The 144,179-nt window shown below is 44.7% G+C and overlaps 1 protein-coding gene across 1 annotated transcript; it reads right to left on the bottom strand.

The window, feature by feature from the left end:
* Positions 1–56,927: 56,927 nt before the first annotated feature.
* Positions 56,928–139,356, bottom strand: HEPH (hephaestin). Its single transcript, XM_063142119.1, has 20 exons — positions 139,187–139,356; positions 134,752–134,996; positions 127,199–127,411; positions 126,292–126,471; positions 125,236–125,490; positions 122,909–123,077; positions 118,890–119,029; positions 110,204–110,335; positions 101,478–101,689; positions 91,624–91,777; positions 89,879–90,091; positions 86,154–86,370; positions 83,824–83,963; positions 83,173–83,304; positions 82,652–82,758; positions 80,084–80,309; positions 76,303–76,442; positions 75,686–75,848; positions 67,696–67,736; positions 56,928–57,227 (listed from the first exon to the last, which is right to left on the bottom strand). The coding sequence occupies exons 1-20, from the start codon at positions 139,354–139,356 to the stop codon at positions 56,988–56,990; spliced, it is 3,489 nt and encodes a 1,162-aa protein (XP_062998189.1). The 3' UTR covers positions 56,928–56,987.
* Between the last annotated feature and the right edge of the window lie 4,823 nt (positions 139,357–144,179).

The raw sequence follows: 144,179 nt of genomic DNA, 5'->3' as shown, positions 1-144,179 counted from the left end.
CTCATCTCACACTATTGCCCCGCTCGTGCTCTCCGCTCCTCTGATGCCATGCTTCTCGCCTGCCCAAGAACCTCTACTTGCCTTACTCGGCTTCGTCCTTTTTCTTCTGCTGCCCCTTACGCCTGGAATGCTCTTCCAAAACACTTGAGAACTACAAACTCAATCACAGCTTTTAAAACTCAGCTAAAAACTTTTCTGTTCCCTATAGCTTTTAAATATTGAGTTTGTTCTGACTCTATACTGTTTAGCTTCACCAGTGCCTGTTTACACTTCCCTGTGCCTGTTTGCATTCTCTTTCCCTCCTTATTGTTTACTACAACTTTATTAGATTGTAAGCCTATGCGGCAGGGTCTTGCTATTTACTGTGTAATCTGTACAGCACCATGTATATTGATGGTGCTATATAAAATAATAATAATAATAATAATAATAATAATAATAATAATAATAATAATAATATAAGTGCACCCTCCACCTCGGGATCTATTCCTGCTTCCAAAATCTCATACTTTCTTCCGCTGGCAGTTTCCCACTTCCCTTAGTAAACACAAATATTAGGAACTGTTTCCAGATACCTTCAAACTCATTTATTTTAGTTATGCCTTTCCTCCACTTAATATTACAAGTCAATTTATCATTAATAGCTATATCCCAAACTTCTCTATACCACTCTTCAATAGAATATTCCCCCTGAATCTTCCAGTTCCTAGCTATCATCAATCGTGCTGCAGTCAGCAAACTCGATATCAATTCTTTAATTTCTTTTCCACATTTTAAATCTTCAAATAGTGACAGTAATGCAATCTTTGGTGTTTGTTCTATTTTCATTCCCACTATTTCTTCAATTTCCAAAAACACCATCTTCCATAATCTTTGTACATATTTGCATTCCCATCACATATGTAAATACGTTCCTTTTTCCCCACAACCTCTCCAACAATTTGCTGAATGCTGCTCATTTATCTTATTCAATCTAATCGGGGTTAGGTGCCACCTCCACAAAATTTTGAAGTAATTCTCTTTTATTCTCACTGACATACTTCTCAACACTCTGTGTTTCCACAGTCCCTCCCAGCTCTGTCGCCCTATTTGTATCTTCAAATCTGTCTCCCATACCATTTTCCCTGAGCTATCCCTTAACTCCTTTTCTAACAGTATTTTATATATTTCGCTCATTAACCCTTTTAAGACTATACTTCCTCCTTTTCCTTTTTCCTTATTTACTATTAACTCTTCAAACCGTCATTTCTCTACAAACTCTATTATCTTTAATCCACTTTTTATTCCATTGTTCTAATTGCCCATACTCTAACCAAGATAATTTTTTCTCCTTTAACAAATCTTCCATATCTTCTCTTGTATTTATATCTCTTAACCAATCCTTTAATTTCAATTTATTTTTCTCATTTAATATTTTGCTTAATCTACCCTTCAGTTCCTCTAGGAAATTTTTAAACATTATTACCGGTGATAAGGGAGAGTTGCTCGGGAGCAACTTCCCTTTAAATTTACTCCAAATTTTCCATTGAGACCTCAGGAGTGGATTATCTCTACTTTCAACCCACTTTCTCCCTCCTTCCTTAAAAAAGACATTTTCCAAACTCATCTCTACATTACTTGTAGTTTTATCCTCCATCCAATCTAAATCTCCTACTCCTATAATTGCTTCTACAATATGTCTTAATCTATTTGCTACATAGTATAATTTTATATTTGGGAGACCCAATCCTCCTTTTTTTTGGCTTAAATACCATTTATTCTTATTTACCCTTGCTTTCTTTTCTCCGTTACAATATTTATTAATAATATTTTGCCAACTTTTTATCTCAATTTCTGAAATTTTTATAGGTAACATCCTAAACACAAAATTAATTTTAGCTAAGATCTTCATTTTTATTAATGCTATTCTTCCAAACCAAGATAGATTTAATCTTTTATATTTTTCCAATTTTTCTAATACCACTTTCTTTAACCTCATTAAGTTCTCCTTTTCTAAATTATCTAGGTTTTTCGTAATTTTAATTCCCAAATATTTAATCTCCTCCTTAACTCTCATTTCTATTCCCTTATACTCCCATTCCTTTTCTTCCTTCTTAGTATAATTAAACAAAATCATCTCTGATTTGGACCAATTTATTCTTAACCCTGTAGCTTCTTCAAATTCTCTCAATTGAGATTTAATTCTATCCATTTTTCTTATTGGGTTCTTAATACTCAATAGGGTATCATCCGCAAACATATTCAATTTTATTCCCCTTACCTCTCCAATTCCTTCTATCTCTCCATCATCTCTTAATGCATTCGCCAATACTTCCATAACCATTACAAACAGGACCTGCGAGAGTGGGCATCCTTGTCTTGTACCTCTGGCTAGTCGTATCTTTTCAGTGAGTCCATCGTTTACCACCACTACAGCTGTATTTTGGGAATATAACTGTTCTATTATAGTTTTAAATTTATTTCCAAATCCCATTTTATCTACAATATTCTTTAATGCCTGCCAGCTCACACAATCAAAAGCCTTAAAAATATCCAATGCCAAAATTCCTGCCTTGATATTTGATTTTTTTCATTGCATGTATTGCGTTTAAAACTCTTCCCACTAAACTATGCATCTGCCTTCCTGCCACAAATCCACATTGATCTTCTCCTATATATTCTGATATAAATGTATTTAACCGTTTAGCCAAAATAGATGAAAAAATTTTAGCATCCTGATTTATTAATGAAATAGGTCTATATGAATCAGGGATAGTCAAATCTTTATCTGGTTTGGGAATTAATATTATCAATGAATGTTCCCATGATTCTGGTATCTTCTCTCCTATTAATATAGCGTTCTAAAGTTTCACTAATTTCGGAACTAAAAACTCCTTAAAAACTTTATAATATTCTGATCCTAGACCATCTGCTCCCAGTGATTTACCCACTTTCAAATTATCAATTACATCTTCAACTTCTCTTTGAGTTATTACCTTCTCCATTTGCTCTTTATGTATTATTTTTATTCCCTTCTTTATATACCTTCCAATATATTCCTCCAACTTTTCTTTTTGAGTTTCTTTACCCTCATATAATTCCTGATAAAATTTCTGAAAATTTTTTATTTTATCCTTCATTGTATAACAATAATTCCCTTGATTATCCTTCAATGCTTCTATCCCGTTTCTCCCTTTTTCCTTTTGTGTGAGTCTGGCAAGCAATCTAGAATTCCTATTGCTATTTTCAAAATACTCCCTTTTCATATATATTAAATTTTTTTGGACCTCCTCTAAATTTAAATTTTCGAATTGTTTCTTCTTAGCTTGTATTTCTACTAATTTATATTTATTTTTGGCCGTGCCAATGTTCTTCCTCCAAACTTCTAATTTCTGTCTCAAACTTCTCCTGCTCTGCATGTTGTCTTTTTAAACTGCACATTTCCCCAAACAAATTCCTCTTACTACAGCCTTCATGGTGTCCCAAACGACTGACCCAGCTGTTCCTCCCTTTTCATTAATTTCCCATGACTCTGACAATTCCTTCTGAATTTTTTCTACCACTTTATTATATTTCAATATTTTTGTGTTCAATTTCCATCTATATGCCTCTTTATAATTCTTCTCAATTGCAAATTCTAAACTTAACAATGCGTGATCAGTTACCTTTATTACCCCCATTTCCATTTTACAAATCTTAGTTGCAAAATCTTTTGAGACAAATATATGATCTATCCTGGAGTATGTATGATGAACTGGGGAATAATATGAAAACCCAGGCTTAACCCCATTAAGTAAACGCCAAGAATCCACATAATCATTCTCTTTTACTAATTTATTCAATATAGTGATATCATTTCTCTTTTCAACATTAGTGGGGTTTGACCTGTCCCATCTATTATCCATAACCATATTAAAATCCCCAGCTAAGATAACATACCCCTCCTTAAATTCTTCTATTTCTTTAAATAATTTTATAAAAAACTCTCTATGTCTCTCATTTGGGGCATAAACATTAATCAATGTTATACCTTTCCTTCAATTTTACCTTTTATCATAAGATATCTACCACTATCATCCTTTTTTGTAGCTTCTAATATAAAACCACTTTTTTTAAAATCAAAGTGGCCACTCCATTTTTTTTGAAGTCCCCAATGACTTTTCATAATAAACTAGCCACTTTAATTTAATCATATTTGCGTTCTCGAACCCTTGATGCGTTTCTTGCATCATTATTATGTCAGATCCTTCTTTATTAAACATTTGTTCTATTCTCCTCCTTTTCACGACTGCCCCCAAACCTTTAACATTGAGTGTTGATACTTTTATTTTTTTATCCATATTCACCCTTTTGGAGTCTCTTCCGATCCCTTGTGCTCTGAAACTCAAATTCACATACATAAAAACACAAACACCATAACATAACCCTCAATCCCCTTACTCTAACCCCTACCATCCCCCCTTCCCCCTCCCCTCCCCCCACCTCTTCCCCCCCAAATCCCCGTAAGTCTAATATTCCAGCCATCTACTTTAGGGGGGAGGGGGGGAGGCAGTGCTGCGCCTGGCCGGCAAGGTCTCTATGCTTAACCTTTCTATCTACAATTATCTCATAGTACAGTTAACAATTCTATTACGCCCCAGCCTCATCTCCCCCCCACCTGTTCCAATCACGCTTGCTTCCTCATACAGACCCAAGCTCTTCAATAACTCCTTACCCTGATCCAGAGAGGTTACTCTGTGCTCCCCCTTTCCATATGTAAATCTTAGAAAAACAGGATAACCCCACGAATATGTGATTTTTTTCTTCACTAATATTTCAGTTATTGGCTCAACACTGCGCCTCCAATTCAATGTATGTTGACAAAGATCATTATAAATTTGCACTGATTTGCCTTTATACTGTAACTGGGCCATAGATCTCAGTTTCTTCATGATTTGCTCTTTTTTATAATAATTACCAAATTTCACCAAGATATCTCTAGTAGCCCCTTTGTAGTTTTGCCCCCCCCCCCTCTATGGACTCGATTAATTTCAGATTCTTCAATTTGCAGATCAGGCATCAACTCTTTAAACCAATTCAAAATTATTTCTCTCAAGTTTTCTCCTTGTGTTTGAATTAAATGTTTTATGTGAAGTGATGAACGACGATTTTGATCTTCTAAGGCTATCAGCCGTAATTCGTGGGCTTGGAACTGCACATTAGTCGATTTTTCAAAAGCCTCTTGTTTCTTCTGGGTCAAGTCTGCTCCCGCCTCCAAATCCTTTATAGCTTTATCGTTCTGCGAAATTTTATCAGCTAACACATGCATCTGTTGTTTAAAGTTTTCCGTTTGCTGATCCATTTTTTTTTAAAATGATTGTGTTGTTTTCTGCAATAACAGTTTTGATTTCAGCTAAGGTGGCTGGCTGACTGCCAGCTGCTTTTCCACCTTCAGCCATTTTTCCTCAGTTGCTGATTCTGTGCTTCCCTGTTCTTCTTTGGAAACTAACTCTTCCAGATGGGGGAGGTTATGGTTACTGGGTCGTTTTTTTGACCACTTAACTTTTGCAATTTCTTTTTTAATCCTTCTTTTTATATTCGACAGAGGTCATAAATCTCCTCCTTAACTCCCGGCTTCCCTTCTTAGCAGTTTATTATATCTTCTGTGTGTTTTCCACTACTTAATCACTCTTTCTTCTCTGGGGGGGAGGCATTACACCACATGTCAAAACAGCATTCACTGGGGGAGACCGAAACAAGCCATAAACACAGTCCCGAAAGTCCCGGCAACACCAAACTTCGTCTCCCCACCGAACGCTGCAATCGCTCCCCTCCCCCCCTTAATCACAATTTAGCACACCATCCATCGATCAAACTGCGCCTGAGTTGCTTTTCTCTTTATAGAGCCAGTTTTTACAGCTCTTCTCCGCTTTCAATAAAATGTGAGATGTGCCATAAATCAAGTCCTCGTCTCTAACAAAAACAAACCATTAACTGCTGTAACTAGCAGTCGATTTCGATTTCCACAGAGACGCTCCACAGAAACGTTCCAACAATCTCACTTAAAATCCTTTCAACTTTACTCCATTATCAGCAACTTAAACACTTAATATTTATAGTCCTTTTCCATCATGTTGCTTTGAGATTTATGCCCTTTTAAAAAGAGATAATTGATTTTCCCGGCAAGGCCGGTTGGAGAATTAAAAAATCCTTACCAGCTTCATGGCTGCCAAGCTCCACCCCCAGTACATTCACTTTTATCATGGCAATTCTTCCCAAAAGCGACAGTCGAACCTTATCCCATTTTGCCAGGTCATTTTTAACATCATTCCAAACTTTAACATAATTATTGTGGAATAACATAGTTCATATTTGTCAAAACAACTCCCAAATATTTTACCTTCTACATTTTGAAACCTGTCTTCTCTGTCAATTTTCTTTGTTCTTGTATTTCCATGTCAAAGCCCTAATGCTTAAAACTTCTAGAAATCAAACACTGTGACACCACAGTGCACGTGCGTAAAGAGGGGTCAGTGTTCACGCCAGACCCATCTCAACAATCACTCCCTTTTTACTTTGCCCTCTCTTTTTTTTTTTTAAGGTGGATACATTGTAACTATTCCAGCAGTGGGAGGAACACGGCATTTATGACTTGACAGATTTGTTCATCCGAAAACACTTGAAACCTCAATTACCAAATTAAAAAATACAAAATTTAATTGCTAATGTACCAATTGCAAAACCAAACGTAAGTACATCCTAATATGCAATTTTAAAACTTTATACAACACAATAGAATTGACACAGAAGGTTTTACTTCAGCCGTATATAGATTATTAATGTACATAAATTTTGTACAATGGAGAGAATTCTTCAGATATGGCAAAAAGGCGCAGAAACCACAATTGACTAAGGGAAAGGGGCGAAATTGCACCTAGGAGCCCCCAATGAAATGCAGCTCTGTAGAGAGTAAGGAAAATGCAATTAAGGTGCTTCATAGGTGGTATCTTGCTCCAAGGAAACTGTTCTGATTTTCTAAAATTTCTGCAGGAAGTGTAACCAATAGGCCCTTTTTTCCACACGTGATGTTTGTGTGTGACAATCGAATTTGGCATAAGGTGTTCAAGAAGGCTGCTTTAATCACGGATCACATGATCCCTCTCTCCCCGATGGGGGGCTTACAACTGTGACAATGGAATCTTAAACACACAACGGGCACACAAAGATGTACAGAAAGGAGGCAATTGCAGAACCGCTCAGTGGGCTTATCGCATATCACGGTGAATCAACCACCACAGTCACATCGTCTTTTATGGAAAGGTTTATTGGGTTAACAGAGTCTAAACTGATAAAGAAATCTGACAACCAACACAAACGTATGTAAGGAGGATCAAGGTGCACAGATGTTCTTACTCTTTTCACACATTGCTAAGTTAGTGAAAGTATCCTTAAACTTGAAAAGCTAAAAAAAATATTTATTTCAAAACTAAAACCAGAGAAAGCAACAAAAAGAATAAGCAAACTCTTGAAATTGACCAAATGCAGCCTTCCCTAATCTTCAGTGCAATTCTTATGAAATTGGAAATAAGTGAACAAAGCTACTTGCTTGGACACACGCACACACCCCAACAAAGGAAGGCTTCAGCAAGATTCCCAGCAATTCAGATAAACACTGTCCATAACAACAAATACTAAGCTAAAGAGCAAAACCTTTCTGGAGTTCTGTGATAAGGAGACCTGTTGGAATGCGGAGAACCAGTGCAATAGGGTCATCTCTAGAAATAAACCCTATAGGAAGGTCAGGGGAGGGGTGTACCGGGGGGTGGGCGTTGTTGTTCTGTACATCACAATGTCAGACGCACCATGCTGGATCAGACCAAGGGTCCAGCTGATCCAGTTAATCATGGGGTAATTTGTAGTCACCCATTATTGTAACACTCCCTCATTTGGAGGCCTCTCTAATTTTGTTTTCCATCTCAAGGTCACTCTGAGCCTTCTGGTCTGGGAGATGACAGCATCTTCCAACCACTAGCTTGGATTGGAGACTGATATTGTCACCCACCACACTTCTGGGGAAGAATCTGCCAGTTTTAAGTGTTGTAATCTGCTTGACGCTACGCCCTCTTTGATGCCGAGGAGAGCAAAATGCCAACCCGATATGAGACTGCTGTAAAATAGCAAAATCCATTTTAAGCATTATTAGGGGAGGAATCGAAAATAAGAATGCCAGTGTCATACTGTGCTTATACAAATCTATGGTGCAATCACACTTAGAATACTGTGTACAGTTGTCGTCACCACACCTAAAGAGTAAATATTGTAGAGCTGAAAAAAAATACAGAAACGACAACTAAAATGATCAAATTGCTGAAGCATCTCTCCTATGAGGGAAGGATGCAACAGCTGGGATTCTTCAACTTAGGAAAAAAGAAGAAAGGTGAGGGGAGACAAGCTACCTACCTGGCTTTCTTCAGCACAGGCATTGGGAGAGCTTTCCAAAAATTCATAGTGTCCAATTACATACAGTAGATATTGGAAACAGTTGCCATGACACAGGCTCTGAACACCAGACCCGGCCGAGGCTACTCCCTGCTCAAGCCAAGCACCACCACTTGGTACGTCTGAAGCAAGGGATAAAGCCCACCTTCCTCCAAACTATGTGGAGAAAGGGGTTTAAAATGGAGAATGGATTTTAATATATATAATAATGTGCTGTGAGTTATATCTGCTTAGGTGAATGACTGTCAGAGTGGGTATTAAATGTGTAAACTTAAGATGATAAACGCCAAACAGACACGCGGGATTTTTGTGGTAGTTTTAAAACAAACAATCAAAATTTATTTTTAAAATTCATAAGCTTTGTTTCAAATAACAACATTTAAAAAACTTTTTGAAACCTTCCATACAATCCTGTCACTCTCACATTCGCGCTTTCCTTTTTCTCACACAATCACTCTTGAACTTTCTTTATTATCAATATTGATTAATATACTTCCACTACGTGCACACCACACTCTAAAGACACCACTCACTACACTGACCCTCAAATTTCCCAGAATTTAAGTACCATAAACACAAAGAGCACTACAGACCCTAAGAGTACCTAATAAGTCTCCCTGAAAAGGTTTCCTGAAAAGAACAAGAACAAGAACTCTCCATCCCCTCAGTCCTTCCCTTATATATTGCTCCTCTCCCCTCCCAAGACATTCTAACTCCGCCCACTCAGGCCAACATTCTACAAACCACAGACTTACAAACTGCAGACATACATTTGGAATTGACTTGTGGGGTGTAACGCCACAACAGTGCTCTTTCGAATACCTTCACCCAAGCCACTCAAGCTTTACAAGATTCAAATCAGCACTTTGAATTGACCCCATCCATCCACCAGCAGCCAGCTTCAGTGTGATCGCATTGGCCGGGGCTACTTACTGACCTAGCTGCCCTGTTGAGACCAGATAAACTTCTCTCTCCTGTGGAAATGCAGCCCTGGGTTTAGTCACCCAAAGGGTCTCCCTGTGCCAGGTGAAGGATGGGTTCGTGTGACCCTGTGGACTCTCTTGGACCTCTGATGCTATCCTTCTGGGAAGGCTGTCTTGAAGCTGCATATTGCAACGGTTCCACTCCTGCCTAGAATGCCTCTTAGACAAAGTCACAGCATGGGTCACAGCACGGAGACTGCCCTTGCCGCAGTCTTTGACGATCTTCTTTTAGCAATGGACAAAGGTCATCTGTCCATCCTGCTGTTATTGGACCTTTCAGCGGCTTTCGACACAGTGGATCATGAATTGTTGATTAGACGGTTGAACATCCAGGTGGGACTGGAGGGCCTGCCTCTTGCCTGGTTCCAGTCCTACTTGGATGGAAGGGCTCAGGTGGTTACCGTGGGCACCTGTACATCTACCCCCACAGCCCTCCCCTGTGGAGTTCCACAGGGTTCCATCCTCTCACCTTTCATGTATAATGTATATGTGAGGCCGCTGGCGCCCATGGGCTGAGGTACCATATGGATGCTGATGATACACCCAGCTTTACATCTCGGTGGGGTCTGACCTCGGCGAGGCAGCTGCTACTCTGTCTTGGTGCCTGGCTGACATCTGTAACTGGATGTCTAGGAGTAAACTAAAGCTTAACCCAGAGAAGACTGAGTTGATGGTGATTGGCCGAGGTCAGCGGCTGGCAGATTTGAGGCAGGAGCTCGTAGATCTGCCTATTTCAGGAATCCGACCAAGGATTGTGACTGAGGCGTGGGACCTGCGTGTTATTCTTGACCAATTCCGAACTATGTCTTCCCAGATGGGGGCCGTGGTTTGGACTTGATTTTATCATCTACATGTGCTCCGCCAAGTTTGCCCCTTTCTGTCAGGGGCTGATCTTACCACCGCAGTCCAGGCCCTGGTTCTTTCCAGACTGGACTATTGCAACCCGTTGTATACAGCAAATCCAACACCTACAAAATGCAGCAGCCAAGTTGGTCAAGGGGCTCCCAAAGTGGTCTTCTATCACTTTGGTGCTTCAAGAGCTCCATTGGCTGCCGGTGGCTGCTAGGGTGCGGTACAAGGTCTTGTTGACCATGTATAAAGCCCTTCATTGCTTGGGTCCTGGATGCCTGAGCCTCGTCTTTCTCCTGTGTCTCACCATTGGCAGACACGCTCTCAGGAGCAGGGTGTCCTGACGGTCCCCCGCTACAAATTGGAATGTGCGGGGCCAGGGCTTTTTCAGTGGCTGGCCCCCAGTTATGGAATAATGTGCCACTGGAGATTAGACAGGCTCCCACTCTCAATTGCTTCAAATGCCTTTGTAAGGCGTTTTTATTTTCACAAGAGCTTGGGGAGGGGGTGGTTTAAATTGATGTTGAGGGCTTTTAATGGTTTGAGGGTGAGGGTTTTAATGGAATTGTTGTATATGTTATTGTAAAGTGCCTCGATGCCAGAAATGGTGAGGCGGCACTATAAAAATGCTTTGAAATAAATACGAAGTGGGTGTAGGGGAGAATGGATCTCTCCTAGGGCACTATTTGACCCCCGCTTTTCAACAGCTACATGAAACCTCCGGGGGACATACTCCAGGGGAGCAGGCTGAGGCAGCAAGCAGGACACCTCGCTTCGCCTCTCCTTCTCAGCTCAAAGAGCTGAGGCCGTGGAAGCTCTGAGCCAGCGCCTGGGCAGGAGAGTGGGCTGGATGAGGGCCCAGAAACCAAGAGTCAAGCCAGACGAGACACAAGTGCTATTTGTGGGTGGTTCATTGATCCAGTTAAGTGACAGTCACCCTGTTCTAGAAGTGGGGTGACAGGCTTCCTTAAGGGTGAAGTCTGCCATGTGGAGATGACGGCGGATCCGTTCTCGTCTGCAGAGGCACAGGCTCCCTTGGGGGCTGAGAGCACCACCTGATCAAGGAATCCTTTTTACTTGGTAGTTATTTTAATTATTATTAGACACTTAGTGATTTTCTCTCCTGCAGCTTTTAGTTTAGTATGTTTAGTTCAAATGCTTGAATCTTGGCTGGTTTTATTCTGCCTTACTTTTATTCTGTTTTAATGTCTATTTAAAATGTTTTGTACAGCACCTGAAGAACTTTGGGATGGGGGATTAAAAGTGCCATAAAAAGAAAGGGAAAAAACTAAAAATGAAATGCAAAGGGAAATCAAAGAAACTGTGACCCCCGTTGAAACCCACATGATGAAAAGCTACTCTGAGCCACTGAGGGAGCCTCTGCCTCTATAGACGACTGTGGAACCGTGACCATCCCCACCACAGACGTCACCCTGTAGGAAGTCTGTAACTCCCCCCTTTCCAGAACAGGGTGAATGTCACTAAGCCCGAATGATGACCCACCTGCAAACAGTACGTCTGTTCTGTCTGGATTGAATCTGAGTTCCTTGGCCCTCATCCAGTCCATTCTCCTGCCCGTGTGCCGGTTCAGAACTTCCACTGCCTCAACCCTATGAGCTGAGAAGGAGAGGCACTGGTGAGGCCTCAGCCCATGGCCCCGGTTAACGTCTCCTAGCGGTTTGATGTAGATGTTAGGAAGAATTGGGTTCAAATACAGCCCTAAGGCACCCTGTAGAAAGACCGCCATAGGTCAGAGACATCATCCCCTAACAACAACACCTTCAGTATTCTAGGCAAGAGCAGAAGCCTCGCAACACACGACTTCCCACCCCAACTCAAGAGAGCCTTCCTAGACTGATAGCATAAGAGGACCAAGAGAGTCCACGGGGTTGCAGGTCCCCTATCCTTGAGACGGGGACACCAGCAGGGTTGCACGCCCCCCATCCCTCTCTTGGCACAGATCAACCCAAGAATGACCCCCCCTTCTCTAAAACAGGAACAGATGTCTCATGCCTATAACCCCCATGGAGCTGGCTCCCATAAAGCTGGAAAGATTAAGGCATTTCTAATTCTCAATCGTTTTCTACAATTACACATGTTCGTACAGGCAATAATCCCATATGACGAGCTGTCTGCTTCCTGCAGTTTCCGCCGGAAAGAGAGACCGTCGTCTTACTGGTGGTGAAACGGTGCCATCCATGAGAAAGGCGAGTTGTTGCAGCTTCTCGTAGATCTGGGGTGGAGGACATCAGGCCTGCAGGATCTGCTTTTCTTCCTAGAAGAACACTGAGAACCACCAACCAGGACAAGTTGTTCAAACTCCTAATGCTTAAAACTTCTCAAAGTCAAAGTCCTAACCCTGAGGCCCCTGCACCTTGCTCAGACCAAGCATTAAAGATTATAAAGCCGTTCCAAATTCTCAGGCTTTTTCTACAATCACACGCACACACTAATCCATTCAGAAATTCAGTAAAAGGTTGAACTAACCTATCGACCAATAGTAGACTCACACGGAGGGGTGGCGTTGAGACAACATTCCTCTTCACAATCCGGAACGTTAACGCCACGACAGTCCTCAGCGACGCAAAGTGTCCTGGGCCAGCCATGATCCTTCTGGACTTTGCCTTCCAACAAAATGAGGGAAGGTATTGAACGGCACTTCATAGAATCATAGAATCATAGAATTGTAGAGTTGGAAGGGGCCTATGAGGCCATCGAGTCCAACCCCCTGCTCAATGCAGGAATCCACCCTAAAACATCCCTGACAGATGGTTGTCTATCTTGAAGGTATCTAGGTTGGAAGAGCCCACCACCTCCCTAGGTCATGGGTTCCACTGTCGTACTGCTCTAACAGTCAGGAAGTTTTTCCTGATGTCCAGCCGGAATCTGGCTTCCTTTAACTTGAGCCCGTTATTCCGTGTCCTGCACTCTGGGAGGATCGAGAAGAGATCCTGGCCCTCCTCTGTGTGACAGCCTTTCAAGGACATGAAGAGTGCTTCATCATCATCATCATCTGTGACAATTACATTAAAGCGTCAATGAGTGTAGTGTCCCTTCATGAGAGAAGCGCTTGGTGATAGCACAACTGTGTGAGCATTTCTAGGTTAATTAACATCTGCAGTGGGATTTTTATAATGCCTACACACACACACACACCATTATCCCTATTTAAGCCAAAGTTGATATAAACAAACTTCCTGATCGGTTGTAACTCAGTTTCACTCCGAAGTCTCCATTTGAAGTTCTTTTGTCCAAGAACGGCCATTTGCAGGTGAACAACGGAGTGTCCTCAGATCATGAAAACGTTCTCTCACTGATTTGTGAATATTTGTTTTCCATTATTCTGCAACTGCATACTGCCTTTGCCTTTGCTTTTCTCTGGAACTCCCTGTGCCTGGGTTTTGGCTTGCCTGTGCCTAACCTCGAGTTTGTTTTTCTCTGGGTCTGGACTTTGGATTAGACCCTTTCCTTTGGAACTGACCCTGGCTAAAATCTCTAGAGCTCTCTCAAGACACACAAGGATAGTATTTAGTCATTTCCATTCTGAAACGAATGCATGCCAGACACTATCTGACTTCTGAAACCATCCACTCCACTGGACTCTCTAAGATGGAACCTTCTGACCACCACGGCATGCCCTCAAAGTTAGCGGAGCTTGTGGAAGAGTAGAAGCAATCCCAGTCACCGATGGCGAAGGGCAAGAGAGCACAGGAGGTGAAAGAACAGAGGCCAAAGAGTGTGGAAGTGCAGGAGAAGCTAGAGCAACTTTAAGGGCTTGTCATTGACATGGCAGGCTACCGAAAGGGGGACATGTGCGAACTCCTGGGGGGTGGTCGATGCTTGAATTCATGGGAGCTGGATTATCAACACTTGTTACTTTTTCTGCATGGCTCTTGGTAACCTGAAATCGCTCCACACACACACACTGCCGGATGTTCTAGAACACCTCCCCCAAAAGTCATGACTTAGCTTTTGCAGGCGCTCTGAGAAGCCCTCGTCTTCCTGCAATCCTGGCCGAAAAGGGAGACAATGTCATCCATGAGAAAGACAAGGTGCTGCAGCATCTCGTAGATCTGGGGTGGAGGATATCAGGCTTGCAGGATCTGCTTTCCTTTCTAGAACAAACCTGTGAAACACCACCCAGGACGAGTTGCAAAACAGAAGTGCAGGAAATTCACACTAACCCTAAAAACTTCTAGAAGTCAAAGTGCTAGTTGTTTAAACTCCTAAAGCTTAAAAAGTCTTGAAGTCGAAGTCCAAATGCTTAACTTCCAGAAGTCCAAGAGCTAACGTTAAAAACTTCCAGAAGTAAAAGTGCTAAATGTCCAAAGAGCTAACGCTAAAACTTCGAGAACTCAAAGAGCTAACGCTTAAAACTTCTAAAAGTCAAACTGCTAAATGTTCAAAGCCATAACGCTAAAACTTCTAGTAGTCAAAGTCCTAACCCTGTGGCCCCTGCACCTTGCACAGACCAAGCATCAAATATTATGAAGGCATTTCAATTTCTTGGGCTTTTAATACAATCACATGCATACACTAATCCATTCACAAATTCAGTTTAACAAACCTATTGGCCAAATTTAGACTCAGTATCTGACTTCTGAAACCATCCAGTCCACTGGCCTCTCTACGACGGAACCCTCTGTCCCCCACGGCATGCCCTCAAAGTTAGCGGAGCTTGTGGAAGCGTGGCACCAATCTCAGTCACCGATAGCAAAGAGGAAGAAACCCCCATGGGTGCAAGAACAGAACGCAAGGAGTGTGGAAGTGCAGGAGAAGCGAAAGCAACTTTACGGGCATGTCATTGACACGGCAGGCTATGGAAAGGGGGACATGAGTGAGTTCACTCATTACATTTCATGCATGTCCTTCAGTAGACCAAAAGCCCTACACACACACACACACATACACACACACACAGCCAGATGTTCTAGAGCACCTCCCTAAAATGTCATCACTTAGCTTTTATAGTTCTTCTTAGGAGCTGCCCACCTCCTGTAGCCTCGGCCAGGAAAAGAGGCCTTAGATTTATCGCTGGTTGAAAAGCACCGCCCAGAAGAAAGAGGAGTTGTTGAAACATCTCGTAGATCTCGGGTCGGTGGACTTCATGACAGCAGAAACAGCTTCTTTTCCTGGAAGAAACCTGGGACCCCCCACTCAGAGGCAGGAGCAAAGTACACGTACACTAAGGAAAGGGGAGCAGGGCTTCCCGGAGCACATCCTCTGCCCAGGAACCAGTTGAGATCGACATCACAACTGAGCCCATACATCCACCAGCAGCCAGCTTCATTGGCCAATGGCTGGCAGAGTGTGATGGCATCGGCCAGGGCTACTTACTGACCTAGCTGCCCTGTTGAGGGCAGCTTCTCTATCATGTGGAAACGCAGCCGTGGGTTTACTCACCCGATGGGTCGCCCTGTGCCAGAAGAAGGATGGGTTTGTGTGACCCTGTGGACTCTTTTGGCAGTTTTCAAGCTATCCTTCTGGGAAGACTGTCTAAAGTTGGGATGTGAAGTTGCATTTTGCAACGCTTCCACTCCTGCCTAGAATGCCCCTTAGACCAAGAGGGGGTAGGGGAGAAGGGATCTGCCTTACAGCGGTATTTGACCCCCCTTGCTATTCAACATCTACATGAAACCACCAGGAGAGGATCTGCAGAGGCACGGGATGAGGCATCACCCATGACACCTAGCTTCACCTCTCCTCCTCAGCTCATAGAGGTGAGCCAGTAGAAGAGTGGGCTGGATGAGGGCCAATAACCCAGGAATCAAGCCAGACGAGATGCAAGTGTTGTTTGTGGGTGGTTCATGGATCCGGTTAAGTGACACTTGCCCTGTTCTGGAAGGGGGGATGACAGGCTTCCTAAAGGATGAGGTCTGCCGTTTGGGGATGAGGATGGATCCATCCTCATCTGCAGAGGCACAGGCTCCCTCGGGGGCTGAGAGCACCACCTGTTCAAGGAATCCTTTTTACTTCTTAGAAGTAGTAAGTTTAACTCTTATTAAACACTTTGCGATTTTCTCTCTTGCTGCTTTTAGTTTAGTATATTTAGTTCAAGTGTTTGAATCTTGGCCAGCTTTATTCTGCCTTACTTTTATTCTGTTTTAATGTCTATTTAAAATGTTTGGTACACCATCTGGGGGGATCAGAAGTGCCGTAAAACAAAAGAAAAAGAAAAAACAGAACCAAAAAAAAAATACAACTAAAATACAAAGGGAAATAAAAAAACCTGTGACCCCCGTTGAAACCCACATGATGAAAAGCCACTCTGAGCCACTGAGGGAGCCTGTGCCTCTACGGACGACGGTGGAACTGTGACCATCCCCACCACAGACGTCACCCTTTAGGAAGTGTGTAAACCCACCCCCACCAGAACAGGGTGAACGTCACTAAGCCGGAATGATGACCCACCAGCAAACACTGCCTCTATTCTGTCTGATTTGAATCTGAGTTTATTGGCCCTCATCCAGTCCATTCTCCTCCCCCTGTGCTGGTTCAGAGCTCCGACTGCCTCACCTCTATGAGCTGTGAAGGAGAGGCATTTGTGAGGGCTCAGCCCGCGCCCCCAGTTAACGTCTCCTGGCGGTTTGATGTAGATGTTGAGAAGAATGGGAGTCAAATACAATGCTGCAGCACCCTGCAGCAAGACTTCCGTAGGACAGAGCCATCATCCCCTAACACCTCAGTATTCTAGGCGAGAGCAGAAGCCTCGCAACACACGACTTCCCACCCCCACTCAAGACAGCCTTCCCAGATGGAGAGCATAAGAGGACCAAGGAAGTCCACGGGGTTGCAGGTCCCCTATCCTTCTGCCGGCAAAGAGAGGGGACGCCACCCCCCAACCTTCTCTTCATGCCGGTTGACCCAGGAGTGACCCCCTCATGCTTATGACCCCCGTGGAGCTGGATCAGGTAACGCTTCAAAGATTATTAGGGCATTTCTAATTCTCAGTTTGTTCACTACAATTACAGGGGTCCATACAGGCAATAATCCATTCACACATACAGTTTAAGGTGAACCAATCTTCTGGCCCAAAGTAGACTCATACGGACAGATGACATTGAAATGACGTTTGCCGTCATGATCTAGAACACGAACACCAGGACCGTCCCCAGCAACATGTAGGGGCGTGGCCAGTCGTGTTCCTTCTCGAACGTCCCCCTGGGGGCGGAAAAGGCAGGAACTTATTTAACGATCCATCACAGCGAGACACGCAAGAATAACTTTTTGTCTGTTACATATCCAAACAAAACACCTGACAAACAGTACCTGCCTGACTAAAGACATCCCCCCCCTTCCCCCGTGCCTGCCTGAACCAGCTTCTCAGAAATAAAATCCTCCTCACCCCATGGCATGCCTTTAAAGTTAGCGGAGGTAGCGGCAGCAATCCCAGTCACCGGTGGCAAAAGGGAAGAGAGCCGAAGGGGTGCAAGAACAGAACCCAAGGAGTGTGGAAGTGCAGGAGAAGCTAGAGCAACTTTACGGGCATGTCATTGACACGGCTGCCTACCAAAAGAGAGGCTGTGTGAATTCACAGGCGTACCATGTGCAAATTCATGAATGTGTGTAACCTACCCTCCTTAACTGTTTTGCCTAGCCCTCTGCTGCCTAAAAATCCCTGCACCCAAGCTTATCTTGACCTTGCATGGCACCACAAACCAGAAAAAGTAACTTAGCTTTTTACTCGATCTGACGACCTGTCCGCCTCCTGCTGTGTCAGCTAGAAAGACAGACCGTAGCCTTACTGCTGGTTAAACACTGCCGTCCATGAGAAAGGTGAGTTGTTGCAGCTTCTCATAGATCTGGGTTGGAGAACATCAGGCCTGCAGGATCCGCTTTCCTTCCGAGAAGAATCCTGAAAACCACCACCCAGGACAAGTTGCAAAACAGAAGTGCAGGAAATTCACACTAACCCTAAAAAGTTCTAGACACCAAAGCCCTAACACTTAAAACTTCTAGAAGTCAAGATGCTAAAGGTTCAAAGTCCTAATGCTAAAAACTTCTAGAAGTCAAGGTGCTAAAGGTTAAAAGCGCCAACACTTAAAAGTTCCAGAAGTGAAAGTGCTTAATGTCCAAAGTCCTAAAGCTTAAAACTTCTGGAAGAGAATGGGATAAATGTTCAACATCATAATGCTTAAAACTTCTCAAAGTCAAAGTCCTAACCCTGAGGCCCCTGCACCTTGCTCAGACCAAGCATTGAAGATCATGAAGCCGTTCCTAATTCTCGGGATTTTTCTACAATCACATGCACACACTAATCCATTCACAAATTCAGTAAAACGTTTAACTAACCTATCGACCAATAGTAGACTCACACGGATGGGTAGCGTTGAGACAACATTCCTCTTCACAATCCGGAACGTTAACGCCAGGACAGTCCTCAGCGACGCAAAGTGCCCTGGGCCAGCCATGATCCTTCTGGACTTTGCCTTCCAACAAAATGAGGGAACGTATTAAATGGCACTGCAAGACACACAAGGATACTATTTTGTCATTTCCATTCTGAAACAAATGCATGCCAGACAGTATCTGACTTCTGAAACCATCCACTCCACTGGACTCTGTAAGATGGAACCTTCTGACCACCACGGCATGCCCTCAAATTTAGCGGAGCTTGTGGAAGTGTGGCACCAATCCCAGTCACAGATAGCAAAGGGGAGGAAACCCCCACGGGTGCAAGAACAGAACCCAAGAAGTGTGGAAGGGCAGGAGAAGCTAAAGCAACTTTAAGGGCATGTCATTGACACGGCAGGCTATGGAAAGGGGGACATGAGTGAATTCACTCATTACCTTTCATGCATGTCCCTCAGTAGTCCAAAAGCCCTACACACTCAGCACCTGATGTTCTACAGCACCTCGCCAAAATGTCATGACTTAGCTCTTGTAGTCGTTCTGAGAAGCTGCCCGCCTCCTGCACCTTGTCCGGGAAGGGAGGCCTTAGATTTATCCCTGGTTGAAAAGCACCGCCCAGAAGAAAGAGGAGTTGTTGAAACATCTCGTAGATCTCGGGTCGGTGGACTTCATGACAGCAGAAACAGCTTCTTTTCCTGGAAGAAACCTGGGACACTCAGAGCAAGGGGCAAACTAGACATACACTAAGGAAAGGGGAGCAGGGCTTCCCCGAGCACATCCTCAGCCCAGGAACCAGTTGAGATCGACATCACAACTGAGCCCATACATCCACCAGCAGCCAGCTTCATTGGCCAATGGCTGGCAGAGTGTAATGGCATCGGCCAGGGCTACTTACTGACCTAGCTGCCCTGTTGAGGGCAGCTTCTCTATCATGTGGAAACGCAGCCGTGGGTTTACTCACCCGATGGGTCGCCCTGTGCCAGAAGAAGGATGGGTTTGTGTGACCCTGTGGACTCTCTTGGCCCTCTTGGCAGTTTTCAAGCTATCCTTCTTGGAAGGCTGTCTGAAGTTGGGATGTGAAGTGCCAGTTTGCAACGCTTCCACTCCTGCCTAGAATGCCCCTTAGACCAAGAGGGGGTAGGGGAGAAGGGATCTGCCTTACAGCGGTATTTGACCCCCCTTGCTATTCAACATCTACATGAAACCACCAGGAGAGGATCTGCAGAGGCACGGGATGAGGCATCACCCATGACACCTAGCTTCACCTCTCCTCCTCAGCTCATAGAGGTGAGCCAGTAGAAGAGTGGGCTGGATGAGGGCCAATAACCCAGGAATCAAGCCAGACGAGATGCAAGTGTTGTTTGTGGGTGGTTCATGGATCCGGTTAAGTGACACTTGCCCTGTTCTGGAAGGGGGGATGACAGGCTTCCTAAAGGATGAGGTCTGCCGTTTGGGGATGAGGATGGATCCATCCTCATCTGCAGAGGCACAGGCTCCCTCGGGGGCTGAGAGCACCACCTGTTCAAGGAATCCTTTTTACTTCTTAGAAGTAGTAAGTTTAACTCTTATTAAACACTTTGCGATTTTCTCTCCTGCTGCTTTTAGTTTAGTATATTTAGTTCAAGTGTTTGAATCTTGGCCAGCTTTATTCTGCCTTACTTTTATTCTGTTTTAATGTCTATTTAAAATGTTTGGTACACCATCTGGGGGGATCAGAAGTGCCGTAAAACAAAAGAAAAAACAGAACCAAAAAAAAATACAACTAAAATACAAAGGGAAATAAAAAAACCTGTGACCCCCGTTGAAACCCACATGATGAAAAGCCACTCTGAGCCACTGAGGGAGCCTGTGCCTCTACGGACAACGGTGGAACCGTGACCATCCCCACCACAGACGTCACCCTTTAGGAAGTGTGTAAACCCACCCCCACCAGAACAGGGTGAACGTCAGTAAGCCGGAATGATGACCCACCAGGAAACACTGCCTCTATTCTGTCTGATTTGAATCTGAGTTTATTGGCCCTCATCCAGTCCATTCTCCTCCCCCTGTGCTGGTTCAGAGCTCCGACTGCCTCACCTCTATGAGCTGAAAAGGAGAGGCATTTGTGAGGGCTCAGCCCGCGCCCCCAGTTAACGTCTCCTGGCGGTTTCATGTAGATGTTAAGAAGAATGGGAGTCAAATACAATGCTGCAGCACCCTGTAGCAAGACTTCCCTAGGACAGAGCCATCATCCCCTAACACCTCAGTATTCTAGGCGAGAGCAGAAGCCTCGCAACACACGACTTCCCACCCCCACTCAAGACAGCCTTCCCAGATGGAGAGCATAAGAGGACCAAGGGAGTCCACGGGGTTGCAGGTCCCCTATCCTTCTGCCAGCAAAGAGAGGGGACGCCACCCCCCAACCTTCTCTTCATGCCGGTTGACCCAGGAGTGACCCCCTCCTCTAAAACAGAAACAGATGTCTCATGCTTATGACCCCCGTGGAGCTGGATCAGATAACGCTTCAAAGATTATTAGGGCATTTCTAATTCTCAGTTGTTCACTACAATTACAGGGGCCCGTACAGGCAATAATCCATTCACACATACAGTTTAAGGTGAACCAATCTTCTGGCCCAAAGTAGACTCATACGGACAGATGACATTGAAATGACGTTTGCCGTCATGATCTAGAACACGAACACCAGGACCGTCCCCAGCAACATGTAGGGGCGTGGCCAGTCGTGTTCCTTCTAGAACGTCCCCCTGGGGGCGGAAAAGGCAGGAACTTATTTAACGATCCATCACAGCGAGACACGCAAGAATAACTTTTTGTCTGTTACATATCCAAACAAAACACCTGACAAACAGTACTTGCCTGACTAAAGACATCCCCCCCATCCCCCGTGCCTGCCTGAACCAGCTTCTCAGAAATAAAATCCTCCTCACCCCATGGCATGCCTTTAAAGTTAGCGGAGGTAGCGGCAGCAATCCCAGGCACCGGTGGCGAAGGGGAAGAGAACAGAAGGGGTGCAAGAACAGAACCCAAGGAGTGTGGAAGTGCAGGAGAAGCTAGAGCAACTTTACAGGCATGTCATTGACATGGCAGCCTACCAAAAGAGAGGCTGTGTGAATTCACAGGCGTATCGTGTGCAAATTCATGAGTGTATGTAATCTACCCTCCTTAACTTTTTTGCCTAACCCTTGGTGGTTTCAAAATCCCTCCGCCCACACTGAGCTCGACCTTGTATGGCACCGCACTCCGGAAAAAACGACTTAGCTGATTTAATAGATTGATGACCTGTCCGCCTCCTGCAGTCCCAGCAGGAAAGGGAGACCGTCGTCTTACTGCTGGTGAAACGCTGCCGTCCATGAGAAAGACAAGGTGTTGCAGCTACTCGTAGATCTGGGGTGGAGGACATCAGGCCTGCAGGATCCGCTTTCCTTCCGAGAAGAACCCTGTGAACCACCACCCAGGACAAGTTGCAAAATAGACGTGCAGGAAAGTCACACTACGAATGTGACGTCCCTGCAGCTGGCTCAGACCAAGCATCAGAGGTTATGAAGGCGTTTCTATTTCTCAGGCTTTTTCTACAATCACATGCATGCAATAATCCATTCACGAATTCAGTAAAACAAACCTTTTCACCAAAAATGGACTCGCATGGATGGGTGGTGTGGAGACGGCATTCCTCATCATGATCTGGAACATAAACGCCAGGACAATTCTCAGCAACGCAGACCTGGGCCAGCCGTGATCTTTCTGGACTTTGCCTTCCAACAAAACAAGAGGAAGGTATTGAATGGCACTGCAAACCACACAAGGATACTATTTTGTTATTTCCATGCTCAAACGAATGCATGCCAAACAGTATTTCACTTCTGAAACCATCCACCCATCTCGCAGTCCACTGGCCTAAGGTGGAACCCTCTGCCTCCCATGGCACGCCCTTAAAGTTAGTGGAGCTGGTGGAATCATGGCAGCAATCCCAGTCACCGGTGGCTAATGGGAAGAGAGCCCAAGGGGTGCAAGAACAGAACACAAGGAGTGTGGAAGTGCAGAAGATAGAGGCACTTTAAGGGCATGTCGTTGACACAGCAGGCTACCGAAAGGGGGACCTGAGTGAATTCACAGGGATATGATACTTGCATTCATGAGTTTGATATCTACACTCATTACCCATGGTAACCTGAAATCCCTCTACACACACACACGCACACACTGCCAGACGTTCTAGAGCACCTCCCCCAAAAGTCATGACTTAGCTTTTGTAGGCGCTCTGAGAAGCCCTCTGCTTCCTGCAATCCTGACCGAAAAGGGAGACAATGTCGTCCATGCGAAAGACAAGGTGTGCAGCATCTCGTAGATCTCAGCCCCTGGAGTTCAGCTTCTCCAGGATTGGCTTTGAATCCTACAAAAACCCTGTGACCCACCACTCAGAGCCCAGGGCTAAATACGAATCATAGAATAGCAGAGTTGGAAGGGGCCTACAAGGCCATCGAGTCCAACCCCCTGCTCAATGCAGGAATCCACCCTAAAGCATCCACTAGCCCCCTGAAGCCAGCTCAGATCAAGCATCGAAGCTCATGAATGCAAGTTAATTACTCAGCCTTTGGCTACAACTAGAGGTGTCACCCAATACAGTAACTGACAAATCCAATATGTGTTTTAAAAAAACCTTTTGGCTGGAACCAAACTCACAGGGATGAGTGGTGTTGAAAAGTCATTGCCTTCCGTGATCACGAACGCAAACACCTCTACGGTCCTCAGCAAGACATTGGGGCGTGGGCCAGTCGGGATCCTTCTGGAACTTCCCCTCCAAAAGAAGTGGGAAGAAGTTGCTGAACGACACATCACAGCAAGCATTCAAAGCTTGTGATGTACCTGAACCCAGGCCGGAGAGTATTGCCCTTCGTAAAGCCAACCAACCACCCCTTACTGAACCAGCCTCATTCTCCCCGCCCCACGGCAGGCCTTTGAAATTAGCGGAGCTTGTGGAAGAGATTCCAGTCACCAGCGGAGAAGGGTAAAAGAGCCCAAGGGGTGCAAGAAAACAATCCATGGAGTGCGGGAGAAGCGAGAGCCACTTTCAGGGCCTGCCATTGACACAGCAGGCTACTGAAAAAGGTGCCGTGTGAATTTGATCTTCCAGTTCATGAGCTAACAAGATCAATGCCCAGTACATTTTCATGCATAGCCTACGGTTGCCTAACATCCCTGCTCACCCATCAACTGATGTGGTCTAGCACCCACACACACAAAAACACAGAACTTAGCTGTTGCTGTCACTCTGAGAGGCTGCCCACCTCCTGCAGCCTCGGCTGGAAAGGGAGGCCTTAGATTTATCGCTGATCGAACAGGGCCATCCAGGAGAAAGGGGAGTTGTTGAAACATCATGTAGATCTTGGGTCAGTGGACTTCAGGATGGCAGAATTGGCTTCCTTTCCTGGAAGAAACCTGGGACACTCAGAGCAAGGGGCAAACTAGACATACACTAAGGAAAGGGGAGCAGGGCTTCCCCGAGCACATCCTCAGCCCAGGAACCAGTTGAGATCCACATCACAACCAAGCCCATCCATCCACCAGCAGCCAGCTTCATTGGCCAACAGCTGGCAGAGTGTGATGGCATTGGCCAGGGCTACTTGCTGACCTGTTGAAACCAGATAGACTTCTCTATCACATGGAAATGCAGCCGTGGGTTTACTCACCCGATGTGCCAGAAGAAGGATGGGTTTGTGTGACCCTGTGGACTCTCTTGGCCCTCTTGGCAGTTTTCAAGCTATCCTTCTGGGAAGACTGTCTAAAGTTGGGATGTGAAGTGGCATTTTGCAACGCTTCCATGCCTGCCTAGAATGCCCCTTAGACCAAGAGGGGGTAGGGGAGAAGGGATCTGCCTTACAGTGGTATTTGACCCCCCTTGCTATTCAACATCTACATGAAACCACCAGGAGAGATTCTCCAGAGGTACGGGATGAGGCATCACCCATGACACCTAGCTTCACCTCTCCTCCTCAGCTCATAGAGGTGAGCCAGTAGAAGAGTGGGCTGGATGAGGGCCAATAACCCAGGAATCAAGCCAGACGAGATGCAAGTGTTGTTTGTGGGTGGTTCATGGATCCGGTTAAGTGACACTTGCCCTGTTCTGGAAGGGGGGATGACAGGCTTCCTAAAGGATGAGGTCTGCCGTTTGGGGATGAGGATGGATCCATCCTCATCTGCAGAGGCACAGGCTCCCTCAGGGGCTGAGAGCACCACCTGTTCAAGGAATCCTTTTTACTTCTTAGAAGTAGTAAGTTTAACTCTTATTAAACACTTTGCGATTTTCTCTCCTGCTGCTTTTAGTTTAGTATATTTAGTTCAAGTGTTTGAATCTTGGCCAGCTTTATTCTGCCTTACTTTTATTTTGTTTTAATGTCTATTTAAAATGTTTGGTACACCATCTGGGGGGATCAGAAGTGCCGTAAAACAAAAGAAAGAAAAAACAGAACTAAAACAAATACAACTAAAATACAAAGGGAAATAAAAAAAACTGTGACCCCCGTTGAAACCCACATGATGAAAAGCCACTCTGAGCCACTGAGGGAGCCTGTGCCTCTACGGACAACGGTGGAACCGTGACCATCCCCACCACAGACGTCACCCTTTAGGAAGTGTGTAAACCCACCCCCACCAGAACAGGGTGAACGTCACTAAGCCGGAATGATGACCCACCAGCAAACACTGCCTCTATTCTGTCTGATTTGAATCAGAGTTTATTGGCCCTCATCCAGTCCATTCTCCTCCCCCTGTGCTGGTTCAGAGCTCCGACTGCCTCACCTCTATGAGCAGAAAAGGAGAGGCATTTGTGAGGGCTCAGCCCACGCCCCCAGTTAACGTCTCCTGGCGGTTTGATGTAGATGTTGAGAAGAATGGGAGTCAAATACAATGCTGCAGCACCCTGCAGCAAGACTTCCGTAGGACAGAGCCATCATCCCCTAACACCTCAGTATTCTAGGCGAGAGCAGAAGCCTCGCAACACACGACTTCCCACCCCCACTCAAGACAGCCTTCCCAGATGGAGAGCATAAGAGGACCAAGGGAGTCCACGGGGTTGTAGGTCCCCTATTCTTCTACCGGCAAAGAGACGGGGACAGCAGCAGGGTTGCACGCCACCCCCCAACCTTCTCTTCGCACCGGTCGACCCAAGAATGACCCCCCCTCCTCTAAAACAGAAACAGATGTCTCATGCTTATGACCCCCGTGGAGCTGGATCAGATAACGCTTCAAAGATTATTAGGGCATTTCTAATTCTCAGTTGTTCACTACAATTACAGGGGCCCATACAGGCAATAATCCATTCACACATACAGTTTAAGGTGAACCAATCTTCTGGCCAAAAGTAGACTCATACGGACAGATGACATTGAAATGACGTTTGCCGTCATGATCTAGAACACGAACACCAGGACCGTCCCCAGCAACATGTAGGGGCGTGGCCAGTCGTTCTCCTTCTAGAACGTCCCCCTGGGGGCGGAAAAGGCAGGAACTTATTTAACGATCCATCACAGCGAGACACGCAAGAATAACTTTTTGTCTGTTACATATCAAACAAGACACCTGACAAACAGTACTTGCCTGACTAAAGACATCCCCCCCTTCCCCCGTGCCTGCCTGAACCAGCTTCTCAGAAATAAAATCCTCCTCACCCCATGGCATGCCTTTAAAGTTAGCGGAGGTAGCGGCAGCAATCCCAGGCACCGGTGGCAAAAGGGAAGAGAGCCGAAGGGGTGCAAGAACAGAACCCAAGGAGTGTGGAAGTGCAGGAGAAGCTAGAGCAACTTTACGGGCATGTCATTGACACGGCAGCCTACCAAAAGAGAGGCTGTGTGAATTCACAGGCGTACCATGTGCAAATTCATGAATGTGTGTAACCTACCCTCCTTAACTGTTTTGCCTAGCCCTCTGCTGCCTAAAAATCCCTGCACCCAAGCTTATCTTGACCTTGCATGGCACCACAAACCAGAAAAAGTAACTTAGCTTTTTACTCGATCTGACGACCTGTCCGCCTCCTGCTGTGTCAGCTAGAAAGACAGACCGTAGCCTTACTGCTGGTTAAACACTGCCGTCCATGAGAAAGGTGAGTTGTTGCAGCTTCTCATAGATCTGGGTTGGAGAACATCAGGCCTGCAGGATCCGCTTTCCTTCCGAGAAGAATCCTGAAAACCACCACCCAGGACAAGTTGCAAAGCAGAAGTGCAGGAAATTCACACTAACCCTAAAAAGTTCTAGACACCAAAGCCCTAACACTTAAAACTTCTAGAAGTCAAGATGCTAAAGGTTCAAAGTCCTAATGCTAAAAACTTCTAGAAGTCAAGGTGCTAAAGGTTAAAAGCGCCAACACTTAAAAGTTCTAGAAGTGAAAGTGCTTAATGTCCAAAGTCCTAAAGCTTAAAACTTCTGGAAGAGAATAGGATAAATGTTCAACATCATAATGCTTAAAACTTCTCAAAGTCAAAGTCCTAACCCTGAGGCCCCTGCACCTTGCTCAGACCAAGCATTGAAGATCATAAAGCCGTTCCTAATTCTCGGGATTTTTCTACAATCACATGCACACACTAATCCATTCACAAATTCAGTAAAACGTTTAACTAACCTATCGACCAATAGTAGACTCACACGGAGGGGTGGCGTTGAGACAACATTCCTCTTCACAATCCGGAACGTTAACGCCAGGACAGTCCTCAGCGACGCAAAGTGCCCTGGGCCAGCCATGATCGTTCTGGACTTCCAACAAAATGAGGGAAGGTATTGAATGGCACTGCAAGACACACAAGGATACTATTTTGTCATTTCCATTCTGAAACAAATGCATGCCAGACAGTATCTGACTTCTGAAACCATCCACTCCACTGGACTCTCTAAGATGGAACCTTCCGACCACCACGGCATGCCCTCAAAGTTAGCGGAGCTTGTGGAAGAGCGGAAGCAATCCCAGTCACCGTTGCGAAGGGCAAGAGAGCACAGGAGGTGAAAGAACAGAACCCAAAGAGTGTGGAAGTGCAGGAGCAACTTTAAGGGCATGTCATTGACATGGCAGGCTACCGAAAGGGGGACATGTGCGAGTTCTTGGGGGGTTTGACACTTGAATTCAAGAGAGCTGGATTATCAACACTCATTACTTTTTCTGCATGGCTCTTGGTAACCTGAAATCGCTCCACACACACACTGCCGGATGTTCTAGAGCACCTCCCCCCAAAGTCATGACTTAGCTTTTGCAGGCGCTCTGAGAAGCCCTTGGCTTCCTGCCATCCTGGCCGAAAAGGGAGACCGTAGTCTTACTGCTGGTTAAACAATGCCATTCATGCGAAAGACGAGGTGTTGCGGCTTCTCGTAGATCTCGGGTGGAGGATATCAGGCTTGTAGGATCTGCTTTCCTTTCTAGAACAAACCTGGAAACACCACCCAGGACGAGTTGCAAAACAGAAGTGCAGGAAATTCACACTAACCCTAAAAACTTCTAGAAGTCAAAGCCCTACGTTTAAAACTTCTAGATGTCAAAGTGCTAAATGTTTGACGACCTAATGCTTAAAACTTCTAGAAGTCAAAGGGCTCAATATTCAAAGCCCTAACACTTAAAACTTCTAGAAGTCAAGGTGCTTAAGGTTCGAAGTCCTGACGTTTAAAACTTCTTGAAGTCAAAGTGCTAAATGTTGAAAGCCCCAACACTTAAAAGTTCTAGAAGTGAAAGTGCTAAATGTTAAAAGCCCCAACACTTAAAACTTCTGGAAGTCAAAGCCATAACACTTAAACCTCTGGAAGAGAATGGGATAAATGTTCAAACTCCTAATGCTTAAAACTTCTCGAAGTCAAAGTCCTAACCCTGAGGCCCCTGCACCTTGCTCAGACCAAGCATTAAAGATTATAAAGCCGTTCCTAATTCTCGGGATTTTTCTACAATCACATGCACACACTACTCCATTCACAAATTCAGTAAAACATTTAACTAACCTATCGACCAATAGTAGACTCACACAGATGGGTAGCGTTGAGACAACATTCCTCTTCACAATCCTGAACGTTAACGCCACAACAGTCCTCAGCGACTCAAAGTGTCCTGGGCCAGCCATGATCCTTCTGGACTTTGCCTTCCAACAAAATGAGGGAACGTATTGAATGGCACTTCAGGACACACAAGGATAGTATTTTGTTATTTCCATTCTGAAACGAATGCATGCCAGACAGTATCTGACTTCTGAAACCATCCACTCCACTGGACTCTCTAAGATGGAACCCTCTGTCCCCCACGGCATGCCCTCAAAGTTAGCGGAGCTTGTGGAAGTGTGGCACCAATCCCAGTCACAGATAGCAAAGGGGAGGAAACCCCCACGGGTGCAAGAACAGAACCCAAGGAGTGTGGAAGGGCTGGAGAAGCTAAAGCAACTTTATGGGCATGTCATTGACACGGCAGGCTATGGAAAGGGGGACATGAGTGAATTCACTCATTACCTTTCATGCATGTCCCTCAGTAGTCCAAAAGCCCTACACACACAGCACCTGATGTTCTACAGCACCTCCCCAAAATGTCATGACTTAGCTCTTGTAGTCGTTCTGAGAAGCTGCCCGCCTCCTGCACCTTGTCCGGGAAGGGAGGCCTTAGATTTATCCCTGGTTGAAAAGCACCACCCAGAAGAAAGAGGAGTTGTTGAAACATCTCGTAGATCTCGGGTCGGTGGACTTCATGACAGCAGAAACAGCTTCTTTTCCTGGAAGAAACCTGGGACCCCCCACTCAGAGGCAGGAGCAAAGTACACGTACACTAAGGAAAGGGGAGCAGGGCTTCCCCGAGCACATCCTCTGCCCAGGAACCAGTTGAGATCGACATCACAACTGAGCCCATCCATCCACCAGCAGCCAGCTTCATTGGCCAATGGCTGGCAGAGTGTGATGGCATCAGCCAGGGCTACTTACTGACCTAGCTGCCCTGTTGAGGGCAGCTTCTCTATCATGTGGAAACGCAGCCGTGGGTTTACTCACCCGATGGGTCACCCTGTGCCAGAAGAAGGATGGGTTTGTGTGACCCTGTGGACTCTTTTGGCAGTTTTCAAGCTATCCTTCTGGGAAGACTGTCTAAAGTTGGGATGTGAAGTTGCATTTTGCAACGCTTCCACTCCTGCCTAGAATGCCCCTTAGACCAAGAGGGGGTAGGGGAGAAGGGATCTGCCTTACAGCGGTATTTGACCCCCCTTGCTATTCAACATCTACATGAAACCACCAGGAGAGGATCTGCAGAGGCACGGGATGAGGCATCACCCATGACACCTAGCTTCACCTCTCCTCCTCAGCTCATAGAGGTGAGCCAGTAGAAGAGTGGGCTGGATGAGGGCCAATAACCCAGGAATCAAGCCAGACGAGATGCAAGTGTTGTTTGTGGGTGGTTCATGGATCCGGTTAAGTGACACTTGCCCTGTTCTGGAAGGGGGGATGACAGGCTTCCTAAAGGATGAGGTCTGCCGTTTGGGGATGAGGATGGATCCATCCTCATCTGCAGAGGCACAGGCTCCCTCAGGGGCTGAGAGCACCACCTGTTCAAGGAATCCTTTTACTTCTTAGAAGTAGTAAGTTTAACTCTTATTAAACACTTTGCGATTTTCTCTCCTGCTGCTTTTAGTTTAGTATATTTAGTTCAAGTGTTTGAATCTTGGCCAGCTTTATTCTGCCTTACTTTTATTCTGTTTTAATGTCTATTTAAAATGTTTGGTACACCATCTGGGGGGATCAGAAGTGCCGTAAAACAAAAGAAAAAGAAAAAACAGAACCAAAAAAAAATACAACTAAAATACAAAGGGAAATAAAAAAACCTGTGAGCCCCGTTGAAACCCACATGATGAAAAGCCACTCTGAGCCACTGAGGGAGCCTGTGCCTCTACGGACGACGGTGGAACCGTGACCATCCCCACCACAGACGTCACCCTTTAGGAAGTGTGTAAACCCACCCCCACCAGAACAGGGTGAACGTCACTAAGCCGGAATGATGACCCACCAGCAAACACTGCCTCTATTCTGTCTGATTTGAACCTGAGTTTATTGGCCCTCGGTTAACGTCTCCTGGCGGTTTGATGTAGATGTTAAGAAGAATGGGAGTCAAATACAATGCTGCAGCACCCTGTAGCAAGACTTCCCTAGGACAGAGCCATCATCCCCTAACACCTCAGTATTCTAGGCGAGAGCAGAAGCCTCGCAACACACGACTTCCCACCCCCACTCAAGACAGCCTTCCCAGATGGAGAGCATAAGAGGACCAAGGGAGTCCACGGGGTTGCAGGTCCCCTATCCTTCTGCCGGCAAAGAGAGGGGACGCCACCCCCCAACCTTCTCTTCATGCCGGTTGACCCAGGAGTGACCCCCTCCTCTAAAACAGAAACAGATGTCTCATGCTTATGACCCCCGTGGAGCTGGATCAGATAACGCTTCAAAGATTATTAGGGCATTTCTAATTCTCAGTTGTTCACTACAATTACAGGGGCCCATACAGGCAATAATCCATTCACACATACAGTTTAAGGTGAACCAATCTTCTGGCCAAAAGTAGACTCATACGGACAGATGACATTGAAATGACGTTTGCCGTCATGATCTAGAACACGAACACCAGGACCGTCCCCAGGAACATGTAGGGGCGTGGCCAGTCGTGTTCCTTCTAGAACATCCCCCTGGGGGCGGAAAAGGCAGGAACTTATTTAACGATCCATCACAGCGAGACACGCAAGAATAACTTTTTGTCTGTTACATATCCAAACAAAACACCTGACAAACAGTACTTGCCTGACTAAAGACATCCCCCCCATCCCCCGTGCCTGCCTGAACCAGCTTCTCAGAAATAAAATCCTCCTCACCCCATGGCATGCCTTTAAAGTTAGCGGAGGTAGTGGCAGCAATCCCAGGCACCGGTGGCAAAAGGGAAGAGAGCCGAAGGGGTGCAAGAACAGAACCCAAGGAGTGTGGAAGTGCAGGAGAAGCTAGAGCAACTTTACGGGCATGTCATTGACACGGCAGCCTACCAAAAGAGAGGCTGTGTGAATTCACAGGCGTACCATGTGCAAATTCATGAATGTGTGTAACCTACCCTCCTTAACTGTTTTGCCTAGCCCTCTGCTGCCTAAAAATCCCTGCACCCAAGCTTATCTTGACCTTGTATGGCACCACAAACCAGAAAAAGTAACTTAGCTTTTTACTCGATCTGACGACCTGTCCGCCTCCTGCTGTGTCAGCTAGAAAGACAGACCGTAGCCTTACTGCTGGTGAAACGCTGCCGTCCATGAGAAAGACAAGGTGTTGCAGCTACTCGTAGATCTGGGGTGGAGGACATCAGGCCTGCAGGATCCGCTTTCCTTCCGAGAAGAACCCTGTGAACCACCACCCAGGACAAGTTGCAAAATAGACGTGCAGGAAAGTCACACTACGAATGTGACGTCCCTGCAGCTGGCTCAGACCAAGCATCAGAGGTTATGAAGGCGTTTCTATTTCTCAGGCTTTTTCTACAATCACATGCATGCAATAATCCATTCACGAATTCAGTAAAACAAACCTTTTCACCAAAAATGGACTCGCATGGATGGGTGGTGTGGAGACGGCATTCCTCATCATGATCTGGAACATAAACGCCAGGACAATTCTCAGCGACGCAGACAGACCTGGGCCAGCCGTGATCTTTCTGGACTTTGCCTTCCAACAAAACAAGAGGAAGGTATTGAATGGCACTGCAAACCACACAAGGATACTATTTTGTTATTTCCATGCTCAAACGAATGCATGCCAAACAGTATTTCACTTCTGAAACCATCCACCCATCTCGCAGTCCACTGGCCTAAGGTGGAACCCTCTGCCCCCCACGGCACGCCCTTAAAGTTAGTGGAGCTGGTGGAATCATGGCAGCAATCCCAGTCACCGGTGGCTAATGGGAAGATTGCCCAAGGGGTGCAAGAACAGAACACAAGGAGTGTGGAAGTGCAGAAGATAGAGGCACTTTAAGGGCATGTCGTTGACACAGCAGGCTACCGAAAGGGGGACCTGAGTGAATTCACAGGGGTATGATACTTGAATTCATGAGTTTGATATCTACACTCGTTACCCTTGGTAACCTGAAATCCCTCTACACACACGCACACACTGCCAGACGTTCTAGAGCACCTCCCCCAAAAGTCATGACTTAGCTTTTGTAGGCGCTCTGAGAAGCCCTCTGCTTCCTGCAATCCTGGCCGAAAAGGGAGACAATGTCGTCCATGAGAAAGACAAGGTGTGCAACATCTCATAGATCTCAGCCCCTGGAGTTCAGCTTCTCCAGGATTGGCTTTGAATCCTACAAAAACCCTGTGACCCACCACTCAGAGCCCAGGGCTAAATACGAATCATAGAATAGCAGAGTTGGAAGGGGCCTACAAGGCCATCAAGTCCAACCCCCTGCTCAATGCAGGAATCCACCCTAAAGCATCCACTAGCCCCCTGAAGCCAGCTCAGATCAAGCATCGAAGCTCATGAATGCAAGTTAATTACTCAGCCTTTGGCTACAACTAGAGGTGTCACCCAATACAGTAACTGACAAATCCAATATGTGTTTTAAAAAACCTTTTGGCTGGAACCAAACTCACAGGGATGAGTGGTGTTGAAAAGTCATTGCCTTCCGTGATCACGAACGCAAACACCTCTACGGTCCTCAGCAAGGCATTGGGGCGTGGGCCAGTCGGGATCCTTCTGGAACTTCCCCTCCAAAAGAAGTGGGAAGAAGTTGCTGAACGACACATCACAGCAAGCATTCAAAGCTTGTGATGTACCTGAACCCAGGCCGGAGAGTATTGCCCTTCGTAAAGCCAACCAACCACCCCTTACTGAACCAGCCTCATTCTCCCCGCCCCACAGCAGGCCTTTGAAATTAGCGGAGCTTGTGGAAGAGATTCCAGTCACCAGCGGAGAAGGGTAAAAGAGCCCAAGGGGTGCAAGAAAACAATCCATGGAGTGCGGGAGAAGCGAGAGCCACTTTCAGGGCCTGCCATTGACACAGCAGGCTACTGAAAAAGGTGCCGTGTGAATTTGATCTTCCAGTTCATGAGCTAACAAGATCAATGCCCAGTACATTTTCATGCATAGCCTACGGTTGCCTAACATCCCTGCTCACCCATCAACTGATGTGGTCTAGCACCCACACACACAAAAACACAGAACTTAGCTGTTGCTGTCACTCTGAGAGGCTGCCCACCTCCTGCAGCCTCGGCTGGAAAGGGAGGCCTTAGATTTATCACTGATCGAACAGGGCCATCCAGGAGAAAGGGGAGTTGTTGAAACATCATGTAGATCTTGGGTCAGTGGACTTCAGGATGGCAGAATTGGCTTCCTTTCCTGGAAGAAACCTGGGACACTCAGAGCAAGGGGCAAACTAGACATACACTAAGGAAAGGGGAGCAGGGCTTCCCCGAGCACATCCTCAGCCCAGGAACCAGTTGAGATCCACATCACAACCAAGCCCATCCATCCACCAGCAGCCAGCTTCATTGGCCAACAGCTGGCAGAGTGTGATGGCATTGGCCAGGGCTACTTGCTGACCTGTTGAAACCAGATAGACTTCTCTATCACATGGAAATGCAGCCGTGGGTTTACTCACCCGATGTGCCCGGAGAAGGATGGGTTTGTGTGACCCTGTGGACTCTCTTGGACCTCTTGGCAGCTTTCAAGCTATCCTTCTGGGAAGGCTGTCTTCAGTTGGGCTGTGAAGTTGCGTGTTGCAACACTTCCACTCCTGCCTAGAATGCCTCTTAGAGAAAGTGGGGGTGGGAGAGAAGAGATCTGTCCTACAGCAGTATTTAACACACAACCCCCGTGCTTTTCAACATCTACATGAAACCACCGGGAGAGTGTCTTCAGGGGCGTGGGCTGAGGCATCACCCATGACACCTCGCTTCACCTCTCCTTCTCAGCTCATAGAGAAGAGCCAGTGGAAGCTCTGAACCAGCGCTGGATGAGGGCCCATAAACCGAGATTCAATCCACACAGCGTAGAAATACTGTTTGTGGGCAGTTCACGGTTAAGTGGCAGTCGCCCTGATCTGGAAGGGGGGTTACAGGCTTCCTAAAGGGTGAGGTCAGCCGTGTGGGGATGATGATGGATCCGTCCTCGTCTGCAGAGGCACAGGCTCCCTTGGGGGCTGAGAGCACCACCTGTTCAAGGAATCCTTTTTACTTATTAGTAGTTATTTTAATTATTATTTAACACTTAATTATTTTACTGTTTTTCTCTACCGCTGCTTTTAGTTTAGTGTATTTAGTTCAATTGTTTGAATCTTGGCCTGTTTTGTTCTGTTTTAATATCTTCTTATTGTTTAAAGTATTTTGTACACTACCTGAAGACCATTCGGATGGGGGGGTGATTAAAAGTGCAGTAAAACAAAAAAGTAAAGACAAAACTAAAACAAAATACAATTAAAACACAAACGAAAACAAAAGAACTGTGACCTCTGTTGAAACGCACGTGATAAAAACCCACTCTGGGCCGCTGAGGGAGCCTGTGCCTCTATGGACGATGATGAAACCATGACCATCCCCACTATAGATGTCACCTTTTAGGAAGTTTGTAGGCCGCCACCCCACCAGAACACGGTGAATGTCACTAAGGCGGAAGGATGAACCACCCGCAAACAGTATGTCTGCTTTGTCTGGATTGAATCTGAGTTTACTGGCCCTCATCCAGTCCATTCTCCTGCCCGTGTGCTGGTTCAGTGGTTCAACTGCCTCACCTCTGCAAGCTGAGAAGGAGAGGCATTGGTGAGGGCTCAGCCCCTTGCCTCTGGTTAACATCTCCCAGCAGTTTGATGTCGATGTTGAGAAAAATGGGGTCAAATACATCCCTGAGGGCCCCTGCAGCAAGACCGGCGTAGGACAGAGCCATCATCCCCAAACACCACCACCTGCAGAATTCTAGTCAGGAGCAGAAGCCTCGCAATGCACAACTTCACACCCCAACTCAAGGCAGCCTTCCCAGTCGGACAGCGTAACTGCCACCAGCGTAAGCTCCCAAGTGGTCCAAGAGAGGCCACAGCATTGCCGGTCCTGCCTCCTTCTCCAGGCAAAGAAACAGGGACAAAAGGAGGGTTGTGAGCCCCCATCCCTCGCCTGCCACAGGCCGACCCAACAGCAACCCACCCTTCACTCAAACAGGAATTTTCAAATGCATGAACTCCTTATTAGATGCACGTGTCTTGGCTAGGGATGTGCATTGCCAGGAAATCTGGTCCTTTTAAGGCTCACGGGACTTCTGAGTTGCACCCAACTCAGCTTGCTTCCATAAATCGAGCCGTGTGGTTTTATCAGGTTCAAGGGGCAGAGGGTTGGTCCTGGTCATAATTTGACCAAGTTGGAAGTTGCACACATTACACCTGCAATTTGCACATACTTGCATAATTACAGCCTTGATTCATGAAAATTGCAGAAATTACAGCTGAAATGGACATGATTTCCAGATTACAGCCATCGCACTCGCAGATTCAGAAAAACTGGAAATCTGCTCGCTGGCCCTACTTGCTGAAGGCCACGTTAGTCTAGTTCGCCTAAGGAGGAGTGGAGTCTGGGGGGAGGGGTGGGGAAGCCAATGAACGTTTGTCAAACTCCACCCCCCTACATGCAAGTGACCGGTTGCCTATAACCAAGCACTGAATCTACATCTCCAGCACAGCTGCACCAGGTGGAGTTCCCAACACCTTCACTGCTTATTTAGTTATTTATTACATTTCTATACTGCCCAATAGCCGGAGCTCTCTGGGCGGTTCACAAAAATTAAAAACATTCAAAGTATAGAACAACAGTATAAAACCATAGTACAAAATACAATATAAAAGCTCAACCAGATAAAAACAGCAGCAATGCAAAATTACAAATTTAAAACACCAAGTTAAAATTTATTTATAGACTGTTAAAATGCTGGGAGAATAGAAAGGGTTATTGCTGGAGTTGAGCCCACTCACGCAGCTGTGGCAGATGAAAACCACTTTGCTTTCAAAGGGTCTTGCACACATTCCCCAGAGCACCCGTAAAGTCACAACTCACCCTCTAGCTGGGATCAATTGCAACAGGCTCTTCGCCACCCAGGAAAGCTCCAGCAGCCGGCACAGGGGAGGAGCAAAGGAAAAGGTGTCCCTCTTTGCCACTCTCTGCCCCAGTGGACGGACTCTAACCCTCCTCCGGACTGGTGCCAAACACGAAACCCTGGTCTCACGGACTGCTGTTTGGAGAGACAGGAGCCCTCTACTGAACGGCAGGCGGGGAGACTCTCAGCCTCAAAAGGACCCGGAAGGCACCCGGTGGGACACCCCTGCTCTAAACCGTGTCAGCCCTCAGTTACAGACCAGGGTAGAGCATACCTGACTCAGTGTCCCCAAAATGTAAGCTTGCTCCATCTACATACGTGAGAAATTAGATTTGGAAAGGGAGCAGGAATGACACCGGCTGAAGATGAAGCCAGAGATGGAGCCCTCGCTGGGCAGCGCTGAAGGCACAAAGCAGCGAAGCTGCCCCAGGAAGGCTCCGCTGCCGCTTAGGGCAGGGCAGAGGCTTCTTGGCGCCTCCGAAACATTCTCCGCCTACAAGCCTCCTTTATATCCCAGCCTGCCACTGTACCCAGAAGCACAGAGCTGAAGGCGAATAAAAAGTGACACCCCCACCCTAAACTTAAGAGAAGGCAGAAAGAAACACTGAGAAAGAGCAGGCTGGCAAACGCACAGCACCCGCCTTTCCCTTGGAAGCAGCTGCAGGGAGAACGCCGCAGCAGCCCCCACCCTGCCCCAAGAGAAGCCCCAGCCTTCCCATCCCCCCTCCAGTACTGATGCTTTCGGGCTCCCCCCAACCACATGATAGGGAAGAGGCTACTAAGGGGGTCACTTTGAAAAGGAGGGAATAAAAAACAGCAGAACGAGACCTCCAGAGGGGAGGAGAGTGTTCCAACTAAGCCCCATTACAAGCTCTGAAAGACAGCGAGCTGCTGCAGCCCTCGTGACTCACCTCCGGAGGCAGCTCACCTTCAGCATCTCCTGAGGCCAGCAACCACCTGCCAGCCCTAATTCCCTTTTTAAAGCCCTGAGCCAGCCAATCACAGAACCCTGCACACACACAGAGCAGGACCCGAGTCCCTACACACAGCCCTCCGTTTGCAAAGGGGAGCTGAACGCAGCCTGCCTTTATATCTCTCCGCTGCCCTGTGATTTGGGGTGGGCACACCTTCTCATCACCACCTGTTATTGCCACTCCCTAATTATTCAATGAAACTTTGGCCACGCCTCCAATTCACGGCTGGAGATGGAAGGGTTGGCATTAGCTGCCCTTCATTTTCAGCTGGGAATTGGAGGCGTGGCTTAAGTTTCATTGAATGATTGGGGGAGGAGTAACAGGTGGAGATGGGAGGGCGAGGCCAACCCAAGGAACCTATAAAGAGCAGATTCGCCTGCAGCGATAGTTTTGCTGGGTGTTTTGTGCGTGAAGTAGAATGCGAAAGCAGAGCCAGGCTGCCTCCGTGCCTGTCATGCATGCAAACAACAGTGAGTAGCTTCATAGCCCCCTTAGCAGGATGGTTGTGTGGGTGGTGTTAGTGTTGTGCTTTTCTGGGCATTAGTAGAATGAAATGCATGGGCTGTTCCTTCTTGCTTTGACAGCATTTTTGTTACAGGGTTGCTCATGCTGTAAGATTGCTTGAGAGTAAGTAACCCTGATTGCAGTTACCTTATTTCAGGATAATACACTGAAAGGCATTTATCATAGACATTCCTACCCAGGATTAATTCCCTCGATGTAAAATCTAGAGTGTCCATTTCCCCGGACAAGCAGACACACATTAACACTCGGGTGTCCGCACACTTGGGTCCGGTTCTTGCACCCCTTGGGCTCTCTTCCCTTTGCCAGCGGTGACTGGGATTGCTGCCACTAGCTCCGGTAACTTTAAAGGCATGCCGTGAGGCGTGGAGAATTTTGCCTCTGAGGAGCCGGTTCAGGCAGGGACGTGGAGGGGGGTTGGGGATATCTTTAGGGAGGCAACTACTGTTTGTCAGGTGTTTTGTTTGGATATGAAACTGACAAAAGGGTATTCTTGCGTGTCTCGCTGTGATGGACCGTTAAATAAGTTCCTGCCTTCCCCCCCCCCCCCACCAACAGAGAAATTCTAGGAGGAACACGACTGGCTCGCGCCCCTACGTGTTGCTGAGGATGGTCCTGGCCTTTCTGTTCTAGATGATGATGAGGAACGTCATTTCAACGCCACCCGTCCGCAACCATCCGTGTGAGTCTACTTTTGCCAGAAGATTGGTAAACCTTGAACTGCATGTGTGAATGGATTATTGCCTGCATGCACATCTGGACCGCCCAGACAGCTTCGGCTAGTGGGTGGTATAACAATTTAAAAAATAAATAAATAAAATCTGTAACTGCAGAGAACAACTGAGAAGTAGAAATGCCTTAATAATCTTTGAAGCTTTATGGGAGGCAGCTCCAAGGGGGTCACAGGCATGAGTCATCTGCTCCTGCTTTAGAGAAGGGGGGGTCGCTCTTGGGTCGACCTGTGCCAAGAGAGGGATGGGGGGGGGCGTGCACCCTGCTGCTGTCCCCGTCTCTTTGCCGGCAGAAGGATAGGGGACCTGCAGCCCCGTGGACTCCCTTGGTCCTCTTATGCTCTCCATCTGGGAAGGCTGTCTTGGGTGGGGGTGGGAAGTCGTGTGTTGCGAGGCTTCTGCTCTTGCCTAGAATTCTGAAGGTGGTGGTGTTGGGAGATGATGGCTCTGTCCTACGCCAGTCTTGCTACAGGGGACCTCAGGGCTCTTTTTGACCCCCATTCTTCCCAACATCTACATCAAACCGCCAGGAGACGTTAACCGGGGCCGCGGCCTGAGGCCTCACCAGTGCCTCTCCTTCTCAGCTCATAGGGTTGAGGCAGTGGAAGGTCTGAACAGGCACACGGGCAGGAGAATGGACTGGATGAGGGCCAAGAAACTCAGATTCAATCCAGACAGAACAGACGTACTGTTTGCAGGTGGGTCATCGTTCAGGCTTGGTGACGTTCACCCTGTTCTGGAGGGGGAGGGAGTTGCACACTTCCTCAAGGGTGACGTCTGTGGTGGGGATGGTCACGGTTCCGCCGTTGTCCGTAGAGGCACAGGCTCCCTCCGTGGCTCAGAGTGGCTTTTCATCATGTGGGTTTCAACGGGGGTCACAGTTTTTTTTTATTTCCCTTTGTATTTTAGTTGTAGCTTATTTTAATTTAGTTCTAATTTTTCTTTTTATTTACTGCACTTTAACTCCCCACAAAGCCCAAAGTTGGTGTACAAAATATTTAAAAGAATAAGAAATTAAAAGAGAATACAGCTAATACAGAATAAAACCGGCCAAGAGAATGGAAATAAATTTACTAAACTAAAAGCAACAGGAGAGAAAATCACTAAGAGTCCACTAATAATTAAAATAACTACTAATCAGAAGTAAAAAGGATTCCTTGAACAGGTGGTGCTCTGAGCCCCCGAGGGAGCCTGTGCCTCTGCAGACGAGGACGGAGCCACCGTCATCTCCGCACGGCAGACCTCACTCTTTAGAAGGCCTGTAACCCGCCTTCCAGAGCAGGGCGACTGTCCCTTAACCGGATCGATGAACCGCCCACAAATAGCACTTGCGTCTCGTCTGGCTTGACTCTCGGTTCACGGGCCCTCATCCAGCCCACTCTCCTGCCCAGGCGCTGGTTCAGAGCTTCCACGGCCTCAGCTCTCTGAGCTGAGAAGGAGAGGCGAAGCGAGGTGTCCTGGTTGCTGCCTCAGCCCGCTCCCCTGGAGAACCTCTCCCGACGGTTTCATGTAGCTGTCGAAAAGCATGGGGTGAAATGGTGCCCTAGGAGAGATCCATTCTCCCCTACGCCCACTTTGTCTAAGAGGCATTCTAGGCAGGAGTAGAACCGTTGCAATACGCAACTTCAAGGCAGCCTTCCCAGAAGAACAGCATCAGAGGTCCAAGAGAGTCCACGGGGTGGCACGCCCGCCCCCATCCTTCTGCTGGCCCTGGTCGACCCATCGGGTGACGAAACCCAGGGCTGCGTTTCCACATGATACAGAAGTTTATCTGGTCTCAACGGGGCAGCTAGATCAGTAAGTAGCCCTGGCCAATGCCATCGCACTCTGCCAGCCGTTGGCCAATGAAGCTGATGGGCTCGGTTGTGATAGGCATCTCCACCGGTCCCGGGCCCGAGGAGGTGCTCGGGGACGCCCTGCTCCCATTTTCTTAGGGTATGTCTAGTTTGCACCTGGCTCTGAGTGTTGGGTCCCAGGTTTCTTCCAGGAAAGAAAGCCGATTCTGCAAGCCCAAAGTCCGCCGACCCGACACATGCGAGATGTTACAACAGCTCCGCTTCCTCCTGGATGGCACTGCTCCACCAGAGATAAATCCGTGGTCTCCCTTTCCGGCCCAGGCTGCAGGAGGCCGGCAGCTCCTCCGATGGACTACAAAAGCTAAGTCATGACTTCTGGGGGAGGTGCTCTAGAACATCTGGCTCCGTGTGTGCGGGGGGGGGGACTTTTGGACTACCAAGGGCCACGCATGAAAGGTAACGAGTGTAGATACCAAAAAAGTATCATACCCCTCGTGAATTCGCTCAGGTCCCTTTCGGCAGCCTGCCGTGTCAAGGACACGCCCTCAAAGTTGCTCTAGCTTCTCCTGCACTTCCACACTCCTTGGGTTCTGTCCTTGCACCCGTGGGGGCTTCTTCCCCTTCGCCCCCGGTGACTGGGATTGCCGCCACGCTTCCACAAGCTCCGCTAACTTTGAGGGCGTGCCGCGGGGGACGGAGGGTTCCGTCTTAGAGAAGCCAGTGGAGTGGATGGTTTCAGGAAACAAATACTGTGTGGCGTGCATTCGTTTGAGCATGGAAATAGTATCCTTGTGTGTCTTGCAGTGCCGTTCAAAACCTTCCCCTCGTTTTGTTGGAAGGCGAAGTCCAGAAGGATCACGGCTGGCCCAGGTCTCTCTGCGTCGCTGAGGATGGTCCTGGCGTTAATGTTCCGGATCTTGATGAGGAATGCCGTCTGCACACCACCCGTCCGTGGAAGTCTACTTTCGGCCAATCGGTTTGTTAAACATTGTACTGAATTTGTGAACGGATTATTGCACGCATGCGATTGTAGAAAAAGCCCGAGAAATAGAAACGCCTTCATAACCTTTGATGCTTGGTCTGAGCCAGCTGCAGAGGCCTCATATTCTTAGTTTCCTGCACTCCTATTTTGCAACTCGTCCTGGGTGGTGGTTCGCAGGGTTCTTCTCAGAAGGAAAGCGGATCCTGCAGGCCTGATGTTCTCCATCCCAGATCTACGAGAAGCTGCAACAACTCGGCTTTCTCACGGACGGCACCCTTTCACCAGCAGTAAGACGACGGTTTCCCTTTCCAGCTGACACAACAGGAGGCGGACAGGTCATCAGATTGAGTAAAACAGCTAAGTTACTTTTTCTGGTGTGTGGTGCCATACAAGGTCAAGCTAAGCGTGGGTGGAGGGATTTTTAGGCAGCCGAGGGGGCAGGAAAGTTAAGAGCCTAGGTTACATACGCTCTTGAATTCGCACATGGTACGCCTGTGAATTCGCACAGGTTCCTTTCGGTAGCCTACCGTATCGACGGCACGCCCTTAAAGTTGCTCTGGCTTCTCCTGCACTTCCTCACTCCTTGGGTTCCGTTCTTGCACCACTTCGGCTCTCTTCCCCTTTGCCAGCGGTGACTGGGATTGTTGCCACGCTGCCACTAGCTCAGCTAACTTTAAAGGCATGCCGTGAGGTGGGCAGAATTTTATTTCTGAGAAGTCGGTTCAGGCAGCCACGGGGAGATACGTTTAGGGAGGCAACTACCGTTTATCAGGTGTTTTGTTTGGATATGTAACAGACAAAAAGATATTCTTGCGTGTTTCACTGTGATGGACCGTTAAATAAGTTCCTGCCTTTTTTCCCCCCACGGAGACGTTCCAGGAGGAACACGACTGCTCGCGCCCCTACGTGTTGCTGAGGATGGTCCTGGCCTTTCTGTTCTAGATGATGATGAGGAACGTCATTTCAACGCCACCCGTCCGCAACCATCCGTGTGAGTCTACTTTTGCCAGAAGATTGGTAAACCTTGAACTGCATGTGTGAATGGATTATTGCCTGCATGCACATCTGGACCGCCCAGACAGCTTTGGCTAGTGGGTGGTATAACAATTTAAAAAATAAATAAATAAAATCTGTAACTGCAGAGAACAACTGAGAAGTAGAAATGCCTTAATAATCTTTGAAGCTTTATGGGAGGCAGCTCCAAGGGGGTCACAGGCATGAGTCATCTGCTCCTGCTTTAGAGAAGGGGGGGTCGCTCTTGGGTCGACCTGTGCCAAGAGAGGGATGGGGGGGGGCGTGCACCCTGCTGCTGTCCCCGTCTCTTTGCCGGCAGAAGGATAGGGGACCTGCAGCCCCGTGGACTCCCTTGGTCCTCTTATGCTCTCCATCTGGGAAGGCTGTCTTGGGTGGGGGTGGGAAGTCGTGTGTTGCGAGGCTTCTGCTCTTGCCTAGAATTCTGAAGGTGGTGGTGTTGGGAGATGATGGCTCTGTCCTACGCCAGTCTTGCTACAGGGGACCTCAGGGCTCTTTTTGACCCCCATTCTTCCCAACATCTACATCAAACCGCCAGGAGACGTTAACCGGGGCCGCGGCCTGAGGCCTCACCAGTGCCTCTCCTTCTCAGCTCATAGGGTTGAGGCAGTGGAAGGTCTGAACAGGCACACGGGCAGGAGAATGGACTGGATGAGGGCCAAGAAACTCAGATTCAATCCAGACAGAACAGACGTACTGTTTGCAGGTGGGTCATCGTTCAGGCTTGGTGACGTTCACCCTGTTCTGGAGGGGGAGGGAGTTGCACACTTCCTCAAGGGTGACGTCTGTGGTGGGGATGGTCACGGTTCCGCCGTTGTCCGTAGAGGCACAGGCTCCCTCCGTGGCTCAGAGTGGCTTTTCATCATGTGGGTTTCAACGGGGGTCACAGTTTTTTTTTATTTCCCTTTGTATTTTAGTTGTAGCTTATTTTAATTTAGTTCTAATTTTTCTTTTTATTTACTGCACTTTAACTCCCCACAAAGCCCAAAGTTGGTGTACAAAATATTTAAAAGAATAAGAAATTAAAAGAGAATACAGCTAATACAGAATAAAACCGGCCAAGAGAATGGAAATAAATTCACTAAACTAAAAGCAACAGGAGAGAAAATCACTAAGAGTCCACTAATAATTAAAATAACTACTAATCAGAAGTAAAAAGGATTCCTTGAACAGGTGGTGCTCTGAGCCCCCGAGGGAGCCTGTGCCTCTGCAGACGAGGACGGAGCCACCGTCATCTCCGCACGGCAGACCTCACTCTTTAGAAGGCCTGTAACCCGCCTTCCAGAGCAGGGCGACTGTCCCTTAACCGGATCGATGAACCGCCCACAAATAGCACTTGCGTCTCGTCTGGCTTGACTCTCGGTTCACGGGCCCTCATCCAGCCCACTCTCCTGCCCAGGCGCTGGTTCAGAGCTTCCACGGCCTCAGCTCTCTGAGCTGAGAAGGAGAGGCGAAGCGAGGTGTCCTGGTTGCTGCCTCAGCCCGCTCCCCTGGAGAACCTCTCCCGACGGTTTCATGTAGCTGTCGAAAAGCATGGGGTGAAATGGTGCCCTAGGAGAGATCCATTCTCCCCTACGCCCACTTTGTCTAAGAGGCATTCTAGGCAGGAGTAGAACCGTTGCAATACGCAACTTCAAGGCAGCCTTCCCAGAAGAACAGCATCAGAGGTCCAAGAGAGTCCACGGGGTGGCACGCCCGCCCCCATCCTTCTGCTGGCCCTGGTCGACCCATCGGGTGACGAAACCCAGGGCTGCGTTTCCACATGATACAGAAGTTTATCTGGTCTCAACGGGGCAGCTAGATCAGTAAGTAGCCCTGGCCAATGCCATCGCACTCTGCCAGCCGTTGGCCAATGAAGCTGATGGGCTCAGTTGTGATAGGCATCTCCACCGGTCCCGGGCCCGAGGAGGTGCTCGGGGACGCCCTGCTCCCATTTTCTTAGGGTATGTCTAGTTTGCACCTGGCTCTGAGTGTTGGGTCCCAGGTTTCTTCCAGGAAAGAAAGCCGATTCTGCAAGCCCAAAGTCCGCCGACCCGACACATGCGAGATGTTACAACAGCTCCGCTTCCTCCTGGATGGCACTGCTCCACCAGAGATAAATCCGTGGTCTCCCTTTCCGGCCCAGGCTGCAGGAGGCCGGCAGCTCCTCCGATGGACTACAAAAGCTAAGTCATGACTTCTGGGGGAGGTGCTCTAGAACATCTGGCTCCGTGTGTGCGGGGGGGGGGGGGACTTTTGGACTACCAAGGGCCACGCATGAAAGGTAACGAGTGTAGATACCAAAAAAGTATCATACCCCTCGTGAATTCGCTCAGGTCCCTTTCGGCAGCCTGCCGTGTCAAGGACACGCCCTCAAAGTTGCTCTAGCTTCTCCTGCACTTCCACACTCCTTGGGTTCTGTCCTTGCACCCGTGGGGGCTTCTTCCCCTTCGCCCCCGGTGACTGGGATTGCCGCCACGCTTCCACAAGCTCCGCTAACTTTGAGGGCGTGCCGCGGGGGACGGAGGGTTCCGTCTTAGAGAAGCCAGTGGAGTGGATGGTTTCAGGAAACAAATACTGTGTGGCGTGCATTCGTTTGAGCATGGAAATAGTATCCTTGTGTGTCTTGCAGTGCCGTTCAAAACCTTCCCCTCGTTTTGTTGGAAGGCGAAGTCCAGAAGGATCACGGCTGGCCCAGGTCTCTCTGCGTCGCTGAGGATGGTCCTGGCGTTAATGTTCCGGATCTTGATGAGGAATGCCGTCTGCACACCACCCGTCCGTGGAAGTCTACTTTCGGCCAATCGGTTTGTTAAACATTGTACTGAATTTGTGAACGGATTATTGCACGCATGCGATTGTAGAAAAAGCCCGAGAAATAGAAACGCCTTCATAACCTTTGATGCTTGGTCTGAGCCAGCTGCAGAGGCCTCATATTCTTAGTTTCCTGCACTCCTATTTTGCAACTCGTCCTGGGTGGTGGTTCGCAGGGTTCTTCTCAGAAGGAAAGCGGATCCTGCAGGCCTGATGTTCTCCATCCCAGATCTACGAGAAGCTGCAACAACTCGGCTTTCTCACGGACGGCACCCTTTCACCAGCAGTAAGACGACGGTTTCCCTTTCCAGCTGACACAACAGGAGGCGGACAGGTCATCAGATCGAGTAAAACAGCTAAGTTACTTTTTCTGGTGTGTGGTGCCATACAAGGTCAAGCTAAGCGTGGGTGGAGGGATTTTTAGGCAGCCGAGGGGGCAGGAAAGTTAAGAGCCTAGGTTACATACGCTCTTGAATTCGCACATGGTACGCCTGTGAATTCGCACAGGTTCCTTTCGGTAGCCTACCGTATCGACGGCACGCCCTTAAAGTTGCTCTGGCTTCTCCTGCACTTCCTCACTCCTTGGGTTCCGTTCTTGCACCACTTCGGCTCTCTTCCCCTTTGCCAGCGGTGACTGGGATTGTTGCCACGCTGCCACTAGCTCAGCTAACTTTAAAGGCATGCCGTGAGGTGGGCAGAATTTTATTTCTGAGAAGCCGGTTCAGGCAGCCACGGGGAGATATGTTTAGGGAGGCAACTACCGTTTATCAGGTGTTTTGTTTGGATATGTAACAGACAAAAAGATATTCTTGCGTGTTTCACTGAGATGGACCATTAAATAAGTTCCTGCCTTTTTTCCCCCCACGGAGACGTTCCAGGAGGAACACGACTGCTCGCGCCCCTACGTGTTGCTGAGGATGGTCCTGGCCTTTCTGTTCTAGATGATGATGAGGAACGTCATTTCAACGCCACCCGTCCGCAACCATCCGTGTGAGTCTACTTTTGCCAGAAGATTGGTAAACCTTGAACTGCATGTGTGAATGGATTATTGCCTGCATGCACATCTGGACCGCCCAGACAGCTTCGGCTATTGGGTGGTATAACAATTTAAAAAATAAATAAATAAAATCTGTAACTGCAGAGAACAACTGAGAAGTAGAAATACCTTAATAATCTTTGAAGCTTTATGGGAGGCAGCTCCACAGGGGTCTCAGACATGAGTCATCTGTCCCTGTTTTAGAGAAGGAGGGGGCACTCTTGGGTCGACCTGTGCAAAGAGAGGGATGGGGGGGCATGCAACCCTGCTGGTGTCCCCGTCTCTTTGCCATCAGAAGGATACCTGCAACCCCGTGGACTCTCTTGGTCCTCTTATGCTAACCATCTGGGAAGGCTGTCTTGAGTGGGGGTGGGAAGTCGTGTGTTGTATAGCTTCTGCTCTTATCTAGAATGCTGAAGGTGGTGGTGTTAAGGAATGATGGCTCTGTCCTATGGTGGTCTTTCTACAGGATGCTTCAGGGCTGTATTTGACCCCCATTCTTAACATCTACATCAAACCACCAGGAGACATTAACTGGGGCAGTGGGCTGAGGCCTCACCAGTGTCTCTCTTTCTCAGCTCATAGGGTTGATGCAGTGGAAGCTCTGAACCAGCTCACGGGCAGGAGAATGGACTAGATGAGGGCCAAGAAACTCAGATTCAATCCAGACACAACAGACGTACTGTTTGCAAGTGGGTCATCATTTGGGCTTAGTGACAATCACCCTGTTCTGGGGGGGGGGCGGGTTACTTCCTAACGGGTGACGTCTATGGTGGGGATGGTCACGGTTCCACCATTGTCCATAGAGGCAGAGGCTCCCACAGTGGCTCAGTGCAGCTTTCAATGGGGGTCACTGTTTTATTTATTTCCCTTTGTATTTTAGTTGTAGCTTATTTTAATTTAGTTCTAACTTTTCTTTTTATTTACTGCACTTTAACTCCCCCCAAGCCCAAAGTTGGTGTACAAAATACTTAAAAGAATAAGAAATTAAAAGAGAATACAGCTAATACAGAATAAAACTGGCCAAGACAATGGAAATAAATTCACTAAACTAAAAGCAACAGGAGAGAAAATCACTAAGTGTCTAATAATAATTAAAATAAATAATAATCAGAAGTAAAAAGGATTCCTTGAACAGGTGGTGCTCTGAGCCCCCGAGGGAGCCTGTGCCTCTGCAGACGAGGATGGATCCACCATCATCTCCGCACGGCAGACCTCACTCTTTAGAAGGCCAGTAACCCCCCTTCTAGAGCAGGACGACTGTCACTTAACCGGATCGATGAACCGCCCACAAATAGCATTTGCGTCTGGCTTGACTCTTGGTTCATGGGCCCTCATCCAGCCCACTCTCCTGCCCAGGTGCTTGTTCAGAGCTTCCACAGCCTCAGTTCTCTGAGCTGAGAAGGAGAGGTGAACAGAGGTGTCCTGGTTGCCGCCTCAACCCGCTCCCCTGGAGAACCTCTCCCGGTGGTTTCATGTAGCTGTCGAAAAGCATGGGGTGAAATGGTGCCCTAGGAGAGATCCATTCTCCCCTACGCCGGCTTTGTCTAAGAGGCATTCAAGGCGGGAATGGAACCGTTGCAATACGCAACTTCAAGGCAGCCTTCCCAGAAGGATAGCATCAGAGGTCCAAGAGTCCACGGGGTGGCACGCCCCCCATCCTTCTCCTGGCCCTGGTTAACCCATAAGGTGATGAAACCCAGGGCTGTGTTTCCACATGATACAGAATGTCATTTCTATGCCACCCGTCCACACCCATCTATGTGAGTCTACTTTTGGCCAGAAGTCTCCTTCAACTTAAACTGGATGTGCGAAGGGATTATTGCCTGTATGGACATCTGTAATTGTAATGTATAATTAGCTATAATTATGTTAGCAGAACCACCTCCATTTTTAACAGGAAACTGTAAAATCTCCATTGCACACCAAGCAAAATGTCATAATGCCCTGTATGAGAATGTCTCCTTGTGTGCGTCCTTGCATCCTTGATTACTAATATAAACAAGAGTCCTGGCTCCAGCTGTCTGTGTCGAAGTTAACTCTCTGTAACTTACTGTCAGGCCAAAGGTATTGTTTACAGGACTGTTTAGCATAATTAGCTATGCCTCAGTGTTATGTTCTGATTGGTTAATGCTGCTACTGGGCCCTGCCCCTTGAAAGCTTTAATACTGTACCATATTCCCTATGTCTTTTGTCTGATTGCTCCCCTTGAAGAGACCAGGCCTTGATTACTAATCAATAAAGCGCTTTTGAACCCTCTGTCGCTGGAATGGTGGAGTCGTGCTTAAGGGCTGTTTGGATCTCGTCCTTGGGTGAAAAGAACATTGATCTAACAATTATGTATAATTTTGTATAATTTTAGTATAATTTGTATAGATATATTGATATAATTTATAATTATATTTTATAATTTATACAATTTGGAAATTGTAAAATACTTCAAATATGTATTTTTGTTTTAATTGTGCAGTAGTATGTTTTTTGAAAATAAAAAATTCATTCCTTAAAAAATAAATTCATTCCTAAACCTAACCCAAACCCTAACCCTTGCCACCATTTTGGAAGGCTGTGTTTGCAGCAACTGAGCACAGCAAGGGGAAATAGAAAAATCAACCCAAGCAACCGTAGAAACCCCAATTCCTGATGAAGGGAATTGTGGAGGAAATCATGGAGCATTGGATGATGTAAAGTTGAGGTCTGTAAACCCCACAATGAAGAACTTACCTTGCAACGAAAATCCATCCCTTGGGGAAATGCAGAATGAAGAACAACAAAAAATGGCCGCCTTTACTGAAGAGTCTGGAAACTCAACCTTTTCACACAGTGAGTCTGATTTTATTCAGCCCAAGTTCTGGAAGTCAGGAGAACTTCAGTAAACAACAGCTAAAAGACAGACCAGTAAATAGAGAAGAGAAACAAAACAAAGGATTTTGAACAGAAACAAAACGAAGGCAACAATGAATGAAGGCCCATGCACCACAGTACAGAGAACAGCTCCAATAGTGCCCAAAAATAGTGTCCGCAACAATGTAGGAATGAAGCCAGACTATAAAACACATGGTCTTCAATGTCTATATACCAATTCCCAGAGCATGGGAAACAAACAGAATGAACTTGAACTTTTATTACATGAAGGCAAATACGACTTGATAGGTATAACTGAAACTTGGTGGGATGACTCCCATGACTGGAATATAGCAATTGAAGGATATAACTTGTTCAAAAAGAACAGAAGAAATAGAAAGGGAGGCGGAGTTGCACTATATGTTAAATACCTATCCCTGCACAGAAATACAGGTGGATGAGACTGGGAGCCCCGTCAAGAGCATCTGGATTAAAATAAATGGGGCAATGAATAAAAAGAACATGATAATCGGAGTCTCCTACCGACCACCCAATCAAGGAGAAGATGAGGATGAAACTTTTGAGAAACAAACTGCCAGTGTTTCAAGGAAGTGTGATGTAGTAGTGATGGGGGACTTCAATTACCCTGATGTCTGTTGGGAGACCAATACTGCCAAAAGCGTCCCTTCTAAGAAATTCCTGACATGTGTGGGTGATAACTTTCTCCTACAGAAAGTGGTGGAAGGAACTAGAGGATCGGCAATCCTTGACTTGATATTGACCAACAGGGATCACTTAGTGGATAAAGTGGCAGTTACAGGAACTCCTGGGGGAAAGTGACCACGTCATACCTGAATTCTTGATTATAAAGGAGACAAAAGCTGAGTGTATCCATACACATACTCTGGATTTTAGGAAAGCTGATTTTAATAAACTCAGAACTATGATAAGAAAGGTCCCATGGCAAGGGAGCCTAATGAGAAGAGTGCAAGATGGGTGGGAGTATTTAAAAAAGGAAATTTGAAAGGCACAATTACAAACAATTCCAACAAGGAGAAAAGATAGAAGACAACAGAGGAAACCAATGTGGCTCCACAAAAAGCTTAGACATGACCTGAAAACAAAAAAGGATACATATAGGAAGTGGAAGGAGGGCCAGGCTACAAAAGAAGAGTACAGACAGGTGGCGCAGAAGTGCCGAAATGGCGTCAGGAAGGCTAAAGCTGAGAATGAGCTGAGATTAGCAAGGGATGCTAAAAGAAATAAAAAGGCTTTCTTCAGATAGGTGAGTAGTAAAAGACAGAGGAAAGAAATGGTGGTTCAACTGCTTAATGAGGATGGCAAATTGATAACAGATGACAAAGAAAAGGCTGAAGTGCTCAATTCCTACTTTGCCTCAGTCTTCTCAGTCTTCTCCCAAAAGCGGGTCTATGACCCCCCTGGAGAAAGTGAAGCACAAGCTGAGGGGGCAGGATTGCAGTTTGAGATTGATAAACAAATAGTCAAGGAACACCTCATTTCCTTGAATGAGTTCAAATCTCCAGGGCCCGATGAACTGCATCCTAGAGTAATCAAGGAGCTAGCGGAAGAACTCTCAGAACCTTTGTCTATTATCTTTGCAAAATCATGGAAGACGGGTGAGGTGCCGGACGACTGGAGGAGGGCTAACGTTGTCCCTATCTTCAAAAAGGGCAAAAAGGAGGAACCTGGGAATTACAGACCAGTCAGTCTGACATCTGTCCCTGGGAAAATTCTGGAGCAGATTATAAAGAAGTCAATCTGTAAACACCTTGAAATCAATGCGGTGATCACTTGAAGCCAACATGGATTTGTCAGGAACAAATCCTGTCAGACTAATTTGATCTCATTTTTTGATCGGGTAACCTCCCTTGTGGACTGTGGGAATGCTGTGGATGTCATATATCTTGACTTCAGCAAAGCTTTTGACAAAGTAACACATGACATTCTTATTAAACTAGCTAAAAGTGGGCTAGATGGAACAACTATTAGGTGGATTCACAGTTGGCTACAGAATCGGACTCAAAGAGTACTTATCAATGGAACCTTCTCAAACTGGGGAGAGGCAACGAGTGGGGTACTGCAGGGCTCAGTCCGGGGCCCAGTGCTCTTCAACATTTTTATTAATGATTTGGACAAGGAGGTGCAAGGAACACTTATCAAATTTGCAGATACAAAATTGGGTGGGATAGCTAATACCCTGGAAGACAGAAACAAACTTCAAAGTGATCTTGATAGGCTGGAGTGCTGGGCTGAAAACAACAGAATGAAATTTAATTGGGATAAATGCCAAGTTCTACATTTAGGAAATAGAAACAAAATGCACAGTTACAAGATGGGGGATACGTGGCTCAGCAATACTACAAACGAGAAGGATCTTGGAATTGTTGTAGATTGCAAGCTGAATATGAGCCAACAGTGCGATATGGCTGCAAGAAAGGCAAATGCTATTTTGGGCTGCATTAATAGAAGTATAGCTTCCAAATCACGTGAGGTATTGGTTCGTCTCTATTTGGCCCTGGTTAGGCCTCATCTAGAGTATTGCGTCCAGTTCTGGGCTCCACACTTCAAGAAGGATGCAGACAAACTGGAGCATGTTCAGAAGAGGGCAATGAGGATGGTCAGGGGTCTGGAAACAAAGCCCCATGAAGAGAGACTGAAAGCACTGGCCATGTTTACCATCCACAGCAGCCTGCTGCTTGTGCCACTGCCCCACCCACCTCCCAGTTCCATTGATTGCTGAGTGGAGCCAACTGCCAAGGTTCTCTCCAGCCAATTGGTAGAAGAGTGCTGTCTCCAAGCCTGTTGAGACCTTGAGGCTTGAAGAGCATAAGCCATGAGGCGGCGGGCCGCCCCGATCAGGGCATCCCCGAATGGGGCAACACCAAAGGGGGTGCATCCCTTTGCTTTGCCCCTTCGGGATGCCATGAGGGTGATTCTCTGTTTCTCTCTCTTCCCTGGCCTGTCAACTCGCTGCTTCTTTTAACCATTACCTTGGTTGTGTGAGAGCAGGGATCTCATGGGAAATGATATAATTACTTCTTGTGTCCTCCCCACCCTGAGTGAGAGGCAGAGGTTGGGGGCTTCACCTATTATAGCTGCTTCATCTGCCCAGAGTGAGAGGCTGTGGTACTTGAAGCAGGAGGCTCCCCTGTGTGAGAGCTAGGGGGAGGAGTGTGGCCACACATCAGGTAGTAGTAGAATTAGCAGTTACTAAGGGAGGGAGATTGGGGGGGGGGGGGAAAGCACTTTATCGCTTAGTTGGTAGTAGCCTGATGTCCATCTGTGACCAGTAGCTGATTACCACAAGTGAGAAATGTGACTGTGTTGTTTGTATGACTGAGTGTGGGTTTGAATGGTGAGTGAGTGCCTAGGTGGTGTGGGTAAAGATGTTTTTGGGAAGCCGTGATGCAGGGACATATGGAGGGGGAGCCACTATTCCAGTGATTTGGGGCAGAAGGAGATATGGCAGGAGGAAGGGGTTGCAACATCAGCATAGAACGGATTTCAGGTGTCTTCACACTGTTCCCCTTCTACCCTCCTCCTCTAGTTCTCGTGTACCTCATCCACTCAGCCCTCCTTCCTTGTGGTGCTACTCTTTAATGCCAGGTCAGTCCACAATAAGACCTCTCTTATTCATGATTTAATCCTGGATGAGACGGCTGACCTGGCATTCATTACTGAGACTTGGGTGGGTGAGCTGGGTGGGGTTGGTCTGACTCAGCTCTGCCCACCTGGGTACTCAGTGCAGCACCAACATAGATTGGAGGGACGGGGTGGGGGAGTCACCGTGATTCATAGAACTTCCATCTCTATCACCAGAAAACCACTCCATCTTGGAGCGGGCCTTGAGGGTTTGCACCTGGTGTTGGGCCAGAGAGACAGATTGGGGATGCTGCTCGTATACCGCCCACTCTGCTGCCTGGCATCCTCCCTGACTGAGCTGGCGGAGGCAGTCTCGAGTGTGGTGTTGGAGGAACCCAGGACGGTGGTTCTGGGCGACTTCAACTTTCATGCTGAGGCTGTCTCTGGGGCTCCGGCTCGGGACTTTATGGCCTCCATGACAACCATAGGGCTGTCTCAGTTTGTCATTGGCCCAACACATGAAGCAGGGCATACCCTTGATTTGGTTTTTGCTCCAAGTTGTGAGATGGGTAGTCTGAAGATTTGGGGGGGGGGGTCCAAGTAACCCCATTGTCATGGTCGGACCATTTCCTGGTGAGATTTGAACTCACGGCGTTACTACCCTCCTGCAAGGGTGAGGGACCCATTCGGATGGTCCGCCCCAGGAGACTAATAGAATCCAATGGATTTCTGAATGCTCTTGGGGATTTTCCAGTGGAGAGAGCTGGTGATCCAGCCGAGGCCCTAGCCTCACTGTGGAACGGTGAGATGCGGAGGGCCATCGACTTGATCGCACCTGAGTGCCCTCTCCAGTCCTGTAGAGCCCGCTCTGCTCCTTGGTATACTAAGGAGTTGTGGTCAATGAAACAGGCTGGACGTCGGCTAGAGCACAAATGGCGCAAGACTCAAAGCGAAGATGACCGAGCACACTGTAGAGTGCATAATCGTGCCTATTGCATGGCAGTGCGGGCAGCAAAGAAGGCTTATTTTGCTGCCTCCATTGCGTCCTCGAGTAGCTGTCCAGCAGAGCTCTTCCAGGTGGTCCGGGGGCTGCTAACATCATCCCCAGCAAATGGGGCCCTGGCTCCATCAAGGACCCGCTGTGACCTTTTTGCATCACACTTTGAGGACAAGATCTCCGCAGCGAGCTTGACATTGTTTTTAGTGCAGCTCCAGTTGAGGTGTCCAATGCCACCATCTGCCCAATTTTGTGGGATCAGTGGGAGCAGCCTGATGATGTGGGCAAGGTGCTTGCAGCAGTGTGACCAACCACTTGCCCTCTCGATCCCTGTCCCTCCTGACTTATAAAAGCAAGCCGAGGGGGTCTGACTGGGTGGGTCCAGGGGGTGATAAATGCTTCTCTCCGGGAAGGGGTGGTCCCTGCTGTCCTTAAGGAGGCAGTAGTGCGACAACTCCTGAAGAAGCCCACCCTAGACTCGATGGTATTAGGCAACTACCGCCCAGTTGCTAACACTCCTTTTTTAGGGAAGGTACTTGAGAGGGTTGTGGCGGAGCAACTGCAGGCACTCTTGGACGATGCTGATTATCTAGATCCATTCCAGTCTGGTTCCGAGACTGAATCAGCCTTGGTTGCTCTGATGGATGACCTTTATCGAGAGAGGGACAGGAGGAATGCAACCCTGTTAATCCTGCTCGATCTCTCATCAGCTTTTGATACCATCGACCATGGTATCCGCCTGGATTGACTCTGTGGGATGGGCATCGGAGGCACTGTTTTACAGTGTTTCCGGTCCTACCTACGGGGTTGTTTTCAGAGAGTAGCATTGGGTGATCAGTCCTCGGCCTCTTGGCAATTGAGCTATGAAGTGCCGCATGGCACCATCTTGTCCCCAATGTTCTTTAACATCTATATGAAGCTGTTGGGAGCGGTCATTAGGAGCTAAACGCCATCAATATGCTGATGACACGCAGCTCTATCTCCCTGTGACAACTGAATCAGGTGAGGCTGTGCAGGTCCTGGACCAGTGCCTAGACTCAGTAATGGGCTGGATGAGGGCCAATAAACTGAGACTGAATCCTGGCAAGACGGAAGCCCTGTGGGTGAGTGGTTCCCGAGTCCGGGAGACAGGCTCATTGCCTGTTCTGGATGGGGTTGCACTGCGTCTGAAAGAATAGGTTCGTAGTTTGGGGGTACTCTTAGACCCATTTCTGTCATTGGAGGCTCAAGTACCCGCCACGGCTCGGAGTGCCTTTTACCATCTTCGGTTTGTTCGCCAACTACGGCCTCTCCTGGACAGGGATAGCTTTGATAGCCTCAAGATTAGATTACTGCAATGTGGGGCTGCCCTTGAAGCTGCTCCGGAAGCTGGAGCTAGTGCAGAATGCTGCAGCTCAGCTGTTGTCCGGAGCTGCCCCTTTCCAGCATGTAACTCCTCAACTGCACTGGCTGCCTATTCGCTACCGGGCCAGGTTTAAGGTTCTTGTACTTGTGTACAAAGCCCTAAACAACTTGGGACCAGGATACCTGAGAGAGTGCCTTCTCCCTTACCAACTTGCCTGGTCACTGAGGTCATCCGAGGGCCTGCTCCTGGTGGTTCCACATAGATCCATCCTCCGATTGGAATCCACCAGGGGAAGAGCCTTCAGCGTGGTGGCCCCCCTCCTGTGGAATTCCCTGCCTCTGGAGGTCAGGCAGGTGCCAACCTTGTACTCCTGAAAATATCGTTATTCCAAGAAGCCTTTCTTTAACATGCAGCCTTGGATTACTGTTATTGCTTCTTTTAAATTTTGTTTTAACTGTTTTTATTCTGTTTTTCTTTTCATTTTACCTTGTACACCGCTCCGAAATTTTTCAATGGGGAGCGGTATATAAATATTCTAAATAAATAAATAAATAATAGTGTTGACAACGCTGAGGGAAGACATGATAGCTGCCCCATAGCTTCAGCTATTGGACAGTATAGAAACGTAATAAATAACTAAAAGCTTATTTTCACATCAGTTTATGATTATTTTTAAAGTCTGCATGAAAATCCATGTGCTTGTGTGCATAATCAGCCCTAAAACTGAGTTCCTCCTGTTACACACAAGATAGTGAATTAATTTGCTTATTCATTTATTCCACACATATCCTCCACACATACACCATTGCATATAAACATGACCATCACTCAGTGAGGATCGTGTCAGTTTAGGGAGAGAGCAGAGACAAACAGATCCTCATCTTTCCTTTAGTGAAGGCAGGTGAGGTCATGAAGGCAGATCTAAGCAAGGAAAAGAATGTTGCACGAACACATGTCCAGAGAGTATTTGCTACCCCCACCCAGCCATGAAGAGCTTTTCCCATGTCAACTGCTTCTCTTCAGTTCAATGAGATGTTCAGTTGGCTAAGCTGGGACAGGTAGTAGTTGATTAGACAGTCTGAAGACAGCAGTCTGGTGTCAGAAGTTGAGAGCCAAGTGGCCTTGCTGAGCAATGAATTGGCCAAAGACTTGGGAGAGCAACAGATCTGGGAGATTTCTATCACATAGTGGTAATGGGTTGGTCCTTTGGTATCAGCTGATGCCCTAGGTGGCAGGGCCAAGATGATTCTGGGCAATTGTGTGAAGGTCCAAGCTGGAACTATCTGCAGTACTGTCCTCAAATCAGCCATCATGGATAGAAGCATAGTAATGGGGAGCTCAATTTGAGCCCTGCAGCACCTGTTGTATAAAACCATTAAGTCTACAAAGGAATGACTATGGATAATAACAACACATTGAGGTGCTTGCTGGGAATGTTCCTTGTTGAAATCATCTGTTGAAAATAACATAGTTGCTCCCATAATGTTCTGTTCCAGAACAGAACATTATGGGAGCAAACCTGTTCCCATAATGTTCTTTTGGTCCCCACCAAAAAAAGATATTTTGGGATATTTCCCCCTGTGAATGGTCATAAAGAGCTCCACTCCCTTCTAAAGGTCCTGTTTTTTTGTAGACATAAGCTTGAAACCTTCATCCAGTATGGAGCGCCTGTTGCGTCTAAGCCTTTTCTGCCTCTGAAGATAAACAATAACACCCAGAAGGACAACGGTGATGAAGAATAGCACAATCCCAGTGACTGCAAGAATAATAATTGTGGCTTCTACTTGCCCAGGCACCAGTTCTGAGCCAAACAAAAGGATGTGATGGGGAAAGTCTTTCTCTTCAGGAGACTTCTCTGGGAAACAAATGAACAATGGAAAAGTCACATTTTAGAAAAAGCAAACAAAGCAGTTTAGGTAACTTAATTCTTGAGGGGAACAACAATAGCAAAAACAACACCCTGCTCTTCTTTCAGTGTAAGAGTTTGGTTATTTTTTAAAAGGTGAATAAATTCTCCCAATATTGTACAATGTCAGATGCAGGTGAGGGATCACATGTTAACCCTGGTTCAAAAAATAGAAATAAAAATCTGGGTCAGGGATACAACTAGACTAGAAATCTCCTCCATTATATGCTGGCTGGCTACATGTTTAAGCTGGAGGAGAACATCCAAGCTTTTCTTAGAAGCTGTGCCATCCCAACAAATGACAAGATAGCTTGAAGTATCTGAAGACATTTCCCTGTTAGTACCATCTTTTGCCAGCACATCATGGCCTGACTTTTATAATGTCGGTTATTATGTGCTTGCAATGTGGATGAGTCTGGTTTTCTGCATGTAATACCTAAATTATATCCATTCCTACCTAAGTAACTCATATAAGACTGATAGCGATGGTGGACTTATCCTGCGCTAGCGCAGAATTTTGGCAGGGGAGTCATTGCTGCAAGACAGCAAGGCCAAATTAGATTCTCAAGACCACAATGTTCATGATCCAAGACAACTACCTTGATCAATATTGCTATTTGAATCCATGCTGAGCTCTCTCACGAGCCAAGTGGCATATTTACAAAGGTGGAATGAGGCATGCAACCGAGCAACACACATTTTGACCACAACATGTTGTTTTTATATTTCTGATGGTTTTAAATTTTATATACTTTTAAATGTCCACTGTTTTTAACTTTTGTAAACTGCCAAGAGACCTTCGGCTATGGGGCGGTATATAAATTTAATAAATAAACAGAATTCCAGCTTCTGCATGGGCCAAAGTGTTCACACAACTACTTCAGCTTGTCCTAAATGGCTACCACTACATGCAGAAGAAGATCTCTGAATAGCTTGGCAGGTACTCTAATGGTCTCAACTACCTCTAGGTATAACTACAGGCAGTTCCGAAAGTGATGGAACTCCCCGTGTCAGCGCAGATACAACACTGACTATAAACCACAGTTTGACATCAGAAGCCATCCCGGGAGGCAGCTGTTTGCTCCCTCTTCCTCCTCCTCCTCCTCCACCTTCCCCGTGTTGGCCCAAACTATGGTTTAGTATTGTGTCATATGAATTCACATCATTTCCTCATATTAAATACAAAAACCTGTATAACTGAAAAAGGCTCTGGGGATCAATTAGTCAGCAGAATTAGCTGCTACATAAAAACAGATCTGAGCATTTTTCAGAGATGAATTGTTTCAGTTAATACCGTGCCATGAGGAATATGTGAAAACCTCCATTAATGTGGGAGATGCACACACAGCTTTATCAGATATGGGCCTCATTGACAGGCAGCTTGCTGCAACAAACATTGTTCTCCTGTGAAGGAAACCCATCTGCCTTTGCTGAACAGAAAAAGACGTCCATGTGGCTGTACCTATTTCTCACATGTGCAGTGTTGGACTCTAATAAAAAGGGTCTCTAAATGAGTGATTTATAGCATGCTCATGGCTGGACACTCCTGGAAGTTTGCAGGTCAATTTCATGATGTCATAAACAAACAGGTTGTCTCCTGCCCATTCCCCCAGCAATCCTGTTTTATTTTAACACAGATTAAATCCACTATTTATTTATGATAGGTTTTATTCTACCACTAGATGGCACTGTTTTACTGCAGAACACAATTGGGGTGCTTAGCACTCAACCACAAAAACTCACATTTGAAGTGAAAGATAAACAAACATTTTTATAGATGTCTACTGTGGGTGATATTTACATCAATCCTTCATATGCTGTTTGAGAATACTATTATATAATGTTTATAATCTATATGTTCTTCTTGCTGATACACAACCTTTAACACATAAAATTAAATCCAACAAGGCAGAAGCCTCCAATGTGTAGGTAAATAAATAATAAAAAAAAACCAAACAAGAATAATATACAGTGTATCAGCAATTAAATAACAATAACAGCATTTTACAGAACAGCATGTGGATTTTTTTTTAAAGTACAATATTGTACCACCCAACAAATTCAATGTTCTAGGCATCTAGGTAAAAAAACAAATGTCCAGTACAGCGCCTGTTTTGAAATATCTTCATCAGTTGGACACAATAGGACAATAAAACCTATCACTAAAGTACTAGTAAAAGTCATATAGATTATCATCCACTAAGTACAATAAAAAAGATCAGAATACATTAGCCTCACCACCTTATTCACAGAAGGAGCCGTGGCTGTATGTTTGGGGTGAAGCCCTCCCAACGACAATATCTATATAAGGATATAATAGAAATTGTAAGGTATCCAGAAAATAAACTAATTATATAGTGCTATACACAATGCTACTTGAGCTTACCACCTTGCAGTTCTCATGTGTAGATCAGCCAAATAATGCTCTCAACTGCTTAGAAAAGCTTAACGAGCTCTCTGCTCATATATACTGTGGATAATATGGCTTAATTGGTTAATGATCGCCTCTATGGTAGAAATGCTGCTAGGCTAGCATTAAGCCCAAACGGTTGAACACAATCAAGTCAATGAATCCATTCAGCTTCCTTTTGAAACAGCTCTTTATTAAGGTTACGGTGGTCATACTGATGTGGAAAAATCCTGTCAATAACTAGGAACCATCATCATATTGATGTTGGTGCTCCATAAAATGTTGGACCAATGGCACCTCTGGTATCTTATTCCTGAGTTTGGAACGATGTTCAATTGTTTGAGTGCGTACACTCCGCATAGTTTTGCCCACATAAATAAGGGGGCATGGACAGATAATAATCTAAAATTGTTACATTATTCTGTGGAACAATTGGAAAAATACCATAGATCAAAAGTTCGATTCTCCGTAGGATGACGAAACATCTTAGTTTGTAACACCAAACTGCAAACCGAGCAACCCCCACATCTATAATTACCTTTAATGTTATGAATGGGTTTTTTTGGAGGGACAATATCTGAACGTATGAGATAATCTCGGAGGTTCTTTGTCCTTTTCCAGCCTATCTGTGGTGGGTCAGCACATTCCGGGAAGTGGCTGATAATATGCCAGTGCCGTTGGATAGTTTTCATGATGACATGTGCCGATAGCGAATACTCAAAGGTGCACGTGAGTCACTAGTTGGTCGAGTAGATCTAGTTAGTAAGGTGGACCTAGAGACAGCATTCACATGTTGTTCAGCCTTGGTGATCACAGCGTTAGGGTAACCCCTGCCTGCTAATGATCAATGGAATCTAAATTTCTGATCAAGAAAATTGGAATGATCCATTGAAATACGTTTAAAGCGAAAAAGTTGGCCAACCGGAAGATTATTACGCAAATGTAGGAGCTGGAAAGAGGAAAAATGGAGAAGGGAGTTCTTGTCCATGGGTTTAATGAAAGTCCTGAAGCATAACTGATTGATTTTACAGTATGCAATCATGTGAAAAAGGTATAGAACTGCTGTCGCTCTGAGAAGTGAATTTAATATGATCATGGAGATTGTTGAGCCAGGATTCCTCAAGGGAAAGCCTCAAGGGAATCCGGATTTTTGTAGATCAAAAAAATATCATCTATAAAGTGCTTGTAGACGATTAACTCTTTGTAGAAAGGGTTTACTAGGGGATGGCAGATATATGATTCCTCCATATTGGCCATAAATAAATTTGCAATGCTCGGTGCAAAAGGACAGCCCTTGACCTGGAAAAAATAATAATCAGAGAACCTAAAATAGTTTTTTTTCTAAAATAATATCAATTAATTGTAACAAAAAAATGAGTAGGTGGAACCAGATTGCTACGCTTGTTAAGGTATGCTTCAGCAACAGAGCGGGCCTCATCATTTGTGACCAATAAGGATGGGGGTGGAACATATAGATCCTCAATCTTATTGATGCAATCCGGCGCATCTCTTACGTATGAAGATATAGTTGATACAAAGGGTTGTAGGAATTAGTCGACTTATTGTGAAAGCGGTTCGAGAATCTAATTGGACCCCGACACTATGGGGTGTCCTGGAGGAGGAAAATTTGGTTTGTGAATTTTTGGAAGAATATAGAAAACAGGGACACAAGGGAACGGGTTCTGTAAAAACTCAGCTGTTTTATCATCGATACAGCCCGCAAGGGCAGCCTCTTCAACAACCGTTTTGAAAATAAAAGCAATATGTTTCGTGGGATCAGCTCTAATTGGTACATAACAGGTAGTATCCCTTATCTGTTTGTAAATTTCATCTAAATCATCACCTGACAATTTAGTATTACTATAGCGCCCCCGTTATCAGCTTCCTTTATGATGATCGAAGGGTCATTGGCGATATGATGTAGAATATCGTATTGGAAAGATTATGCCACGTCCTGGGCGGGTTTCATGCCAACAAACCTAAGTCTTTAAGGACTAGTCTTTTAAAAACTTGGATGTTAGGATTATAGGAAACCGGCACATAATTCAAGCAAGGGTGAAAGGAATGTTGTATGTCAGGGTTGTCACTGCTGAACTGCTCGAGTCTGATGAGACGTACAAGTCGAAAAAGGTCAACTCTTGTCCAAAAAGCGTTATATCTTGGAGTAGGCACAAAATTCAAGCCCAGGTTCAGAATCCGTCTTTTCTCTTGTGTTAATGACCGATCAGAAAGGTTAACGACTATGTCCTATTGCACCCCCTGCGTTGGGGGCGGAATGAGGAAAAATGATCCCTCCTGGTACATGTAGATCTATTTCTTAAAATTCTAGAAGGACCCTCATCACCAGAGGTGCCGGTTGACTCATCAGTTGTATCCAGGCTATCCACATCATTAACCAAGTAAGCCATATTATCCACAGTATATATGAATAGGGAGCTCGTTAAGCTTTTCTAAGCAGTTGAGAGCATTATTTGGCTGATCTACACATGAGAACTGCAAGGTGGTAAGCTCAAGTAGCATTGTGTATAGCACTATATAATTAGTTTATTTTCTGGATACCTTACAATTTCTATTATATCCTTATATAGATATTGTCTTTGGGAGGGCTTCACCCCAAACATACAGCCACGGCTCCTTCTGTGAATAAGGTGGTGAGGCTAATGTATTCTGATCTTTTTTATTGTACTTAGTGGATGATAATCTATATGACTTTTACTAGTACTTTAGTGATAAGTTTTATTGTCCTACAGCGTCCAATTGATTAAGTTATTTTGAAACGGGCACTGTACCGGACACCTGTTTTTTACCTAGATTTGTTGGGTGGTACAATATTGTACTTAAAAAAAAATTCCCACATGCTGTTCTGTAAAATGCTGTTATTGTTATTTAATTGCTGATACATTGTATATTATTTGGATTTTTTTTATTTACCTACACATCGGAGGCTTCTGCCCTGTTGGATTTATTTTTATGTGTTAAAGGTTGCGTATCAGCAAGAAGAACATATCTTCTTGTATGCCTGATTATGAACATTATATAATAGTATTCTCAAACAGCATATGTAGGATTGATGTAAATATCATCCACATTAGAAACATATAAAAATGTTTGTTTATCTTTCACTTCAAATGTGAGTTTTTGTGGTTGAGTGTGTTCTGTTCCCCAATTGTGTTCTGTTAGTACAACCACAGCCTTCGGTTTATTGTACATTGCTGTTTTACTGCAGCCTATTTTTTTCAATCACATTCCCTTTCCAATTAAAAATTACATGGTCGCTGTCCGAAGGAGCCAGTTTTGAACACATAAAGATCTACGATGGGGTTGTGGTAAGAAAGTGATGGTTTGTTTTTCCACCAAAGTGAAAAACCACTAGAATGTAACATATATGATCCATTTAGAATTTTATTTTGAGGCTCTCATTTCCTGCATGTAGCGTATCAAATGAAGTCTCTAGTTCTTTTGGCCTGCCACAAGCCCCAGCCAACGCAGACCATGATCAGGGATTGTAGGGCACAAGGTTACCTATACCTGCTCTAGACTATGCCTCTACCCTTTAAGATTCCTGGTCTGATTATGTGTCTGTCCCTCTGAACAGCCAGTTCGGATATAATGCTGAAACATGGAAGGGGAAGCAGGCTCATGCATCCAGTGCTAAATTGAGCCTTGGATTTGAGTGCTCCCTCCTCAGACCCCTGCCAAATTGAAAGCATCTAAGTGCTGTTTGTCATTATGTCCTAACCAGGAGCTGTGGCAAATTTAAACTATGGCTTATTGGACCATAACAAGATCAGAAACTATGGTTTGTTTTGTTCTAATAACTATAGTCTAAACCAGCCTTCCCCAACCTTCCAGATGCTTAGTTAAAGGAAGCCAGATTCAAGCTGGACATCAGGAAAAACTTCCTGACTGTTAGAGCAGTACGACAATGGAATCAGTTACCTAGGGAGGTTGTGGGCTTTCCCACACTAGAGGCCTTCAAGAGGCAGCTGGACAAGCATCTGTCACGGATGCTTTAGGGTGGATTCCTGCATTGAGCAGGGGGTTGGACTCGATGGCCTTGTAGGCCCCTTCCAACTCTGCTATTCTATGATTCTATGATTCTATGACTACAACTTCCAGCATTTCTGCCCTTTGTCTATGCTAGCAGGAGTTGAGGGTAGGAGGTTGGGGAAGGCTGATCTAAACAAACCATAGCTCCTACTTTGGATGTAATGGCAAACCACGGTTAATTTAAACTTGGAAGTGATGATGCCAATCCACTCCTCTGGGACGCCAAAGCTGGAGAGGGGAGTGTTTAAGCCCAAGGCACTAAACTGTAGTTTGTCCCTGCAGCCAAACTGGGCCTAAAGGGATAATCAGATGAGCGTTTTATAGCACGCTCATTACTGGGCACTCATGGATTTTCGTGGGTCCTATTACCATCCACTTTCCATGTGTGTCCCGCTCTTTCTGGCCTTCTTCGCATGACAAAAAAGGACCCCAATAACTTCTATTTATTTTTAGAAACAGAATTTGCCACAATCTCCTGCTGTGTAGAGAAGTGGCATGATAAAAACAGCCAATGAATGGGCGACATGGTCGTTTACTTCCTCTTTCTTGTACATTGAGAAAGAAGTAGTATTGTGTGACAGAAGAGGGGGAGGAGAAGCGACGGTAGGGAACCATGATTTCCCCCATATGATGAAGCTCAATGTCTGTTTGCATGAAGCTTGAACACTAAGAGGGTTGGCCAGGAACTGCTATTCCTAGGTGAAAAATGGGGTGTTACAACATTCCATAGGATGTTACATTTGCACCAATGCTGTCATGTTTCCTGGAGTGTAAAAGTTTGGTCAGAGAACAAAACATAGTCAATCCAGTCCAAGGTTGTATTGGAGCGTTCCACCAGTAGGATGAGAAACAGAGGCATCGTCAAAGTCCTATCCCAAAGTCAGGAGCCGGAAGGCCATGGAGCTAAACGTCAGGGATGTTCAAGAGAGTTGTTGAGGAGTGAGCTGAGAGTCTGGTAATCAGGGTGTTACCAAGGAAGATCACCCACCTTGAGAGTGGGTCCCGGTTGCCTCTTGGTGTCTGTGAAGTTCTTATATGCCTGTTTAGCTAGGTCCAGTTGCTCCCGCAGCAGGGACTGAGTAGCCTACAGTTCCTGCAGAAGCTGATCAGCAGCCAGAATGGGCAACTGTTGTGTGAGGGCCAGGAACAGATGTGGGTGCTACCCATAGTTTGTGAAGAATGGGGTCTCCAGCTGTTGTAGTAGCCTGTGGCCTACCATGCCAGGCTGGTGTGTTCATTAGAATCAAATCATTGGGAAGGCACATGGGCCTTGTTGCTGAGGGGTTTTGTTCAGCCATCCTTGGGCAGAATGATTAGTCAAGCAGCCAGCTGGTTCCGTTATCAGGCTTTGCCGAGGCAGCTGGTACTCTAAGGCCATTCATCATGAGAACGTGTTTTGCAGCTGAAGGTGGGAATCTTCTCTCCTCATGGGGGAGGGGAAATCTGGAGAACTTGCTGCTTGTGGATTGGTGGAGCTAGTTAGCCTTTTCTAGTTTATGGTCTCTGTTCATTTGGGGAAGGGTCATGCTGCTCAGGACCCTGAAGGCTGGCGAAGGGACCCCTGTGCTGTCAGGTATTAAGTAGCCAGGAATTGTTCATAGAATCATAGAATGGTAGAGTTGGAAGGGGCCTATAAGGCCATTGAGTCCATCCCCATGTTGGGGGTTGTTTTTCTTTGGGTTGCTGAGTCAACGGCTTACCGTCGTATTGTTTTTATTGCTCTTTTAAAGCTGTTTTATTGCTGTTGTGGGCTTTTAGTTTCATTGTAACTTTTAGACTGTTTTCCCGTCTCCTGTCTCTTGTTAATTGTTTGTGACCTCAGGGCCTTAAACTGATTTAATAAATTTCCTGGAGCCTTTGTGAAGTGTGGTTATTTTCAGGTGTATTGGTCCCAGTACCAGTGTTCGGTAACCGGTAGGAAGGGGGTGGCTGGGTTGGGAACTTTGGCCCAGGCCTACCTTGCAAGCTTTGTGCCTCCTTCACAAGAGCCACTCATGATGATACAGGAGCCCATCCCATATGGCATATGATGAGTACACAGCAGCATCCTGTGTACTCAGTTCCTGGCAGCGAGCTTGTACAAAGGCATGCCCAGCTTTGGTACTCTTGAAGCTGCTCCATCAAGGTCAGAGGAACTTCCATGGCTGCGAACTGTTCAGGACAAAGCACGGTTCCTCGTCCTTTGAGGATGCATATTTGGGCTTTCTGCCAATTCTGGGAGTACGGACTGTTAAACCAGGCAAACAACAGGGAACGCTGCATCTGTCTCTGCTTTAACTTGCGGGGTGTCTGCAAGTGCTCTAGGTTGTGGTGGTCGGTCCAAACTTAAACAGGGTGGGCGGCCCCTTCCAACAGATGCTGCCAGGTCTCCAACACCACCTTGATTGCCAGGAGCTCCTTGTCCCAGATTGTGTAATTTTGTTCGGCGGGCATCAGTTTCCTGGAAAGTTAAGCACATGTCAGGAGGTGGCTGCCTATAGCCACACGAGAGGCATCTGTCTCCACAACGAACGGAGTGTGTGTGTGTGTCTGGGTGCTGCAGGATGGGTTCTAACACAAAGAGGGCTTTTAGCCACTGGAAGGTGTTGAGATCCTGGAACAGGATTCAGATTTTTTCTTTTTCCATATTTCTGGACTGATCTGCAAAACCTGGATAAAAGTCTTGAGTCAGCAAGAGACAATTACTGGAAAGGTCAAATTTGCAGATGTGCTTAATTGTATAATTGGACTGTGACATAGTGTGAAGTTTTCTATGAGTGCCAATTATGTGTTGCATCAGTTGTACAGTAAAGTGTATATAAGGAGTGTTTGATATCTCTGTAACCAGCTTAAATAATCACTCTGTTCCTGTGAAGACTGCTGTCTGATGTATCTCTATCTGATCATGTGTGAGTATTTTTGTACATTGTTTATGCCATAATGAACTGCCAATAAAGTATTTATTTTTGTACACTACAAACCTAAATTCTCTGCCTTACAATTTATTGAGTCTTCTACTAGTTACATAGCTAAGACCGTTGTTACTCTGCTATCACTGATAGTCCAGTGATAAAAACGCGTCAGAAGGCGCATCAGAACCCCCATGAAACAGAGTCTTGCCACAGAGCAAGTCAGTAAACGGGGCCGTGATTTTTGCAAACTTTGGTATGAACCGGTGGTAGTAGTTGGCAAACCCAGAAACTGCTGGGCGGTTTGGCTGTTTTCTGGCCATGCGGGTCTTGCCCCCTTGGCAGGTCAGTTTCTGGCAAAGTGCCCAGCATTGCCACAATATAAGCAGAGTCCCTGTCAGTGAAGGCATTCCTTTTCTTCAGGTGTCAGTCGAGGCTGGGTTCCCCCCAACTACATGGGTTCTTCAGCAGGACCTGTGGTAGGAGCCCAGGCCCCACGATTCTGGGCAGACCTGCCTTTCGGCCTGCTCTGGGACCCGGTGCCCATCGGGCTTGGTGACGAGCTTCCAAATGGCCATCTATGTGTAGACATCATTGCATCAAGTCCTGCAAGGGTGGGTGTGTCAATCCAGGCCAGCTCATCAAGAATATCATCTGCCAGTCCCCCCCAAAACTGGTCCATCAAGGCAGAATCATTCCAGGTCAGATCTAGAGGCAGCAAGCAAAAAGCAGTGGCGTAATTGGCTATGAAACCCCTTCCCTGGCAATGGTGCTGGATCCAATGATTGATCATCTCTGCCTTCTGCGGGTCCTCCCAAACATTCTGCATGGCCCCCAGAAAGCCTGCAAAATTCACTAGGAGTGGGCTACCCTGGAGGAGAGATGGCGTGGCCCATTTGGCAGCGGGGCCCATCAGATGGCTGATCAGGAAAGTCACCTTCACTTGGTTCATGGGGAAATCTTCAGGCTGCAGCGGCATGTACAGTTGGCTTTGCACCACAAAAGCAGGAAATTGGTCAAGTGTTCCATCAAATTTCTCAGGAGGGGCCACTGGGCACTTATACTTTGGAAGTGGCAGGGTTGCTTGCATTTGACCTAGCTGGGCCTGTAACGCAGTAGCCAGCTGAGCTGCTCGTCCTGAAGAACATGGTCACCCTGGCCTGCAGCCTCCATGGATGCCAATGGGTGATAGCTGAAGACAATACTGTCATGTGTAAAAGCCTGGTCAGAGACCAAAATGCAGTCAATGCAGTCCAAGGTTGTATCAGAGAGTTCCACCAGTGGGATGAGGAACAAAGGCATTGTCAAAGTCCAATCCAAAAGTCACGAGCCAGAAGGTTGTAGAACCAAATGTCAAGCCGGTCAGGGTTGTCCAAGAGGGTGTCGTCCAGGAGTGAGCTGAGGGTCTGGTAGTCAGGGTGTCACCAAGGAAATGTGCCAGGAAGCCGAGGAACTGACAGTTTTTCTTCAGCACCATGTGAGTGGGGTGAGGTGGTTTTATAGCCAGCCGTTAATCAGGCTCAGTGGCCTCATTAGAGCCAGGTGAAGTAATTAAACACCCTGCATGCTGTGATCAAGTTCTGCCTTTCTTCTGCTCCAGCCACTTGCTCTCCCTTTGCTGCATAGGATTTATTATGTCCCGCTCTGCCTCCAGCAGCTGTGGAATTCCAGAAATGCTGGAGGTGCCAGGCTGCTCTTCTGGCTCCTGTAACTGTGTCCCATGAATCTTCCATCTCTCCACATAGTTCTGGCTGTGGCATCATTAACTGGCTGTTTCCCCCCACCTTCGAGGAGGAATCCCCCTCAAAGTGAGGCATGACAAATGCCAGCTGTAGTTAATGTTAACCATCTTATCAAGAGTTTGAACTGGGTTTTGAAACCATAGTTAACTAGAAGGGAATCTTGCTAGCATCAGCCATAGCTGGTATCACTTCAGAGGTATCAGAAAATCATGGTTGAAGACGACAAGGGAACTTTCACTTGATAAGGGAGAAGACTTGCAAACCATGATTTGCAGACAGCCATCAGTGTGTCTGCGCTGGACCATGGGGTGAATATCAGGAACATTGTAAGAATAAGGATGGACAAAAGGGGCACCTTACTGGAATTCAAATCAGAAATATCCTTAGGAATATGAGCCCGTGCTGTAATGAAAGCCATACCTTCAATGGAATTGTTTTTCACACGCACTAAATCTGAAAATAAATAAATTACATAGTTTTAGTATCAAGTTATTGGGCAACACCACAGAAGAACCTCTTGGTACCCCAAATCCTCACAGGAGATCCATGTGTGGAAGGTAGTGGGGTGATGCAGGTGCACACCTGGATGCTCCTTGGGATCAGCCTCTCATGCAGCCCCCAATGTGTTTTGGGGGATGAAGACGAGGCTGCACATCCCCTGTCTAGGACCCCCTTATGTATTTTATCATTTGTTGTTGTTCCCCAAAATATTATTATTATTATTATTATTATTATTATTATTATTATTATTATTATTATTATTGTGTGTGATTGGGTCAGAGATTTTCCTGGGATGCTACTGAAAAGTGCAGAAGAGCCCTGCTAGAAGCATTTAGTGGTGTGGTGGGCACTGGCTCCCTCTTGCTTCATTTTTTTTTTATGATAGTTTTTTATTTTCCAATCTTTAAACATACATCAATACAATAAAAAAAACCAATATAATACATAAATGTTGAATAACCTTAATAGCATATTTTCTAGTTTAATCTATTAACATAATCATACTTAACATAAAAGTGCACCCCCAACCCCGGGATCTATTCCTGTTTCCAAAATCTCATTGTTTCTTCTGGAGGTGGTTTCCCACTCCCCTTAGATAAAACAAATTCTATGAACTGTTTCCATATTCCCTTGAAATCAATCGTTTTTGTTATTCCTCTTCTCACTTTTATATTACATGTTAATTTATCATTAATAGCAATGTCCCATATCTCTTTATACCAATTTTCTATATGATAATCCCCTTGAACCTTCCAGTTCCTAGATATCATTAACCTTGCTGCTGTCAGCAAATTCATTATCACTTCTTTTGTCTCTTTATTACAATTTAATTCTCCATATAATGATAACAATGCCACTATAGGTGTCTCCTTCAATCTCCATTCCTACAATTTCTTTTATTTCATTAAACACCATTTTCCACAATTTTTGAACAAATTCACATTCCCACCACATATGTAAATACGTTCCTTTCTTTTTGACACCCTCTCCAACAGTTTGCTGAGTTCATCTTATTTATTTTATTTAATCTCACCGGGATTAGATACCACCTCCATATAATCTTATAATAATTTTCTTTTATCCTCACAGACATATTTCTCAACACTCTTTGTTTCCATATTCCCTCCCAGGTCTGTTGCTCTATTTGTACCTTCAAGTCAGTTTCCCAGACCATCTTACCCATACTTTCTGTCTCCCCCTTCCCAAGTAGTATTCTATATATTTCACTTGTTAACCCTTTTATCATTTTATTTTCCCCTTTCTCCATTTCTTTTTTTAAGCTCCTCAAATTTCGTAGTCACTCTACACTCTCCATCCTTTATCCGTTTCTTCGTCCATTGTTCTATTTGAAAATAATTTAACCATGATAAATTTTTCTCTTTTAATCTCTCCCCTAATTCTTCTCGAGTATTCATCTTTCCTAGCCAATCTTTTAGCTTCATTACATTCCTCTCTATTAAAGTTTTCCCCAACTTGTCTTTTAAGTTTCCTGGAAAATTCTGCAACATTATCACTGGTGTTATTGGGGAAATACTTGGAAGTAAGTCCTTTTTATATACACGCCATATTTCCCAGTGATTTTTTAAAAGGGGGTTCTCTATTTCTTCCCCCCATTTTTTGAATATTCTCTGAAAAATATATTTTCTAGTTTCCATTCTTTATCTTCTCCCTTTCTATTCTCCAACCAACTTAAATCTCCTAATCCTATCATGCTTTCCAGTACATGTCTCAACCTATTAGCTATGTAATATAGTTTTAAATTTGGGAGTCCTAATCCTCCTTTTTTTGCAGTGTATACCACCTTTTTTATTTATTCTCGCTTTCCTATCACCATTGCAAAAATTATTTAAAATATTTTGCCAACTTTTTAATTCTTTTCCAGATATTCTTATTGGTAACATTCTAAATAAAAAAAAAACCTTTGGTAAAATCCTCATTTTTACTAAAGCTATTCTTCCAAACCAAGATAAATTTAGCCTTTTATATTTTTCTAATTTACCCATAACTTCTTTTTTCAAATTATTTAAATTTTCTTTTTCTAAATCCTCTAAGTTTTTTGTAATTTTGATTTCCAAATATTTAATTATTTCTTTAATTTTCATATTCTTCTCCTTACTTTCCCAATCTTTCCCTTCTTTTTTATTATAATTAAATAGCATCATTTCTGATTTTGTCCAATTTATTCTTAATCCCGTCATTTCCTCAAACTCCCTCAGATGATATTTTATTCTTTCCATTTTCTCCAATGGATTCTTAATTGTCAGCAATGTGTCATCTGCAAACATAGTTATTTTTATTTTTTTGTTGCATCCTACTCCCTCAATGTTGCCATCATCTCTTATCACGTTGCCCAATACTTCTATGACCAATACAAATAGGACCGGTGAGAGCGGGCATCCTTGTCTTGTTCCTTGGGCCAGTTGTATCTTTTCTGTAACTCCATCGTTTATCACTACTGAAGCTGAATTTTGCGATTATAATTGTTCAAATAAGCCTTTGAATCTATCTCCAAATCCCATCTTTTATATTATCGTCTTTAGTGCTAGCCAACTCACACAATCAAACGCTTTAAATATATCCAGAGCTATTATTCCTGCTTTCATCTTTGTCTTTTTTAATCTCATGTACTATATTTATAGCTCTTCCAACAAAATCGTGCATTTGTCTTCCCGCTATAAAACCACACTGATCATCCCCAATATAATTACTTATAAATGTGTTCATCCGCCTTGCCATTATAGCTGATAAAATTTTGGCATCCTGATTTATTAATGAAATAGGTCTGTAAGAGTCTGGGACTGTTAAGTCCTTATCCGGCTTTGGAATTAATATGATTAGTGATTGTTCCCACGATGGTGGTATCTTATCTCCTTCTTTCGGTACTAATATTTTTTTAAACGTTTTATAATACTCTGATCCCAATCCATCTATACCGGGGGATTTACCCCCTTTCAATTTATCTATAGCTTCTTCTATTTCACTTTGAGAAATATATCTTTCCATTAAATCCTTACCTTCCCCTATATAGCTCTCCATCTTTGTCTTCAGTGTGTCCTTTTCTTTATATAGTTCTTGATAAAATTCTTGAAAAATCTTTGTTTTCCCTTTCATAATACTGCATGGCTTTCCTAATTTGTCTTTAACTATCCCTATAAAATTCTTTGACTTTTCCTTTTGTGTGAGCCTCGCCAACACCTTTGAATTTTTATTACTATTCTCAAAATACTCTCCTTTCATGTAAATCAAATTCTTCTGTACTTCTTCTAAATTCCTATTTTCTAATTCTTTCTTTTTTGCTTGTAATTCTATCAGAATTTGTTTATTTCTACTTTGCAAATACTCTCTTTCAAGCTTAATTCCATCCTCTAAATTTCTCTGTATTTCTTCTTGTTGCCTCTTTAAATTACACGTTTCTCTAATACAAATCCCCTAGCCACTGCCTTCATTGTATCCCACACTACTGATGGGGGACATTCCCCATTCTCATTAATTTCCCATATTTCCAACAATTCTTTCCGCATTTTAATCTACCAATTTTCATATTTTAATATTCTGGTATTTAACTTCCAATGATGCGCTTCCTTATAGTCTCTTTTTACTTTAATATCCAAGCTAACCAATGCATGGTCAGTTATTTTAATTACCCCTAATAATGTGCTACAAACCTTTGTTACTAAGTCTTTTGAAACAAAAATATAATCTATCCTGGAGAAGGTTTTGTGAATTGGAGAATAATAAGTATATCCAGGTTCTCCCAGTCTTGTTAATGACCATGCATCAATAAAATCCTTTTCCTTTATCATTTTATTTAAAATTGTAATATTATTTCTCCTTTCATAGACAGTAGGGTTGGACCTGTCTAACCTATTATCCATAACCATATTAAAGTCTCCAGCCAATATAACATATCCTTTTTTAAATTTCTCCATTTCCCTAAATACTTCTTTGTAAAACTCTTTTTGTCTCTCATTAGGGGCATAAATATTAATTAAAGTATAATAATTGCCTTCCAGTTGCCCTTGTATTATAATATATCTCCCTTTCCCATCTTTTTTACTCTTCAATACATTAAATCCACTTTTCTTCGAAATAATTATAGCCACACCATTTTTTTTTGAGGTACCCATGGACTTTTCATACCACACTGACCACTTTAGGCGCAACTCATTTACACCTTCCTTAGCTTGATGTGTTTCCTGTAGAAAGATAAAATCGGCCCCTTCTTTGTTTAATAATTGTTCAATCCTCTTCCTTTTAACAACTGCCCCCAAACCTTTAACATTGAGTGTTGAGATTCATATCTTCTTATCCATAATGTTTTTGATTAATTTCTTGTAGATCCCTTGTGCACACCCACATTATTATCAAAATCAAAAAATTAAACTTACAACTAACAAATACAATTTTTATTCCCACCCCTCCCCTTCTCACCCTTAATCCCCCTCCCTGCCCTCCCCTTTCCCTCCCCTTTTCTTATCCCCGCTTTGCTCCTCCGTTGGTGAACCACCCCGGTCATGGCTATCAACCTTTAAGGGGGGAGATAGAGCCCACAGTTCTGATGCGGCAAGCCTCTTACTCATTATTTATTTTTATTATCTCCTTCCCTTTATTATTTTTTTTTGGTTTGTTTGTTTGTTTGTTTTCTAATTTATTAAACCTTTAAATCCCACTTGGGCCAGGACATTGCTCCTCTCCTCCTTCCGGCTGGGTTGACAGTTCTTCATCCATCCCTAGATTTCTCAGCAGGGCCATTCCCTGTTCCAGAGATGTTACTCTGTGCTTTCTTCCATCTCGCATAAATCTCAGGAACACCGGATAACCCCATGAATATGCAATCCCCTCCCTCTTAAGCTTTGCTATTACGGGTCATACGCTCCTTCTCCATTCCACGGTTTGCTGACAAAGATCATTGTAGATTTGAACTGGTGCTTCTTGAAACTTCAGCGTAGTTATTGACCTTAATTTTTTCATGAACTGCTCCTTTTTATAATAATTTGCAAATCTGACCAAGATATCTCTGGGCATAGCCCTTGATCTGTTTCCAGCCACTCTGTGAATTCTCTCAATATCCTGCTGTGTTAGATCCATATCTGCAGCCAGCTCCTTAAACCATCCCAGAATACTCATTCTCAAATTCTCTCCTTGCATCTCTGGGAGATTTTTTATCTGAAGATTTGATCTTCTTGATTGATCTTCCAAATGGATCAGCCTCAGTTCATGTTGATCAAATTTAATACTGTGCTGAGTTATTTGTTGTTGATTCACATCCACTTGATTTGATATTTGCTTGAGATCTGTTTTGGTCTCTTCCAACTCCTTCTCCACTTTTACTAATGATGCTTGGACCTGTTGTATTTTTTTAATAACTTCTTCTTTGTTCTTTCTCATTTCCTGAAACAATGCTTCATTATTACTTTTAATTAATTCCATCATCGTAGTATGAGATTCATCAGGTAATGATTTTGTCTCAGTGCCAACTTTGGCCGCCATTTCGTCGCTTTCCAGAAGATTTGTAGCCAAGCCGTTTGGATCTTGTACACTCCCACTCTCACCCCCTTCTTCGTCTTTTGTTAATCTGGCCGCAGATTTATCAGAGGGATGTGTTTTAGTCCTGGTCCAGATTGGTTTTGTTGTTTTTATTCTTTTTCGGCAGCAAGCTTCACGTCGCTCTTTCACAGTACAGTAGGCAGAGATCACGTCGCATCAGCACCCCCCCATGGGCCTTCACGACCCCTCCTTTGCCTCTGTATATAATTTTAGAGCGACTAATTTGTTTCCTCTGTGTCACTTAAGATAAAGATTGATTTAATTCCACTTAAAGTCTCTGCATTCCTTCAGAATAATTTATTATAGTTCCGTAGAAACCCCCCTTATGGAGTGGCAAAGTGAAACTAAAGCTTGTGATTTATTTCCGAGCTCTGCGGGGGACGTCTCTACTTTCCCAGATACACAGAGATTTCATAAGTCTTTTTGTAAAGTTTACTCACATATTATGCCGATCAAATGGAGATAAATGCGCTTCTAGGCTTAATCCATCAAGAGCTGAGAAGAAGCTCTACCGCTCCATTGAACTGTTAGGCTCCACCCCCCAGCTCCCTCTTGCTTCAGAGGACATTGACTCAGCCACTTCTCCCAGGGGCCGTAGTCCTGACGTGCTCCTTACAGTCAGGCAGGTGCATCTACTCTACTGCCTCATGTTCCCTGCCCTACCTTGGTTCCTTCATGCAGGCAGTGGCCATTTTCATCAGGCAGCAGGCTGGGCTAAGAGAGATGAGCCCTATTGAAAGTCTCCTTCCCTCTCCCCATTCCTTCCCCCCTTTTGTGCTACCTTTCTTTCTTTATTAAACTTATATACCGCTCCCATAGCCAGGGCTCTCTGGGTGGTTTACAGAAATTCTAAAATTGAGGTAAAAACAAGTATACAAAATTTAAAACTCTAAAACACAGAACATACACACATAAAGTATTAAAAACCGATTAAAAACTGTAAGCCTGTTAGACTGTAAGCCTGCAGGAAGGAGCTGTCATCTTTTACTGATTATATGTATGCCTTTTCCATGAGCCTTGTTGGCTGAGGAATTAGATAAAAATGCTTTAAATAAAAAGAAAGAAAGAAAGAAAGAAAGCTTTGCCCTGTTTCCTTGGCCCTAAGCTTCCTCCACCTATGTAGCTCCCCCATTCATACGTTTTCATAATTCCGGGGTCTTTATGCTAAAGGTGCTTCCACTTGGACAATGTTTACAGCTGATGCTGTGGCTTGTGCCATGGAGGGACTGCTGCGCCCCATTCTCAATGTCTGCTGTCACCTTACCTGGCCTGGGCAAGATTGTGAAAAGCGTCTCCATGCCAGCATGGATGTGGTCAGCCACGTGGCAGTGAAGCAGCCATGTGCCAGGGTTGCCAACCAGCATCTCCACCATTTCAAAGGTCCCAGGGAAGAGGTCCACCACATCTGCTCTGTAACTCTTGCCATTCTGCCACATGAGGGATGCAGAGAGAGAAAGCATTAGTTTGGAACAGTGCTATGTGCCTACAAGGCAAATGTTTAGCTCCTCGCCTCTACCAAGGAAAGCTGGATTTCTGGGCAAATGAAAATGAATTCTGCAACCTGTCAAAATTAGGCAGATAAGCAAAGCTTTTCTTGGCTTGGAAAAAAAAACTGCACTTTTACAGCTTTGCCTGATTTATTCTGCTTCTGCTAGTCCTGGGTAGGGTCAAGAAATTAGGCAGAACACTGGAGTCTCTCCACACACACCCACACCCCCACACACCACGCACAATAACTGGAAACCCCTCAATGGAAGAACACAGGTGTCTTGGGGTGTGTGTGTTAAAGCTCTTCTGCTCATTAATCATGTGGAAAAGCTTTGCTAACTGCATAGGCTAAAATTCAACAAGGTCGCACAGATGCTAGCTGGAGATGCTCACCCGGTATACAAACGTCTCAGCGTGGAAGTGAATCGTATGCACATCAATCTCCTGGCCCATTCCCATTAGATACCAGTTCACCCAGTCTCCTTCATACATCATCAGCCCAGGCAGGTTTGCATACAGCTTACCATTGATGGCTAAGAAAAGGCAAATGGTCAGTCTATTGAAAAGCACGGAATCCCCCATCCCCTTTTTCTTGAAGCATTCCAAAGTGCAGTGAGGGGGCAGTGGTGGACTTCCCATGTTTTTGAGGGCAGAAGGGCTGCCCCATCAGCAGTTATGGGACAAGCAAAAACTTCTACAGCAAATACCGTGAAGCAGAAAGCTTCACCAATTGATTTCTGCCTGTTATGCAGCTGTTAAATGTACACTGTGAAGATGATGGCAACCCACCTAGAGGCTAAAAGCCACAAATAATTATGAGATACCAATTTATCCCAATAATCTGCAGTTTCATCAATCTGATACCCATAGTGATACAGTCTCTGTTTCTTGATTGCAGCTGGTGGCAAGGAGCAGTTTTAGAGGAAGAATGACTGACGGGAAAGGGTTAAGCTTTCCCTTCCTTCCCAAACGTCTCTGATGCAAAGTGCCCCCTCCCAAGGGAGCTTTGCCACTGAGAAAAGGTCACTGGGGGTTTTCTAATGCAGCCATGTCTTTTGCCACAGGTAGATAAAGATGTCATGTAATTTCCATAGGGCAAGGTTGCATAATGACTCAGGATGGACCTCTCTAAGTTAAGTGCTTTGGTTTGAAAACAATTCTTTGAATGAAGGCATGAGGCTCAGTTCTACCACTGAGAATAATCAACTTCTAGTCCTGTAAGCTGGAAAGAGTGAGGGGAATGCTTCTTGTGCCAGATGTTGGCATGGCAGGCTGCTAAAGCAGGGGATTAACATCTGGACTGCAAGTCACATGTGGCTCCCGTTGCAGCCCCTACAAGTTGCTGAAACTCAGGGTGGTGGCAAACCAGCACCACCACCAATGGAACATTATGGAACATTACAATGGCAAAATATAGCTTGTTTTCAAGTTAAATTTGGCTATTGTAGCACTCTGTACTGATTTCCAATTTGCTGAAAACCACCAGCAAATTGGCAGCTTTTTTTTGCCACTGCTGCATTCCTCACGGCGCCAGTAAAAAGAGTGCAGACTGCAGGGGGAGGCAAAATCCCCCTAGACCACCTGAAGTCACCCACCCCTATGCTGAAGGTACAGGAGCAAAGCCAGTAACAAAGATGTCAGCCATGGTGCCGTTTACCACATGGTCATCCCCAGGGAAGAACACATCTAAAAAGACTTTTAAATACACTTCTGGCTTTTAGTTGACCAAGGAATAAGAAACGTATGGCAAAGTCTGCCGGCAAACAGAGGATCTTCTGAGACTCTTCTCTGTTGTCTGGAGTTTGATCCAGTGCAATTTGCCCAAGCACCCAGGAATTTATGTGGGTGTTGAGATAGAGTGGACATGTGTCCTATTTTACAGAGGACTGTCCTCTGTTTCAAGGTGTCCTCTGCTTCGAAGGCTGCCCCATCCAATTCCAATTAAAGATGAAGAACCCTAAGACGGGAGAACAGCTGGGTCCCTGGCATTGCCCATCTGCAGTGAGCACCTGGGCAGCAGACTGAACAGGGAGGCACACAGCTCACCTAGTCACAGTCTTCTGAGCTAAGGTGAGAATTGCTGTAGTTATATTTAAATTATAATGATAAATTCTAAATCTGCATCTATACATGCAGATTCTATGCAAATGGATGCCTTCTTTTGTCCTCTCTTACGGTGATGCATTTCTTCCTTTTTGGAAATCCATTTGTGACTGCCTAAGGTCACAAATGGATTTCCAAGCGTACTATCAATATGTTAATGGCTATGGGGGTAAAGACCACATATTTGACCTTGGGGTGCTCAGTCCCCAGTGCTTCTGAGATATCCGGAAGGACTGCTACTAGCAAAGGGGTGTGGCCTTTACTTTTCTCCTGGGGTATCTGTGTGGATGGCTTTCCCCCCTTCAGATGTGTGATCTGGATACCCATCCTACCTGGAGTCAAAAACGAGCTTTTGCCAAGTCAGGCTGGCCTGTGGCACTCTGGGGTGTCATAGGAGCCGCCTCAAGCCCTTTTGCTCTGGAAGCCTCCTGCTGCAAGGGCATGTGCTCTCTGCCTGAGGATGGCATGGACTGATTTCCAGGAGGGAGGATCCTGATGCGCATCAGGATCTCAACAACCATTACCTATGTTTCTGACTCCATAATTGGTTCAGCAATGGGGAATTCAAAAAGCCCCAGCCAAGAGTGCTCCTTGAGTCTTTCACAGATTTCTCTCAGGAACAAATTATGTGTAAATTGCCATCCACCATGTTTTTGTTACATACTTAGTGACAATTAAAGCCCAGCCCTGCCTGTAAATGAACAAGTCAGCCTAAAGCAATATGGGTAGATATGAGGTGGCAGTTTATCTGCAGTGAACAGATTCCAAAGAGGTCAAGAGAAAAGCGAGGAGCTGCAAAGTGGTGGATTCGGCCTTGGTGCATCTTTTCTAGGAAGTCTGAGATGCCTCCTTGTTCCTCCCTATTCAATACATGTGTTCAGTGCTTCTGGATCCAGAGGGCCAAGACTCCCTCTCCTAGCTGATGTGCCACTGCTGCCTGTAGGAGGTCAACTGATAGGGAAGGGTTACAAAAAGATACAGCAGTCACCAACACCGGCAGCCCTGGGCAGAGTTCTCCCCTATCCCCTATAGGACTTCCAGCACAATTTACCCCATAACCTCACATCATTATGTCGTGGGTCTCCCCAGTCACTCTCAACAGCATTGGCTGCCACTGGTGGGGGCAGAATAAGTCACAGTATTATGATGGGGAGAGGGCTTTGGATGCCAAAGGAGCCAGGTTCAATTCCTGGCACCAGTTAAAAGGATGAGGTGGTGGATAAAGAGGAAGAAGAGCCTTCTCTGCCTGAGACCCTAAAGCATTTCTACCAGTCAGAGGAGACAATACCAGACTAGATGGACACATAGGGGCTGTTCAGACAACCTGCTAAACCCACACTTAGTGGTTGAGTGTGGGCTGTTGTGGAATTGTGGGTTGTTTGTTGAACCATGGGTTAGCGTCTTGTTTGAATGTCCGCAGCATGGCTTATGTTCTCAAACAAGCCACATTAAGAACCCATGGTCTGTTGGACTGTTCAGTCTGGTTAACAAGTGTGTGGACATTCAGTCAACACGCTAACTCATGGTTCAACAACAACCCACAGTCAACCACTGAGTGTGAGTTAGCATGTTGTCTGAACAGTCCAGAGGTTGGCTTATTTTCTCAAACAAGCCACCTTGAGAACCCTTTTTTGTTGTTGGGTTGTTCAGGGTGATTAACAAGCGATCCTGTGGACATTCAGACAACATGCTAACCCATGGTTCAACAAATAACCCACGGTTCAACAACAGCCCACACTCAACCACTGAATGTGGGTTGGCGTGTTGTCTGAATGGCCCTTGGTCTAACCTAGTATCAGCCAGGCAGCTGCCTGTACTCTTTTTGGGAGGGGCTGTAGCTGAATGACAGAACCCCTGCTTTGCTCTATAAAGGTATGCTATATCCTTGCCCTCGCTGAGCCTTTACACTAAAAACCCTAAAGATATAGATAGATAGATTAGATAGATAGACTTTTTTCCAGCTGAAAACCTCTTCCCCTAGCAGAAACAGGGAGGGAGAGTGAGGAGTAGCATCCTGATTTCTCATCCTGATACAGCAATTAATGAAGCTAATACAGTGCGTAAAGGGTACCGTGCATTTTGTTGCTTTCTACAAATTCTTCATCCTGGCGATGGGAATGGTTCCAATCCCCTTTGGAGTATTTTTTCACATTCTCCTCCAGGTACCAGGATTGGTTTTCATCAAAAATTAAGAAGAGGAGTGCAAACTCCTTGCTTACACCTTTCCTTCTCCCATCAAAATCCAGTGTTCCTTTACGGCAGACCTTCAGGGGGCCGAGGAGGCCACTAAACATATCCTGGGGGGAAAGCACAGAGGACAGTGGAAATGCTTCCCTTGATTCTTGCACGCCACAGGGCTTGTTACAGACAGTGCTGCATGCAGGCATTCTGCCTCAAAGTCTATTTCTGAGGGTCATAACCATGGATTCCCATCCCCCCCATCAGGCTTTGGCTGCTACTGCTCACTTGCAGTTACAAGTCCAGGATGATTTCCTGCATGCATAGTTCTTCTTTCAAAGGGTGCTCCCAGACGAGGCTTTTATCATGTAATCACCCTGCCTCATTCAAGGAATTTTACAGGGTTCCAGTGAGCATCATCTTCCATCTGGTGTTCTTCCACTGCTCTTCCTTCTTTTTTTTTCCACAAAAAAAAGATGTTAAGGAGAGAAAGATGGAATAGCTCCACAGTGTATTTTGATTGGTAGCACTCAGAGTCTTCCATCTGAGAGCAGCCGAAGTCAAGGGTTTAAAGATTATAGCAACTGATGCTGATGCACTTTCAATTTTTGATTTAAGCGCCTTTCATTCACTCACAATTTTTAAGGCTGCATACATATTCGGTAGCTTCACGCAACCTTAAAACAACAAAATCCATGATGATGTCCAAAATAAGCTTGTTTATGCAGGAACCATTTGCACATCCCTTGCACAAGTGAAACATTGCACAGTACAAACACAATGGTGCAGCTGCATCGTTCAAGGTCTTATACAAATTAGATGTGTGTGTGTGTGATAGAAATAGGACAACAGGGCTGCTGAAATGCTCAGAAAGCCCTGGGGTGGGTGCACAGTGGTGCGACATTGATCATATGACTCCTCTGTAATCGCGCACACACATACACACATGGGGCTTTCTGCTGAAGCTGCAGAGAAAGAAGTTGGGGACTTACTCTGACTTTTATCCCTGGAGCAAGGTGAGGATGTGCAAGATAGTGTCAGGATACCCCTTGCCTCACTCCAGAGTCACAGCAGAGGCACCAGGCAATGCCTGGTGGAAGGCAACTTGCGAGTGGTCACCTTACACCAGGGACAGGACGGGGGTGGTTCCGGTCCCTGGATGGCCACCCAGAAACCCCCAGCTCCCTTTTCAGCAACACCACCCTGGGGGAGGGAAAGTGTGGGGTTTGAGAGGAAGGTGACCTGGCGCCATGAAGACACCCCCGAAAGACAATGCTCCATACAAACCTAACCATATTAATAGGACTAAAAATTCATCCTCCACCCATCCCCCAGGTTGGAGCACTGTGGCTACCATAAATATGAGCCTAAATCACAAACAAGCCACATCTCTTTGCACCTGCCATCTATAGGATGGAGCTGCACTCACCTGAACAAAGGCAAATTATGCTTACTATACCTGTGGGGAAGTAAGAGTATCATCAGAAGGAGGGGTGGGGGGAATCGTGCTTCCCTACTGTCGCTTCCCCCCCATTTCTGTCTCATGATATACTTTCTTCATACAGGAAGAAAGAGGAAGTAAACAATGATTTTTATTGCACTGCTTTTCCTGCACATAGCAGGAAATGGTGGCACATTTTGTTTCCAATAAAATAAAATAAAATAAAATTGGGTTTACTGGGATCTTATTTTTTGTGTGGAAAAATGGCCAGAAGGAGCGGAAGGCATCATCAAAAGGACCCGTGAAAAATCGTGAGTGGTCAGTAATGAGCATGTGATAAAATGCTCACCTGATGACACTCTAAGTATCCTTGGAAGTCTGTATGTCACTCCTGTACAGTTGCTTTGTACAGTACAATATCTATCACAAAGGGAAAGAGAAAACCAGAGGCATGTGGTCGTCTTTAAGGGAGGTTTGTATACATTCACTTGTCTCTTGCCTTCTCTTATCATGCAGATAGAGCTATAGTGAGTTAAGAGCTTCTGCATACATTGGCCGTACTCACATGCTAAAGAATTCCGAACAAACCAGGAGGTGGGTGCCTGCCTGCCTGCCTGCCTGCCTGCCTGCCTGCCTGCCTGCCGTTCAACTGCTCCCACTTGGCTCCTCCTGGGAAGCAGGAGTGGCTAAAGAAGTCACAGTCCTTCTGTCCATGGTGTGATTATCATGATGTGCAAACCAAGAACTCTTGGCTTGTCTCTCCCCAAACAAACCAGAGTCATAAGTCATGGTTTGTTCTAGGCCTATGACTCTAGCTTGTCTGGGGCAGCCAAGGGGGAGCAATAGAGTAGTGTGCACCATCACGCTGACTCATTCTCAATCTGCAGAATTCCTGTGATATGCAAGCGCAGCCAATAAGAGCCTGTGCAAATGTAGGACAAATCTGAATTAACATCTTGGTGGAGAGTTTAATCCCAGGTGGCATCTTCTGCACCCAAAAAGTAATGGAAAACTGCAAACCTTTACAGGGTCTACTCTGGAGTAGTAAATCCAAGCTGCACAAGCAGAATCATTTGGTCCTGGACCAGATCTTTCAGGAACATTCCACCGATATGTTATAATTTCACCTGAGAGAGTGACAGAGAGAGACTTCTAGAAATGATGTCCTTCTAGTGGGTACTTCCCCACCCCAAAAAAGGGGGGCAATCATCACATAACAATTTTAAAAATGATGCCCCTAGCCAGATGTGGTGTTCACAATTACTACAGCAATGCATACAGTGGCAGCAACTACAATTAGGGCAACATCTGTCCAAGATGCTGGTAGCTAGTTCTGCAACACTTGCAGTTTGAACAATAGCTTCATCTCCTCTGTGAGATATGGGTCTCCTAACAAACTGAGGCTACATTTTATTACTGTTGGTACTGAGTTGGATTGCTTCCACCAAGGCTACCCCAAGACAAGCGGGATTGTCTTCTGGATGATTAAATATCGTTCTCTGTTAATCTACATTTACTGGTAGGCTGGAGCACAGACTCACCCGGCATTGCGGCTTCTGAGTTGCTGTTGTGCTTTTCCATTACTCCGTGGGCATGAATGGAAAAGGGCCGTGAAGCATTGTTCCTAAAGACGATGTTGAGGACATCTCCCACTTCTGCCCAAAGAAAGGGACCTGGAGACAGGAAGGAGGAGATTTAGGGCATAAAAATAATGGCATCAGTACAGTGTCCATTAAAGGGCTAAAAAGATGTGCTCTTGAAAGCAAGACGTGAGTGACAGAATGGCTCACGACAGAAACAGTACAAAAATGGCAAATTGCACAAGCTCATTCTGCTGTGCAACTGGAGGTATGCACATTTTCAAAAAAACATTGCTACAGTCTGGATGTTCCCACACATGGCAGAAGGGCAGTGGAGCAGTAGAGGCAGAGCTCACAAGGAGGCAGCACTGCCACTTTTTTTATTAGCAGTTCCAAAGAAAAACACTATTATAGCAGGGAATGATTCTCCATGATGTGGTAGATTTTATACGCAGAGATGGTTTACATGGGGAGCATTCAACAATGGCATTGCTCACCTGCACTCTGAAATGGTGTTATTCCATTCTACCACCTCAGCATTTTTAGCATCGCATTCTGCAGAATTTGTCAAGAATCAATCTACCATGAATGAAGCAGCCTGCAAATACTTACCCAGTATCCCTAGATGCTCCTCGCCATTGCTCCTGTTCTTTGGGGTCCTGAAGGTCCCATCCGTGTATTCCCTGTAAACAGCTTTCTTGTACCTGGAGCCAAGGAGTCCATTCTCATGGCTGAGAAATACTTTGGCATAGCTGTGAATTTCAAAGTTCCCACTTGCATTAATGATGCTTTCTTGGAATCAATAAAACAACCCACGCAGCCCTCTGTGCACAGACCAGTGCATTGCTTTGGAAAGATTTTTTTTTCTCAGGGGCATCTGGCTTCCACAGATGTGAACCTAGCTGAGATGAAGGGTGCCAGGCAGTGTCACAGAGAAGTTCAGCTCATCAGGGAGACTGCAGGGATGGGCAATGGACTAGCGGGAAGGAAAGATGCTAAAATTCCAGACTGTTTGCTCGCTGACTTCAGTTGAGGTTCTTTCAGGCTCCCTTAGGCTGGTGGGGAAGAGCCCCTTTTAGCCCAAGGGTCAAATTCTATTGAGGGGAAGCTCTTGGGGTCCGCATTGAAGTGGTGGGTGGAGCCAAAGGCTAAAGCGGTGGGGGTGAAACTCCAAAATACAAGCAGATTTTAGGTGGAACTTGCCAGCAACGCAGCCTTAGGAAAGCTATCTCAGCCTTTTAGGTACAAGGGTCAGGAAACTGCCAAAGTAGCGGTGGTGGCAGCGAAGGGAACAGGGCAGGAGTCATGGCCTTCTGGAGACCCCTGGAATGCTGGACCTGGTCCCTGATCCTGCACCCCTTCCTTGGGCCAATCATGCCTAAGTGATCCACTTATCTAAGGCCTCAGAACCTTCTGCCTCCTTATTGCAGTGCTGGGAAGCATTGGAGGGAGGGAAGTTCAGAGCTGGAAAGAGCTGCAAACACAGCCTTTTCTGTTTTGTATCCAGAGATTCAGGGAGGCAGGAATGGTATGAAATACCTGGAGAACTTAGAGGCCAAATTTCAGGTATTTTAGCTTGAGCTCAAAATCCCCCAGATGTTTTGTCACCAAGCAGCCAGGCAGAATGGGGCAGGGGAAAATACGGGCAAGGAAGAGGAGCAGAGACTTCAGTTATGCTGCTCCTTCCAAGAGATGGCTTTGTTTTAGACTGTGAACGGGGAATGTGGGTTTCAGGGTTGAGTGTGTGATCTCCAAGAGTGTTATTTTGGGGGAGGGCAAGGGAAGGGAGCTGTCATTCAACTCTGCTCACTGCTCCAAAGCACATGCACTTATTCTGTAGGAAACATTTTTGAGGGTATTTGAAGGGAATTCATTTGATGTTTTATGACCTGCTGAATTCAGGGGCTCCTTTATACAAGTGATTTATTGAACTCATGGGTGTTTGTGGGTCCATTATATGATGTTATCAATGACCAGGATGTCTCCCTTAAAATCCTGCTATTATAAGAACCATTTTTAATGTGGTAAAAAAGTGGAATCTTCTGCCACTAGATTGTGATGTCTCAATGGAAGTGAATGGAAGGGGAGAGTTCAATTCAAAACAAGTGGATAAAATCTGGATTTTATCACAATAACAACAAAACAAAAATTTTCCTTAATGATACATACATTTAGCAAAATCCTAAGTTAATGGACATGAATTAACACAATTTAAAAAAATTAATATTTTAAAAATGCAAATGTTAAAAATATAACAAAGACATGTGTCACAATATACAAATAATAACCTCAGTATATAAAAGCTTAATGCTAAAATGTTGTAGCAATGTAAATATGTATGTATGTATATTTGAACCACATATATAAAACTTTAAAAGCTACAAAGAAGGTTTTATACTCTAGTTTACACACACATATACACATTGTCATGTGTAGACACATATAGATTAACACTGAGTCAAACAAATAATACTCGGTTAAATCCACAATTGCCGTAGCAGACGTTCCACTAATGCAGTGGGATTTGTCTATCCTCCTCTGGCAGCCCTTGGTAAAATCTGTTAATATTAAACCTAATACTTATTCCCTAAGCCCTTTAGGCCTAAATTGAAAAACTACACAATGGCAGCAATTGACATTTATTTTGGGCGCCAACACAGTATCAGCATGAAAGGCACGTGTTTCTGACTAACCTGGTTAATATGGATGTTTACCATCCCCTGACCATATTCACTGCCCTCCTCTGAACCTGTTCCATTTTGCCTGCATCATTCTCAAAGTGCAGCATACAGAATTGGATACTTACTAGGCAATTTACGGATGTGCCATTCAATAGAAGGCTTGAAACAGATTTAGGGGCAAGAGGTGTGTGGGTTGTATGACACCTGTTTCCTTTCAAGGAGATGAAGCACAAGCAATCCCTTCTGACGCAGCCACTGTACCTTTCCTCCTCTGAGCCATTGTGCCTTGCCAGCACCCAGTGACGATCTTCTGCATAGTCCCACTCCACCTCCTCTGCCATGATGTAGAAGGTCCTCACCCGCTCATACCATTGGCCATGAAACTTGGGCACCTTCTTCCCACATTGCTGAACTGAGTAACGTCCCCTCATCCCAGACTGGTAGTGGTTGCTAGTCTGACAGTACACCTCAAACATTCCTAGAGAGCAGCATAAACAGAATAAGCAGAGGAGGCAGCAAACAGGTTCCTTCACTGTACAGTTGGGGGTTGGACTACAACTGCTCTCATCCTCAGCCACTGGGAAGGCAGTACCAGGGCAAAGAGGACCCCCATAGTATTTCAAGAGAAGTCACCATGGCCTCCCCACCTACTGTGGGAACTTCTGTTGCTCCTGACGTTTCTATTTGTATGACAATGGATCAACAACTCTTCCAGCAATCTGCCTTAAGTACTTCCACTAGTACTTTAATAGGGTTATCATTTGCGTTATTTAAAACAGCAACAAGAGAAACATCAAAAACATTTACAAAACCTCTCCAGGGTTTCTGGGGAGTGAAGAGAGAGTTGCGTGACAACTTGGGCACTAGTTTGGTGTTACCATCCACTTAACTTGCAGGACTGTGCCCCCCAACCCCCCTCTACACTCCCAGGTCCGAACTCAGTCTTGGAGAGAAAAAGTTCTGTTGTACCAAAGCATGTTGAGAAAACTTCCAAACTACCCCCTTCAAATGTTATTTATTTATTTATTTATTTATTACATTTCTATACCGCCCAATAGCCGGAGCTCTCTGGGCGGTTCACAAAAATTAAAACCATTCAAAGTATAAAACAACAGTATAAAACCATAATATAAAATACAATATAAAAGCTCAAACAGATAAAAACAGCAGCAATGCAAAATTACAAATTTAAAACCATGTTATTTAAAATTTATATATTGTTAAAATGTTGGGAGAATAAAAAGGTCTTCACCTGGCGTCTAAAAGCATATAATGTAGGTGCCAAGCGAACCTCCTTAGGGAGCTCATTCCACAGCCGGGGTGCCACAGCAGAGAAGGCCCTCCTCCTGGTAGCCACCTGCCTCACTTCCTTTGGCAGGGGCTCTCGGAAAAGGACCCCTGAGGATGACCTTAGGGTCCGGGCAGGTACATATGGGAGGAGGCATTCCTTCAGATAACCTGGCCCCAAGCCGTTTAGGGCTTTAAATGTTAATACCAGCACTTTGAATCGGGCCCGGACCTGGACTGGCAGCCAATGAAGCTGGAAAAGGACTGGCGTAATGTGGTCTCGTCGGCCAGTCCCTGTTAGTAAGCGTGCTGCCCTGTTTTGCACCAGTTGAAGTTTCCGGACCATTTTCAAAGGCAGCCCCACGTATAACGCATTGCAGTAATCCAAACGAGAGGTTATCAGAGCATGGATTACTGTAGCTAAGCTATCTCTGTCCAGATAAGGGCGCAGCTGGTATATCAGCCTGAGCTGATAAAAGGTGCTCTTTGCCACTGAGTTCACCTGTGCCTCAAGTGACAGTTCTGGATCCAAGAGCACCCCCAAACTACGGACCCGATCCTTTAGGGGGAGTGCAACCCCATCCAGGACAGGGCAAACATCACCTCGCCGGACAGAAGAACCACCCGCTAACAGTACCTCCGTCTTGTCTGGATTGAGTCTCAGTTTGTTAGCCCTCATCCAGTCCATTACCGTTCCCAGGCACTGGTTCAGAACAGCCACTGCCTCACCTGGGTTTGATGAAAAGGAAATGTAGAGCTGGGTATCATCTGCATATTGATGACACCTCAGTCCACATCTCCGGATAACCTCCCCCAGCGACTTCATGTATATGTTAAACAGCATAGGGGATAAGAGAGAGCCCTGTGGAACCCCATGGCTTAGGAGCCACGGCACAGAGCAATAATCCCCCAGCACCACCTTCTGGAATCGGCCATCCAAGTAGGAGCGGAACCACTGCAACGCAGTACCTCCAACTCCCAGCTCAGACAACCTATCCAGAAGGATACCATGATCGATGGTATCGAAGGCCGCTGAGAGGTCTAGGAGAACCAACAGGGTTGCACTCCCCCTGTCTCTCTCCCGACAGAGGTCATCCCACAGGGCGACCAAGGCAGTTTCCGTTCCAAAACCAGGCCTGAAACCCGATTGAAATGGATCTAGATAATCCGTTTCATTCAAGAGTGCCTGGAGTTGTCCTGCAACCACCCGCTCAAGCACCTTGCCCAGGAAAGGGATATTAGCCACCGGCCTGTAGTTGTTAACATCCTCCAGATCCAGGTTAGGCTTCTTCAGGAGTGGTCTAATTGCCACCTCTTTTAAAGAGGCCGGCACCACCCCCTCTCTCAAGGAGGCATTTACAACCTCCTGGACCCAGCCGGCGATCCCCTCCTTATTTAATGTAATGAGCCAAGAGGGGCAAGGGTCAAGCACACAGGTGGTCGACCGGACATGGCCAAGCACCTTGTCCACATCCTCGGGCCTCACTAACTGAAACTCATCCAATAAAACTGAACCGGACGGCGCTCCGAACACCTCTACTAGTGGAGCTGCATTAAGTGTGGTGTCCAATTCATGACGAATCTGAGCGACTTTATCTTCAAAGTGCCGTGCAAACTCGTCACAGCGTGCTACCGAGGGTTCCACCATCTCTCGCTCTGACCCAGAGTGTAACAGGCCACGAACCACACAGAAAAGCTCCACCGGACGACACTGAGAAGATGCAATGCTGGTGGAAAAGAACTGTCTCTTTGCCACCCTCACCGCCACAGAATAGGCTCAATAGTGAGCTCTAGCCCGTGTTCGATCAGACTCAGCACGAGTTTTCCTCCACCTGCGTTCTAGCCATCTCCCCTCTTGCTTCATTGCCCTCAGCTCAGGTGTATACCAAGGAGCTGACCGGGCTCTGCTCAGAGGGAGAGGGCGCTTGGGCGCGATCGTGTCAACCGCCCGAGTCATCTCTGCATTCCACAGAGCGACCTGGGCTTCAACAGGAGCACCAGCCATACCAGCAGGAAAATCCCCCAGAGCCCTCTGGAATCCATCGGAGTCCATTAGCCTCCGGGGGCGGACCATTTTAATAGGCCCCCCACCCTTGCAGAGGGGAAAGGCTGCCGAAAGTCTAAACCTCAATAGGAAGTGATCTGACCATGACAAGGGGGTAGATGTTCATTCCCCCACTTTCAAATCACCATCCTCCTGCCCAGTTGAGAAAACCAAGTCAAGTGTCTGTCCCTTTGCATGTGTTGGGCCGATGACATGTTGAGACAGCCCCATGGTTGTCATGGCGGCCATGAAGTCCTGAGCTGCCCCAGATACAGGAGCCCCAGCATGGAAGTTGAGATCCCCCAGAACCATCTTCCTGGGGGTCCTCAACACCAGATCCGAGACAACCTCCGTTCAGCTCAGGCAGGGAGACTGTTGGGCAGCAGGGTGGACGGTACACCAGCAGAATCCCTAATCTGTCTCGAGTACCCAACACACGGTACAAACACTCCAGACCAGTACTCGACTGAACAGGAAGCCTAGAGAGGGAGATTGTATTTCTACAGACCACGGCAACCCCCCCTCCCCGGCCCTCAAGTCGGTGCTGGCGCTGCACCGAATACCCAGGAGGGCAAAGCTATGTTATGTCTACCTTCACCCTAAAAGTATACGAACTTTAGAGAGAGATGAATCATTAATGGGTATATGCATTTACCTTCATTATCAGGTTGCATAAGGGCGGTGGCGAAGGTGTGAGGGAAGAGATTGGCTCCACTTTGCCTCATCCCATTCATCAAGACTGTATTTCCCTGGAAGGCTACATGATGGACATCAGCTTCACTCCCAAGGCCCAAGACATGCCAGGAAACAGTTTCTCCCTTGCATACATTCAGGAGGGGCAAATTACTGAACATGAATCCATTTATGGCTTTAACGAGAGGGGGGAAAAGCAACATTAGAAACCAAATGAACCTTGAGCTCATTTCTTGTTTTATTCCTCTAGGCCCAAATCCTGACAGTGTGTGCCAGACAATCACCCTTAGTAATGGCCAAACAGTCATCGTTGCTTCTTCAGCACAAGGACTAGACATGAAGGTCAAGGTTGTCAAGAACATGCCCCTTATTATAAAGGCAATATGCCTTCAGAACACCATCCTTCTAGACAATGCATGAGGGCAATGTCACACCTCCAGGGCGTGCATTACTTCTGCATATATAATTAATCTTACTGGTGGCAACACAAGACGTAATGATGGCCACCAGTTTGGATGGTTTTAAAAGGGGATTACACAAATTCCTGGAGCAGAAAACTATCAATGGCTACTAGTCCTGATGGCTATGTGCTCCCTCCAGCATCAGAGGTAGTATGTACACAAGTTCCTTGGGAAAACAGGCGAGAGGGTGCTGTTGTGTCCCCCTTGCATCGACGGCTGGTTGGCCACTGTGCGAACAGAGTGCTAGACCAAATGGACCCTTGCTGTGATCCAGCAGAGCTCTTCTTATGCTCTTAATTTATGTAATTTACTGCCACAAAAAAGTGGTGATGGCAGCTAGCTTAGATGGCTTTAAAAGGGGTTAGATCAATGGCCATGCTGGCTGGGGTTGATGGGAGTTGTAGTCAGACACATCTGGAGGGCAACAGTTTTGGGACTGTGATAAATGCATGGAGGAGGTGAGATCCATCCGTGTCTATTATTAGCCATGCTGGGAATAGGGTTAGGGTAGGAAAACTTTTGGGGCCATCTTTGGCCATCTGAAGAACTGTCCTGGGGACCAACAAGATGCGGCTGCCAGGAGAGACAGAGCCAAATACAAGTAACCTGCTCCAAAGATGGAGTCCAAGGCCCCTCCACACTAAACAACTCCATTGAACCCATAGCTTTGAGCACCAATAGACACCTATTTCACAGCAATCCCAGCTGCTGGGAAGAAAATGTGTTCATGTTTTTAAAAATGGGAGGGATTAGGGCCCCTTGCCCGGGGGCACACAGATGATGGCGGGCATCACGTTGCCTACCCCTGAGATAGAGGTGGGTTCAGAGGCAGCTCGCCATGGAAACACCATTCTGGGGAGCAATAGCACAGAGCGAGAGTTAGAGAAAGCTATTACCCACCCACTTGTCCCACTTAGGGTTTTCCCAGAGGCATCTTCTTAGGGAATCACTGTGGGAAGCAGAATGCTGGGCTAGATGGGCCTTTGGTCTGGTCCAAGTTATTTCTCTCATTCTTATAGTTTTCACCTGATTGTGCAGAGTGAATGTTCAGATTGGAGGTAGGGGAAGTCTGACTTTGTAAACCCTTACACACAACTCCTGGCATCTAGCCTTTTTCTAGTCTTTCCAACCCCTTCTGTATATGTTCAGATATTTGCATCCATCTCTACAATATTTAATTGCTTATGTTGAAGTTATTAAATGTTTGATTATTCCCTAATCTCCTGGAGCGAGTGAATGGACATACCGTGCATCCTGTTGGACTCCTTGAAGACTTGTTCTTCAAATGCATCATCTTTCCTCAAGGAATATTTCAGATATTTCAAATTTGCATCCAGATACCAGCTTAGGTTTTCATTAAACACTCCAAACAAGAGATAAAACTCCTTATCAACACCTTTCTATGATGACAAGAATAGACAAGATGTCAGGTTTTTGAAAAAATCAAATTCCCATGTGTTAATAGATTATTTGGTTATAGTCCACAACAAATTCGAATTTTTAGCAGTAAATGGTGGACAAAGAATTTATGCCTGGGGAACAACGTTCAGGTGGTTGCCTTGGCAACAGTGCAGGCTGGTGGCTCCAATGTCAATGGACCTGTGAATCAGCTCCAGGTTTCAGTCAAAACCACTCAGAACGCTAAAAGAAGTTTCCCAAGGTGTACCTTTGAGTGCGCCTTAGAGTTCTGCTGGTTCAGACTGAAACCCAGAGTGGATTCACAACTCCATTGGCATTGGGGCCATCAGCCTCCACTGCTTGATTCAAAATGGAAATGCAACCTGCTTAAAAACAGTGGCCAGCCAGATACGAACATCAGAAGAGCCCTGCTGGATCAAAGCATTGGGATCTCTAGTCCAGCATCCTGTTTTCTATACTGGCCAACTAGATGCCTTTCTCTGGAAAGCCCACAAGCAGGACTGGAAGGCAGCAACTTTCCCCCTCCCCACAACCCTCAGTCACTAGTATTTAGATGCTTACTGACTCTGGACATAAAGGTTCAAGGTACATATAATGGGATCTCTTAACTACCAACCCCCCAAAACTAGAATCTCTTCCAAACATTTTGTGCTAGTTTTGTGTCGTTTTATGCCACAAACCCTGAGTTTTGTGTCACCACCAAAAACGTGGAAGTGACAAACCCTTCGGTGTGGTCTGGAGAATGGGGGGGGGGGGGAATAAAATTGTCAGATCAACTCTAAACTGGTCCCAAAATTTGTGGCACAAAACTAGCACAAAACTTTGACACAGGTTTGGAGGTGATATGACAAAGTTGGTTTGTTTAGGTGTTCCCTCTGAACCTGCACTTGATGTATCAATACACAGGTTTTGGTAGTGGCAGAAAACTTAGTTTTTGTGGCACAAAATGGCACAAAACTTTGACACCAGTTTGGAGTTGATCTGAGAATGCATTTTTTTCCTCATTCACCAGACCACACTCAAGGGTGTGTTGTTTTCACACTTCAAGTGGCAGCACAAAACTTTTGTGCCTCAAACCCCGAGTTTTGTGCTGCCATCTGAAGCCTGAAAACGACATACTCTTAGAAGAGGTTCTTTCTACTTTCTCCACATCATGCATAATTTTGTAGTCCTCTATTATATCTCTCCTTACCCAGCTTTTTTCTGAGTTAAACTGTCCTGCATAGTACAACCTTTCCTCATAAGAAAGTTTCTCCAGTTCCTTCATCATTTTCTACACTTTTTCCAAATTAGCCATATGACTTACAGGGCATTGCCACCTAGTTCTAATGGACCCACCATGACCATGTGGCCCTAACAATAATTCGAAGGCAACACTTAAACTGACCAGCTATGGAAAAAAAATCATCCTTTATTTCTGTCATGGACAGCTACTGATACAAAGGTGTAAATCAGGAATTTTGGCACAGGTTTGGAGTTGATCTGAGAATGTGTAATTTTTCTCATTCACCTGACCATATATATCTAAGGGTGTGTCATTTTCACACTTCAGGTTGTGGCACAAAACCCGGGCTTTCTTGCACAAAACAGCACAAAACTATCACAAAACTTTGGCACTGGTTTGGAGTTGATTGGAGAATGCATTTTTTCCTTAAGGGTGTATCATTTTCACAATACAGGGTCTGGCACAAAACTTGAGGTATGTGGCAAAAATGGTGCACAATTAGCACAAAAGAACAGGTTGCTTACCTGTAACTGTGGTTCTTTGAGTGGTAATCTGTGCAGTCACAGATTACCACTCTGCGTTTGTGCTGAGTGCTCACTCTGGAAAGGCTTTTGTAGCTGAGAAATGTTATTTTAGTGGGGACCCTTCCCCCACTGTCCAGTGCACATGCTCCCACACATTCCCGCCTTCCCCTCAGTTCCTTTGTGACCGACAAGTCAGTCCTGGTACCAAGAGGAAAAACAGTACTCTTCCATATCAAAGGGTTGACACCTAAGAGGGGCAAGTGGGGGTGTTGAGTGACTGCACAGATGACCACTCGAAGAACCACAGTTACAGGTAAGCAACCTGTTCTTCTTCATGGTTTCTGTACATCACACTATGGGCGACTACCAAGCTTACCGGTGGTGGGTCGGTGTCACTGTAGTACTGCAGATAGGATTGCTTTTCTGAATGAAGAGTTGGTGCGAGAGCAGACATCCACATTATAATGTTTAACAAATGTCAGTGGACGTGACCAAGTCGCTGCCTTGCAAATGTCAACTAGTGGAATCCCTCTAGCAAATGCCATTGACACAGCTAAATTTCTAGTGGAGTGTGCCCTGACTCCATGCGGGAGGTTCAACTTCGATAACTGGAATGCAAGTTTGATAGTGTGTACTATCCATCCTGCAAGACATTGAGTTGAAACTGCATGTCCTTTTTGTTTTCTTCCATAACAAATAAAGAGTCTCTGGGCTCCACAAAAATGTTGTGTCCTGTCTTTATAAAAAGCTAATGCTCATCTTACATCTAGGCAATGTAATTTCCTTTCGAAGTCCATCGCTGGAGATGGAAAAAAGGTAGATAAGATAATAGGTGGATTTATATGAAAATCAGAGACTACCTTAGGCAGAAACGCTAAGTCCAGTCGAAGGACCACCTTGTCTTTATGGAAGATAATGAATGGAGAATTGGTATGCAGAGTGCAAAGCTCACCCGCCCGTCTTCCCAATGCTATGGCAACTAGAATGGCCACCTTCCATGTCAAGAGGTGGAGCGATGTCGTGGTGAGGGGCTCGAAAGGCTTATTAGTGCATTCAAGACAACTGACAGACTCCATTCTGGAGGTAGAGATTTAACCGGTGGTACTAAATTTTTTAGTCCACGTAGAAACCTTTTAATTATTGGTGTTGAGAAGAGAGTCATGTTCTGGATTTCTCCACGGTGTACAGATAGGGCTGCTAAATATACCCTGATAGAGGAATATTTGAGTCCCCTCCTATAGAGAAAAGTTAGAATGTCTTCCACTGAACAGTGATCTGGCTGAAAGGCATTGTCCATTGCAAAGATAGAGAAAGATGCCCATTTCCTGGCATATGACTGCCTAGTAGAAGGCTTCATCAACGCCGAGAGTACATCTTGGATTCCCAGTGGAAGATGTTGTATGGTTGAGAAATTGGTCACGTTTGGTGGCTCCACCATGCTGTGAGATTGAGTGTGTGCAGATCGGGATGGTGTACGCAGCCTCGAACGCAAGACAGTAGGGACGGAGTCAATGGTAGGTGTTCCCTTCTGCAATGCGGACTAGTGGTGAGAAACATGTCTGCCTGGGCCACCGGGGGGCAATCAAGATGCAGTCCATGTTGTCTTGTATTATCTTTGATACTACCTTGTGTAGTAAGGGGAACAGCGGGAAGATGTAAAAAAGAGTGCCATGCCATCGCCCATTGAGGCAGGCCCTATGCCTGCTCTCAAGCAGTATTACCTGCATGCTTTGTTTTCCTTGGTGGCAAACAGATCCATTGTCGGCTGACCCCAGTTGTGGAAGAGGTGCACCAGTATTGGTCTCAAGAGCTGCCACTCATGATGGAGATAAAATTGACAACTGAGGGAGTCTGCTAGATCATTGTCACTTCCAGCAATGTGGAGAGCTGTGAGATGTATGCTCATGAGAGTGACGAGTTTTGTCGAACGGATGCCTCCCTGTTTGTTGATGTGCACCGTGGTATTGTCTGTGAGGAATTGGATCTGGCAGTTCAACAGATTGACTTCGAACGCTATCAGAGCTTTCCTGACGGCTTCCAACTCTAAGAAGTTTATAAGATTTCGTGCTTCCTGAGATGATGAGCGGCTCTGAATTTGAACTGAGTCACAATGAGCCCCCCATCCTATTGTGGACACGTCCGTAGTGAGGATCTGGGATGGTGGTATCTGTTGAAAATGAACTTCATTTGACAGATGCCACATCCTTGTCCGAAGGGAGTGGGCGGTGTCGTGTGGAAGGCATAAAAAGTGATGTCTTGTATTGCGATTCTTGTCAAAGTGCTGTAGGAACCACAGCTGTAATGGGCGCATGTGGAAACTGTGGAATCTGGCCCATTCAACGACTGCCACCATAGAAGCAATGTAGCCCAGTAAACATTGTACCTTGTAAGCCGAAGAGTGAGGAGTTGACATTAGTGACTGTGCTCTGTGTATTAGATGTGCTCGAACCTGCAGGAGGTATGCCCTTGCTGTCGTGAAGTCGAGTTGTGCTCCAATGAATTTTATCGATTGAGTTGGTTGCAAAATGGACTTTTTGTGGTTCACAGAAAGGCCAAGTTTGTTGAGCAGGTCAAGGGTTAGTAGCACGTCGTTATGAAGATTGACTTTCGAGTCGGCTACCAGTAACCAGTCGTTGAGATAGGGGTATATCTCGACTCCCAGTAGACAGAGATGTGCACATACAACAGCCATGCATTTGGTAAATATGTGTGGAGCTGTAGCTAGGCCGAATGGTAGGATGCAAAATTGGTAGGTATCCATGCCAATGGTGAAGCAGAGGAAGTGACGGTATGATTCGTTGATGGAGATGTGAAAACAGGCATCTCTCAGATCTACAACTGCAAACCAAGCACCCTTTCTCAAAAATGGGAGAATCGATTGTAGAGTGGTCATTTTGAACTTCTTGGGCTGGATAAATTCGTTCACGCCTCTGAGGTCAAGAATAGGTCTGAGACCCCTGTCCTGGTTTGGGACCATGAAATATCGGGGGGGGGGGGGGAAACTTTCCTCGCATAGTGCAGGGAGGACTCTCACGTTCGCTCCTTTATGTAATAAAACAAGGGCTTCTTGGACAAGTACTTCTGATGGTGTCGTAATTTTCACAGTACTGAGAGGAGGGAGCATCTCGAACTCAATCCTGTAGCCTCTGAGCATGATATCCAAAACCCATGAATCCGTAGTGATGTTTTCCCATGCATGGTAAAAGGTGCCTAGACGATCCTTGAAAAAATGCTACTGAAGGGCGTGTATTGGTGACATTTTGAGAAGCCGTCTCCTTTCCTTTGAGGTCTGAACTTGTTGGTTGGGGCATTTGTGTTTCGTTGAAACACAACGTTGCTGCCCAGTCTGGAATCTTGGCATCTTGTCGAATGATTGTTTTTGCAAGTAAGGCTAATGCTGGCAAAACCAGCGACGGGGTCTCTGAGGCTGATTTTGCTGCTGTTGCTGACCAAGGCCCATCTTTTGGGCCCTATTCCGTACTTTTTGAACAGTGTCCATTTGTTCAGCTGTTTTTGCATTAAACAGTCTATCACCATCAAATGGTAAATCCTCAATGCATGATCTCACCTCAGGTGTAAGGCTGACTGATCTAAGCCAGGCATGGCGTCACAAGGCCACTACACCCATCATCAGTTTAGGATAGCAATCCATCTGATGGTGAGTGGTATTAATCTGGAGTTTCGACTGTCGAGAGGCTTGAGCCTGAAAGACCCGTGCTAACTCTCTTTGGTCATTGGGCAAGTAGTCGCACAGTGACCCAATCTTGTCCCATAAAAAGAGCTGTTATCGGGACATAAGTGCCTGGTAATTAGTAACTCTTAGACCTAGAGCAGAGGCAGAGTATGAACGGCAACCCATAAAGTCCAATTGGCGACCTTCCTTGTCCACGGGAGAAGCATGAGCCTTCTGGGACCTCAAGTGAGAAGACTCAACGATAATTGAATTGGGTCATGGATAAGCGAAGAGGAAGTCCACATCCTTAGCTTGCACCCGATACATAGACTCTAGTCTACGCCAAGTTGGTGTCATCAGAGAAGGTAAGTAAGTAAGTAAAGAGAAGTTTATTTGTGTAGCCAAAGCCATTACAAACATATATATAATCAAATAAAACAGAATAATCAAATATATTACAAATATATAAGATTACATTACAAGACTAAAATCATCCAAAAGCATCATTCTATAGACTCTATTCAGTCGCAACTTAAAACCTGATCATCATCATTAGAAAACTTCCTCCTTAAAATTGATGCTTTAAAAGCAAAACAGGCTACTTTTTCAGAAATGGATGGAGTAGTATCCCCCAATAAAAAATTAATCAAATATGAGTGAGACCTATTAGGTATAAGACCTAGGTCTTTAAACAAAGCTATTCTTACATCTTCATAAATTGGGCAGACAAACAGGTAGTGAGTTAAATCTTCAATTATATTAGATCCACATGGGCAAACTCTTTCCTCCAAAGGGATCCGTTGGTAACGTCCCTGAATCACTGCTGAGTTCATTGACTGGCACCAAAGAGCTGTAAATACATATCTCCACTTAGAATTAGTTATACTATTTAAATATTGAGGGTAAGGCATATGAATAGGCAATTTAGCATACCAGGGGGCAAGTTTTGACAAGCAGGCAGAAGTGCGATCAGCTTGGAAATCATATTTTAGGATATGAGACTTCAAGTAATGTGCTGCTCTCTCAAAACTTAGAGCACCTAAAGAATCCAGTGAAAGACCATACAAATCAATAAGATGCAGAATTTCCTGATTCCAAGGCGGATTTATCTTACAGTTGTATCTTGACATTTCTTCAAAGGCAGCCAAAACTAAAGCTGAGCCTATTCCTTTTCTCAATTTCAACCAGTATTTAATGGCATGTATATGAACTATAGCCTTCACTGAACGAAGGCTGGCTTCCAGCCGAAGGATAGAAGTTTCAAATCCTTTGGGTAAACCTAAAATCACCCATAGGTAATTGTTTTGGGCTATTTCTAAGTCTATTTTCAGAGAAGACCCCCAAAGTTCAGCACCATAATATATCTGGGCAACAACTTTAGCCTCATAAATTTTTAGAGCAGGAGGGATCTGTTTGCCACCACTGCCCCAATAGAATCTTATAAAGGAATTAACAGTATTGATGGATTTTTTTTTAGTATTATCAAAATGATTTTTCCACGAGCCAGTTGAGGAGAAATTTAGTATTTAAAGGACTTCACTTGTTCTATAGGATGTCCATCAATCTGCCATACATTTTTTTTATATATATCTATTGGCAAATACTAATATTTTTGTCTTTTCATAGTTGATTTTTAATTATCTTGTACAGCCAGTTGGTTAAAGGCTTTCAATAATCTCTTCAAACCTTGCTGCGTTTGTGACAGTAAAATGGTATCATCAGCATACATGAGTACTGTTATTTTCCTAATACCCAATTTAGGAGGCACATAATTATCATTGTTGCTTAAATTGATTATTAGTGAGTTTACATAAATATTAAACAGTGCTGGGGCTAGCAAACAACCTTGGTGAACACCTCGAGTGGTTGTTATCATATCTGATAACGATCCAGAGTGGTTCAACCTAACTTGGATCTTAGTATCAGAGTGAAGCTCTCGTATTAGCATCAGCAATCTTTTGTCTATAGATGTTTTACTCAATTTATTCCAAAGACGATCCCTGTTAATAGAGTCAAAAGCTGCTGAGAAATCAATAAATGCCGCATATAAACATCTTCGTTTCAATTTAACATACTTGTACCTCAAGTGAGACAAAACAAAGCAGTGATCTACAGTTGAACGATTGCATCGGAAACCCGCCTGTTCTTCTGCTGTCATCTCACTGGATTCAAGCCAATGATTTAGTTTTTTGGATAGATACTTAGCGTAAATATTTGACGCTACATCTAACAGGCTGATAGGGCAAAAATTGGCTGGTTTGCTAGGATCACCTTTTTTAAATATAGGAACTACTATGCTGATATTCCATTGAGGAGGGAAGTAACCACTATCATTGATTGATGTAAATAAAACTGAGATGATAGAGGCCCACCAGTTTGGTGCCGCTTTATAGACTTCACCCACAATTCCATCGGCACCAGGAGCCTTCCTATTCTTTAAAGTGGCAATTATTTCACAGATCTCACTAGGGGAGACAGGCTCCCATGCTGGCAAATCCTCTCCTGACTTGGGAGTAGGTCTATTAATCTTTATTGAAGTCTCCAAGAAATTATTATTAGAGGGTTCATTAATAAATCTCGAAAATGGTCTTCCCATACCTGTGAGGGAATTTTTGGTTCAGTCAATAATTTCCCATTTGACCTCGATTTATTAATAAGCTTCCAGAATTGCTGGGAGTCTCTACTTTGGGCTGCTACCAGGAGCTCATTCCATTGTGAACTAATATATATTGACTTTTTATAATTTAATAATTTCTTATAATTACTTCATAATTGACAATAGGAACAGATTAATCTAGGAGCGTGTGTCTTGCAGGCTATTCTTGCCGCTGCTTGCAACTTGGATTTGACCATTTTACACTCCCTATCATACCACTCAGGAAAGTTGAATTTCTGTGATTCTAAAAAAGCTTCCTTAGGGAATAAGGGTTCTAATGCCTGTAAAATTTCAGAGAACCGTGTAATTAAATCTTAATGTTCTGACATATGGGTAATTTTACTACGTAGCTGTAGACATTTCTCATCATAGAGTATCCCCAGCAATTGGTGTTCCACTTGCACAGACCATCTGATTCTTTTAGGAAGAATACAATTAGAGATGTTCTTAGAACTTTCTTCCTGTGTTGGGCATATCTTAGAAATCACCAGAAGTGATAAATGCATTGGAAAATGGTCGCTCTCTGGATGGCAAATTACTTCAAATCCATTTATGTATGGAATTAAATCAGGGGAGACTACAACGTAATCTATAACACTTCCTTCCCAACCAGCAAAAAAAGTTATTTTGCCGGGTCTGTCATTAGGAAGGTTGCCATTGAGAATATACAGGTTAAATTTCAAAATTATGCTGTAGAAGGCTTTCCCATATTCATTGATCACACTATCCTTTGATTCTCTTCGTGCATTTTATTTTATCCTGCATTGAGTTTCCTTCCCAAAGCTTCAAAGTCTGATGTGGGCTGAGGGAGCAGCATGCACAAGGAGATTGGGGCGAGGACCAAGGCACAGACCTGAATTGGGCTTCTTTCCTCTCAGAATCTCCTCAGAACTGCCTCCCAATCTCTTCAGAGAGATCCTCTCAGACCCTACAGTCAGCAGCTGCCATGATCCAAAGGTACTTTACTGCAGGCAACTCACGATTGCTCAGGGTTACACACTCACACAGCTCCCCATGCTGTCACCAGGACGAATGCCTGAAAAATGCATTGTGGGCTTCAAAATGAGAACTTTCCTTCATTGTGTCAGTGACCCACTGGAATGCTATAAAGGCCTGCTGTCCCTGGATTGGTCAGGCTGGAATGACCTTCACCCTCAATTGCATGGTGACTGCCATGACATGGGGATGTAAGAAGCTTTTTATACAGAGTCAAGCCCACTGGTCCATGATGAAGCCACCGTGGCTTTAACACGGACAATTACCTGAAATACTGCAACTGGAGATATCAAGCCTTAAACCTAGGCCAGGCAGGGGTTTACCTTCATCCCAAGTGTCCTACCACAGAGTTGCAGCTGACCTGAGATAAACAGCCCTGCTGCAATGGGAGGGCAAAACACATCATGTGTGTGATGACCTCCCATTGAAAGTCCTCCTGCCCATGAAAAGCCCCATCCAGTCAAGTGGAGTTGGGAAACCCAATCCTCCAGTGGCTGGCATTTTGTGCAGTAGCAGTCCTAATTGAGTTCAGATCTCAAACAATGACCCTTCTCTACTTCCTTCTCCTGGCACCAGGTCATTGGCATAACAGAACAGCAGACAGTACCTGATGGTTTCTTTCATTGAGGGTCCCAGGCCTACAGATGAGCAAGGGGCCTACCAAGCCAGAATTGGCATCTCTGGTGGGGTCCACGGCAGAAGAGTACATCCATGTCAAGCAAGGAGGGTCTGTGTCTGTGGGACCAACATGCTGCGGTACCACCCAGCAATACGTGAAGTTCCCCTGAGGCTTCACAACAGCTCCGTTCCTGGACAAACCTTTAAAATGCAACATCAGTTGTACATCAGTTGTCAAGTCTGCATTCATGGGAGCTTCAGAGAATCTCAGAGGGAGACAGTGTAAACAATGAAAAGTACTGCAGTGCAGCAGATAGTGTGATAGAATGAGAACCAGCAGATCCAGGTTCAAATTTGCTAGCTGATTTCTTTTGAACTCTATTCTGTTGTTCTGTTGTAGTTTTCATGGAAGCTGAGCATTTTTACTGCATTTTTGTGTAACTATAAACTGCTCTAAAGTAGATGTGTGCATGTAACAGTGTGCTCAGCTGTAAAAACTTACTGGATGTCCTTGACCAGTCACTGTCTCTCAATGTGTGTGGGATTTGAAGTAGATTTCTGACCAATTGTTGTGATAGAAGTAAAAAAGAATCACTATTTTGAAAAGGGTTCTGTGGGAAGCATTTACTGTTAGTTGCTGTATTCTAGCTGTTGAAGCTACATTATATCTAGGTCAGAAGTTGATTTGATACAACTGTCTGACAAGATTTTGTCAGGGTGGAAAATTTATCTCTGGATAGACAAGCCCTGGAAGAAAACTGGACTTGGCACAGAGTTTCACGCAGGTGTTGCTCATTAGTGCTGGAACTGTAAAAGTCAAAGATAAGGGAAGACTTTCTTGCATCATCTGTTAATTGAATAATTGGATGATGAAACTGTGTATGAAATGTGTATATATATGCGCTTTTTATACTGTATTTCAAAATTGTGTTTTTAACCTGTTGGATGTTTTTTGTGGTTTTAATTTTTGTGAACCGCCCAGAGAGCTTCGGCTATTGGGCGGTATAAAAATGTAATAAATAAATAAATAAATAAATAAAAATAAATGTGTGTGTGTGTGTGTGTGTGAGAGAGAGAGAGAGAGAGAGAGAGAGAGAGAGAGAAATGTTTTTCTTGATGGTCGTTGATGGTCGTGGTGTGTATGTCTCTCATTGTTAAAGGAAGATTTTGTATGGGAATGTAAAGATTATATGCTCAGTAAACTCTATTGCTGAAGAATCTACTTGTGTGAGTATTTCTTTTGAGGAAGGCACCCAGGAGCCGTGCAGGGAGCCAAACACTGGAACGCTGCCACTTAAGCTCTGCTAAATATGCGACAGGTTATGGCCCCAGAAGACAATTATCCTGTTGCTACTGCCTGAGAGGTTTGAAAGCCGTGTTGCCTTGTCCCTCGAATGCTGGAAGAGGAGGAAGCAGAGTCTGGAAGTCTGAGTGGTTCAGAGGGCTCAGAAGAGGCTCCAGGTCCAGTGTGCCCAGAGCTGTGGTTCCGGCCTGGCCAGCAAGGACAGCACAGCTAAATCTGGAAGGAAATGTTCCTGTGGAGAGTTTAAATGAATGAAACTACCTTACTTGGTCATTTAAGGTGGAAATGTTTCTGAGGAGAGAAGGTTGCTGGAATGTCGTAAGTGTCCCACGTCCTGGTGGCCAAACTGTGGAGGAGGCAGTGGCATGGGATGAGCAAGAGGAAAGGGCAAAAGCAAACATCGTTTTATGTCTGGAAGATAGCCAGCTTGTCCATGTCTCCAGAGAGGATTCGGCAAGAGAGTGCTGGGACAAGTTACGGCAGATCTATGTGAGAGAGACTGCCAGCTCCAGAATGAGCTTAACCAGACAGCTTTACCGGTCCAAGCTGTGTGAGGGGGGGAAATTGTCGAGGCATTTGCAGGCGTTACGAACTCTCTTTATACAGTTGCAAGAATTTGGCATGCCTTTTACTGAGGAGAACAAAGTTTATATAATCCTCAGCTCTTTGCCAGACAGCTGGAATGTGTTGACAACCAGCATGGAATGCATGAGGGTGGACGACCTTAACTTGAATTATGTGACCAGATGTCTTCTGCAAGAGGGACAGAGGCATGTGGAGCAGCAAGCAGAGACCAGCCGAGAAAGGAAAGCAGTCGACCGTGAATCGCACGGAAGGAATCCACCGCCAATCCAGCTAAGTGCTTTCCTACAGAAGGAGTGGAGCAAGCGCTGGTGGCAACCCGGAAGTGTTATCGGTGTGGCAAGGAGGGCCATATTCAGTGTTTTTGCAGAGTGAGGCTGCAGCCTGGCAGCGGCAAAAAGCGAGTGCAACCTGGAAGCCGGGAGGAGCCAGCACGCTACACGCAGTTTGTGTCTGCAATGGTGAGATGCAGTGGAGCTACTCGTGAGGAGGTCTGGCTAATCGATTCTGCGAGCAGCAGAACCATCTGTAACGACCCATGAGCGTTTGTCAACCTGGAAGCCACTTCAGTTGATTCAGTCATGTTGGCGGATGGGCAAAAGTCAGCCGTGGAAGCTGAAGGCGTGTGCTATGTATCCTGCCTGGGAATGGAGTTGCAATCTGTGCTATATGCCCCTACCCTTGAGTTTTGTTTCCTTTCTGTATCTAGTCTGACTAACACAGGATGTGTTGTGGTGTTTGAAGGAGACAGCTGTCGTGTGGAGAAGGAAGGACAACTCTGCGCTCAAGGACATTTAAAAATTGTTTGTTTTATATGAGCACAGGTAATGCATTGGTGACTCAAACAGGTAACTCCCCTGTCCATGACAACTGTGTCCATGTCTTGCGTAGACATCTGGGACATGCAAGTTTCAAAGTTCTGGAAAAAATGTCTTCTATGTGCAAGGGTGTGAAGGTCAATGAGTGTAAGAGGTTTCTGGATTGTGCTGTGTGTAAGCAATCCAAATCAAAAACAAAGCCTGTGAACAAAAAGAGTGACAGGGTGTCATGGGAATTGTTTGAGCTAGTGCATATTGATCTAATTGGACCTTTTGCTCCCACTCAAGGAGGAGCATGTTATATTCTGGTGATTCTGGATGACAAATCCAGATTCACTTGGTGCTACCTACTGAAGCAGAAATCCGAGGCTTTTAATGCATTTAGAAGCTGGGTGACTTGGGCTGAGAAATGGTTTCAGAAACCAGTTCTTCAAGTTCAAAGTGATCATGGTGGTGAATTTACAAGCAATGAATTCTTAAGGTGGTTCAGAAATACAGGTGTTACGCACAGGTTGATTGATCCACATGCTCCATGGCAAAATGGTGTGGTGGAACAGAGAAGAGGACGTTTGCAAAGTATAAAAGATGCTTTATTAATTGATGCTGGTGTGGGACAGGAATTCTGGGGTGAAGCATTCTTGTCAGCTAACTATTTATCCTACAGAACTTGGTCTAGTGTCCTAGACAATACTCCTTTTTGTGTATTGGGTAAACAACCTGATCTGTCTCATTTGCATACCTGGCTTATGTACATGTTCCAAAAAGCCAAAGGAGAAAAGGTGAACCCAAAGCTATTAAGCTGAGGTTTGTAGGGTACCAAGGAATGACAACGAAGTCTTGGCGTTTTTCCTTGGGGCATGGAAAAGTTATTGTGTTAAGGTCTGCTGACTTTGAAGAACACAACTGGGAAAAAGTACATGCAAACCCTGAAATTTTGTTACATTTTCCAGATAGCCCTCAGAGTGTAATTGAACCAGTCAGGCAAAATGAAGGGGAGGTGAGTACAGGGTTAATGCTCGTGAAACCCAATACCCCCATGGCTGAACATTTTTCTCCATCCTCATAGAGTGGAGAAAATGAGGAACAGAACAACAAAGCAGTTTTGATTCCTAGGAGGTTTGAATGTGCAAACAAAGGTGTACCCCCACAACCTATGGTGAGGAGGTACGTGTCTGCATGGTTAATTACGAGCCTCAATCCTATGAGGAAGTGTTACAGTTATCTAGCCAAGAGTGGTTTGAAGCGATGAAGGCAGAGCTGGAAAGCTTTCTCCAAAACGTGTTTGTTCTAACACAGCTGCCACAAGGGCAGAAAGCTGTGGCTTGTCGATGGGTATACAAGAGAAAAAAGCTTGTTTCTGGCAACACAAAATGCAAGGCGCGTTTTGTTGCCAAAGGTTTCAACCAAAGGAAGGGGGTGAATTATGATGAAACTTTTTCACCCACCTGTAAAGCTGATACACTTCGGCTGGTGTTAAGTGTTGTTGCGAAAAGTCAAATGCATGTACATCATTTTGACTTTGATACTGCATATCTAAATGCAGAGCTTGAGGGTGATTTATATGAAGCAGCCACCTGGTTTTGAGAAACAGCTGGATAAGGTTTGGTTACTGAAAAAGGCTGTATATGGTTTGAAACAAAGCACCAGATGCTGGAACAATTGTTTAAATGCCACATTGGTGAGTAAGATGGGATTCAAGCGAAGCATTGCAGACCCATGCTTGTACACAAGAGATACAGGTAAAGATTACAGAATTGTCTTAGCATTTGTAGATGATTTACTGGTGGCAAGTAGTTCCATAGGCCACATTAAAAAATTCACTGATCAACTGGAAAGTTTTTATAAGTTGAAATCTCTAGGTGAAGTCAACCATTACTTGGGTGTAGAAATAACTAAAACTGATGATGGAAGTTTGTCAGAAGCAAAAAATTGTAAACCTGCTAGATTTTTGTGGAATGCAAGACTGTAAGGGTGTACAGAGTCCTACGGCCACAGATTTTCGCCAAACCATAGGAGATGAGTGTTTCAAAGACCCTGAGTTATACCAATCAGTGATTGGAAGTTTGTTATACCTGAGTCAATGGTCAAGACCAGATATAGCATGTGCAGTGGGTATTCTAAGCCAACATGTGTCTAAGCCAACAACAACTGCTTGGCAAGGTGTGAAAAGGGTGTTGAGATATCTAAAGTCTACTGAGAATCTGTTTATGGTTAGAGTTCGCAGAAAACCAAACACTTGAGCGTTTTGTAGATAGCAATTGGGCAGGAAGCCTGGAAGACAGAAAATCTACCAGTGGTATGGTAATCAAGTTTGGGAACTCACTTATGAGTTGGAAGTCAAGGAAACAGACTTTTGTGGTGACTTCTTCATGTGAAGCTGAATTTGCTGCTTTATCAGAATTATGTGGTGAAGTGACCTGGTTTGTACAGTTGTTAAAGGATTTAACAATACCATTTTCTTCACCAGTGAAAGTCCATGAAGATTCATAAAGCTGTATTTCTTTGGCTCAATCTGATATGTTAAAATCCAAGACCAAACATGTTGCAATTAAATATTGTAATGTTAAAGAGCACATCAGTCGAGGTTTCATCATGTTGGTGTATTGTGAGTAGCAGATGTAGCAGATTTGTTCACAAAGCCATTGGTTATACAACATCATACAGAGTTGATTGGTAAACTAGATTTTGAGTTTTGCAACGCATGATGTATTTGCATCTATTGTATGATGTAGTTTTCTGTTGTTAAATTTTGAAGGGAGTCAGGGTGGAAAATTTATCTCCAGAAAGACAAGCCCTGGAAGAAAATTGGACTCGGCACAGAGTTACATGCAGGTGTTGCTCATTAGTGCTGGAACTGTAAAGGTCAAAGATAAGGGAAGAATTTCTCGCATCATCTGTTAATTGAATAATTGCATGATGAAACTGTGTATGAAATGTGTGTGTGTGTGTGTGTGTGGATATATATATATATATATATATATATATATATATGTACATATGAAATGTTTTTTCTTGCTGATCATTGATGGTCATGGTGTGTATGTCTCTCGTTGTTAAAGGAAGATTTTGTATGGGAATTATATGTTCAGTAAACTCTATTGCTGAAGAATCTACTTGTGTGAGTATTTCTTTTGAGGAAGGCACTCAGGAGCCGTGCAGATAGCCAAATGCTGGAACACTGCCACTTAAGCTCTGCTAATTACGTGACAGATTTTTGTTCCTGTGGTGAATTAGAAGTTGTTGCAATCTCAAACTTGAAACTCATGAATACATTATAATAAATCCTGGTCCCAGTCCCACCCACCCACCCACCCCACATATATATTTGTCTGAGAACAATGGAGATTTTGGTGTTGAAAAAAGATGCCCTTACAGATATATGCAAAACTTTGAGTTTGCCAGTTGAGAGCAAGTCTGTTGACAAATTGAAATGGTCTCTCATAGAGTTTTACTGGATTAGTGGGGCTAGTGAATCTGAGGTAATTCCTGTAAGACCCTACCTATGGAAATGTCTCCTCAGTATATTGAACTGGAGAAAGAAAGATTAAAACAACAGAGAGAAATTGAATTAGAGAGATTAAAACAACAAGAGAAAATGGGAGAAGCTGATAGGGAGTGGAGGAGAGCTGAAAACCAGCAAAAAGAGAAAGTCCATGAGGTAGAATTACAACGGCTTGCTTTAGAAAAGAAGAAAATGGAGAGAGAAGACCAAGGGAGGACTGAGGAAAGAGCCAGAACCACTAAGTTATCTGTGATGGTAAAAGAGAAGGGGACCATGTATGTTGCTCTGAGCTCCTTCAAGTAAGGCTGGGGGTAAAAACATAACAAATGATGTTATTATTTTATTTTACTTAGCTTCATGTCACTGAGAAAGCTCAGAAGCTTCCATATAGTCTCCTATACAAGTATTCACCAGGATGTAGCCCACTTAAGTCAAATACTTTAACATTCTCTTGTGTTGTTCTCAGATCTGTGATAACACTTTCAGAAATGTTCTATCCATCCATCTTCACTGGTTGGTACCTTCAGAGTTAGGCTGTCCTTTATTCCTTATTGAGTTCAACATCTACCCCAATCTCTCTTTCTCTCTGTTACTCTTCCACTGAAAGTAGTATGTAAGCTACTCACCCATTTTCCACATTTTCCCCAATTCAGGCTGCAGTATTACCCGAGAGTAAGTGGCATTAAAAACAGTAAGGCTTACTCCCAGGTAAACATCCATGGAATAGGCTGCATTTCCACATCCATGGAATTAAGCTGCCTTTTCCACTCTTCTATCCATGTGCAATGTTGTGTCCTTGGATGGCAGCTAGCAAGGAGCAGGTCTGGTCCTATCATTTGGCAGTTAAGCAGCTATCTCAAGTAACAGGTGCTGAGGGGCGGGGAAAGCAACGAGGCGCTGAAGGACTGAGCCCCAAGTGCCTTTGTCTCTTTCTGCCCTTAGGTCTGGTGGAGGAGGCTGAACCACCACAAGAGTGCAACTGCCAGCCCAGTTGGCTTTTGTACATGGAAAAAGGGAGAAGGCACCATCCTGCCCTTTGCTTCAGGCAGCAAAATGTCTTGGGCTGTCCTGAAAGGCTAATGCCAACTGTCAAAGTGCAAGAAGTAACCAAAACTTGTTTGCTTTTAGTCAGTCTAAGCAACCATTGATTTGAAGCAAACATTCCTACACCTTGAGACCTGTAATTTAGAGTGCATGTTCAGAGAAGCATCGGTCTGCACCTTGAATTATGCATTGTGTGAAGAATTACTTTCATCTGCTTATCCTGAACTTACTACTGGTCAATTTAATTTTGTAGCCCTGAGTTCTAGCATTATGAGAGGGACAGAAATAGTTCTCTATCCAGCTTTGCTCAATCGTCCATAATTTTATAAACCCTAGTCCTGTTTTTAAACTAAAAAGCCCCAAACACGATACCCTCTCCTAAGGAAGGCCCGCCAACTCCCTGATAATGTTGGCATTAGGACTGTGCACGGACCCCCCGATTTGGCTCAGAGGCCAATTCAGAGAACCCGACACAGCCCCGATTCACCTTGGGGTGCTTTGGGGGTTGCCTGCCTCACCTCGGTGCCGAAGCCAAGGCGAGATTTGGGCCCTCCAAGGCGACACAGCCTTTTCTGGGTACTGGCTGTGCAGCTGGCACCCAGAAAAACCTCTCTTTCCCTGCTCTCCCTGCTTACCTGCTGCCGCCGCCTCCTCGCTCTTGCCGCCATCACTGACGACGACGAGAAGAACCAGGCCATGATTTTAAGATATTGGGGGGCTCCACAGTTTGTGGCCATAGAGGTACTAACTAAACAGTTTAGTACCTCTATGGTCACCATAGTTTGTGGCCATAGAGGTACTAAACTTAAAATTACGTCCTGGTTCTTTTCAGATGTGGTTTTGTCGTCAATAATGGCAGCCGGCAGGAGTGAGGAAGAGGCGGTGGCAATGGCAGCAGGTAAGCATCCCAGTACCACCCCAAAGTGGCCCAAGGTGCTCCAAAGCTTCAGAGCCGATCAGCTTCAGCTTTGGGGCAGCTTGGGCTGAACAAGAACCACCTCGGAACTGAGGTGAGGCAGGCCGAATCAGCCCACTTTGGCTCCGATTCAGACATTCGTCCGAGGTGCTGCACAGCCCTAATCGGCATCCTTTTTTTGTGTACCTTTTGGGTGGTCTCATATTTATTTATTTAAGGCATTTATTTGCTGCCTTATAAACAAGTTCTCAGAGCAGCTTACAAAGAAATAAAAGAAAATTAAAACTACATACAACATACTTTTTTGAATTGGGATGAACAGAAGAATTGTACACAGTATTCCAAATATGGGTGCACCATCAATTCCTATAATGGCATTTTGTTACTTTCCTTTTATTTTCAATCCATTTTGTAATAACTGGAAATAACCTCTGGTTTCCCATCCTACATGCTTCTTTTGCCTGGATCTGCACAGCCCTGTTATCACAATTTGTATGTGATTTTATCACTGAACTGAGGTTGAAATGAAAACACATGAATAAGAACAAACCATCCTGGTACGGAGTTCCTTCCCACTCCTTCCCGTAAAACACACCATGCGGCTGAATACTGAATGGCCAGGAGGCTTTGTTTGCAAATGTAACCTGGATGGTATCTCCCACTTCGGCTTTGATCACTGGTCCTGCAGGAAGAAAGAGGGCAGGGTGGAGGTTGAGATCTAAAATCACTAGGAAAACTGTTTCTAGAGGGGTAGCAGCCAAGCTTGCCATTTTTGCTGCAATAGAATAAGAGCATAAGCAGATGGGGGGGGGGGGATCACATTTTCCTACCATCATTTTGCCTCCTGCTCCTGTACCACAATAAGGACAAACAGCTTCCTCTTTCTTCACACGAGGAAGAAAGAAGAAGCAAGGAACGGCCATGTGGCCCATTCAGAGGGCAGTTTTATCACACTGCTTCTCCTGCACACAGCAGGAAATGGTGGCACATTTCATTATAGTCAAAAGAATCGGATTATGCAGGTCTTTTTTTGTGATGGAAAAATTAGCTGAAGGAACGGGAAGTGTGCAGGAGGCAGATGGCACTGTGAAAAGGACCCACAAAAGTCTGTTAGTGGCCAGTAACGAGCGTGCAATAAAACACTAGTCTGATGATGCTCTAAGTCTGGTTTCAGACAACATAACCAATGGTGGTTTAAATAATTGATGGTTGGTTATTTAACTCACTATGGGTTATCGTGTTGTATTACGGAGCTTTTTAACCAATGATTGCTTATTTGGCCAAAATAACCAATGCAAATAACCAACGCTGAGCAGAGTTGCCATTTTATTTATTTATTATATTTTAATGCTGCCCATTAGCAAAGGCTCCCTGAGCAGTGCACAATTAAAACCATAAAATACAACAGTGTCAGATAAATTTAAAATATTAGAAGATAGAAAGGCGATATAAAATCAACTAAGTTAAAATCCAGGGAAAGCCTATGTAAAAAGGTGTGTTTTCAGGAGGCGTTTGAAAGATGTTATGTTTTCTGCCTCTTGAACTGTGCAAGGGAGGGTTTTCCAGAAGTTGGGTGCTGCTATTTGAACCAACAGTTGGTTACAGTTGGTGTTTTTTTTGTTTTTTTTATTTTTACTACAATAATAACGATAAAGAACAAAGAAAAAACCTACTTAATACAATAATCTAATAATGATAATAATAACAATAACAACAATAATGATAATAACCATAAAAATGATAATAATAAAAGGTGCAACCCACCCCCTGCGACCATTATTCTCCACTCCAAAATTGTAACACATCTTGTGATGGTTTACACCCTTTCCCTTTTCCTAATACAAATTTGACAAATGGTTTCCAAATCTCCTCAAAATCATTCCGCTTTAATATTCCTTTTTAAACTTTCATACACCCCGTTAGCCTATCATTAATAGCAATATCCCAGACTTCTTTATACCATTCTTCTATTTTATATTCTCTTTGTTCTTTCCATTTGCTAGCCATTATCAGTCTAGCTGCCGTTAGTAAATTAGTTATTAATTCTTTACTATTTTGCGTACATTGGACCCCTTCATATATTGATAACAATGCTATCTATGGGCCTATTTCTACCTTCCATCCCAATATTTCATTTATTTCTTTAAATACCATTTGCCAAAACTTCTGAATATTTTTATAATCCCACCACATATGAAAATACGTACCTATTTCCTGACACCCCCTCCAACAATTTACTGAATATTTCTTATCTATCTGGTGTAATCTTACTGGTGTTAAATACCACCTCCATACTAATTTGTAGTAATTTTCTTTTATTCTTGTCGACATACTCTTAAATATATGTTGACTCCATATCTTTCCCCACTCTTGACCACTTAACAGTCCTACCATATCATGGCCCCATATCATTTTAATATGTTCTTGTTGTTTTTCCATGCTCATTAGTATCTTATACACCGCACTCATTATACCCCTACCAACTAACTTTCCATTTTTGTTTTCTCTTTGTAAAATCAACCTTTCCATTTCTGTACACTCTCTACACTCTCTATTTTCCTCTTTCCACTTTTTTGTCCATTGTTCTAGTTGTGGTGCCTCCATTCAAGCATTTCACCTCTCTTACTAACTCTTTTATTTTTTCTTTGTCCATTTCCTTCATCCAATCTTTTAATTTATTTATTCCCTTTTCCCTTAAATCTTTCTCCAATTCTTTCTTCAAATTCTCTGGGAAATTCCCCACCATCACCACTGGTGTTAAGGGTGATATCTTTGGCATTAATTTTTCTTTATATTTGGCCCAAATCTCTATTATATTTTTCATCAGAGGGTTCTCTATTCCCCCCATTTCTTTTTTAATTATAAAAAAAATGTTCTCCAACCTATACTTCTCTTGCGTCTCCCATTCTAACCATTCCAAATCTTTATTTCCTATCATCTCCTCTATCACATATCTTAATTGATTTGCAATATAATACCACTTTATATTAGGGAGACCCAATCCTCCCACTTTTGGAGATTCATACCATATCTTCTTATTGATCGTTGCTTTCTTATCCCCATTACCATAATTATTAACTACCGTTTGCCAATATTTCACTTCTGCCTCCATCACTTTAATTGATAACATTCTAAACAAAAAATTAATCTTTGGTATTATCTCAATTTTTATAATTGCTATTCTTCCAAACCATGATAATCTTATTTTTCTAAGTTCCTCCATCTTTTACTTAATCTCCTGTTTCAGCCCTTCAAAAATTTTCTCTCCCAAATCCTTTAAATCCTCAGTTATATATACTCCCAGATATTTAACAGACCACCTCACTTTAATCTTTACATTTCTACTTATCCCCTCCTGTATCTGTTCCTTATTATAGTTGAATAACATCATTTCTGATTTAGGTCAATTAATCTGCAGCCCTGTCATTCCTCCAAACTCCTTCAGATGTTGTTTAACCCTTTCCATTCTCTCCAAAGGCTCCTCTATAGTTAATAAAGTTTCATCCGCAAACAAACTTATTTTGGTTTTCTCTCTACTTCCTATCCCTTTGATACTTTCATCTTTTCTAATTATTATTGCCAATGTTTCTATTACTAATGCAAATAAAATCAGAAAAAGTGGACATCCTTGCAGTGTACCTTGGCTTAGGAAAATTCGTTCTGTCAACCCATCATTTACCTGTACCCATGCATTTTTTATATATATAACTTGTTTATCATACCTTTAAATCTCCCACCAAATCCCAATCTTTCTATTATCATTTTTAGCGCTGGCCATTCCACGCAATCAAAGGCTTTAAAACTAAGGCTATCAACCCCGCTTTAAATTTATTTCTCCCAATTATGTCTATTGTATTAAGTACTCTTCCAATTAAATTAGAATCTGTCTTCCTGCTACAAACCCGTACTGGTCTCTTTTGATATAATTAGCTATAAACTTATTCATCCTTTTAGCCATAATTGCTGTCAATATTTTTGTGTCTTGATTCAATAACGAGATGGGCCGATACGACCCGAGATCTGTCGGGTCTTTCTCTGGTTTTCGTATTAACACTATCAATGATTGTTCCCACGATGGTGGGATCGCTTCCCCTTCTTGTACCCTATTATATAACACTAGTAACTTAGGTATCAACATTCTTTTAAATATTTTATAATATTCTGGTCCCAATCCATCTAATCCTGGTAACTTCCCCCTTTTTAGCCCATCAATAACCTCCTCTATTTCCTTGTCCGTCACTATTCGATCCATCTCCTTTCTTTCTTCATCCTGTAGCTTTATTTTCCAGTGTTCCTTTATATATTCCTCAATTTTTCCCTTGATTTACTCTCCAATGTATACAATTCCTGATAAAAATTTTGAAAAATTTCTAACTTTTCTTTCATCAAATTACAATTCTTCCCCGCTTTATCCTTAATTACTCCAATTAAGTTCCTATTCTTCTTTGATTGCACGGATCTGGCCAGCCATTTAGAACTTTTATTACTATGTTCAAAAAATTCTCTTTTTAAATATAGCAAGTTATTTTGTATTTCCTCAGTGTTCCTTTCCTCCCATTCCTTCCTCTTTGCCTGCAGTTGCACATATGAATGCTTATCTCTATTTTTAATATATTCCCCCTCCAATTTTTTAATCTCCTTCTCTAATTCCTTTGCTTTCTCTTCTTGTTGTCTCCTCATCCTACACGTCTCCCTAATACAAATCCCTCTAGCAACCGCTTTCATCGAATCCAGTAATATTGCTTGGGTACATTGTCCTGTGTCATTGATTGCCCAATATCCTCCATTTCTTTCTCAATTTTCTTGACAATTTCCCCCTATTACATTGTACAATGTACATCAATGTACATTGATGGTGCTATATAAATAATAATAATAATAATATTAAGTAATCTGTTATCTAATCTCCATCTTCTAGCATCCCTATAATCCTTCTGTATTTCGATATCTACATTAACTAAAGCATGAGCCGTAACTTTGATTATTCCTATTTCTGTATTTTTTAATTTTGACACTAAACTCTTTGATACAAAAATGTAATCTATTCTAGAATAATTATTGTGAGCTGAGGAAAAGTATGTGTACTATGATTCATGCCCTTTAATCCACCTCCACACATCTTGCATCTCATTTCTTTCCATAATTTTATATAACCCTTTAATATTTTTATGATTTTCTTGTGCTGTAGGCTTCAACTTATCTTTCTTTTTATCTAAAACCATATTAAAATCTCCAGCCATTATCTTTGATCCATTTTGCAGACCCCCCCCCCAATTTCTCTAAACACTTGTTTGTAAAACTCCACCTGATTCTCATTCGGGGCGTATATAGTCACCAATGTGTACTTTTCTCGGCCCACTTCTCCTTGAATTATTATAAATCTCCCCCTTGTATCCTTCTTTACTTGTAACACATTAAAACCACATTTCTTCGAGATTATCACCACTACACCCCTAGACTTTGACGATCCATATGCTTTTTCATACGTGGTTGCCCACCTCAATTTAAGTTTGTTAACTCCTTCTTTAACTTGATGCGTTTCTTGTAAAAATATAATATCCACTTTATCTCTGTTCAGTAAAGCTTCTATTCTGTCTTTTTAACACTGTTCCTAACCCTTTGATGTTTAACCTAGTAATTCTCATTCGATTCTCCATATAATTATTGTCTTTTCTTTCAAATGGTCCTCTAGTGAAAAAACAACAACACATATATACATACATTCCCCCCTCTTCTCCCACCCACCCCCACCCATCCCCACATTTAAGCCCTTCCCCCCTTTCTTCTCTGGAGGTGTCCAACCTCCCACATGGCAATTCTACCCTTGAGGGGGGGGACGACAACTCCTGGTATCTGGCAACCTCCAGTCTACACTCCTGGTCAGTCTTCTTCTCCCTTCTCACTTCTTTGCATTCCCTACAGCAATACCTCTAACTGCTCCTTCTTCTGTTTCAGATTCCACCTCCTTGTTTTCCATCTCTTTGTCGCCTTGGATCAGCCCCAACTCCCGCAACAATGCGCATATTTGCGAAGCTGATGTTATTCTATGATGGCGTCCCTCATATACAAACTTAAAAAATACTGGGTACCCCCAGCTGTAGCCTATTCCAGCTCTCTTCAAAACCACAGTGCATGGTTTCACACTCCTCCTCCAACTAATGGTTTCCAGACAGAAATCATTGAAAACTTGAATTGGATTTGATTGGAACATCAGCATCCCGGGAACCAGCCTTACTGCTTTCATCAGTTGATCTTTTTTGAAAGAGCTTGCAAATCTTATGATAATGTCTCTTGGGTAAATACTCCTTCTGGGGCCCATTTTGTAGACATGTTCCAGATCAGCTTCTTCCCATCCCAGCTCTTTGGTCACAGTCCCCAACCATTCCAGGATCATGCCTCTCAGAACTTTAGGGTTCTCACCTGAAACCTCAGGGACCCATCTGATGCGAAGATTCCAATGGCAGTCCCGATCCTGTAAAAAAATTATTCTTTGCTCTCATTGTTCAAATCTGACCTCGTGTTCTTCCAGCTTCTGGTCTTGAATCAAAGACTTTCTTTGCATTTCTGCCACTTTTGTCTGCAAAACTTGTGTGTCTTCCTTAACCTCTTCAATAGCTTCTCTCATCTTCTCTTCCACTCTTTGCAGCAGTTTTTCCCTAGCTGCTTCTTCTTCCTTATGGAATGTTTGTAGCTCATACCTTATCAGCTCTCTGACACTCCCCAGCATCTGTTCTGGAGTCATATCTGGCTTCTTAACAGGAGCTGCCTTGACTCCTTTATTCCACTTCCGCTTCCGTGTCACTCTTATCTTGCTCCTTATCTCTGATCCTTTCTAAACGTGCCAAATTCCTATCTGAGGGATGTCTACCCCAGCACGGCAGCTCAAGTTGTTTATGTACTTTCCGATCTTTAGAGGAAGATTTAGGGTCTCCAGACATCAGCTTTCGGCCACACACCAAACGCCAAATACCAGTTTCAGACCAGTAACAAAACTGATTTATTCTCCCCTTATCTCCCTCTTAAAACTCCAGCTCCTTTCGCTTTCAGTGCCAGAGGCTTTCGCTTCAGTCTGTCAAAATTTACTCACTCTTAATTGCTCTCAGAAGTGAGATATTTTCTTATAAACGCTTCAACGACCGGGAGCTCAGGACTCCAGATGTTACTCAGCCACGGGAAGTTGCATCCATTACAGTTGGTTATTTCCTCAGCCACCATTGGTTATTTCATCAGCCACAGAGTCACAAGACAAGAGCGGTCAAAGTGGTGGCTGGCACCAGCTGGCAGAATATTGATTGATTGATTGATTTTTGCCAGCCGTGGCTGATGGGATACTAGCAGGAGGACTGAGGGTGGGGTGGGAGTCAACTCAGCGTGGATAAATAGTCAACTCAACATTGATCCTAATCCACACCATGGTTGATTATTGTTGTGTGGGGAGTACCCCTTGAAAACTGCCCAGAGAGCTTTGGCTATTGGGCGGTATAGAAATGCAATAAAATAAATAAATAAATAGATAAACAACTGTTGAATTGCTCATTACCCCACAGTTGACTAGCATGTTGTCTGAACACAGCCTAAGAGTCTTGTGGCAACTTAAAGAGTAAGGGGGCAATCCTATGAATGTTTTGATGGGAAAAAGTCCTATAACTCCCAGCATTCCCCAGCCAGCATGGGAGTTATAGAACTTTCTTCTGCCTAAACATCCATAGGATTGTGCCTTAACACATTTATTATGGCAAACATTTTTGTGTCCATTTCATCTGATCTGAACTGGACTCTAGTCCAGGAAAGCTCATGACACACACACACACACACACACATACATACATACATACATATATATATATATATATATATATATATATATATCAGTCTTAAGGTGCCACAAGTGTTGTTATTTTAAAGAAAAACATTTCAACTAAAGACCACTTGGTAATATCCAGAATAAATTGCTAACTACAACCATAAAAGATTTGAGCTGCTTAGCGCTTATCCAAATCTTTGTTGAGTTGTTTTACAAGAAATGGAATGAAAGATGGGGTTATGCAATAGAAGGTTATTTATTTTAAAAGGAAACACAGACTAATAAAATTTTATTCAAATTGCTGCAGGCTTGAACATCAGCCTCCCTTTTCGCTCACCTCCCCAGAATGAAAGCTGATTCTCTTCGGTATGATCTCACACGGCAGAGGAATTGGCAAGCGTGAGACTGGGACTCTGAGATCTTGAAGGGATGCAGTGCTGGCACTTTTTTATTAGCTGGGGCACTGATGCACCTGCTGCCCCTCTGAGAATTCCCTGGTTTCTCTGAACTCGGCTGAAATTCTCACAGCACCTTGGCACGGTGGGTGTGGGGTAGTATCTTTTCTACGGAGCTGATCTGTGATAAATTTTGTAGTAATATACAATTGCAGCACCAACCTATCTGGTAGACTTTAGTAGAGCCAAAAATGCCTGTCCCTCCCTCTTTTGTGGGCATGGAAATGGGAGTGAGTGGAGTTTGGGCAAATTTTGTACAGGGCAGGGTGGAGAGCTTAATGGAAAAGCAGTGGTAGTAGAGACTTTCCCCTTCCTTTTATATATAACTTCGCTTTGTTCATTGTTGGGCAGAAAACATTGCTGCCACAGATAAGCCCTCCCCCTTCTATATTTTTTGTGATATTTCTCCTGTCTCTTAAAATGTCTTGCTTTTTCAACCCTACTGCGAAAATATATCTGTGGAACTTTCAGCCTAGTTCTAATGTGGGCAGGAAAAGCACTGTTGAAGCTTTGAAGGTCACCTGTGCTGTTAATTTTAAAGTTTCCTGTTTGTAATTCCTGTCTTTTCCATGGCTTGATGAATTGCTCCTTCATTTCCCCCTCTTTCTTGATTGTTCCCAGGTGGTTCCTGCAGGGTGGGGTGTTCACATTTATTACTGATTTACTCTTGAAGCTTAATCAGTTGTCCATTATTTTAAAGCCTGATTTTGATAGTTTACTGCTTGCTTTTATGTTGTTTTAACCTCAATAAGGTTGTTTGAGCTCTCTCTGTGTTATATGATGATGGATGACATTATGCTTACTCTCTATTTTTGTTCTATTGGATTTTAGCGTTGTGTTGCATCTGATTGGCTACATATTTTTAAATTGTTTTAAACTGATTGATTGTATATTGCTTGGAGAAGTAACAAATATAATAAATAAATAAATAAATAAGCCATCCCTGCTGGTGCAGAAATTCAATTTTGCCATATTACCAAGTATCCCAAGATGTTTCTCTTCTTCCATCTGCTCTTTCTCCACCCGAAAAGTTCCATCCGTATATTCAATATATTTGGCTTTCCAGTATGTCCCCCCAATCCAAACGGAACTCTGCTTAAAATACTGCTCTGCGAAACTAAGCACAAACATGCACAGGTTTCTTGGATAGCTTTTTGCAACAGATACCTTTTTTGCAACATGTACATTTTACAACATTTTTTTTTTAACAAAGGGTTGCACTGTTGTTTTTGCAAATCCAGCCTTGTCAGGGACCACAGTATTTTCTCATCCTTAACTATGTAAAAGACCTTGACAAGCCAACAGGACTTTTGTGTAGAAGCTTGTTGACTTTTTTCAGTGAAGGTACGTACCTCACATTTCAATATAAAACCTATAAAAGGAAACCCAAAACAACCCTAGAGCTAGTTGAACAAGCAAGTCAAGATTCAGTATTTGAAACACAAAATGTTAATATTCACCAATAAAGAAAATTCTGACCTGACAATTGGATACCTGGACAGAAGCCAGCCCGACCACCTTGTTAGAGCTTGCAGGCGGGCGACACAGGGAAGATTGAGCTAACTTTTTGGGGAGATGAACAGAGTTATCGCACAGTATAAAAAGGCTGATTGTGCAGCTGGCCAGGGAAGGACATAAATGCCTGCAAAAGACCCTTGGGATGAAGAGCTGTCATCCAGCAGGAGAGCACATGCTTTGGATGCAAAAGGTCCCAGGTTTAATCCCTGTTAATTCCAAGTAGGACAGGGAAAGATTCTCGATCATCCCATAGAATCATAGAATAGCAGAGTTGGAAGGGGCCTATAAGGCCATCGAGTCCAACCCCCTGCTCAATGCAGGAATCCACCCTAAAGCATCCCTGACAGATGGTTGTCCAGCTGCCTCTTGAAGGCCTCTAGTGTGGGAGAATCCACAACCTCACCAGGCAACTGATTCCATTGTCGTACGGCTCTAACAGTCAGGAAGTTTTTCCTGATGTCCAGCTGGAATCTGGCTTCCTTTAACTTGAGCCCGTTATTCCGTGTCCTGCACTCTGGGGTGATCGAGAAGAGATCCTGGCCCTCCTCTGTGGGACAACCTTTTAAGTATTTGAAGAGTGCTATCATGTCTCCCCTCAATCTTCTCTTCTCCAGGCTAAACATGCCCAGTTGTTTCAGTCTCTCTTCATAGGGCTTTGTTTCCAGACCCCTGATCATCCTGGTTGCCCTCCTCTGAACACACTCCAGCTTGTCTGCATTCTTCTTGAATTGTGGAGCCCAGAACTGGATGCAATACTCTAGATGAGGCCTAACCAGGGCTGAATAGAGGGGAACCAGTACCTCACATGATTTGGAATCAGAGTCAGGACACAGTCAGGACACAGAATAACGGGCTCACGTTACAGGAAGCCAGATTCCGGCTGGAAACCAGGAAAAACTTCCTGACTGTCAGAACAGTACAACAATGGAACCAATTCCCTAGGGAGGTCATGGGGTCTCCCACCCTAGAGGCATTCGCGAGGCAGCTGGACAGCCATCTATCAGGTATGCTTGAAGGTGGATTCCTGCACTGAGCGGGGGTTGGACTCAGTGGCATTATAGGCCCCTTCCAACTCTACTATTCTATGATTCTATGTTGTCTGCAAAGGTGAACAGGTCCAAGCACGGATTCCTGAAGTGACCCCCTCACCAGCTTGAATGCCTGGGGATGAAGGCCCCAATTGGTTGGATCAAGTCCCAGATGGCTTAGTCAGTCCATTACCATGTTAGAATGTCCTTTATGTGCACAACGTAGAAAGACAGGGGATGACCTACTGCCCAAACTATTAGGAGGGGAATCTCCTCTGTGCACAGAGCACCTACCCATGATCCCCATTGGAGATTTACCTAAGTTGTCACTGCTGTGCAGTCTGATTGGGTCAGAACCTGATGACCATTAACTAGGTGTTCCACTACTAGAAGAACGAGGCGGATGGATCAAAGCTCTAAGAGGTTCATGTGTAGGCCCCTCTCCTGTCGGTTTCATAGCTGTGCAATTGAAGAGGATGCTGGTCTATTGGACGAACAGCGGGCCAGTCAGAACCTTTCTCTGCCTGTCTCTCCTGAGGCAGAAGTTGAGAGGGAGGCAGTTCAACCACCCATCCCTCGCAAAAGGAGACGTAAGAAAAGGGCAGAACAGACTCAGGCAGTCAGACGAAGTATGTGCCTGCAGAATTGGCAGGGAAAAGACACTGAGCTTAAATAAGGGGCTGGGTCAAAGGGTGAAGGAATGAGACATAGCTGGGTTCTGGATGGGGTCATACTGTCAGGGCTAGAAAAGGAAGAAGCTGAATGCAGGCTTGGCCTGGCGAACACCTTTTGCTCCTCCGGTAGCCACTGTGTTTCCTCGCCTTGCCTCCTGACCGTGACTTTGGATTCTTGACCCGGACCAGCTTGATTTACTCTGCTTGAAAGCTTGACCCTTGCATTCTGGACGACTGACTCGGCTTCTGACTTGGACTGGACTTTGACTCCCACTTGCTCTTGGCTCTGTGACACTGGCATCCCCTGCTTGGCTTTTTGACCTGGACCAGTAGGCTTGCACTTCAGAACCTGTGGCCCAGGTTGTTGGAGGGAACTTCAGAATTCCACTTTTAAAGGACTGGGTTTCTTTCCACTTGAATCTGCAACAGCGGCAGGTTCTCCTGCATTCTCGGCCATAGATTTATGGCTAGGTAATTGGCAATAAAACACCAAAGCAATAAAACACTTAAGAGAACGCGTCGACTCCTGGCTTTTCTTTAAAACATAGCCTCTGTGTAGGAGGGAGCAGAAAATGGCACCCCACCCCTCCAGGCAAGCACTGGTCATTACTACTGTACTGTGTCTTATTGTGAGAGGGCACCCCTTTCCTTTGGGGTAGATTCAAGACCCACTAGTCCAGGGAAGTAAGGAACTTCCCTAGTGAGGCTGATCTGCATTTGGACTGAATTTGTGATCTCCTCCAGTCAAGGAGCCAGGAAGGACAGTACTAGCATTGCCCATGGAATGATCCCAAGGCAGGAGACCAGCATGGCCAACAGTGGGGAGAGGGTAAACAGAGGGGGGGAGCATGTCTGTTCTCCGTGGGGAGCCAGACATATGGAAAACACTGTCATGATCAGGATCGCCCCAAGGTGTTGCAGTGTGGCTCTTTTTCTGGTTTATGATGAAGCCCATCAAGGAAAGGTGAATGGCTGTTAGGCTGACTGCCCAAACAGGCTGCTGGAAGGAGGTGGCCACCCCCAGCAGTTGTCCAGATAGGGCTCTGTGAAAGGGCTAGGGAGCTCTCAGCATTTGCAAACAACAACTATGACAGCAACCTATAATGCCCAGGATAAGGCTATTAATGGCTACTAGTCATGACAGCTATATATTACCTCCAGTACTGAAGGCAGATTGCCTCACATGGCAGGAGTTGCTGGGGACCACAACTAGGGGAGTGCTATTGCACTCACGTCTGTATTGTGGGCTACCCATAAGGTACCTGGCTGGACTCCATGGAAACAGAATAATGGACCAGATAGGCCCTTGGTCTGATCCAACACAGTTCTTATGTTCTTATATAAAGCTATTACAGTTAAACAAGTTTCAAACTAATTCTTTATTACATTTATATCCTGCCTCTTTTCCCTCGAAGGAACCCAAAGTGGTGTACATAATCCTCCTCTTCATTTTATCCTTACAACAACCCTGTGAGGTAGATTGGGCTGAAAGTCTGTGACTGGCCCAAAGTCAGCCAGTGAGCTTCCATGGCTGAGTGGGAACTAGAACTCGGATCTCCCAACACCCAGCCCAACACCCTAGCCACTACACCACACTGGCCCTCAAACTAGGCAAGGTTTAGAACAGGTTGCACCAGGCAATTCACAGGTTTAACCACTCGATTCAAACTTCAAATCTTCTGAGATGAACTCCTTTCAGCACTGTAAGTGCATTCCCAATGGAAGTGTGCTAGCTTTGGAAATCCACTTAGCAGATTAAAAAAAAAGCCGCCTTACCTGTTTTGCTCCTGCAGGCTTTTCCCAGTGCTCTGGTCTAGTCCCGAAGGTCCATAATTCCACTGGACTTCTTTGGCTGCTATGTAATATTGCCGAAGTTTCCCTTGCAGGGCAAGCTCTGGGTTTTGATAGGAGCAGTTCTTCACTGTGTAGAGAGCCTCCATCCCCGCTGTAGAAAGCACAGAAGAGGAAATAAAAGATAAATCAGCTGGGGAAACAACACAGCACTAGTTGTTTCCACAACCGGGATTACCCTAATTACCCATCTTGTGTCGCAGGGGTTGCCATGTTGTCTAAAATCGATCCATGATAGTGGTAACTGTTCACCCATCCTACAACCCTTTCTGCAAATCATGGGTTGTAGGGTGGGATAGCCACTACTATCACTTGGATGACACATCAACCCACAGCATGGGTAATAAGGGTAATCTGGGTTTTGTATGAGTTTCAGCCCAGGGGTGGGGGATACAATCAACTCTGGTTTGTTTCCTCCGTTGATTGGCTGAGCCCAGCCAAATTTGCAAGCTTGTCAATGAGGTAGAAAAAAGAAGCAGCTTTACAAAGTGGATTGGAGTAAGGGTAGGTTGTTGTTTTTTGTTTGTTTGTTTGTTTTTTGCTTGTTTTTGGTCAGTTTAAAAGGCTTCCTAGGTGTAAATGGTCTTCCATTCCTTTGAGTATATGAAGGTGAGTGGGGGATGGCAGGATACAAGGGGAAACAGAGATGGAAACATTCTCCATGGGGGGGGGGGGATCCTGCATCTTCCCACCTTTTTCTTTTCTTTTTTTTAACAATGGGGGTCCAGTTTTTATTGGGAGCCCCCACATGGGAAAGGATGGCTTAATCCTCTCACTAACTGTGATTTGCCTCTCAATTTCTCTGCCATTGGAGTTCCTGGCGCTGCATTTGAAGTCTCCTCCTCCGTACACTGCGAGTTGAGATGGCCACTTCCTACCTCGCTTTGCTCCCTCACCCCAGACACCCACCCCGTTTTTTCTTTTCTTTTTAAAGTTGCAAAAATTAAGACTGCAGTCTGAGGGGCTCTAATTTGGAAATGCATTCCATTGAACTCAATGGGGTTTATTTACTGAGTAAGCATGCAAAAGAATTGACTGCAGTCTTACGTAATGTTCTACTTTGGCATTCAGTAACAAGAGAAGCAAATCCCAATCCCTATTGTCCGAGGGAGAGTTGTCCCCACTTCAAACAACCAATAAACTGTAGGAGGAGGTACAAAGAAGATCTTGGGGGCGGGGATAACAACATGTGTGAGTGAACTTCAACGGATCTCCCCAATGCGCTACAGCAGAGGTGTAAGTTTACAAGTTTTCATATGCTATATAAGCACTATATAAGCGAAATGAGATAATTCGAGGGTAAACCAGAACAAAAGTGTACGTGGGATGAGGCTTTCAATTTCTTTTCTTATAACGCCTAACATGGAGTTTGCCTTCTTTACAGTGAACGTACACTGGGTTGACATTTTCATTGAGCTCATTCACCACAATCACAAGATCTTTTCCTTGTTCAGTCACCGCCAGCTCAGATCCCATCAGGTTATAATTGAAGTTTTTTTGGGGGGTTTGCCCCAACGTGCATCACCTTACACTTGCTTACATTGAACTGCATCTGCCATTTGGATGCCCACTCTCTCAGCTTGGAGAAATCCCTTTGGAGCTCTTCACAATCCCTTTGTGTGTTAACAACTTTAAATAATTTGGTGTCATCAGCAAACTTGGCCACTTCACTGCTCACTCCTAATTCCAGATCATTTATGAACAAATTGAAAAGAATTGGTCCCAATACCGAGATAGGTAAGGAGTCCTGTGCCTCTCAGCATGGAGGAAGGGACTCAGCTGGACATGGGGAGAGTGGCCAATCCCCCCAGCGCCAGCTGCAACCCTAGCTTTGTGTGGTGCAGTTGAATTTCAAATGTGAAATCTGAAATTTGTGAATGAAAAATCTGTAAAATTTCAGAATATCATTGAATTTCAAATGTGACATTTGAAAACGCCAAATTTACTTGCTCGGTCTTTGTCAGTTTAAATTTTTTACCAAAACAATAAAATAAAAATCAGTTCTATATTTAGACCTGGTTGCAGTCTCATTCAGGCATAGGCAACCTAGTACCCTACAGATTTTTGCACAGTTGGCCATGCTGGTTGGGGCTGATAGGGGTTGTAGTCTAAAATACTTGGAGGTCCACTTGTCCACATTCTGTTAAACAGGAAATTATGGCTCAGGCCCACTTTCTGCAGCAGTCGAGGAAGACAGAGAACAACCCATGGCCAGAGTGGCTGGGGGAACTCCATTTGGGATGTTGCCTCACCTTGTAGATGATCATGGACCTCACAGCTCAGCAGCCATTTGCCAATGTTGTGAGGGATCATTTCAGCTGCCACAAATGTTGCTGGGAAGAGGCTGACCACATCACTCCTGTGGCCCCGGACAATGAGGGTCTGTCCATGGAAGAAGGCGGTGTGGACATCGGTCTCACTGCCCATCCCAAAGAGATGCCATGACACATGATCCCCAGCACACATGGTCATCTCGGGGAGGTTTCCAAATATGTAACCATTAATTGCTGCAGAACAAAGATCAAAACAGCAGTCAAAGAAGCTTCAGCATCAGTTCAAGTGTGTGTGTGCATGCGCACGTGCATGTCTGCATGTATGTGCTTGGCTTTATTTTTAATGATTTTATTTTTGACTATTGTTACTTTCCTGAGCCCTTGGATGGGGTGGGATAGAAATTATGTATTTATTATTACATGTATATCCTGCCTTTTCCCCTCTTGCAAGATGGTGCACTCGATTCACCTCCTCTCCACTGCACCCTCATAAAAACCCTGTGAAGTAGTTTAGTCAGTGACTGGCCCAAAGTCACCCAGTGAACTTCATGGCCAAGTGAGGGCTAGAACACAGAACTCTTGAGCCTCCTGTCTCACTCTAACCACTACACCACACTAACCCTTAATGAGTTTAAATACATATAGGTATGAATACGTATCTCTACTCTTGCTTTGCTACCTTACTGCAGTCCAATCCCTTTTGGGGACTTTGGGGTGCTTTCTGAGAGTGCCCTGTCCAACCCAATCTTGGAAACTATTGGTTTGGTGCCCAGTAAAAGCTTGGCAGTGAGATAACTTAAAGTTTACTAAATGAAAGCTACAATAGCACCTATTTTGAGGTTTTGGCCATATATAAGTGATTTAAATTAATTTATTAAGGAAGGAGATGGAATCACCTGAAATTCTGTCAGTGGCCAACAGCCCTGCAGTTAACTCATCTCTGCCCTTTCCAATAAGAGAGGTCCTGAAACTCAGAGATGATGTGCCATAGCGAACTCTGCCTGATATCTAGGGAAGCAAGAACGGAGCACCCACCATGCATCTTGTTGCTCTCCTTGAAGGCCTCGTCCTCTTCATCCACAGTGCCTGGCTCACTGCAAAATGAGGCAATGTTTTCACCCAGGTGCCAGCTTTCGTTCTCATCAATCACACTGATCATCAGAAAGAAATCAAGATCCATGTCGCGGCGGTTTTGAGAAAGGTTTTTCAGAGTTCCTGGGCCAGGAGAGGACATGAGTGAAGACATGAATCTCCTGAATCTCCACCAGCATGAAAACCATCTCTCTTGCCTCTGAGATAATACTCTTCTGCTCAAAAAGCTAGCCTGGTCAGAGGCCCAGTTTCTGGCCTTGTCCAATGGCACACAGACTGCCCTGCCTGGGAGCCTCTTGGCAACAGTTCATGTCCCTACTCATATTTTAGACTGGAGCATTGGCTTCTCCAATAGGGTCTGGATCTTCCAGGGCTAACAGAAAGGTGTAGGAGAAGCGAACCATGCAGTAATTCCCACACCTTTACAGATAATGGCAGATGGAATCTCAAAATGGAAAATGCTGGGATTGTAAGGGGAGGATGCCATGGCTCAACGGCAGAGTAAGTAGTTTATTTGTGTAGCAAAATCCATTACAATAAACAAAGCACATTAAAACAACAACCAAGAGCAAGATATACATCAGTTTAAATCAATAATAAAACCTAACAGCAAAAGATAATATTCTAATGTGGGTCTGCTGTTTGGCCTTACCTCTTCTTTTTCCAATTCTGGGAATTTCAAAAGCAGCGGCATATTTCCTACCTTTCTGTCCTTTGTGGTATTGTTAAAGTGAATATGGACTAGAAGCCTGTTTAAATCAAAATAACCTTTGTTGCTTATCGCACCATTTTTGAGCTCATTTTAAAGCAGGCTACAAAACCCAAGCAATTTTTTAAGTGGCACCCTTACCTTCTCTACATATCAGCAAGGGCCCAATTAAGCCCGTGGCAATATCCTTTGGCGCATTGATGTGCGAATGATAGATCCATGTCAAACAACCTGGATCATCAGCCGTTGGGCCATGGGCCTCAGGAATGGTCCAAGTATACATGTGGCTCCCCCCTGGTGGGATGGCATCGTCCTTCCTAAGGTCCTGTGATGACATATCAGGATACAGAGACCCTGGAAGAGTCAAGCAATGGGAGCATCCAGCCAGTTTTAGCTTGCACAAGAAATCTAGTTCACAATGTGTCAACTTACACCATCCTTTCATGCTGTGCTGTGATGGCTCAAATCTCAGCACTGCATGTGATTTGAGTCAACGAAACGAGTCCTATTTTTATGTGATGCTGTATGCTGCCCTGATATCTTGTACACCACCCTGAGATCTTAATGATATAGGGCAGGATGCAAATGTTTTAAATAATAATAATAATAATAATAATAATTTCCACCTCTTAGCACGATTGCCTAAAGAGTATCACTTAACAATCACAGTATTTGTGAAAAATGACCCAGCATGGTTCCACGGATGGTGCAGGACTAGGGAGATACTACTGAGAGGCTCAGCCTTGTTAACATTTTAACTCTCCCTACAATTTTGACTCCACAACCTTCATTTTGTCCAGGAAAAACCTTGGGCATACAGGGCAATAAACCAGCTCTCCTCCCACTCCGTGGAAGAGTCAGGTGACTTCCTCCCTGAACAGCTCCTAATGCAATCAGGCCATCCAAAGGTGCACCCATTTGAACTGGCCATCCTAGAGCCCTGGCAAGGGAAAGCCTCCTACCAAGGCACGGCTACTGCCAGGACATACATCAACTGCCACTAGCTTCTATCAAGGTTGGGGACCCCCCACCTCAACTCCCTCATGTCTATTGCACTTTGGCCTGAAGCAAGGAACCCCTGCCCCAGCCCACCCTTCATCATCCCCATTCCCTCTCCTTTGATCCTAAGGGAGCAGGTGGAAACTTCACCCCAACCAAGGATTTAAAAGCATGAGCAGAGAGCCTGATCTGCCCAAGGAATCCAGGTTTGGACTCTCAGGCTCGTGACCCAGCCACCTCCTAAACGAACGTCACTCTCCCTGTGCCTCTTCTCCCCCATGATTTCTTCACCACCTCACTTTTCATTATTTTATATTCAGCCCAGCCAGGAATCCAGCGGGACACCCTGCCTGGTATTCCCCTGCCGAGCCTGTGTATCCAAGAATGACGCAAGGCTTAAGGAAGGCCTCAGGGCTCTGCTTGCCCTCTGATCCCCACAGCATATGAGCTGAGGCCACACTTCCACACCTATTTTTTCCCCTTGGTTTGCCTCCACATTTTTTACTTCCATTTTATAGGCGTAGCGAGCGCTCCTCACTTTCACGATCATCGCTATACCGGTGAATTCTCTTTTCACTTGTTTGCTTTCCTGCTGCTATTGCACACACAAACACACCAGTTCATTGGTTCTTTTCGTTGATGGACATTATGATCAAATGTCAGCCTTCCCCCCTCACTCATTGGAGTTCCTATGGGAATTAACCAAAATGCTTACAGCTCCCTCATTTTTAAAGATAAAAAGATGAAACTTAGGACTGCGAGAGCACTTAAGTAGGTCATTAGGCATGCCAAGTCAGAATCAGATTGGTTGATCCCTTGATTTTTTAGGAATTTTTAATTTCCCCCTCCCTCAAGTCATTCCTTCCCATTAACACCCACACACCCCTCTCCAATTCTGTGCAAGGGTAGATTAAGGCAGAATTGGAGGTGTGTGTGTTTAATAGAGCTTGTTTATTGCCTGGGCTTGATTCCCTTACTCAAGAACAAATCCTATTTCAACTGCATTTACATCCAAGTCATACTAAAATCCCATGCAGGCTTACCTTTGAGTAAACCCCATTAAACAGAGAGAGACTTACTTCTGAGTAAACAAATGTAAGACCTCAGAAGTAAGCATAGGGTTGCAAAGCACTTCTTTCCAGTTTGATGTTTTAGACTTTAAAAAAAAGCGAGTGACCACACTATTAAAGGTCAGTTCTATACATGTTTACTCAGAAGCAACCCAAAGGTAAGCATGCATGGGATTGTAGTATGACTTGGATGTAAATGCAGTTGAAATGAATGGGATTTACTCTTGTGTAAGGGAATCAAACCCTGGCAATAAACAAGTTCCATTGAACACACACACACACACACCCCTCCAATTCTGCCTTAAATCACCTCTGCACAGAATTGGAGAGGTACAGTATGTGTGTGTTAATGGGAAGGAATGATTTAGGGGGGATTAAAAATTCCTAAAAAATCAAGGGATGAACTGATCTGATTCAAACTTGGCAAGCCTAAAACCACAGTTAAGAGCTCTCATGGTCCCAAGTTTCATCTCTTTATCTTTAAAAATGAGGGAACTGTGGGAAAGGAGGGTAGGGTTGGAGCAGCAAAACTATGTTAGACCGGCTCAACACAAGCTATTTGAAACGGGCGTGGAGAACCACCCCACCCTCCTCTTTCCTCAGCAAGGTCTCCCTTCAAAGCACATTCCCCCAACAAAGGAAATATGGGGTCTGAAGGGTGCTTTAATTCCGTTTGGGGCATGACAAGAGTGCAATAAATCGCTGGTGTGATGGAGCCTGACAGCGTCAAGCCACAGGCCCATCTAGGCCAGTATTGTCAGCACTGAGTGGCAGCAATGACTCTCAAGGGTTTTATACAAAACTCTTACCCAGCCCTACCTGGAGATGCTGGGGACTGAACCTGGGACCTTCTCTACCACCTCCCCTCCCAAGAAGGTGTTTCTGCCCCCCTCTACTTCAGCATAGGTGATACCTGCGCTCCGCCCCTCCCCACCTTTTCTCTCTTTTTCACTTGTCATGCAGATGAGCCATGCTGCCTCTAGTAAAGCATTCTTTACACTCTGACTCCTCTAACCCAGTTAGGATCTCCATGGATCTATCTGGCATCTTTCACCCCTTACTCTTTATTTGGCCTTATGTTCCTACCACGTCTGCCTCCCCTTATTGATGTAACCACATATCTGCCAATCCAGTCTGAATATTCTCTCTTTTTGAAATAAATAGCTTATTCTATTATTCTGATTTCTAGTTTGTCTGTCACTTTTTCCTCAATTACTGTGACATTACACCATGACTTTTCATTAAAGATCCTCAGATACATGTGCATAGCTCATCATGTGTGGATGAGGACTCAAATCTTTCCTAAATCAAAAAGTAAATTTGAATGGCCACATTAAAAGAGGAGCTGGGGCGGGGGGAAGCCCTTAAAGCCTCATCTAGAAGCAGCCATGTATGGTTTTTCATGTGCTTAAAAAGGCATGCTTAAAGTGACAAAAAAGCAGCAACAGGACTCCAACCCAGGAACATGGATCAGGACCCAGTACCACTGGGGACAAAAAGCACCAGAGAGAGGATTTTCAGCAGTAAACTGGTATGACACCAGGATCTGGAATGGGAGCATGTTGCTGGCCGGGGCCCTCTGGCTGACTGAAGAGCACTATGTTTAAAAATGTGTTTAATGTCATATGTAAGTTGACCCTGACTCTACCATCCTGTATCCTAGCATAGCGTCATACATAAAAGCCCAACCTGGTGCTTTCCAGATGTTTTGGACTGAATTCCTACCAGTCCCGGGCAGCATGGCCAATGGTCAAGAATGCTAGGAATTGTAGTCCAAAATATCCAGGAAGCACCAGGTTTGGGAAAGCAAGTCTAGCAGATTTACTAGAAAGAGGAGGGGCTTTCTCTTTTGTTCTGGAACAGCTGCTTGACTTGTGGCATCGTGGGTAGAGAGAACCAATTGTGGGGTTCTTTGGACACCAGCTTCCAACAGAATCCTATGCATATTTTTCTCAGACATAAGTCTCACTGTACTCAGTGGGGCCTACTCCTAGGTAACTGAGATTGGATTACAGTGTTAAAGTTGTTGTGAGCATAGAAGAGAGAAGACTGCAGCTTTCACCCCTCCATGTGTTCGCTATGAAATATCCTACGCATGTGCAAACCGTATGTTCATGACCACATGACTGTCGAACCTTAAATAGGAAGAAGGTCCCCTGTATGCGTGGACAGTTCCTATGGTCAATTAAAAATAAAACCCATATCATCTATGACCTACTTCTAGATGAGGAGGCTGACCTGGCATGTTTCTCAGAGACCTGGCTGGGAGATGACAGTGGTCCAACATGGGCTCAGGCCCTCCCAGCTGGGTACTGTGTTAGTGAGCAGGTGAGGGAAAGTGGGCGGTGGCAGAGTAGCTCTGGTCTATAAGGATAATCTCAACTTGACCAGACTTCCAGTTCGTGAATTGAATCACATCGAGTGTGTGTACCTGTGTCTGAAGACCAGGGATAGACTAGGGATTCTGTTAGTGTACCGGCCACCCCGCTGCCTAGCAGACTCCCTAGCTGAGCTCACAGACCTGGTCTCGGAGCTGGTGTTGGAGTTACCCCGGCTTTTGGTCCTGGGTGACTTCAACATCCGATTTGAGGGCAGTCTGTCTGGTGCAGCTCGGGAGTTCATGGCATCCATGACAAACATGGGCCTATCCCAACTGGTCTCTGGACCCACACATTCAGCAGGTCACACCCTCAATGCTGTTTTCAGTTCTGAACAGACAGATCTGTGGGCAGAGGTGCTAAATATTTCTGCATTGTCACGGACAGATCGTTCTCTGGTCAAGGTTAGTATCATGTCTACTATCTGCCCCTGCAGGGGTGGCAGACCTATTAAGATGGTCTTCCCTCAAAGGCTGATGGATCCTCTTGGACTCCGGAAAGCCCTAGAGGGTTCTATGGCTGGTATCGTCGACAATTCTGTTGAAGCCCTGGTTAACAGATGGAATCAAGACCTGACTAGGGCTATTGACATGATCACTGCCAAACGTCCTCTCCGGTCTGCTTCTAATTGGGCACCCTGGTATACAGAAGATCTCAGGGAGCTGAAGTGGCAAGGACGATGACTGGAGCATCGATGGTGGAAAACTCGACTTATATCTGACAAGACACGACATAGAGAACATCTTCGTTCCTATGGGGTGGCAATACGTTCAGCGAAGAAAGCTTTCTTCTCTGCCCGCATTGCGTCTGCGAATTGGCATCCAGCTGAACTGTTCAGGGTGGTGAGGGGTCTAACGCAGACATCTTCCCACCTGAACCCAGCTTTAGAGCCTTCTGTAATTTGCTGTGATGCTTTTAATGATCATTTCACAGATAAAATCTTTCGGATAAGGGCAGACTTAGACGCACTCATTATAACAGAAGTTGACAATGGAATGTCCAGCAACTCCGCATGTAGGATTACACTGGATCAGTTTCAGTTGGTGAGTACCGAGGACGTGGACAAGCTGCTTGGACGAGTGAGAAAAATGACTTGCTGGTCGCCAAGGGAGGAGATGCAGTTAGATCACAATTACAACATATTATTTATGCATCTCTCAGGGAGGGTATTTTTCAATCATGCTTAAAAGAAGCAGTGGTACAACCACTTCTAAAAAAGCCCTCCCTGGACCCCCTGGATCTTAATAATTATAGACCAATATCAAATCTACCATTTTGGGGTAAGGTGATCAAGAGGGCGGTTGCAAACCAACTCCAAGTAGTTTTGGATGACACAGATTATCTAGACCCATTTCAAACTGGCTTCAGAGCAGTATACGGAGTTGAGACAGCTATGGTCACCTTAGCGGATGATCTAAGCCCGAGTATTGACAGGGGGAGTGTGTCTCTGCTGGTACTTTTGGACCTCTCAGTGGCTTTTGATACCATCGACCATGGTATCCTTCTGGATCGCCTGAGGGGATTGGGAATCTGGGGCACTGTGCTTCAATGGTTCCGGTCCTACCCCTTGGGCAGGTTCCAGATGGTGATGCTTGGGGAGAGCGGCTCCTCAAAGGAGCTGCTGTGTGGTGTACCACAAGGTGCCATCCTTTCCCCAGTGCTATTTAATATTTACATGAAACCACTGGGAGAGATCATCTGGAGGCATGGGGCAGGGTGCTATCAGTATGTTGATGACACCCAAATATATTTCTCTGTGCCTTCGACAACAGCGTCAGCTAAGGATAGTGTGTCTCCTCTGAATGAATGCTTAGAGTTGGTAATGGGCTAGATGAGGAAAAACAAACTGAAGCTGAATCCAGACAAGACGGAGGTGCTCGCTGTCAAAGGCTGCAACCTGGGTTTGGAGGTGTGTCAACCGGTTCTGGATGGGGTTATACTCCCCCTGAAAGACTGTGTTTGCAGCTTGGGGGTGCTTCTGGGTCCGTTGCTCCAAATGACAGCCCAGATAGATGTGACGGCCAGGAGTGCCTACTATCAGCTTCGGCTGATATGCCAACTGCACCCCTTCCTAGAGTTAGAAGACCTAAAGATGGTAGTGCACTCACTGGTAACTTCAAGGCTCGACTTCTGCAATGCACTCTACATAGGGCTACCTTTGTGCCTAGTCCGAAAACTTCAACTAGTTCAAAATATGGCAACCAGGCTGGTCAATGGTACACCTAGGGGTGACCACATTACACCAGTTTTAAAATCTCTTCACTAGCCAATTAGTTTCCGAGCAAAGTATAAAGTGTTGGTTATCACCTTTAAAGCCCTACATGGTTTGGGTCCAGGCTATCTGCGGGATCGCCTTCTCCCGTACAATCCACCCCGCACACTCAGGTCCTCTGGGAAAAATCTACTTCAGCTAGCAAAAACGAGATTAACAACTGTTACCCAGAGGACCTTCTCTTCTGCTGCTCCCAGACTGTGGAATGGCCTGCCGGAGGAGACTCATCAACTTAACAGTCTACTAGCGTTCAAGAAAGCTATAAAAACTGATCTCTTCTGGTAGGCCTATCCAGTGGAATTTTAAGATGTTTTAAAAATGTTTTTAGGATGTTTTTAACAATGTATATTATGTATATTATGTTTTAATTGAGTATTAAGTATTTTATTGTTGATTGTTGTTCCCCACCTCGATCAAAATGGAGAGGTGGGCAAGAAATATGATGATGATGATGATGCTCCAGTGGAGAAGAAGCTCCTCTTCCATGAGGCAACCTGCAGACATCTATGGGGTAGGATCAGGGGCACAACCTCACTTCCCCTCCATGCCTGTTCAGGCAAATGTGCTAAGGACACATGATGACTCACCGGAGCCCTTGAGATCAGGCAGAAAAGCAATATAAGTAGAGGCAATGCTTGGGGCTGTTTATCCCATTGTTTGTGCCCATCTGCTTATAAACAATATGAAACAGAAAAGAGAAATGGTGGCCATAACTTAGAAAGCACATTGAGGCACACCCCAGGGACTGCAGTGGTGTTTCTGTGAAGAGCAGCCCTCTCCATTCCCCATTGCAAACTGCTTTTGAAACATCCCCAAGTTTCAACCGTGCTTTGCCATGTGGTACTGAATGCACTATATTCAAAAGGAAAGGGCCACGTGTGTGTGTGTGTGGATGATCCTGGCTTGTTAAAGGCTCCTGCAAGCTGCCAACCACATGGATGTTCCTGAGGCAGAGTGGAGAGGAAGCTCATTTACCTTCTGAGTCCTTCTTATAGAAGACGCCATGTGGATGGATGGTGAATGGCCGCCTGGCAAAGTTTTTCAGGTGTACGATGATGGTGTCACTGACTTCAGCTCTTATGATGGGCCCAAGGAATCCGAGCCAGTCAGGTTTGGGTACTTCTGACGTGTACGTGGAATCGGAGTATTGCTTATAGACAGATTTCCTGTAGACGCTGCCTATTCTGTCCTTGGCAGGCTGGAGGAATCTAGAGGCTACCCTGAAAAGGAGGGGAGAAGAACAGTAACAGCATCAGGTCTCACCTATATCCATGCTGGTGCCTAATCCTAGTGCCTGGATGCTGAACGTCCTTTGGAGCTTTTCTTATGCTATTTGTATGTCTGTTTTTAATGCAGGGCAGGAAGCAGAATGGAATCATTTCAAAAGAGAACTTACACTCCAAATCAGCCCTCCCCAACTGGGTTCCTTCCAGAGGTATTGAACTCCAACTCCCATCATTCCCAGTCCACATGGCCAATCTGGTTGTGCACGATGGAAAACAGGCTAGGCCAGATTCAGGATGGGTGAGAATTTCATTTCTTTTCATTTTTGAGCAGAAATTACAAAATTTGCCAATTCCTCAATCTTGAGGAAGGAGAGATTAAAAAATTTTAATCACAGAGAGATTAAAAAAAAAACCACAATGTGAGAAAAACCTGAAACTGACAGACTCCTCCAATCGGGCCGAGAGCACTGACTGCTAAGTATTTTAAAGTCTGGGTTCAAATCGCTGTGCACTCATCCACGCTTGTGGTGATGAACTGGAGTTGCCACTTCTAATTTCTGACAGGGCCTTCAACTTTAGCAGCTTCACGGCAGGCAGGCACATCATGGTTTTCTCCGTGTGCCTATTTAATTTGCCTGGCAGATGGCCGAGGAAGATTTTGTTTCAGTTTATCTTTGATAAGAATTAGCAAATGTCTCTGTATTTGAGGTGGAAAGAATTTTAAGATTTTAAAAGTTTAAATGCAGGAAAAAAGCAAAATTGACAGATTCGTTCAACCTTAGACCTGATTGGACCGTTGGTTTGATTCAGCACAGAAGTCCTTATGTTTTTAATCCCATGCATGCTTAAAATTACAATCCCCACTGAACTTGGAAGGGCATCAGACCCGTCTGCATGACTGTCAGACGGGGATCCCAAGATAAATGCAGCCCATCAGCCATGTATGATGGCCCACCAGGAGCTTCATGGACCGCCTGCTTTTGTTGCTTGCCTAGAATTGCAAAAACGTGGGAGAAGCGCTGGCAAGGATTTGACAGGGAAATAGCAAGACTTGTGTGTCACAAAACAGAAGAGAAAATAAAAGTTTTCAGGTGCCTTAAAATGCTTTTCATTCTGCCCAAAATGTTTAGGAAATTTTATAGACACTTGCAGGAATCCAACCTAAAGCATACCTGACAGATGGCTGTCCAGCTGCCCCTTGAATGCCTCTAGGGTGGGAGAGCCCACCACCTCCCTAGGTAACTGGTTCCATTGTCATACTGCTCTAACACTCAGGAAGTTTTTCCTGATGTCCAGCCAGAATCTGGCTTCCTGTAACTTGAGCCCATTAGTCTGTGTCCTGAACTCTGGGATGATCGAGAAGAGATCCTGGCCCTCCTCTGTGTGACAACCTTTCAAGTATTTGAAGAGTGCTGTCATGTCTCCCCTCAATCTTCTCTTCTCTAGGCTAAACTTGCCCAGTTCTTTCAGTTTCTCTTCATAGGGCTTTGTTTCCAGAACCCTGACCACCCTCACAACTTCAATTCGTACCTTCCTCACTGCCATTTCTGCCTCTTTTATTGATTTCTACTGAGTATGAGAAAGCATTTTTATCCTTGTCAAGTTTAATGGCAGCATTTCTTGAAGTAGGAGATAGTAGGACTTGGACTGGTTTTATGTCCACCCCATCCATCCTTGCATGGCTTTTAAATTGCCCCTTAATGAGTCAGTTGCTGTTGTATTCTGGCACTGGAGTAGCTATTACTTTGTTCACCTCCCCACCCCCACCCCCATTTTATTCTTGTAAAATAGTGCTGTTTCACAACAGATAGTATGAACGGATGACATTTCCAGATTAAACTACTAGTGTGGAAGCAACCTGCAGCATAATGAATTCTCAAGTAAAGTGGATTATAGGCAATATGCGTTACAGCTCTCCAGGCAACACAAACAGTTCTGGAGAAACCTCACCACTGCCACTACCTTGTCTGCCCACCAGCCATTGCTGTCTGAGGTGGCTGACTCTCTCTGGATAATGCTAGGTCTGGTCCTGCTGCTCTTTTATTCAGTTAGATGTGAATAAAAGCAGAAGAGCAGCAAAATATATCAACTACAGTCAACCAAGTTATTTTAAACATATACAATACGTGGAGAGTTAAATTCTTAATTGTACTAGCAAGTGACAAAAGCAACAACTTAAGGGAACTATTTCTTTAAGACCATGTTTCTTCCAGGTGGATGGCTCCTAATAATGCCAGACAAAAATAATTACATCTTTTCCTCCTCAATAGATTATTTTATGGAAGGAAAAAAGTTGGAAGTGGTAGGAAAACACAGCCTAAAATTCCCTGAATGAGACAGGGCAATTGCCTGATAAAGGACCTGTCTGGACACACCCTAGGAGACATTTAATGCTTTTCAGTTCTGTCTTAGAGCAGAAACATGCTAACCTACATTTCTGTGGGCTATTCCATACGGTCCACCAAAGGCAAGAATGCACATTCTGAATTGCTTAAAGGTTATGTTTAGTAGATGCTGAATGTACTCCTGTTGCTGAGAAACATCAGAAGTGCCTTTCCGAAACCAGATAGGTCCCACCTACTTCAGTGACTTTTGCAAGAATACTAGTAACCACCAAGGGATTCTGGGGAATTCAGCAGAAATTGGCCAGTGACTGAGCAATTGGTGACCCCCTTGCCCTGCAGTGTGAAAATACCAATGGAAACATCCGCTTCTACTCTGGCAGTGATCTATGTGACCTCGGCCTATCATTAACTGCTTTTATCAAAGTTAAAACACTCATTAGAAATCCTAAGTCCATGCAAGCAGTGGTGTGTTTTTATTGCTATTTACAGGTGAGAGGTGAATCTGTATACAAACATTAATGAGTCAGACCCTGGAGCAGGCTGAGCATTTCTCTCTGTGTGTGTATGTAGATTGCTAATGAACCCAGACAGAAAAAAGAGGCAAACCAATCATTTATCCTTGTCAGTGAGAAATGGGGGGGGGGGGGGCAGATGGAATGGTGGACTGGACTGCTCAGTGGCAGAGAGCCTGTTTTGTATTCAGAAGGTCCCAGGTTCAATCATTGGCTTCTCCAGATAGGGCTGGGAAAGAATCCTGCCTGGATCCCTGGAGAGCTATTGCTGCCACTAAAGGACAAATTAATTTGTTTTTAGCAGCTGAAGGGGCGCCCAAATGAGATTGGGACCACAGTGAGCAGAGTTTAACCTTTTCCACTGCACTGTTTCCCCAATTAAAGCCACCCACTTACCTGTAGCTGTTATTTGTCCACAGAGAAAAACAACAGGTACCCACATGGTATGAACAATGTCAAACCAACCCACCCACCCTGACAAACACACAAGGCAAATAGCCAATTGGGATGGGGATTTTAATCAGGAAGATGTTACGAGGAAAGGCTTCACACCTCTACCTAGCACTGTGGCCCAATTCCTATCCCCCCACCCCGAGGCTCAAAATAAACCAGGGATGGGCAACACACAGCCCATGAGCCCCCTATCACCATCCCCCTCACCAGTGCAACCATTAAGCAGCAAAAATTGGAGGGTGGGTGAAATGGTGCTCTGTAACGTCTACAGAGTATTCTTATTGAGCTAAGTTTAACTCTTTAAGAGCTCTAGTTGCAATGGAATGCTAAAACTGTCAAATTCAACCCTTTCTGACACCTTTCTTCATGCAGTGCCCCTTGGATGAGGTGGCATCCCACAGAGCACAGCCTGTGGGGGTGGGGGTGGCCCCAAGACCCCTCACCCTGAGATAAACACAAGCCCACCCCGGATGTAAACACAAACAAACAAAATCTCATGGGGGGATTCTAATCACAGGTCTCCACATCACATCTGAGATCATGAGCAAGCACTCTCTGAACACTCAAATTGTGGTACTTATTGGAACAGAAGAGTTTAGGTCCCGGATATAGAACTGAATAATATAATTGGTTCATATGAGCTAGCCCATTCCCCTGCAATAGGCAATAAATATTTTGCAGGTTACATGATCACTGTGTGGACACTCTCCTGTTCTTTAGATAGAAAAGGTTAACCATTAAGCCAGCAAATATCAGACATATGTCAATAATATATAATCCATTTGGATAATTAGCCTCCACTTTTGTATGTACATGCAACGCTGCAGTCAAACTGGATTAGGTTGGGTCCTGGGAACAGAGAAATGAAACTCACAGGTCATTTGTGATGTTTTGTCCCGTGACTGTGTTCTTCCCCAAGGGAGCATAGTTCCATTCCACTTCACAGATACCCAGATAGTACACTCTCGTGGCGCCTTCTGCCAAAACAAGTATGAGGAAGTGGATGCAGAGTGTAGTGTGCAACATTTGCTGATAGGATGCCATCTCAGCAGTTAGACGGTCTGCTCAGGAGTCAAGGTCTTCAGAAAGGGAAGAAATTTTAAAAAGTGTTGTGTGAGTCATCAGAACAAGAAGTAACATTGTACCGACACAGACCATTGGTCCCTGTAGTTCAGTATTGTGAATGTAGAAAATACTGGGCAGTTCACAAAAATTAAAACCACAAAATACAGCGTAAAATACAATATAAAATATAATGGTTTATACTGCAGTATATAAGTGCAACCAGAGCAAAACCTCAGAGCAATGCAGAGATTAAAAATGCAATCACAGTTTTAAAACAGCAGAACTAAAAGATTGGAATGCTAAAAACTAGGGCTGTGCTCTGCTCTGATTTGGATCCCCGAATCAGGAGCACAGTGACCTGACCCGCCTCCGCTAAGGGCGGATCCGAATCGCGTCAGAGGAGCTACGGATTGAGGCGAAGCGGATCGCTCCACTGCGGATCGCTTCATCTCGATCCAGAGTTCCAAATGCAGGTAAGTAGGTGGGGAGGGGGGCTTACCTGGTGCCGCCACCGCAGTCCATGTGGCTACGGTGGAGGAGCCAGGTAAGGGGTGAGGGGGGCTTACCTGCCTCCGTCACAGTCCAGCAGTGGCTTCAACTGAGGCCCAGGTAAGTGGGGGGTGAGGGAGGGGGGCTTACCTGCCTCTGCCATCTGCCACCACTACAGTCCATGCGGCGGAGGATGGCGGAGCCAGGTAAGGGGGAGGGGGCTTATTCAGCACCTCTGTCCACCGCAGAGGCAAGTAAGTGGGGAAGGGGGGGCAAAATGGGGCCCAAATATCGATCTGGTCCTCTGGATCTTGCTCCGGATCCAATTCCGGAGCAGATTGGGGGAGGTTCAGATCGACCCGAACCAGTTCAGGCCTGATCTGGAAGGTCTGGATCAGGTTCCAAAGCAGTTCAGGTAGGGTGTGCACAGCCCTAGTGTCAACGTTGGTCTTGGGGTTTTATGCCCCCAATGATCATAAAGCGGAATTCTACAAGAAATTGATTACCAGTCTTTCTGATTTATCCTATGATAATTGGTGTTTGATGGGGAACTGGAATGGAGTTATTTTACCACAAATAGATAGAACATCAGGGGAAAAGATCCAAAGTCATCAAGGCAAACTCCCTAAAAGTTTTTTTTGACCTGATGGACAATCCAGGGTTAGTAGATGCATGGAGGCATAGAAATGGCAACTCAAATGAATATACCTATTTTTCAGAAAGGCACAAGTCCTTCTCAAGAATAGACATGATTTTGACAACTAAAGCATTTCTTACAGAAGTCAGCAAAATAGAAATCTTACCTAAATCTTTTTCAGACCACAACCCTTTATCTACGCTGTATAGGAGAAAACATTTAGATGGAGATTAAACGAAACCATAAAAGTATGGTGGACAGCAGTAAAAGAAAACTGAAAGAATATTTTGAATTGAATCTGAATGAGGGAACAGATATTCGAATGGTCGGATGCAAGTAAGGATTATATGAGAGGACATTTTGATCAACAAAATAGCCAACTGAAGAGGAAAAGGGAAGAGAAAATATAAAACATTTTGAATGAGATCAAAAGAAGAGAAGAAGACCTAAGACAAATGTCTGGAAAGGCCAGCATTCTTCAACAAATTAAAATGCTTCAACAACAACTATAAATGTTAACAATACAGGATACCGGGGGGGGGGGGGAATATGTGAAGCAAAGAAGTTTTGAATCAGCAAAGAAGCCAGGAAAATGGCTGGCTTATAAATTGAGAAAAGAAAGAGAAAACAATATTAAAAATAAAAGAGAGCGGAAGAGAATTAACATTTGATAAAGCAATACAAAGAGTTTTTTATCAATATTATTTGAACCTACAAAGGACAGGATTTAATGAATACATCGAAAAACAAAAATTACCGAAAATTACAAAGGAACAAAAACAAATGATGAATGGACTTTTAACAACAGCTGAGATGGTGGTGGCGATAAGAAAGATCAAATTGGGGAAATCTCCAGGACCGGATGGACTGTCAGGTTTATATTATAAGATTATATATATATATATATATATATATATATATATATATATATATACACACACACACACACTTTATTAAACTCTATTTAACAAAGCAGTTAAAAAAGTTAAAAATATATATAAAAACATACAAGTCAGACAACATTTCTAATAAATCTAATAAATAATATATATAGGTTTATATTATAAGATACTTGAGGATGAACTTTTACAACCATTACAGTCCACAATGAACTCTATTTTGAGCAGCAGGGAGACATCTGATACTTGAAAGGTGGCTTATATAATGCTTATACCAAAAGAGGGACAGGACCTGACTTTGACAAAGAATTATAGACCAACAACACTACTAAATAATGATTATAAGCTATTTACAGCAATTTTGGCAGAAAGACTCAGGAAAGTTCTACAAGAATTTATACATGAGGACTGAAGTGGCTTTTTACCCAAGAGGCAGTTGAGAGACAATGTAAGAACGGTTTTAAATGTGGTGGAATATTTGGAAAAACATCCAGAAAAACAGGCTGCTCTGATTTTCCTGGATGCAGAGAAAGTGTTTGACAATCTTAATTGGATTTTTTTTATTTAGAACTCTAGAAGAATTGGACTTTGGAGTAAACTTTATAAAGTGGGTGAAATCTATTTACACATCTCAGAAAGCGCAAATAATTATTAATGGCGATGTGTCCAAACTAGGGCTGTGCACTGACTCAGATTGTAATTCCAAATCCGAAGCAGATCAGGGTGATTTGGACCTCCGAATCACTGATCTGAGGTGGTTTCGGGGATCTCCAGATCGATCCAAAGCAGTTCGGATGAATCCAAGTTGAATCGGATCAATTCAGAGATTCGGACAACATTTTAGGCCAAACTGCATTTTTTTCCAATGGGGGAAAAAAACACCTATTACTTTTTTATTTTTTAACATAGAAACTTGAAACTTGGGGAACTTAGAGATGGCCTTGTGTATGTCATGAGTGTTAATTTTCAGACAAATATGTTCAGCTGTTCTGTTGCTATTAATTTTAAAAAAAAACTTAAAAATTGAGGTAGGCCTATCCAGTGGAATTTTTAAGATGTTTTTAGAATGTTTTTTAGGATGTTTTAACACTGGATATTATGTTTTAATTCAGTTTTATGTATTTTACTGTTTACTGTTGTTCCCCACCTCGATTGAAATGGAGAGGCGGGTAAGTAATACATTTTTTATTTTTATTGTTGTTGTTGTTAAAAAGGGAGGAGGAGGAGTTTTTTGGAGGGTGATTGACAGCTTTACCTGCCAATCTTCCTGAAGCCTCTAGCACTATATCCCCCAATCCTGCTCAAGTGTCCAGCAGCCACCAATCACAATGGTGGAGGAGGGTTTAATGAGGGAGAGATCAGCGGAGATCTTTCATCCTTGTGTCTTTGTGGGTAGAGACTTAGAAGGAGGAAGACTAGTTTTGCAGCTCTGTGTTTTGTTGTTGCGTTTAGCAGGTGTTTGGCGGATTTATTATTATTATTATTATTATTATTATTTATTTATATAGCACCATCAATGTACATGGTGCTGTACAGAGTAAAACAGTAAATAGCAAGACTCTGCCGCATAGGCTTACAATCTAAGAAGTGTCTGGCCATCGCTTGGGTTATGGACAAGGTCAAGCCGTGCGTGTGGAGATGGTGGTTCATCTGGCAAGTGGGTCATCGGGCGCTGTTGTGGCTGCAACCCATGGAAAGCCACAACCAACTTTTGCAGCAGTGGTCGTGGCGGATCCGGAGCTTCAACATAAAGATCCAGCATGTAGCAGGTCAAGAAAACACCAGCGCGGACAGACTGTCTCGCCAGGAATCGTCCAGTTCACCAGTAAAGTGAGACTTTGTTGTGGACATTGTGATGTTCCAGGACTTTAAAATTGGAGCCAAAAAGTGGACTAATAAAAATGTGGTTCTTTTAGTGTTTGTTTAACCATTTTATTTCCCCAAACCCTATGTACAGGTCCAGGTATTAAACCAGCCCCATACTCGGGTTTTTTAAAAAAGGGGGGGGGAATATGTGGCATTACACCCCACAAGTCAATTCCAAATGTATGTCTGCGGTTTGTAAGTCTGTGGTTTTAGAATGTTGGCCTGAGTGGGCGGAGTTAGAATGTCTGGGGACGGGGAGGAGTGATATATAAGGGAAGGACTGAAGGGATTGAGAAAACTTTTCAGGGGGACTTGTTAGGTACTCTTAGAGTGTTAGTGCTCTCTGTGTTTATGGAACTTAAGTTCTGGGAAATTTGAGGGTTAGTGTAGTAAGTAGTGTCTTTAGAGTGTGGTGTGCACGTAGTTAATGTATATCTATCAATACTGATAATAAAGAAAGTTCAAGAGTGATTGTGTGAGAAAAAGGAAAGCGCGTATGTGAATGAGTGACAGGATTGTATGAAAGGTTTCAAAAAGGTTTTTAAATGTTGTTATTTGAAACAAAGCTTGTGAACTTTTAAAAATAAACTTTGTTTTGTTTTTAAACTACCACAAAAATCCCACGTGTCTGTTTGGCATTTATCATCTTAAGTTTACACATTTAATACCCACTCTGACAGTCATTCACCTCAGCAGATATAACTCACAGTGCATTATTATATATATTAAAATCCCCTCTCCAATTTAAACCCCTTTCTCCACATAGTTTGGAGGAAGGTGGGTTTTATCCCTCGCCTCAGGCGTATCAAGCAGTGGTGCTTGGCTTGAGCAGGGAGTAGCCTCGGCTGGGTCTGGTGTTCAGAGCCTGTGTCGTGGCAGAGCTCACCCCACCCCGCCGGCTGTTGCTGCAG

The sequence above is a fragment of the Elgaria multicarinata genome, chromosome 15 (genome assembly GCF_023053635.1).
Source record: "Elgaria multicarinata webbii isolate HBS135686 ecotype San Diego chromosome 15, rElgMul1.1.pri, whole genome shotgun sequence".
NCBI classification, from domain to species: Eukaryota; Metazoa; Chordata; class Lepidosauria; order Squamata; family Anguidae; genus Elgaria; species Elgaria multicarinata.
This window is presented reverse-complemented; position numbering and strand designations above follow the sequence as displayed.

Coding starts and splice junctions, on each gene's coding strand:
- HEPH (XM_063142119.1), bottom strand. CDS start 139,356: ATGGCATCCTATCAGCAAATGTTGCACACTACACTCTGCATCCACTTC. Junction 126,472..127,198: donor CTTGCTGATATGTAGAGAAG/GTAAGGGTGCCA, acceptor CTCCTGGCCCAG/GAACTCTGAAAAACCTTTCT. Junction 110,336..118,889: donor GAAACATCTTGGGATACTTG/GTAATATGGCAA, acceptor TTCTTCCTGCAG/GACCAGTGATCAAAGCCGAA.